Source organism: Melanotaenia boesemani, chromosome 9 (genome assembly GCF_017639745.1).
Source record: "Melanotaenia boesemani isolate fMelBoe1 chromosome 9, fMelBoe1.pri, whole genome shotgun sequence".
In the NCBI taxonomy this organism is placed as follows: Eukaryota; Metazoa; Chordata; class Actinopteri; order Atheriniformes; family Melanotaeniidae; genus Melanotaenia; species Melanotaenia boesemani.
This window is the reverse complement of record NC_055690.1, coordinates 18,041,884-18,175,394: the sequence shown is the minus strand read 5'-3', so window position 1 is coordinate 18,175,394 and position 133,511 is coordinate 18,041,884. Positions and strand designations below refer to the sequence as shown.

General features: G+C 38.3%; 4 protein-coding genes across 6 annotated transcripts; 2 read left to right on the top strand and 2 right to left on the bottom strand.

The window, feature by feature from the left end:
- Positions 1 to 11,140: 11,140 nt before the first annotated feature.
- Positions 11,141 to 13,346, top strand: LOC121646491 (ras-related protein Rap-2b). The gene is made up of 2 exons (XM_041995505.1): positions 11,141 to 12,029; positions 12,594 to 13,346. Exon 1 carries the CDS (start codon positions 11,426 to 11,428, stop codon positions 11,975 to 11,977), a length of 552 nt encoding a protein of 183 aa, XP_041851439.1. The 5' UTR covers positions 11,141 to 11,425; the 3' UTR covers positions 11,978 to 12,029; positions 12,594 to 13,346.
- A 34,532-nt stretch (positions 13,347 to 47,878) lies between these two features.
- Positions 47,879 to 73,256, top strand: LOC121645399 (rho guanine nucleotide exchange factor 26-like). Of its 3 annotated transcripts, XR_006011419.1 has the most exons (16): positions 47,879 to 48,078; positions 48,539 to 50,064; positions 50,805 to 50,853; positions 50,989 to 51,131; positions 53,093 to 53,149; positions 53,592 to 53,752; positions 56,184 to 56,336; positions 56,484 to 56,613; positions 57,109 to 57,183; positions 57,826 to 57,915; positions 58,941 to 59,095; positions 63,883 to 64,092; positions 70,850 to 70,920; positions 71,125 to 71,229; positions 71,566 to 72,463; positions 72,524 to 73,256. XR_006011419.1 is itself a non-coding variant. In XM_041993821.1 (15 exons), the coding sequence occupies exons 2-15, from the start codon at positions 48,634 to 48,636 to the stop codon at positions 71,706 to 71,708; spliced, it is 2,970 nt and encodes a 989-aa protein (XP_041849755.1). In that variant the 5' UTR covers positions 47,879 to 48,078; positions 48,539 to 48,633; the 3' UTR covers positions 71,709 to 73,256. The 3 variants fall into 3 exon arrangements, 2 of the variants coding, with proteins under 2 accessions (XP_041849755.1, XP_041849754.1); XM_041993821.1 differs by having other exon boundaries at positions 71,128 to 71,229; positions 71,566 to 73,256; XM_041993820.1 differs by having other exon boundaries at positions 71,566 to 73,256.
- A 280-nt stretch (positions 73,257 to 73,536) lies between these two features.
- On the bottom strand, positions 73,537 to 99,103 carry dhx36 (DEAH (Asp-Glu-Ala-His) box polypeptide 36). The gene is made up of 26 exons (XM_041993819.1): positions 98,522 to 99,103; positions 97,895 to 98,052; positions 97,611 to 97,730; positions 97,290 to 97,494; positions 96,805 to 96,843; positions 96,507 to 96,677; positions 96,255 to 96,334; positions 92,187 to 92,261; positions 89,716 to 89,882; positions 89,553 to 89,634; positions 89,264 to 89,404; positions 86,451 to 86,556; positions 83,333 to 83,420; positions 81,848 to 81,903; positions 81,662 to 81,726; positions 80,776 to 80,919; positions 80,267 to 80,384; positions 78,993 to 79,091; positions 77,845 to 78,018; positions 77,613 to 77,699; positions 77,437 to 77,520; positions 77,202 to 77,301; positions 77,024 to 77,114; positions 75,543 to 75,663; positions 74,201 to 74,353; positions 73,537 to 74,122 (listed from the first exon to the last, which is right to left on the bottom strand). Exons 1-26 carry the CDS (start codon positions 98,771 to 98,773, stop codon positions 73,892 to 73,894), a joined length of 3,207 nt encoding a protein of 1,068 aa, XP_041849753.1. The 5' UTR covers positions 98,774 to 99,103; the 3' UTR covers positions 73,537 to 73,891.
- A 7,950-nt stretch (positions 99,104 to 107,053) lies between these two features.
- LOC121645559 (probable G-protein coupled receptor 149) lies at positions 107,054 to 122,045 on the bottom strand. The gene is made up of 5 exons (XM_041994048.1): positions 121,077 to 122,045; positions 119,077 to 119,257; positions 118,441 to 118,934; positions 112,002 to 112,145; positions 107,054 to 110,021 (listed from the first exon to the last, which is right to left on the bottom strand). Exons 1-5 carry the CDS (start codon positions 122,043 to 122,045, stop codon positions 109,509 to 109,511), a joined length of 2,301 nt encoding a protein of 766 aa, XP_041849982.1. The 3' UTR covers positions 107,054 to 109,508.
- Between the last annotated feature and the right edge of the window lie 11,466 nt (positions 122,046 to 133,511).

Below are 133,511 nucleotides of genomic sequence, written 5' to 3'. Positions count from 1 at the left end.
ACCTTTCAGCGATCTTTGTAATTACATCTCCCGTGTTTCCAGTTTTGTCAGTGCTGGTGTTTTCCACTGAAGAGAACTTTGAAATGCCAAAGTACATACAGCACAGTAAATAATAATTAATGTTGGCTGAATTCCAGTAAATGACTTCAGTTGTAAAATTCTAGCATTTTGAATGTTGGCTCATTGTCATACCTTTATTTTATTGGTGAACTTGAATAGAAGTGCAACTAAAAGAGCAGCCTTCAGAAATACTGACAAGTCAGATTTTCTCCTACTACTGTTAATACTTATAATAATAATATAATGGCCCTGGATACTTTTTAAAAGTAATCAGTACAACTTCAGAGAAACACCAAATCATAAATTATACCATGCCATTATTTATCTTGCAAAAACTGTCATAAAATGCAATCAAAAAGGTACACGTCATGGTCACTGATTTCGTAGCAGTTACTGTGAGTAATGATTGTCTGCTTGACATTATGAGTCTCACATCTTTGAAGATGAATTGTGACCCAGTTTTTACAATGCTGCTTCAATTCATTGAAGTGTGTTTATGCTGAGCTCTCTTAAGATCATATCGCAGTATTTCAGTCAGGTTAAAATTAAATCTGGATTTTGACTGAGTGATGGCAAGAATTTTATTAGTTTTCAGTCATTCTGATGTAGATTTGCTACTGTGTTTGTGATCATTATTGTCCTATAGCGTGACCAAGATTAAGCCAAGCTTAGAAGCCCTCACATTTGGCTCAAGAATACTTTGGTATACAGAGTTCGTGATCAAATTGAAAGGTACTCAGGTCCTATGGGTGCAAACCTAATTATCATTAATCCACCACTGTGCTGGGCAGGTGGCGTGGTGTGCAGTGTGCAGTGTTGACATGCAGTATTTTGTGTTTCACCAAACACTTTACTTTTGTTTGTCCAAAGGACACTGTAGTTTGTTCAGATGCAACTTTAAAAACTTAAACTGCAGTTTTCTTTGTTTCTTTATTTAAAGGTAAGACGCAAATGCCCTGCAACCCTTTAAACAAGCCACTTGTTCAGTCTTATTTCAATTGTAATGTCATAAGCACAGAGGTGGCAACAAATATCTACTATTTCCAAGATTAACCTATCTTGTTTTTACATAATTTATAAAATAAGACACAACTTTTTGCATAAAAATAGCTTCTGAACTTTTGTGTCATGTTTGAATTTAATAGAGACGATTGGGTTAACTTGTCTAAAACACAGGAAACAAGAGGAAACAATTGTTTGCATGGCAACCTCACAGTCATGGCATGACTGCAAGACGTTTGTATGCCAGACCAGGAAATAGTCTGCCTGTAAAACAGTTTGTCCTTTTTACTCTTCACATCTTCAGTGAAATTTCCTGCAAAACTATTGAGCTTTTAGGATGCAGATGTCCCCCCCTTGTTTCCATTACTTATGTTAATTCAGCTTCATCCTGATTCCACAGAATCATTTGATCACTCAAAAAACCTCGAATGTGACACTATGCAAGACTTGTTTTGGACCAAATATTTTAATGGACCATTGCTGATGTAACACAACTGTTTTTGTTGTAGTATGATCTCCTATTAGAGTCCAGTATGGCTTCAAAGATAAATTCCATCGCCGGCTGATCAGAAATAAGTGTTTACTGACTCTGCAGTTATGATTGTAACCTAGAATTGTATACATCATTCAAATCTCAAGAATCTTAGCTTTCTAATGGGGTATGACATGTGTAGGTACTTGGAAGGTAGACTGAGTAAAATCCATATTTATTTGTAACGTCCCGCTCATGGGATGTCTGGTACCAGCGGGTTAAATATGCTGAATGACATTATAGGCACTTAGATGGAATAAATTTAGAAAAAAAATCATTTGACACCTAATTTCTATTTCATTAGCAGTGGGCAGAATTATTATGTCTTTCAAAGATGTCAGAGCTTTTCAAGACAGTGTGTGAGAGGAAGCATGCACTCACATAAATAAGCATTCTTATTCTAATAGATGAATGCTCCCATTGTGTTAGCAGCAGCAGTAATTGAATTGCTGCTGGGATCCGATCGTGTCTCTCTGGCTATGACACTGAGCACTCCACATTCCCCACTATGACATCTGCTTGTGACATCTGCCTGAGGACCTTACAAATCTGCTGCAGCCTTCTAAATCAACCTTCAAACTTCAAACCATGTAACCAATACACTCGCTTATAGCATCACTCATTAGTATGAACTTCCGTTGTCAGCTTCAGTGAGGAAGTGAGAGTGTCAGATGCTTCTATGTGCGATGATACTTACTGTGACTCTCAACTCTGAACTTTAACCCCCAGTGCTCAACTGTACTGAGCTGGATTTAGCTGGATTTATTATTAATGACTGCAAAATTCCACACATGAAAGGCTGGCTTTGTGGGCTGGATGAAAGACCCTGTGTCTGCTCTTTCACTGTCACCCTGTTTCTGCTCATTTACTGCATCTCTCTGTTTTCTGATCTTGGCTTAAACTGGAGATTTTCTCCTGCTCTCTGTTTTCTGATTCAGTTTAGGAACAGTTATGTTAAGATGTTGTATGTCAGTGTCAATGACTATCAGCTTGTCTCTACACTGTTCTGAATTTGTTAGCAAGGCAGTGTCCTTGTTCCTTCCAAACAATGCTGACTTCTCATCCAACAATATGTGTAGACAAAAAAAAGAATTACTGTACTTGTCCCTGATGTTTGTTTCTGTCAATATTCTGAAGCAGAAAAATACTTTTAAGGGAAAAAAAATACAAATCAAACTAAAGGCAACTTTTTTTTCTGGATTTTTCTAGAGTGATGAAGTCCAGTGGTATTTCAATTCTTTGTGTGTAAAATAACACAAACGCTGCACATTTCACAGCTTTCGCAATTCTTGTGGAGTCAGTTACTCATCTGTGAACAGGATCTAACTCCTGCAGGAAATGTCAACATGTTCACATGACGCGATGCAGGTCTGCTACCCTCCACTGGCCAAAGTGTCTTACTGCAGTAAAGAGAGGACATGTTCAGCCCTCTACATTTTAATACCTAATTTCATGTTAGGGGTTTTGCAGATCCTAATAATGTATGCATACAAAATTAATTATTATTATTAAAATATACTTATCCATCAATTTTTGTTGTTCAGACAAGTATGTAAAGGCATAACTTTCACATTTTATGATGGTGACAAAATGAAAGGAAAAACCATAGAGCAAATCCTACTGTCATAATATCTGGGATTAAATACACCACAGAGGGGTCAATTGCCTCATTAGCTGGTTGTAAACCCAAACAGATTAATCTGAGATTTGGAAGTAGTACTACTGTAACACTACTGATAGCACTAATCCGTAAAAACCATACAAACATCTTAAATCTCCAAATAAAGCAATGCCCAGTTTTCAAGATACCACACATAATATTTTTATTCAGCAAAACTGGCATTTTAAAATAAACTGAATTTTGTTTTTACAGTTGTGGATTTGTAAGGAAAATATACTAAATAACTTATGACAACTATTCAGCTCACACTCTTTACTTTAGGTAAACAATTTTAACATGCTCTTCTATCCATTTTTGCTTCCTGTGTATTCCAAAATAAACTTAGTACAAACATAAAGAAATATGTGTTTGGATACAGTTGATTACTCACCTTTAAAACATGATAAAACTTGTGTATGTGTTCCTGTGGAATGAACAACACTGCTACTTGTATGGATAGTGCTCTTTAAAAATGGGCCAAAATGCCATACAATGTTCTCCTTCAGGTATGCACTCTTGTTTTGAGACTGAAAAGCTTTCAGGTGGGTATTAGTCACAGATATACAAACACTTCACAGAGCCAGGATCATGACAGAGTACCTCCAGAATAACGACTGGAAAGTTTGATGCAATCCGTTGGTTTTCTTAGCTTGGCAATTATTTTTATGTATTGTCCTATATGGGCTCAGTGATTATAAATTGGACTAATGTGGATCATATAATGGATTTGTTTTAACTGGATTATCAATGGACTACAATGAATTGTATTAAATAGAAATGTGTCTGTAAAAGAGCCTTGAGATAAATAAAGTTGAATTGAATTGAATTGAATTGAATTGATTTTAATTGAATTGAGAGGATAAATGGAAGAGTCTATAGTCTAGATAGTCTTGTGGGATAATCTTGGGTGTGCTGTACATGCTTGAAGGACCAACACACCCATGCTGGTCAACCTTCAACAACTCCTGGTTGAGGAATGGGAAACTATCCCACAGTATAATGTAATCCGGCAGGTGACCAGCATGAGGGGAAGGTGCCAAGCTGTTGTGGCTGTGTATGGATCTTCCACGTGTTACTAAAGCACTGATGATGTCAAATTAATAATGTATAAAAATGATAAAACAAATACATAAATGATAAATAAATAGAAGCTGAATGCAGCCTGTGTGTTAAGAATAAGTAAATGAATAAATACAATAGTAATAATAAAAGTAATGATTAAAATGCTAAACTAAAAAGGTGGGTCTTGAGTCTGTTTTTAAAAATATCCACACTAGGTGCTCCCCTCACGTCCTCAGGCAGGCTGTTCCACATACGAGGGCCGTAGAAATAAAAGGAGGACTCGCCGTGGGTTTTTGTTTTTACTCTGGGAACAGTTAAAAGGCCAGTACCAGAGGACCTGAGGGGTCTAGTGGGCTCATAAGATAAAAGCAAATCAGATAAATAAGGTGGGCTAAGACCATTAAGAGACTTAAAAACCAATAAAAGAATCTTAAAATCAATTCTCAAGCTGAAGGGGATCCAGTGCAGAGACTTTAAAATTGGTGTAATGTGGGCCCTCTTTCTGGTCTTTGCCAACAGACAAAGATCATGTGAGTGTACAATCATCCAGTCCACTAAGGAACTTAAAACAAGTATGAATACCATCAGGAAAATAGCAGCGGATTTTGACACATTTTAGGGACATACCTACATGTTTAGCAGTGTTGCTCATTCTACAGAAGGACGATTTTTATCAGTTATGTCTTGTTATAAAGGTGACTAATCATGCTTTCTAGTGATGTATAATACAACACCAATTGGTGTTAAAGTGGAGAAATATTTAACTAAAGACAAATTTCCTTACTTTTTGTGCTAGGTTTATTTTCAGATATTTGCTCTGTGTTTAAAGTCTCAGATGATAGAACAGTCAGCATTTCCTGACTTTCACCAACATCATTTAAATCTCCGCATCATCTGCTGCTTTAAAAACTTGGGGTACCTTTGTCCTTTTTTTAAACATTTGTGACTGCATTGATTACTTGTGAAGTATTATCACATGGCTTTGGAAAGTTTGGCACCCCATTCTTAGAGGCCTCTTCTACTGCCTGGATTCATTAAACAAAACAGGAAGGTTAAGTGTAGTTACAGACCGCGAATGTAAAGTAGTGAATTCAAGAGGCCATAAAGATTAATTTAAAACATTAAAAGGAGTTTTGCAACAAGTCTTTCCTCTTTGAAAATTTTTCAAATCTTTCTTTGGGATTTTTGAAGGGACCTTTCAGTCACTAATCAGCTTAATAGTCTTAGACATTTTAATCATCCTCACAGGACTAGAAGTGAGGATTAAAGACTTGTCTCTGCACATCTTATTTTGTTGTTGAAGATGTTCACCTTTCCTGAATGCCGGGGACAAGAGCAGCCCCAAGACTTTTTCAAGCTATTTCAATTACAGCATGCTTTGGATGATATGAGATAAAAATTAGGTTAAGAGCAATTAGCTCACACAACTCAGTGGAAGTTTGAAATGAAATGAAATGTTGAAAACAGTCCTTTACCTAAATAACCCCCCTCATGTTTGTGTTACTACTGTCATGTTAGCCAGGCTGCGCTCGTAAAAGAGATAATTTGATCTCAAGCATCTGCCTGGTGAAACAAAGGCTAAATAAAAAACATAAAAAAAAAACTCTACCCAGTTGGAGTGCAGTGTTTTTCTATTTTGACCACATCTATTGTTCTTCTCCTCACACAGATAGCTCTGAAACAGTTTAACAGACTTCCAACTACAGTTTCTTCACTGAAAAGTGAACATATTCATGATTCTGCTAAAAGGTTTAAAAATCACTGCAAGCATTTGACAGACCCTTTGGTCCACCGCAGGAGGACGTTTCACTGTCACATTTCTTGTCACTAAAGTGTTAAATGTAGTCACCTACATGTAAAACAGTGTGTTTTAATGAGGACTTTTAACCCAAACTCTTCAAGCAGACTCCTCATTGTCAAGTTGCCAAACAGGGGTGGAACTAGAGGGGTGGTCAGGATGGCACTGGCTACCAATGAAATCTGATCAGGTGCTACAGCAGGTGATTGACAGGTCACTCAAGAAGAAGGGCAAAACGTCTTTCCAGACACTCATGAATCACCAGTGTCACTACACCAGTTTGAAGTCAGTTTTAATGTGGTTTCCTGATTAGTCATCTTTTAAAAATATTGACATTTGGCTTCACATTTAGAAGAGATGTAACGTTATGAAAAGCTATTAACCTAAAGTTAGTCTAAAGCTACATCACAGTGCTTATCCGGTTATTTAGTAGCAATAGATTATTTTCAAGAATAATGGGGCAATTTTTAGTTTTCATTGAGTTATTTAAGGACTGCACATCAACTCAGCTGCATGGTGGTGTGGTGGTTAGCACTGCAGCCTCACAGCAAGAAGGTCGCTGGCTGGGGGGAGTTTCGAACCTGGGGGGGCGGTGGCCTTTCTGTGTGGAGTTTACATGTTCTCCCCGTGTATGCGTGGGTTCTCTTCGGGATCTCTGGCTTCCGTCCACCGTCCAAGGTTAATTGGTCACTCTAAATTCTCCTTAGGAGGGAGTGTAAGTGTGAATGGTTGTTTGTCCCTATCTGTGTTGGCCCTGCGATGGACTGGTGACCTGTCCAGGGTGTACCCTGCCTCTCACCTGTTAAAATGCTGGGATAGACTCCAGCTTATCCACGACTCATAATGGACTAAGCAGATAATGAATGAATGAGCATCAACTCAGTTCATCAAGATTCCACATCTGATCAAAAAATGAAATATAAAGAACACTGACAAAGCTAGAGTTAAATGATCCACTAGCAAAGCGGGTAAGAAAGCAACTACATGAAAATGTGAAGAAATGTAGTCTTTAACAATTTTCATTTTATATGAATGAAGTGACAGGAGTATATATATTAAAGAGGAAGGACAATCTAAAGCAAAAGCAAAGAATAGTCAGCAAAAGGGTAATTTATGAGCCATGATGGTTGATGGATGAATTAAATTAAAACATATCTCTGAATTGCAATTAACTAAAAGAAATAAAGAAAAGTAATTTAGTCAAACGATTCTTTTTACCCTCCCTTTAAAAACATTTTAAAACCAGTTAAATATCTGCCAGAATTCATTTTATTCTGCATATTTATGTGAAAAATGAAGCATGTCCCAACAGATTTCTTGTCATTAAATACAATAAAACAGAAAGTTATTCTCCTCAACATTTCATAGCAAATTCAACATAACTGGTGTTTCAATAATTAAAATACATATTAACAGTACATGTGATAATAATTTGTTCAAATGAATTGTACACAAATTAGCAGTAGTAATTATATAATCATCAAATATTTATATAAATAAGAGAAAAGACATTTTCTCTTATTCTCTCATGACTCATTAGGATGAAGCAAGTTTAGAAATTTTACCAGACTGCATTTTGTTCATTCTGTGACCTCAGAGTTTAAACAAAGCAGCAACTCTTCAGTACATGTCTGTTAACAGAGGCAGGCCGTCCACAGAGAAAACGTTGAAGCAGCTTAGCTTGTTGTGAAATCATATGCCTGTATACCACATCTGATATTATACTGTGTGAAATGCTTGAGTCTCTCTTCCCTTCTTGTTATTTTGTTTCCAGAAACCAGACGTTGTTACAATCTTTCAAAATGGTTTTAAGCAATAATTCTCCAGACTTTCTGAAAGTGTGTCTTGGGGCACTTTGTTACTAGCAGCCTGTTGCTAAGACCTTTGGCCCCATTGCTGTGGTTTTAATAAATAAATAAATAAAATGACACATTAAAGGCATAAAATTGTACTTTTGCCCCAACAAGGTGTATTCCAAAGAGCTATTATCAGAAATCTTGTCACATCTCAGCATATGTAAAAATGCATATGTATTGTGCCTTTAAAAATTTGGAAGTTGAACAAATGGAGTTTAGCATCTTAAAGTAATGTTGTTGAAAAACAGGGAAAAAACAACAACAAACAAGCAAAAAACAAACACTGGACCTGGAAAAATTTATCAGATCCTTCAATTTAACTATCTATTTTTCATCAAAGCCTTATCAAAAATGATCACCCTTGAAGGGTGGCTTTCAAGAAGTCATATAGTTTGTCAAAAAATACATGAAAGAACTAAAAGTCAGTGTTAGCAGGTCACGTGGAGAGATGAATCCTCCCCATAACCCTAACCACAACGTTACTGAAGCAGTGTGGGATCATTTTGACAGAAAATGGAACAAAAGGCAGCCGACATCCGAAGAGGAGCTTAGGTCCTTCAAGAAACCTGGAAAACCTTTACTAAAGACTAGAAAGTTTGTCTTGGCCAATGAAAGGGACATTGAAATATGACCTCAAAGATTTTTTAACAAAGATTAAATGAGAGGGATTTGTGCTTAAACACAATGATGGACCTGCTAGTTCGGAGTTTAAGACTAAATGTTAACTCTCAAACCAACAGTAAGTTAGTAGATGTTTTGATGAAACCTGCAGCGTTCAAGAAGGCAGTGATCTTTATGCAGGACGGTGTTCCATCAGCAAGAGCTTCAAAGGTGACCTAATAATGACCCGTCCCGCTTCCTCACCTGACTTCAGTCTGATTGAGAATTTATGGGCACTTCTCAAATGTCAGATTTATTAGGACTTTGCACTTCTATGACCTTTTTGTGGGAGGCTGTGGTTGCAGATGTTGTGAACACTGATCAATAAAGTTATATTTTTAAAAAATGGAGGACTCATAATAACACAGAAAGGAAGGGGTGGGTATACTGGTCAATCATGCCTGAAAGACAATTGTTTTTTTTTTTTTTACCTTCATTTTGTGATGTTTAGTATCAGAATTATGCTCATACTTGGAGAAGTGGGGGTAAATTAATTTTAATATAAATGTGCACATGTATTCTCCTGAAAGCAAAAAAGGCCATTAAAACCTGAGAATCTAATTCAGTTTGGATTGACTGCAACCATCGTATTTGTTTTACAATTGGCCTGATATTTATTTTTTCAGAGCACTGTGTTTCAGAAATTTTATTAAATCAAAGTAGTTAAATGAATGCTTGCAATGTGAGTTTTATTCAATGTGAGATATCTCCAACAAATGCTGTCTCATTGTTCAAGCAGGCTAGTTATGGTGAAGCCAGAGGCTCAGCCACTATGGCGACAGTGTGAAAAGCAACACATCACCATCATCTTGCTCTTTGATAGTTTGTTATTGAGAATTTACCTGGAGAGCTTGGCACACCAATAACTTAAGGTGACAGTGTCTATTTAATTATCAATAGTATGTGAAAACAAAGTTTGGTCCTCTCTGATAACACTGACTGGTCCTCAGATTAAGGGTGATTATTCTCACAGATGTGACAGCCCACATCACAAGGCTTTAGTTCACATTACCTCTCACACCCCATCAGGCCAGACAGCTGATTGTCTTTATAAAGGATTTGGCTTGTTTCTTAATGGGATTTGGGGAGTGGCTAGCTGCAGGGTACTTGGGGAAACCCACATGACTGCTCAGTCCACATGTTTTATCAACTGTGACACAAAACTAAACCTGTGGCAAAATCATCTGAATTCCTGTTTTGCATCTGCTTGTGCTGGGAAGTTGTGAACATGACTTAAAGGTCCAGTAGTTACAATGACACATAATGACTCACTGACTAATTTTTCCATTCCTAAGTCTAATCACATTGAATGAATATGGTGGTGATTATTTGTGGTTGAATTAAACTCCAGTTGATCCAGTGGAGTTTAAGGTAGTGAAATCCTAACTATAGCATTGTTTTCCTCTGCTTACAGGCACTGATTGAAAATTGTAATAATCTATTGTATTATCTAGAGCATAAAGATGAGAAAAAAACTTTTTATATCAAAATCTAATCAAATGGGTTTTTTTGCTTTGATTTTGCATCATGAGTCATTTGTCATTTATTGTTGCAGACAATATGTTTAATAACTAAACCAGCCAGGAGGAAATGCAGTTTTATTTTCTGGCAGCTTTGAGTCAGATATTGCTCCACATGTCTACACAAAGTGGCTCAAAGTTCATGAACGAGGAAATAAATATTAATCTGATCTTGGGTTGCACTGAAAAACAAAATATGCACACACAAAAAAGCCTTCATAATGTGTCACGTGAGGTCATGCTTCACTGAAAAGGTGATTCATTTCCCTCTTGTTCTTGTGTTTATGTTAAAGAACACTTAGCACCCTTAACATCAATGAAAATCCAATTCCAAATTCAAGAAATAATTGTTCATGTTCTGTAGAATTATCCAGTAACCCGTAGGTTAATGCAACTTGACTTCGGATAACACTGAAACTTATCTGACAAACTCTGACGAAAAAACTCACGAGCCCACTTCATTTTAAGACAATGTAACAAGCTTATTAGAGAAATCTCGATGGGTAGACCTTTCCAGTAAATTGCATGATGAGTCAAGCAGTGCTAAGTCAAAGGATGTCGAAACTAAGGTGTGGCAGGCTTGCGTGGGTACTTGGAGCAGCGCTGACTGTGCGATAACAGCTTCACTGCACCTTTAACGAAATACTGGAGAATATTTATCGAGTGACGCGGGACGCAAAATGCGTGCTGAGTGCGGACAGGAAGCGCTGAGCGCTCGTGGTTGTGTCATGTTTGTAAGAGTTAGCAAGATTAATACCGGAAGTTATATCAAAATAATAGAATTGTTATATGAAAATAAAAATTTATATAATAAATACAGAGAAATACAAATATAGTAGCGAAATTTATATATATTTATATTATTTAACAAATAGAATCTTAATTGTGAGAATTTAGCTGGAAATAGTGAGTCGTGGGCAGTTTAATTTTGGCAACCAATGCAGGAAGTAGTAGCTTTAGATTACGTATGACTTGACTAACAAAGAGCGCAACCAACACACGGTGGCCGCTTGAACGAAAACGGGGGAAGCTTGGACAAGACCCGGTTGTTCTGTCGTCGGGAGCTCAGCATGCTGTTATACAAATGCTGAGCGTGGGTCCGAGGCAATTGTGTTCACCTCCCGTGCGGCGATAGTTGACGGCCACGCCCCGTTTTCACCACCGTACAAAAGCTCGTACAAAACTGCTGGCGGCGGCGAGCGGTTTGAAACCCAGCAGGGCGGCTAGCGGGTTCACAGCGGAGAGGAAGCAGGAGTGTCCACCGCTTTGAGAACCATGAGAGAGTACAAAGTAGTGGTTCTTGGGTCTGGGGGGGTCGGTAAATCCGCTTTGACCGTCCAGTTTGTGACGGGATCTTTCATAGAGAAATACGACCCTACGATAGAGGATTTTTACAGGAAGGAGATCGAGGTGGACTCTTCTCCGTCTGTCCTGGAGATCCTGGACACGGCGGGGACCGAACAATTCGCCTCAATGCGAGACCTCTACATAAAAAATGGGCAGGGTTTCATTCTGGTCTATAGTCTTGTGAACCAGCAGAGCTTTCAGGATATCAAACCGATGAGGGATCAGATAATTCGGGTGAAAAGGTACGAGAGAGTGCCGATGATTCTGGTTGGAAACAAAGTGGACCTGGAGGGGGAAAGGGAGGTGTCGTCCGGTGAGGGGAAGGCACTGGCGGACGACTGGAACTGCCCGTTCATGGAAACTTCGGCCAAAAATAAAAGCTCAGTTGACGAACTGTTTGCAGAGATAGTCCGACAGATGAACTATAACTCAACACCAAATGGCGACGACCACTGCTGCTCGTCCTGTGTAATTCTTTAAGGAAAAAAGACAATCATAAAGTTATTCTTTGCTCAGTTTTAAGTTTGCAATGGTAAGTTAAGACACTATTAGACACTGCTAACGAAAAGATGACACTAGCAACTATGACACGAGGCTACATAACCAGTTATAAAGTTGTTATTAAACTCCGCAATTAGCCCATGTCAAAGCTAACTATAGATGTCTGAAGAGGATCCTACCGGATGTAAGCTAAATTTGGCTTGATTCAAGCAGTATCAGCTCTTTTATTATAGAACGTTAGCATTCATTGTACTGCATTAGTTGTGCACTTGTAATCTATTGTTTTGTTTAGCAAACTGAGGAAGTATTCTCGCTATTTTGCAGAACTTAATGACAAAGCTTTGACTGATTTGATCCAAGTTTCAAAACTTAGTGTTTAAAAACTTTAACACACACTTTAAAGCTGTTAAACAGCTGCAAAAGAGGTGTTTGAGAGATTCTTGTGCTCTTGTATGACCTACATTTAGGGATCAGCAAGGTGTTCTTTGTTTAACAGAGCCTGGAATAAGCCTCAGAAGCAAAGTATTTTACTTTATGTTTTCTCTGAAGTTGTTAGCGTTTATTCATGAGCCTTTTTTGTGCTTTGTGTATGCAGTGTGTTGCAGCAAGTCTGTACTGTTGAGTTCTTCTTCGTGTCTCACTCTGGCCTTGGAGGAAAATGCAGGGAGGAATGCTGCAGGGGGACAGGAGGAGGAGGGAGCAACTGAGACAGAGGGAGGGGTCCACTCCTCAGGAATTATGCTGGCTTGGAGTATCGTTGCTGCACGATCAGTGTCCACCATCAATGTCAACGTCAACTCAGATCCAGAGTTCCTGCAAAACTCCCCTTCACCTTTTCCAGCTGAACCTCTTACTGGAACTAAATCCCAGTGGAAACGATCTGGAGGCTAACACTTACAGAAACTCATAAATGGATATTTGTGTACAAGAAGAAGGCAGGGAGAAAGAATATATTTTGTTAAATAACTGCACAGTCTGGGGTAAAGATTTGGGCACCCTAACCCTTTTTGGAGCAACGCTATATGACACTCTGAATCATATCTTTTTATTCCCCCAAAGTCAGAAGAAACCACATATCCGGTGGAGTACACATGACGAGTGCCACTTTGTTCTTCACCTCCTCAGTGTGTGAGAGGACCCAAACTGAAGTGATTTGGGGACGCTGACATGATCGCCCTTGTGTCGAGTGCCTTTCCAAAACAAATCAGTGCCAACTTACATATATCACCAAAAGAACCCTTCAATATGGCAGTCCACAAGCCAGTGAACTCTTCTGGATATACTTGTAAGGGTGGAGGCTAAAAACAAGTAAAAAAAAAAAACTAAAGTAGGCTTTTTGTTATTGGAATGGTGATTTTCTGTATGTTTTTCATTGGCCTTTTCAAACTATTTGCATTCTACAGTGTCTGCTTGGTCTGGCCAAATCTATTTCTTGAAATGCACAGGTACTGGAACCCTCTTTGCGTGATAACAATACACATCACTTACCTTCCAGACCACTTAAATCAAATAAATTCTGTTTGTTTGTTTTTTTTTTGTTGTTTTTAACAGCATATGTGATGATGTACCGTTGACAAATCTAACCTGATTGTAAGTTTAATTTCGGATCGGCCATTTAACAATGGGCTGTCTGTTTTAAAAAAAAGATTTTTAATACAAATGGAATTTTTTAAAAAAAAGAGAACGGGCTGTCTTTTTTGTTAAAAGCTTGTTGTTTCATTGTATTACCTCAACCACAATTGTTATTAGAACAAGCATTAGCACCATCTTTATTTGTATGAGTACACACAAATATTAGGGGGACACCAAATGCCCACAGTAATACTTTAGTTTAAAAAGCAAATATTTTAACTTGCATTAATCTAACTGAAGAAAAAAAAAATTAGCACAAGTTTTCTCATAGTTAATGATATAAAATAGGCCCCAAACAAGAAAGAGGACTACAGTAGAAATAGGCTGCTGTTTTGTTGTTGTTTCAAGTTAAAAGAAAATGTACCAAACCGGTTTATGAAAGCTCTGTTTCTTGTGGCTTTACCAAAGACATGAAAGGGTTTTTTTTTTCTGTTAACTCAAAAATTCAGTTGTGTGTTTCTCCTGCTGCCTAGCCATCCTGTTCTACAAAAACAAAACTTTCCTTGTGGCTACAGTTGGAAACCACTGTGATGTAAAGTTCCAAACTGAAAGTAAACAGCACTGGGTACATTCACGGTGTGACTAGTTTAAAAAGAGATGAGTCCTTACCCCTGATCATGTGTTACAGCATTGACATGACATTACCATTGTAAGTATGGTTATTTTCAGGCTATTCAATCACTTGCAACACTTTTCAACAGCTGGAATTAATGTTAAGGTAATTTTAAAAGACGCCACTGTATTTATTTCCTGCCCCTTTGGTGATCCTGAGTGGTTTTCACCAACAACATTAAAGCAGTGCACTTCAAATCTATTGAGCATCTTACTGGTCAAGGCCAGGCAATGCAGCTCAAAGGAGATGTCTCTTTTAACTGTGTGGGTGTAGCAGTGTTTGAGCCCAGAGCTTTAGCCTGGCTGTACTTTGTGTGGGTGCTGTGGTGTGATATGGAGAGGTTGGTAAGACTGAGCAAGCTACCGCTCTGCTGCTGTTTACCCACAGGGATTACCTAGAGGTGGCTGGCTGGCCGACCGCAGCATGGCTTGAGGGGCAGAATGTAAACAAACACAAAACAAGCCTCACATAGAGTCCAGTTTTTCTGAGAGCACAGGTTTTTTTAGTCCAACTGTATCTGCGTTGTGGTATATCTTCTGTGGGTCATGTTCAGTGAGTCTGAGCAAATGTGCCTGCCAATGTCCTGTGCTGGCCCAGATTGCTGTGTGGGACTGTGCAGGCTTGGGTATCTGCATGTTACCCAGTGTAAGCAATGGTATCATATGTATTCTTTGGCTTTGCCTGTATCATGTGACTTCAAGGAATGGGGGAGGTCAGGCTACAGTGTGACTATTGCATTCAACAGGTGCAGTAAAATAGTGGCATGTATTAAAGCTTGGCATCACAGTTAATATTGTATATTTATTACCATAAGAACAGTATTTAATTCAACTTCATAAACAATAGCACTGAATTTATAGCTCAACCCTTGTGTGTGTATGCATACAGATCTTTTACATTATCATCCAACTTTGTGTGTTAGTGGAGAAGTAGCCATGTGCATGTTCACACATGTGTGATGAACTTGTCACTCTCCTGGCAGCTGAAAAGAACCTCTCATCTCAAAATTCAGTTTCTGTGGAGAGGAGCTTTGTTTTTTTTTGTGACTCTAGATAGCAGGTCTCAGATCTTACTCGCATCCACCACCAGCCATGGCTACTTTCCAGCTGTGTTATCTTTGTGAAGTCAAAGCTAAAGGCATGTTTCCTCCAAGGTCTTGATGTAGATTGTGTGATCAGGCAGGAGCAGAGCTCAAACTGAACTCTGCTTTAACATAATAATAATCAGACTGGTAGTGGGTGAGAGGGAGAAGATTTTACAGCTATGCCCCAGTTACTGTAAATGTATACCCTCCTTTGTTGCTGCACAGTTTCAGTGTCTTGCTGTGGTATAAACATCTGATAGCAGAAGAATTTGCCCTTTGGAGAGATAGGGGCCTGTCGAGTTCCTGTTTCTTTTTATCTTTCTCTTAGTAAGAAGCAAGGTGAAAGATTTACTTCCTGTTTTCTTTTTGTTGTGCAACAAAGCACAAGCGTTTTCTTTGTGCTTGTAATTCTAATTGAAATCAACCTCCTAAATGTCCAAATGTTAAGGTGGCATTTTAAATACCTGAAATTGCTGTGTTGCTTCCACTTTTAAGAGTTTAATTAGGCTATTTGAAGCTACGGGTTTCAGTTGCAGCTATCACGAAATCAGTGGTGCTTTGGTTTTACAGATAGCCCAGCCTGTCAGTGGTTGTTGGTCATGGGAGATGGTCATGTGATGTGGTTGCCATGGTTAAGGGGGGTTGGGATGTGGTATGGCTGCTCATGGTGGCCTCGTGACCTATGGGAGTTTAGTTGCTGCTGGAATGGTGACTTGCCGCTGGTTTGTTTGATCATCTTTCTCCCAGTCGCCACATGCATATATATATTCTTTGACATCATGACAGTTGGTGGTATTTTAAAGGAATGTTAGTTTATGAAAAAAATATTTTACGTAGTATATTTACCAGCTGTTTTGTACTGACCCAAAATATATATATACAGTACCGTTCAAAAGTTTGGGGTCACTTTGCCATGGGATTCAATAGGGAAGTGACCCCAAACTTTTGAACGGTAGTGTATATATATATATATATATAAAAGATAAAATGAGGGTGAAGTTTTCTTGTTGGCCTGATGCAAGATTTTCATTTTTTGCTGTTGAAAGCAGTTGCTCTGACAGGAAGTGTTGCGACAGAGCCAGTGAGAGTGGGTGGTGTGTGTTTGCATTTTTTACATGGGACTTAATCACTATATAGGCTCCTCGCTGAATTACAGGCTTCTCTTTCTCTCCCGGCATCATCGTGCTATTTTTGAGGCTCTCTTGTGTTCAACAGAACGGTTTTGCCCTGTCTGTTTCTTTTTTTCTTGGCAGATGTGCCTGTTATGTATCTGTACAAGTCAGTTCACTCTTTGAAATCCATTCAACTCTATTAGCCTTGCTTTCTCTTTTCTGTCAGATGACTTACATGTTGTTTGCTGTGGCACATCAAATCTATTTATAATGGAGCAAAAACCACACATATCATTGTTCATTTTTAGTTTATAAGCAGCAAGCATTAATTTTCTAGCCTGTGTTGCTATCGTTTCCTCTTGTGCATCACCATAACAACCCCGGAATATCCATTTGCTTCTTATTTGTCTTGCCCTTAAAGGCTGAATGAGCTTTGTGTTTCTCTCCTTCAGCCACACTTGAGCGGACACAGACTGCAGTTAACTCGCATCGTGCAGATTTAAACACTGCAGTTTAGATTCCTGCAGCATTCCAACACCAGAACTTTGTTCAGACATGGGCTGCAGCAGCATCACTCACCTCCCCTGTGCCACCAGGTTCCTTTACAGCAGCAGTGGGCTGTATTAGACCTGACAGTTGTTGTGTTGCTCTCCAAGTGTGGGATTAACAGTCTAAATTATTATGTTTGTCTCCTGATTTTAACAAGCGCCAACTGAAAGCGAGAGCCATCATGACTGACAGTCGATTAGTTCCTTTATTCCATTTTCTCTGGAAACCAGGGAGCGGTCTTCTCACTCTGAGCTGGTTGTGCCAAGGGAATGCCCCAGAATTCCTGTCATTCCATGCATTCCTTCAACTGTAATGTCTGGACATGCCTCTAGCCTGAGCTGAAAGGAAGATGGGATAGGATGAAGAAAGTTGGAATTTGATTAAAAAGTGGTATAAAATGTATTTTATACTGTTAGTTTAATTGTTTTGACCTTAGACTTGCCCTCCATGTGCTAACTTTGTTTTGTTTTTCTCTGGTCATGTCTCTGATAAAAGCCGAATGAGGAATATCCCCAAATAAACGATAACAAAGGCAGAGAAAGAACAAGCAGCTGTGATAAAAGGATTAAAGAGAGTGCAAGGTTTGTCCAAACATGCCTCCAGATACCACCCCACTGTGTCACAAGATTGATCCCACTGGGCACACAGTCAAAATACTCTTTATGCCCATCTTTAGATAATCATAGCACAGTTGTCTTGGTTCACACCAGAGCTCAATCTGAAAAGGAAACTAGGCCAGAGCACCCAGCCAGACAGGACTAGTTACTCACAGTCTCTTGTGTGGATTAATAGCATTTGTTCACTAGTCTGAGGGAGGAGAAGTAATGCTTAAGGACTTGATTTGTAATTGAGCTCAGTCACTATCAGTGTTTTAATTATGACGGTGGTGAAATCAGGTCATAGAGTGGGTGGTGAAGTTGACACACTGGAGTTTTATGTCTACCAGTATAATCAAATATAGCTGTCTGCTATGAAAATAATCATCTTTAGATATCTGCTTATCAAATTTATGGCATTAACACTTTTAATAACTTCTCTGATATCACAGTGTTACCTTTTGCCCCAAGTGAGTTGGGCACTGTAAATCAATGGCTGCACAGCAGGCTGTAGATGTAGGTCCTGAGGTTATGGTGTAAATGACGTACAGGAAGAGAAAAAGTTTGATTATTTTCCTCATTACTTTATGCTTGCTCACAGCCTTGAATAAGATTTGAGGAAGTGGTACATTAGATCACAGAACAGGCAGCAGAAGTTGAACCCAGTTAGTTTTGTACCATGTTAATACCCACACCCCTCGTGTCAGGGCACGGTCAGCAGCAGAAAAGCACGTCTGGATCTAAACTGGGTTGTAACAGCTTTTTCTAAATCTGTTATTAGGTTTGTGTGTAAAGACCTTCCTAAGTTCTTAAAATCTGCTTGATAGTTTCACACTAACAGCTTCCTGAATTGGGTTGCGCAATTAACATTTAAGAAGAGCCTGAGCTTATAGTGATTTAAAATCAGTCATTTCCTTCAGCTCCACCAAGCTAAGAGTACCATTCTGCTTGCTGTGCCATCCTTAATGCTTTGTTTTTAGCCTTTAACAGGCGGCTGATTTCTGTAAAAAAAAGCGCTAAGACCACTCCACATCTAAATGGAAGATGGACATAACTATGGTGAATATAGTAAAATATTTAGCACATCAAAATTTCAGCATCTTGAGAGCAGTTTGTCTGCAGACTAAATAGAAAAGCTTGTAAGGGACATAATTTCATCTACGTCATAGAGAACTACATAAGAAATAATAAAGTGTGCTTCAAATTGTGATTGTAGTCACATCTCAATTATCAACTGGGGTTGTGTAGATTTTGGTCTCTTTTCAGTCACATTAGATTCAGTTCATTTATTGTACAAATACTTTTGTTCAGTTGTTGGTTTTAAAGACAGATAGTACCGATAGTAGTGATCAATCCTCTCCACCAGTTGTGATGTTGCTGCATCTGTTTAGGTTTAGGCAGGATATTTTGTAGCGTTATCTTGATTTTGAGTTTTCAGGATGTTTACTTGCTGGTCTCTATGCAAATTCTGCTTATTGAACATAGTGTCCTAGCCTGCAAAATACACTTTCCCTCAACTTGTTTTTTTTTTTTGCTGTAGCTGTTAATAGAGGAAAAAATGTAAAAAGCCACAACCTTGTTTTGTTCAATTCACCTTCAGAAGATATTTCCTTCTCGTGTTGCTTGAAAACAAAAACAAAGTGAAAATGAAAGTAAGCTTTTATCCAGAAAGAAAAGCAAATGCTTTTGCTGCTTTTGTCTTTGTTGAGTCGTGTAACACAGTTGAGTATCAGTTCAACTTCAGTTTAAATTCATCTTTTTTGGACATGCAAATTTTAGATTTGCCATCTAGTTTATTTCTGCAGTGGTTAATCTGAATAACTACTAACAGAAAACCTTTTTTCTTTCGTTTTTTACATTTTGATTATTCAACCTGTTTTCATTTATCAATGCCCAGATTTCATTTACACGTTTGGCTTCCAACAGTAATGAAGATAAGATAATTGTGATGTAACCATTATTGTCCTGTCCTGATTAGAGTTCACTTCCCAGGGTTAATGCTTTATTTCAGCACAATCTCAGAAAAATACTGGCTAAATGTTCTCAAAGTCCTTCATAAATGATGCCGGTTAAGTTTTAACTTGGGAAAATCTGGTGCAGCTGCTTCCTGGGGGGGAGTTAGTGTCTTTCTATGTTCACTCCACCAGGATAGGATGGCTTATGTCAGTGGGGCATGAACCTTGCCCCTCTGGTAAGAAAAATCTGTCTTCACTCATCATTTAATCCTGCTTCTCCAGTTTTCAGCACAGTTAAAGAAACAATCTTTATGCTTCTAACAAACATCACTTACTATCCACTTTCAGCCACTTTCCTGCCCCCCTCCCCCCTCCCACATCTGGTAGAAATGTGGTGGAGGGAAGGAGGTTAGTTGCATCCTCCTCCGGGGCTTGACGCTGGGTCACGTGACTGCCTCCTACCACCCTGGCCTGCCCTCCTGTCATCACGGCAACTTCAGCATTCTGACTAACGTGGCATGACATCAGTGACCTTCCTCCCCCATTTGTAATTCAGTTTTTTTTTCTCTTCCCACCATCTTTACCCCTTTTCCCACTGAGTTCCTGACTGTTCTCATCATTTCATTGTTTTCTGTGATTTCCATCACCTGCTTGGCCCATTTTCATTTAATGTTCCAGGAATTTAGTTGTTTTGTGCTTTTCAGCTCAGGGCATGTGTGTGTTTTATTAGTCCTCCTCTGTTTCTGTACCCTCAGCCCAAGAGTCTGTATTTATCATCAAACTTCTCTCCTAAGGCAGCTTTATGCAACATCTCTTTTATAACCTGAGCAACCAAGGAGCAGAAAAATAACATTGTGGGAAAGCGGCCAACAAATGTACGAACCAAAGTTTTCATAAAGATAAAAAGTATATGAGTCAGGTCTTTTGATATAGGGAGTATTTTTAAAATCAAAATAAGATGTTCTTATTGTAATAAAATGTATTTCTTTACAGCTTTCTTGAGGGTGTCAAGAAACCCACCTGTGGGAGTGACAAAGTCATTTACACAGAAGCTAATTAAAGATGCATTTAGCTCCTAGCCATGGTGTTTCAGAGATGTTTCCCATATTTGGTCATCACAGGAAGTGTGCAGACAGATCAGCATTCAGCACAGCTGACTGTTGACTTATTTGACACTAGGCAGCCCCACCCAGAATGCCAAAGAATCTGCCTCAACATGTTGCTGCAGGAAGTGATTGTGATAGAGCAGAAAATCAGTGTTAGCACATAACACCAGATTATTACTGTATAGGTCACTTGTGTTACTTTCGTTTTCACTGAAACCAGTGTGAAATTTTTCTTCTGACAAACATCACTATGTATGTGGGCACATCATACACGCATGTACTTGCACATTGTTCCAACATGAAAACATTTTGTTATCTTTAAGATGTAAAAGATGCCCCACATATGACCCTTCACTTTGAATGGGCTCCTCCAAATTTTAGAGAGGGTTCGCTTTAAGGAAATTGCTCATATCCTGTGTGGAGCTGTGGAGGAGGAAGTCTCCTGTGACACTTTAATTCTCCAGTCTACTGACCCACATTGCTGGACTCTGTGTCCTGCTACACTGTGGTCACCAGTCCTGCTGCTGTGCAGTGTCAGAGAATATGCTTTAAATCAAATTCACATTTAATTAGTCATCATTTTAATGTCACTAACTGGATAACATGTCCATTGGTGCAAATGAGTTTTCTTGTTAACAACAAACAGTTGTTTATCTTCACTAAATCAAATTTTTAGGATTCTAGAGCCTTATCATACAACATATTAGGTTTTTTTTTTATTTTTTTGTTTGTTTGTTTAGAACAAGGCCCTGGATAGTTGCATCTGTCATTTGTTCACATTTAGATTAATAACTGTGTCCAGTAAAGTGGCAGTAGGTAAATGCAATATGAGTGTTTCCACATCAGAGCAGACGTCTTCATCTGGTCTAACAAGCCACAAAGTCCTCAAAAGGAGGAGATGTGGCAGCTAAACACAGCTCTTTCCACCCTGGTGTGACATGAGATCCAGACCAACATATATTCAGTCCTGCACAACAACCCTACTATACTTTTCTCACTACCTGGTTGGGTTAACACAAGCATCACTTTGATGTGGTTAAAAATAAAATATTCTTTTTACAACACAATAGCCATCTTCATGGACACTTTTCATTTCAAGTCAACACATTGCAACAAAACATTCCTATTTCTTGGTTTTCTTTAGCCTATGGCATCACTTGGTTAAGGTTACAAAAATATATTCATACTGGCTGAAATACATTCTTTTTACAATGTGACCATTGCCATCATGGGCCCCATTTTCTGCTCTTTTATTGGAATTGATCACATGACCTTGTGGTTGTTTATTCTTATAAAAATGGCCTGCCTATTAATTTAACATAATTGTAGGCAATATTTGTCTGCATGCACATATGTAGGCACATAAGGGCACGTTTTGGAGAGGACATAATCGTAGACAATGTGGAATTTTCTTGAAGCGTAACACTGGAGATTCACATTAGGGGATGACTAATGGTCTCCCATCCATGCACAAAGCATCAACATTCATCATGCCGTTGAATATTAGGTCAATACATTTAGTCATGATGATGTCACTAGGTGTGTTTGCCCCATTATTTTTATTGTGATTTGTGTTGGTAGAATAACAAAATCAGGGGCCTCTTATCCACATATGGTCAGAGGTGGTGACAGTCAAATGATGAACTGGATGTATGAGTCCACCAACCTGTTGGAGAAATTATGGTGTGTTTGTCCATGTCTTATACATATGCTCAGTCGCAGTGTTTCCCAGTCCTGGTCCTCAGGACCCACTGCCCTGCATGTTTTAGAGGTAAACCTACTTTAACACACCTAAATGAAATTAGTGGCTCATTAACAGGCTTACAAATAAGTTGATGAGGAAGTTCATTAATCTAAATCAGGCATGTCGGAGTAAGAACACATCAACAAATATACTGTGCTCAATGCAACAGCATCATCAGCTTCATTATAGAGTGATTTGCTGAGACCAGCATTTCCCTTACTCAAACACACATATATTTCCCCGCTGTTCTTTTGACACAAAGTTAGCTGCCAAACAGATCCTATAGCATTACTTAAATTTCTTTGTGTTCAGTTCCCTCCAAAGATTGACTGGTTTTATGTTACTTAAAGTAAGATAGTACGACTCATATAATATACACACAGTACAACACGTGGTACTGTACACCATAATACTTGTCACATGTGTCATGTCATGTGAGACTGAATGGTGTCCAGTGTTGGTGATCAGTGTGCTGACAGGAAGGAAGGGTGTCTCCATCTAAGACTTCCTGCCCCGCTGTGTATCTCAGTGTTGGTCCTTGTGCTGCTTTTTTTCCTTTTTTCCTTCAACAGTCTATCTTCCTTCAGGGCATGTCTACATCATTTCAGCAGTTTCAGGAGTTTTAGGCTTTTTTTTTTTTTTTTTTTTTTAACTTGATGAGATCAGTGCTGCTTTTATGTAAATGAAGTATATAATTCTACATACTGCAGCTTATTTAAACTTTGTGTTAAGCTAATCAAGCTATTCATAAAAACTAGATACGTAATGGCATGCCCTGACAAAAACTAATCTTAAATGTTTTTATTCTTTGGTTGATGCACACACACACACACACATAGATAAAAAAGCCTAAAGGAACTGAACTAAGTTAAGTTATCTGAGTTAACTGGTCACTGGTCAGTTAACTTATTCTCAAACACGTTTTGCAACAACGATAGCCACCGTATCTCAAAAGGCCTTGACAATGCAAATGAAAGCATGTCATCTGATAGTTAATAGTGTTCACTCTGTTACACACAAAGAACTCACTTTTGAAGCTGAACGTTAACTTTATTCACTGCTGCCAAATTCATCAACACAGTTTGCCTACTTATGTTTACTTCACAATACCAGCAACCAGACTTCCATCCTCTTTACAATAACAGTATACATATGTGACCATGAAACAAATACAGAAGTATGTATTAACCAGTAAAACCGTTACTGTATTTCAAACATACTCCGGTGAAGATGTTCCCTTTGGATCATAATCGGAAGAAGGAAAACATCTTGTGGACGGAAATTCACTGTCAGATATCGTTCCTCTGTGTTTAGAAGGAAGAGTGGTTCTCACAGGTGAAACTGCGACACAGCACCCACTTTTTTCACAGTAAAAACCAGCTCATAAAGCCTTCCCATCGGCTTTTGGTCCGGCTTTACCGTGACTGTAAAAAGCTGCCATTTACCGTGATTATGAAAGCAACTGAAACCATGTAAACATAAACTTCTGTACCAACGAGGCTGAAACTACTTATGCTGCCCGTGGTAACGAGCAACACTGTCTAACAAAACCCAATGAAAAAAGTTAGCTCCAGGCTAATTTAGGAAATATCAGTGACCTACTTGTTGAGGAGAAAGCTGACAACTTCAGCATCCCATTTCTCCTTCTTGAACGCCTACCTGGAGAAAACTAGACCGATGTTTTTCCTTTTTGTATTTGACTTTTTGTATCATCGGGGCATGCTGCCTTTTAAGTCCCCTTTTTTGCTTTCTTGGCGGCGGTGATAAAGACTCTCGTCCTGCTGCTGGTCCTGCATTTTTGTGAATAACTATTTTACCAGATTTTCCAACTTGCCAGTTCAGTAAGCGACTCTTTTATCTTCTCCCCCTGTATCTCAATCACTATGCGCTGGCTGACAGGGAAAACTGTAGTTTCAAGATGGCAGACCATCATGGCGCTGCTCTACCATCTTACCCATCATTTGTTTTAACAAAAAAATTCTTCACTTACAAGAATGTTTCAGCGCAGGGACTTGAACCCAGGTTTTCCAGACCCAAGTCTACCCATCAAGATTATTCGAAGAAACAACTAGTCCACACATTGGTAAGCCAATGAAGTGTGAGTTAACAGGTGTGTTAATGGAGCACAAACATTAAACTTACAGAGGATGACTAACAGGACACATGACAGAAAGTAATGAAAATTATAAGAAGGGTTTTTACCTGTTTCTAAGATGATGATTAAAATGACTCATCAGCCATTTCTCACAAAACTAACAACAAGCTCAGACAACTGACTGGCATGTCACAGATAAAATATTCCAAATCTTCCAAGAGCAATTTCTGAAGAAAAGCTCTCTGTCATGGTTTACAGTTTGTTCTTGTTTCATGTGTTTGGTTTTTGTTCTGTGTTTTCTGCTTATTAGTTGACCTGGTTAATTAGCTGATTCACTTCGCCTGTGCCTTGTTGGTTCCTTCTATGTATTTACGTAAATCCTTTGATTTCAGTTCCTGCTTTCCAGTTCATTGCCTTCTGTTTGCTCTTGCTTCCTGTTAGTGCTGTTAGCTTAGTTAGTCCATGCCTTGCCATGTCACAGTTTTGACGCCAGAGTCTTTTTGTTTTGTAAGTTAGTTTTTTGTCTCTCTTTATCTCTCTCTCTCTCTCTCTCTCTCTCTCTCTCTCTCTATATATATATATATATATATATATATATATATATATATAAAGATTACACATGCACATCTCATCTTTTATCTGTTAATTGCCTCCTTTGATCCTTTTTCAGTTCTGCACTGCAAGTTCAGCCCATTCTTTGATCCAAAAAAAAAAAGAAAAAAAAAGATCTGGGATGTTTATCACTGGGTGTGTAAACTAGCAACTGTAAATAAAGACAAAATCATTTCCATTTGTCTAAAATGAGACCATACACAAGATGTAAGTGATAAATCCAACAGAAAAGAGGAATGTTTTGAAAACAAGCTGGAGATGACAGAGAGGAGAAAAAAGGAGGATGGAGAAAACACAAGGTAGAGAAGCAGCCAGCAACACTGTAGGGGTCTCATTCAGGCTAATGCCATTAGTGTTACTGTGCAGATCATATGACACAGAGTCATTACTGCACTTTCTTTATTTCCCTTGACATGCGCACACATGTAAATTCCATCTTGTTACATATCTTGTTGAACGAGTTTGATCAGACAAATACTGTGTTTGAAGAATGGAAAATGCTTAACACACACACGCAATAAAAAACTGTGTCCTTCATGATTCTGCAGCTCTGAAGGCTCATAGATGCAGCCTGCCCTCCATGTTGTTCCTGCTTCTTCTATGTGGATACAGCCTCTGGGGTTGCCCTCACATGTCATCTCAGGGTGCATAAGCCTACAGACCATATGGGAACTGAGGAGCTTAGTGGAAGCCCTCCCCCTTTGAGGGCCTAGTGTCTGAGGGGAATCCAGGGAAGGCATCTTGTCAGCTATTCATTTGCCTCAAACTTCCTGTCTGGACAATGAAAACAAAACTCTTTGTGGTTAACATTTTGTTAAACCAACTTCTCCTTCTGTCTGATTTTATGTAAACCCTAACAGTTAGACTTTCTGTTGGCACATATAATCCACTGTTTGCTTCAGCAAATTGCAAGTTGTGTAATTTTTTTATTATTTGGTTTGTGATTTGTGAATCTCAGCAATCCAGAATGGGCAGATGGCTCTATCTTGCTCACCAATGTCTGTCTTCCTCTGCTTCCTCTCCATCACATTATCTGTGTGTGAATGTGTGTGCGTGCTAAAGTCTGTGTCCATGTGTGAGCTTGCATGTCTTTGCATCTAAGTGTGAGTGTTTGTGTGTTTTTAAGGAATATCTACTCTGTAGACCATATGGTGCAACACTGCCTGCTGGGCAAAGATAAATCCTGCATGCAAAGGCTGCAAAGACACCAGTGCACACACACAAACACACACACACACACAACAGTCCCCACAATTAGCCCAATCTCAGTATCATGTACTTGTGCATTGTAATTAGTCTGCACCTTCCCGTCTGTTGTTGTATAACAGTGATCCCCAACAGGCCTGTGTTGTGTTCATCTGTCTCACTGCTCTCCTCAATGTTCTTCCTCCCCTCCTCCTCCTCTTCCCTGACTGATTTGCTTTCTACCTACCTGCCTATACTTGTCTACATCTCATGCTTTCCATCTTTCTTCCAGGCAACTTGCCACCAGCTTAGTTGAGTCATACGGCTTTTTCAGTCATAATATAGAAGTCCTCTTAAACCTTGTCTCCTTCTCCTTTGTTTGTGGTTCTGCATATAAATGTAATAATTTGCTCTTGGATTTTCTTAGATTTGGCCATCAGTAACTTACATTGTACTCACCGAGTGGATTACTGAGAGCTGTTGATACAACATTATCAAAACAGTCAGGAGATCACACAGGTCCCACCAACAGAGCTAGAAGAAGTGACTGAGAAAAGGGGAGGTCTGGGAATCTCTCCTTAGACTGTTGGCCTCCCTTCACCCAATCCTGGCTAAGCAGGAGTAAATGGGTGGATGCTGAAACCTAAACTGTGGTTTATCTGCATAGAGACATGAGGAATTTGTCCCCAAAACACAAGTAAATAGATTATGCTTCATGATAGTTTCACAAACTCCTGTAAAACTATTATACATCCACCCACCTTGTCACATGGTGTTACTTTGTGAGTGTGTAAGGCTTCTAATGGCTTTCATAAGCACAACCAAGTAGTTTATGTTGTCTGAATCAAACCAAAATGTTAAAGCAAGTAAAAGAAAAAAAACTTACATTGGAGTCATATTTTGGCTTGTATTTAAAAAAGACCTGGAAAGGAAAGTATAGCGCCAACTTACAGTAACGCTGATCCTATCAACCTGATCCTGTCCTTGTATTTGTCTGCTGCCTTTGTTTTTTACCTGTGTAGACTTGCAACAGAGCCAGACAGAGCAACAGAGCATAAAAGGGGAAGGTCACTTAAATCAAAATATTCAAAGCTCCCACGCTTCTCCGGTCAGGCTTTCTCTCTCAGATTAGGCAGATCACATAAACCCATTTACAGTGGTGTCTGTAAACACCAGGGTAAACAATGAAACACACTGTTTCCTTTAGAAACATTGGGGAGACAGACTGTAAACCCCCTGTGGCACAAATCCTCCACCCCCACTGAATCTTGTGCCACAATATCTGCTAACTGTCGAACATGGTAACATGGATGAAGGCACAGCAGGGAGAAAAAATAGAAAGAGACATGCAAAGACTGGGGTGGTGCAGACGACAGGGCATTTGGAAACTGGTTAACTGGGTTGTGTTTTTTTCTTGTGTTTATTCAGCCAGTCTGACAGACACAAGCACAGACACACTGAGAAAAGGGTGGGGTGGGGGGTTAAGGATGAAGATATGGACACAGGAACAAAAGCAACAGCATTTGATATGAAACAGAATTTCAGAGGTAGCCCACTAGCTTAGTCACCATGACAACAACACACTTAAACCATCATTTAATTGGTGCTGTCTGCAGCAATCTGTTCAGAGCACTCCCCACATGTACAGTATATCATTACGCTGTGATTTGTGGGTGTCATGAACTTGCACAAACCTGCTTATGATATGGTATATATCACTGTGTCTGGCTTGTAGTATTACATCAATTTTCTGTTACTGCTACACCACGTTAAGCTTAAATCACCAAAATCATAACAAACCATTAAGTGGGTGGGTTGGAAATGGGCTGCCTTTGGTGTATATATTTAATGAAATATATCAGATACAATCTAAGGATGGGTGGTTAGAAAGTTTGATGGGTCAGGAGTTGAAAGGGGACATAATTCAACCACAGGCTTCTTTGAAAGTCAGCTAAAGCAGATTATAGGCACAGAAGTAAATGTTCTATGTAACACCTGGATATGGTTGCAGTGGCTTGTACTATTTTATGTAAGACAATGACTGTCTAATATTTATCTCTGATTGTGTTTTACTCCAAAAAAAAGCTCTCACTAGTTGGAAGATTTTCTCTCTACTTATCCTTTGTCAAATTTAATCACTTTAAATGTTTGAATATTGAATATATTAGTCATACACATAACATTTTTTGCATGTTATTTTCAAAAGCAAATAAAATTATGTCCCCAGGCTTGAGCACAAAATCTATGACTGAAGAGGATGTAGTTTAAAAGCCCTAATCATGTGTCTCATCACCTTGTTTAGGTTTCAGTATATAGGTATATTCTTAGCTGAACACACTCTGGAACATGTGGAAAAAGTCAAAAGGAGAGTCAAGAGCACATGTTGGTGATGGTAAAGTGGTGGGCTAAAGGCATTTTATTGTTTCTAAAGGTGCAGAGCTCTGAATGTGTCTCATGCTCCCTGTGGGTTGTCTATTTTCAGAGAAGTGTAGGCGGTAAAGAGTAAGTGTTCTAGCCAGGACAAGATGGTGATATTCACTCAGGTTTGAAACAGCTGTAGTTATAAAGAAGTGCATGCATGTTTACAGGACATTTAACAGATAAGAATCACACTTCAAATGAAAGTATGAAAGGAGGCTAAATGGAAACTCAAAGAATGTTATGTCATCTTAGGCTTCATTTTGCTGAATCTCTACTACAGATTTATACAGCATCAGGAAAAATGTAAACTTTTCAAAGCAGGTTAAGTCTATTTTAATACATACAACTCCTTTTTGTAGCAAAAGCGTCAACTTTGCTTCAGCTCAGCCCAAATTGAAATAATATCACATTTATTTTTCTATATAAAAGTTTGTTTACAAAGGCAAGGCCCTAATAACTTTAAAACATGAAACAATTCCTCTTTTGTTTCCTATTTAATGTGTGAGCCCAGCTTGTAGCTGTTCTTTGTATACTGCCACATATTTCGATCAGGGGGGGAATAAAACATTTTACAAGAAAACAGGTTGTATTTTTAATTATTCATGATCAAAATTGCACCTCTGGGCTAAAGAGCAATGACTGTGTTAATGAAACACAAGGGTTACTAGAAAAGTGAGAAATTAGCAGTTTTGTCAAAAACATACAGTAGGTGCTCTGATATAAAAGCAGTCAGACTCAGCTGTGCATTCCTGTGGACTGAATTCATTCCCCATTCCTCCTGGGGAACACACACGTTCTACTCCTCACACACATGCATAAGCTCTGTCTGAGCCTGCACTTGATAAGATAGGGTTGGGTTACACAGCTTGCAGGCAGATACTATTGTAACCGTTGACAGGAAACTGAAACAGGGTGGGATGGTTCAGCTCCAAATTTGCGTGGCTGTTTGTGTCAGTGTGTACGTGGCTCTTGTTTGAACATTTGCCCTCAACCCTCCTGTCAAACGTTGGCCAAATACTTCCCAAAATTCAGTTTTCCCTTGAATAATGCTGCTACTGACTCCTGGACAGACTGAGCTCTTGTGCTCTGTGTGAATGAGTGTGTGTGCCCCCATAAAGCAGAGTCAAAAGAGAGGAACTATACTGTAGGTCAGTCTGCATTCGGCCATTTGGCCACCAGACGGGACAGCGGGGCGACTGTACTGGCTGGTACTATTGTATTCTGTTGAATGAAGCCCCTGTCATGATCTCAAACACAGTGACCTTGCTCTGTTTTCTAGCCAAGTTCTTTTTTTAAATAAACGTAATTTTTCTCACACTTCAAACCTAAACCATGGATCACACAACAAAACATATTTTATTGTACATATTGTGTTTTGACTTGGAAAAAATTATTCAAAGTTTCATTCAACTGCAACGTCAGAACTTGTTTTTAGTATAAATTATTAATTGAAACTAGAGAGGTGATGAGTTTTCTGGTTGGTTTTGAGATGGCTGTTTATAGTACTGAATAATTTAATACAATATAATTCTTGACATAATAGGGGTAGGATAGTTTTTTTGAGATCCTTTTGTATATGGTATGTTTTGTGTGCATGGGACACTGGGTAATGCAGGTGCAGATCCAAATTTAAAGTCAATAATTTGCAAAACAGTTACACAGACAAGATGAACTTGTCTATGACATGGTCATATAACCAATCAAATACACACTAATTAGATTTGCTGGAAAAAAAAAAAAAACTAAAATAATTTTATTTCTTGCTCCTCAACAAAATGAAATAATATTAAAAGACCTCTTGATCAAACTATGGAAGCTGTCAGAGTTAGAGCTTTGATTCAAGGTATCAGACATCAGCAGGTAAAATGAACTGTGCAGGTTTGAGATTTGAGATCTTTGGACCCTTGGGAATGAAAGACAGACAAAGTGATGCAGCAAGTTAATTATCTATCTATCTATCTATCTATCTATCTATCTATCTATCTATCTATCTATCTATCTATCTATCTATCTATCTATCTATCTATCTATCTATCTATCTATCTATCTATCTATCTATCTATCTATCTATCTATCTATCTGTCTGTCTGTCTGTCTGTCTGTCTGTCTGTCTGTCTGCGTCTGGCTAGCTATCTAGCTAGCTAGCTAGCTAGATAGATAGATAGCTATTCATCTATTAGCTTTTGCTTTCCTTTTCTCCATCATGAGCCAATATTTAGTGTTTTCCTTAGAGGCCTGAGAATATATCTGTATAAAAAGAAAATAATTCCGCAAGGTATTCCACTAGTATGCAGAAGAGAGACATTTTTCTTTTCCAAGTCTTAAGTTATAAAAATCTGTCACTGTAATGTGTGCTCCTGAAAGCTCTCTTTTTTAATCATTAAATTAAATATTATCAGGTAAACAGGCAAGGAAGGGAAAAATAACGGGAAAAACAGCATAAAATGATCCATTCTGTGTAACTGATTGAAACTTTTTACATTTATCATCATGTTCTGAAATGAAAAGAGGTGAACATGTTTGAAACTGCACTGACAGATTTATTAGAAAGAACTGAAAGAATTACAGATATGTGACATCACACATTTTTATTTTATTTCTTTATTTAGGTTTTATGTTTACATTAAAATGTTATTTTCTGATCAGAAATATTTCACTTTGTCAAAGTAACAGCTCTTGAAGTCATGTGGTAAATGTTTTGAGAATCCACCCAATAGGAAAATGTAAACATGTAAGGACTTTGTGATAACTCTTTTTATTTCTATGTCTGGATATACAGCATAGATTCTGCATAGAAGTTGGGGGCCAGTTTGAGGACCACTATGCTAGGGGCAGAAGCCATTAATTCCCCAAAACAACAAGCACCACATACTGTGCCCCATAACAACCAGCTTACTGTTCTAGGGTTCTTTTTGACTTGTTGAAAATATTTCCACTTGGTGATCCCAATATCAACGTAAAGATGTTCTGATTCTTGTGTCTCAGCACTGCAGTGTATGTAGAGAGAGGGACACAATAATTACCTTTCTTAGTATATTTGACCTAATGATATTTTTCACACCCTCAGGCCACCCCATGTATAAAAGTTTAGCTCTGATTCTTTGAATAATTGGGATTCAGTCTCCTTCACTGAGGTGGCTAAATGACTTGTTTTTATTTCCACCACAATTACTTTGTGAAATATTATAATGTAAAGAATGATTTTAGGCAATTTAGTGCTTACTATTACAGTAATAGATTGCCATTATGTTGGACTTTTAACAGCTAGGACATGAGCTCACTTTATGACCAATCTTTGTTCAGCCATGGCCAAAACTGCTTTTTTTTTTTTTTTTTGACATCAACCTTCCTCTTGCTGATTTACAATTTTAGTCACACTGCAGTGGAAGGAGTAAATGAATCAATGATGTCAGTCTGGTGATATCATTGTTTTGGTGAAGCAAATCTGTCTTAAATCATTTGTTGTAAATGTGTTCAGCAGCCCCCAGATTTTGATTATGTGACAGTGACTTCATACTACCTCCCCTTTCTCTGTGTCAACACATCGCATGGGGTATGAGCAGAAAATCACATTTGTACAACAGAGAAAATTTATCCTGCACTGCTTTAACAATGTACCACCCAAGCTGAAAAGAATTGACAAGATAGTGAGTGCTGTGTCTCTCCTACAGGTGCTATCTATCTATTTCTATCTATTCATGAGATTGGTTTTTGTGACTTTCACCAGAAAAAACAAATAAGTTACAACACTTATACGCTGGAAGAAAAGAAAAAACGTAAAGGTCTGAGGATTGAAAACCAGCAGAGAAAGACAGAATTTAGCATGTGAGGAAGATGGTGTGAGCAGATGATAGAGAATGGGAAGCTGCCAGATTTGTCTGCAGCAGACGTGGCGTGTTGGACAGCGCTGTCATTCAGCTGTATTCTGGGCCACTCACTAACGGTGGATCTGTGGCAAGCTTAGAGGTGTGGGAGGAAAAAATGACAAGAATTGAGATTTATTCAGAGCACTTCTCTGCCTGTAATGACTGAGTGACAGAACAGTGAGGTGGAAGATGGATGCATAAAGTGATTTTGCAAGGATGTCCATGTGTAATGTTCATGTCAAGCAGATTAGAGTTGTCAAACTGGATGATCTTGTCTTTAGTGAAAGTGTGTGTGTTGTGATTGGAATGAAAATGCCAAATTTATCTGTTCCATAAAATACAAATATTCACAGCCTCCTCTACTACAGACAGTTGGTGAGCTCAGATTGACCTTGTGGTATGCATCAATAATAATCAGCATTCATAGACTTTGAATCACAATCTTGCTGCAAAGAAAAAGCCAGAAAAACAGAAAAGAAGAGCAAAAGGGGAAAAAAAAACATGAAGATGCCTGAGGTAACTGGGCTGGAAGAGGACTGAAATAGCCTTTGGTGCAGTATGAGTAAGACTTTAATTGCTAAGGAACAGTGATGTGGCCCTCTGTTGTGTGTTTGCTTGACTGCAACATGCATTTCTTTCCCTGTTTATCATACAGTTTAAAGAAAGTTTTTCATTATTTTGAATAGCCAAATATGCCATTCAGCTGATTTTGAGCTTGTGTATGATGTCTAAGCCATTGTCTGGTTTAGATGGTCTGGGAGGTTGAAATTCTGCCATCCTTATAAGTGGACTGTATACCTTTTGATCTCCAATAATGATCACCACTAGGGGGCAGAGTTTAAACTTAAGATTGACATTTAAGATTCAAAATTCAAAATGGATAAAAGTGAAAGACAAGCTGCAACTGTGTGATTCGGTTCATATATAAATGATGCACTTTCCTTACAATTATCTCTATTGCTATTCAAGTGTAGCATTGGGATAAAGACTGCATCAAATCCAGCATGTCTCAAGCCTGAGCATAAGCTGTTGGTGCTTCCAACACACTGTATCATAATTGACACCAGTTTCATAACAAGGTGAGATAAGCAGGTTATGGTATGTTAAAGGCAAATTATGTCCTCTACATAAACTAAAAGAAAAAAAAAATAATAATAATAATCCACCATGGGCGAATAGCTGTCACTGTTTGTTGCCCGCTTCCTCTGTCTTTTTCACACTTTCAATTCTACATGTAACACTTTTATGATCTGATTAGCTCTATAAGCATCACCCTCTTCCCTTTTTCAGGTCAACATCTGTCCCTTTTGTTTTCTCCTACTAAATAACTCAAACTAAAGCTGCAGGGTAAATGGCAAGTCTGTTGTTGTTTATGTGCATGTGTTTCTGCATTGAAAGAGAAAGCTTTGGACCTCAGGAGTTGTAGCCTGACTGTTTGAAATCCAAAAGGTAATCAATTTATCCCTGATCATGGGTGCTACATTGTTAATAGGTTTCAGTTGTTACAGCTGATTTTCCCACATACAATGATTTAGAACCTGCAGGAGAAACATGTGAATCTTCATGTAATTGGGCAACTCAATAAAAGTATTTCATTTGTGGTTTTGTCAGGCTTTGTATTACCTCCAGATACAGAGAACAACATTTACAATTGATTTACTAGTTAACCTGAAAAATTATGCTATCTCTGCTTCCTGTCCAGTTTATTAGAGTATGTGTTCATGTATGTCTACTACTCACGTTTGTGTGTTTCAATGACATTTTGGATGAATGAGATTAGTGTAATCTTTGTCAACAAAGAATTACTTATGGAGTGCTTGATACCTGGCATATTAGAGATCAAGACACTATTTAATCAATGAAATGCATCTTCATTTAAAACACTGATGGGAACTTATCATACAGATAATGTTGAGGCCAAAAAACTAATCTAGTGGAAGGGCTTATTTTAAACTTGAGAAAACTGCTTTCACACTATTTCATCCTTGCATAAACGTTGGGCACACTGGGACCCAACAGTTCAGTTCAACTCAGTCAAGTCACTTAAAAGAAAATGTGAACAAGTTTGAAACAAATACCTGTAACGACTTTGTCTCTTTTCATTTGCTATGATTGCATCTTATTTTATGAACAGGACAGAAAAGAAGAGGATATGGCAAAGACAATGAAGTGAGACAAATGAGACCAAAAATGTAAAAAAAAAAATGTTAGAAACAAACATAGCACACAGTGTTCATGCAGTTCATTACAATTTATGGAATGGGATCTCTAAACTATGACGGATAAACTCTGAGGCAAGGCTTGGAAAATTCTCCAAATTGACAAAAGTCAAGTAAATGATGTCTTCATTAAAACCAGGCTTGTCTTGCTGGTGAAAATTAAATTGATAACAGTGTTATAATGATTCATATAATACTCATTTGGATCAATATGATTTCAGTTTTGAAATCTCCTGATCAGAACATCACATCTAAAGGCCCATTTATGCTTGACGTTGAAGACGTATATGCAGACAGACAGACAGCTTTTGTAACGTCTGTCATCTGCATCAGTTACATGTGTAATTTGATGCATTTTCAGGGAGCTTAGATATTTGTCACTTAACACAGAAAACTGAGCCATACCACCAGAAATACCGCGGGCAGTGCTAAGCAGAATAGCTGACATACAACCAGCAAAAGAAACAAACTAGAGAAGAAGTAGAGGATCAGGAAGGAAACACAAATGGAGATGAATCAAGACGAGCACAATAATTGTAACAATTGTGAAATATTTTGAAGAAAGACTTTATGTGAATGTTTAGGATGTGTTGGGCGGTTGGAAAAGAACTTCATAACAATGCGGTGTCTGAAACTGACATCACTTCACGGGAGGGAACTCTGAACTCAGCACTGTCCACTAGTGGAGACAAAAGACACATGGAAGTATGAGGATGGCGACACATGACAATGCTTGAAACAGACATATTTACAGACATAAGGGAGCCTTTACACTATTTTAATTCTGAATGAAAAATCTTAAATTTTCGAGGCAGGACAAAGCCCAAAATGTTTTAGGATTCTAACAATGTCTCTGCAGGAGAGAGTATGGGTAACTGCACCGACGTGAGGACAGATTTCAGCTTCATTGAATTAAAGGGTTCATTGAGCAGCTTTGAGGGGAGTAATTAGTTGATTTTATGGCTTCAGTGAAGCGGTGCTGGGGTCATGAGGAGTGGACTGGACAAGAAGTTCAAGATGACTCAGCAGCAGCAGGATGCAGAGGTGAGGAGGTCACATGGTTGGAGGATAACTAAAGGCACTTTGATTAAAAAGCTGGAATGAGATGGTAGGCCAGATTAGACAGAAACTAAACAGGAGTCAATTCTTGTACAATATGAGATCACCAGTTCTAGCAGGAAAGTAATTTACGTCTGTCTGCCGTAAGTCTAAGTTTTTGTGTTGATGTTTAAACAACAGAAGTTCTCTGCAATCTTAAAACCAAGGCTTCCTGTTTTGTTCAAATGTGCAGTAATAAATATTAGCCACTCCGGCGTTGCTGACAGCTGAGTTTATTTGGGACCTATCTATCAGTTGTGCTTGAAAAAAGACTCTTGTGATCCATAACTTATGCCTACAGAAACTTTGAGGGCAGGGGCGTTGCTAGACACAGGGCTCTACAGGGGCCCAGGCCCCCCATTACTCAGATCATATTTTTTTATTATAAAGACCTGCTATGTTTATTAAATGAGCAGCGTTATGTTCCATCCGCTTCCCTTTGCTAACCCGACTGTTACTGCTGCTTACAAACAATTGCTACTGAAACGGAAACAATATATAACAATAATGATCATAATAATACGGCTGTAAAAGACTTAAAAATCCCTCATTTTTGTGTGTTGTCAAACAAAAGCAAAAAACATACAAATAGAGGATTTATAATCTAATCAAATGTATAAATTGATATGTATTTAAAAAATTCCAATTGAATATCAGATTATTGTGGTAAATGCAGTCAGGTGATGTCATTTTGATCTCTCGCATGAATTTGGAGGTTTGCTTTAAAAATCCACCATAACAAAATTCATATAGTCGGACTTTTCTCATATTTATTTATATTTGCAGAAAGACATTATAAGTGATTTTTGGAAATTTGCTCCAACTAATATGTTTAAAAAAATGTAGAAATTCATTCTCCAGTAAATGTCACTGATTCATGTTTTGTATTGATCCTGTTGTCTGAATGGGAAGTCTGTGTTTTATATGCAATGACCAGCTGACTGGGTTATATTATATTTAATGAGAAACGTTGTCCAGGGCAGGGCGGGTCTGTATTCATTTTCTCACCACCTTGATCAGTTGTAAATTAAGGCCTCATAAAAGGCCACAGGCCAGTCGAACAAGGAACACAGATCTTGAAAAATTATTATTATTTTGAAAGTTTTTGTTGCTATATTGAAGATCTATTTGTTTTCCTACTTTTACATTTTGTTACTCTTGACTGCTAGCTTTTATGATTCAGCCTGCACAATATGAGAGAAACTGGTTCTTATGTCTTTCTGCCCTGTATGCAGCAAAATTTCGGGTGATTCCATCAAATCTCACTCCAAAGATTATTGAAAAGTTGGCAGTAATAATATTGCTAACCCATTATTAAGTCTCAGCTCTTTTTAATGAGAAAAACACTAGAGACATGACAAATATCAGCACGCAAAAAATCTGCTTTTGCTGGGAAAAACTGCTGGGAAACATTCTTTGACATGCATCAGTGCATGTCAAAGACTATTTTGACATGCAGTATCAGCAAAACTTCCTCCCAATCCTGCATAACATGAATATAATGTGATCTATTTAATTTAAAGCTTTTGGTGCTGGTTAAATATACATCTCAGTAGCTAAATTTGTCTTTTAAATTGAAAAATATGTAACTTTCGTCTATTTAATTGTACTTAATAGTTTTCCTGCTTCACTGATGCTTGTCTGCTTTTTTCTTTAGGCTCTGTAGAGTGCATTTAGAATTTGTCCATCAGCGCTTACTTTACTTCAGTTTATGGAATCTATGTTGACATTGGAGCATGTGAAAATCCACTATTATTAACTATTGTTAATATGGTTAATTATAGTCCCTGAAAGATTTCTACCACTAAATGATAGAGCAGGAAATTAAAGGGCTAAGGACCACAAGGACTCAAAACTACAAAATGTTTGTGATTTTGACAGTTTTCTTTCTTTGTGGTCATTTTGCCTAGATTTACAGTTGTTTTGCTTTTATTTTGTAATTATTCTGTATTTCTTTGAGGTCATTTTTTGTTGTTTTTTTCTTTTTTTTTTTTTTGTGGTAGTGTAGTGCATCCATTTCTATTTCTCTCTGTGGCTTTTTTGTGCCTATGATCATTTTGTTTCTTAGTTGTCATTTTCCTTCTTTAGAGACTCACTGGTTTAGTGTTTTTGTTCATTTAGACTTTCTTTTAGGGTTATTTTGCATCTCTATGATAAATTTAGTTTTTGTAGTCATTGTGCAGCTGTGAAATGGTGACATTCACTTCGAACAGAACCCATGCAAGGTCAATGGGCCAAATTGCACAAAGTACCTTTAGACTATGTCCACACGGCACATGGCCAGTTCAGGTGTAAAAACTGTGTGAAAACAGTGGCGACCACTAGGAGAAAGGCTTCAACATCCCCACGACACTGCTGTAGTGCATACTACAAGGCTGTGGGGGGGTTCCACAGAGTAACACTCCAAAGCTAGAGCAAAACAACAGATGCACAGATAAAGGCTCACTGCGTGTTGCAGGAAGTTCACATCGGAAGCAGAGAAGTGAATATAGCTGAGCTTCTTCTTTTCTTTTTTTTTTTTTAAAAAAAAACAAAAAAAAACAGAGCTGCTAGTCATTAAGAGTTTTTAAATAATAACCAAATCATGGAGGCTAATCTTTGGCTTTGTGGGGATGAAAGGGTGGTTTGCTAAAATAATTTTGCGGTTTTGCTGCAATCTGGCAATATAGGGATGGCCCCTCAAGTGTCACATTTAATAGATGGGTTACACTTCTGTGAAGGCATACATCTGCGTGCCTCTGCAGAGCCACAGAACCTAAGAAGAGCGAAGGCAGATAAAAGAAGGCAGAGCCCATGGAGACACAAAATGCATTGATTGTATGCTAATTGGCTGAAAGTTATCTCAAGCTGGAAAAGTCCAATTCCAGCTGACAACAAATATTGTAATAACCGCACAAAGAGGAAATATGTGGCAGCATTAAACTGAAGAGCAATCATCCATTGTGAAGCAGCTGGACAACACATATATATCTCAAATCAGACAAATCATAAAGTGTATGCTAATAAAACATAAAATGCTAAATCTGTTGCTCATTAAATGTTCCTCATGAAGTGCATCTGCCATGTATAAAGTCAAGGTTAAGAAGTAAACCTTAAAAAGGTATTGCGGAAATCTTGAGGACAACCAGGAGTGCAATTAATATTTTGAGAAAATTCTCTCAGATTGGAAAGAAAAACCTTAACTTATACTGCTTTGTGTTTGGCCCTTCAGCTTTGAGTCTTGGGCCCTGTTGATTTACTAAATAATCCTTCCATGAGCTTCTCTGATTTTTAAACTACTGTCTTGTTATCTGTCTTAGTCTCAGAATATACCATATACTTGTTATCTTTAGCAATTTTTCTGTTGGCTTGGCAATCTCATATTTCCAGACTATCCCGCTAATGTAAGTTTCATTCAGACAAAAAGCTCCAATAATAGATCTGTGGGAATCGTGTGTTTGGGTCTTACACTTTTACCATCAGGACACTGAAATTCACACAGCTGCCACCTCCAGCTTTGATCTAATTCTGCCTTCCCCGTCCGTGCCCAGTAGCGCATGTTTCAATGCCACATCTAATGCAACATGCCAAAAACTGTGACATCATCATCCTGGGGCAAAGAGCCAATGAGAACCCACAGGGGAGAGTCAATCACGGGTCACTGCAGTAAAGTCAGCCAATCAGCAAAAGCCAAAAGACCTGTAACCATGGTGATTAGCTTGGTTTCAGATATGTGTATATGTGGCAGATGCCCCCTGTGTTGGTTCCTTATGCACTTGTGCATGCAGGCAGGTCTACTGCATTAACACTAAACTCTGGGCAAGTATAAAACAGACAGAGCTGTTATCAGAACATCACTCAACTGTCCTACTTTTGTTATGTATAGCTTATCTATACATGATGTGATCAATAAATATACTGAGCCTACTTTTGGTCCATCTTTTAAAAGCATTTCCTGTTTTGTCCACACTTTTTTTCAGCCATTGTAACTTATAGCTATGGTAATTACAGCTGTTAGCTCTCTTCTATATTGTTCTCTGAGAGGATGGATGAGGAGACGTGTGGGTGGAAGTGGAGGGTGAGGGGAGAGGAGGTAAGGACAGCGAGCAAACAGCACTGCTGAGTAGGAGAAGTACAATAGACTATGAGTCAGAGGGAAAGCAGAAGCGAGGAAAAGAGAGGTATGCTGAGAAAAGGTCAATGTGTGGAGGGCTTTTTAAAATGCCAAAAGACTGACAAGGCACAGGAATGTTGTGCACAGTGCTGTGGCTTTAATGTTCATATAGCTCGAGCTGGTACCTCACGATGAGCAGGAAGGAGAGGGTGGAAGAACTGCTGAGCTGAGGTAACGCGTGAAAATGTATTGCGCAACATACTGTGAATTTCTGCTTATAGAATATATTGAAGTAGACTGGGTTTGAGAGATAATGTGCAAAGTGCAACTCCACAGTTAACAAAAATAAAACACTTTTTGTTTTTATTTTCATTCATTGCTTTATTTTCAAACTATTATACAATTAAGAGTTAGCTGATCCCTGAATTTCTGACTGCTGTTGTTATCCAAATTGTCTGTAACATAATTATCTTAATTATACACAAGACACATCACAAGCTGGTCATGGAAACAGCTCAGACCTGGTGATATTAAAGTCAACTAGGTCTGGGTGGATCGATCCAAATATTGATAGAATCGATATAAAGGCTAGCTGTTCCATGCCAGCGTGATGAGATGGATATTTTTAAGTAACATCATCAGTGCAACGGACCACATAAAAGGTTATGCCCTGGTCACCGTGTTAATAACGCTTATCAGACTCATCAGGTTTCATCTGATGCTCTCCAGCTTCTTAAAAGGATGCTACAGCAGATGGCAATTTGCTTTGCAAACTGTAGAAGGTACAAGAGACTGTGTTCTGAAAATTTATTATATGTTTTACCTTTTTCACCTTTGGCCACGAGTATGTTCAACCTGACGCGATCATGGAACCAGACTGCAGGCTGTCATTCAAGTTCAGGAGCAATTAATTACCCAATTGTACATAAAGCGGCTTTTATATCATTTGAAGCTCACCGTGTGATTGTTTCTATCCAAGTTATCATTTTAAAAATGTGGACAATCAGGTTTCAATGTGCATCTTTATTAATATTTTTTTCTTTTCATTCATTTATTTGGCATTCTTTTGGCTATTTTTCTTGATCTGTCTCATAGCTGTATGTGTCTGTCTGCACATACCCTTTAAGTTTTTACCTTTTATGGGCATTTTGGGGGCATTTTTAGCATGTTTAGCTATGCAGCTGGTTTGTCTTTTCACTGTATTAGAGTTTTGCATTCACCACTCTAAAATGAAGCCTATGTGTTATGTGAAAATGTTTGTGAATCTGATGGAGGGATTTCATTAAAAAAAAAAAACGTATCAAGAACAAATTTACGAAGATTCATAAGAGGATATTGATAAATGAGGCCTATTGTCTATAAATGTAGCTGAAAACAGGGTTTTATCAATCAAATTGAAAACAGTGACTCTAAGTGCTGTTCTATACAGCTCATTGGGCTGCGTTCACAAACCCGACTGGTGCTATAAAACATAAAAAGCTGAAAAATGAGAAGAACACCCAATCCACGGTATTCCACCGCTACTTCTGCTACACAACCACTACTTTTTTTGAGTTGACCAGAGAAGACAGTGCGCTTACTCTGGATTCTTAAATACTGGGGTCGCAACATACGATACATGGAAGTAATTTGTTGTTGTAGCCTGGTAAAGAAAGATAAAGTACCAGAGTGGCACCAGTTTATGAAAGGTGAAGCTTGGGCTTTAATGGTTGAAACAGAATAGACTGGTTCTAAGGGTGTATTCACACCATGGTCCACTAGACTCAGTACGACTGGGAACTCGATTCAGTTGGGGGTGGGGTGGGGGGGTGTGCAACATTCTTCATGTTTGCTGTCACACTGCACATACAAACTGGACATTTTAAATATTGTGTTCCCCTCTTTACCAGAGGCGGCGCTACAGCAGTAATTACTGAAGGAGAAAATGAGACACACACAATGAAGAAAAAAACTTGCTTCTCTATTAGTTAATGCAAGACAGCATTTATTCCCACCACATCAGAGCAAAACATGGAGTTGTATCAGATCTAAGTGGTCTTAGGTTTATCATATTTCTATTAGAACTTTTACTGTGTTCTACCACAAGCCATTTCTCTTAGCCAGAGCTGCCTGTCATTATACACGCACGTATGTTTTGGTTGTGTTCGCCCACAATGTCCTGCGTTGAACCAGTAATACCCTCAATAGTATGTGTCTGCAGACCCGGAGACTCAGGCTATGTCCACATGGCACTGAAACCGGTTCAAGTGTAAGAACTGTGGTAAAACGGTGGTGAAAACTAGGAGAAAGGCTTCAACATCCCCACGACACCGCTGTAGTACATACTACAAGGCTGTGGGGGGCGCTAAAGAGTAACACTCCAAAGCTAGAGCAAAACAACAGATGCACAGATAAAGGCTCACTGCGTGTTGCAGGAAGTTCACATCGAGAGAAGAGAATATAGCTGAGGATTCACTGCGAGGCAAAAGATAAACATTTCTTTGGACTAATGAAGTTGAGCTTCTTCTTCAAAAAATGCTTAACTACAAAGCATAAAAAAACTTGAGGAAGAGTGGATTGGGAATTGGCGCATGTTCGTCACATTGACGTCATATCCTCGACTTCGCTGTCCGCACATTATCGCAGACGGTAGACTCAAACCTATCCACTTTGGTTCCTGGCTTCAGACATGGTCGATTTCATGGAGGCAAATCCCTGGCTTCCTGGAGATGAAAGAGTGGTTTGCTGAAATACTTTTGCGGTTTTGCTGCAATTCTGCGCATGGGGACGGCTCCTTAGAGGCCTGTAGATTCCAACAGCAGTTCTAGACCTGCACCTACAGGCCCCTAATGTTTGTACAACAGTGCCACCTACTGGCTGATTGCATCTGCATTTCTGGAGCAGCTGGTCTTTCTGACCCCATGAAGTAGCATTTTCCAGTCAAAACTGCAACTACTAATCCAGCGTCTAACCTAAATACCTCTTTTTTTCCTCAAATGTTATATTTTTAAAGCTTTCATTGTCACCACTTCATGCACACATAATATATCTCATATGTGTGTAGACATTTATGTATGTATGTATGTGTGTAAGAATAAGAAACCTTTATTGTGGTCCAGCATGGATGTCAGTTTTTCTAGGACCCTTTTATCACCTACATCCTGCACTGAGTCCAGAGAAAAGCTTGGGACAGAGCTGGATTTATCCAGCTTCTTCCTCTCCCTCTCTGATGCTGCTGCCGGCAGACCACACCGCACAGGATGGCTGATGTCACCACAGAGTCATAGACGGTCCTCAGGATTTCCCCCTTCACTCCAAAAGACTGCAGTCTCCTCAGAAGATAGACCTGCTCTGACCCTTCTGTATAGGAAGGGTCGGAGCAGGTGAGTCCAGTCCAGTTTATTTGTTTAGGTGAACACCCAGGTACTTATAAGAGTCCACTCTCCATTCCCTGGATGTTCACAGGTGAGGGGACAGCAAAATCCACCACCATCTCCTTGGTTTTCCCTGCATTCATGAGGAGGTGGTTTTGCTGTGTATATGTATAAATGTATATGTGTATGAATATATATGTATGTGCATGTGTAGATATATGTATATGTGTATGTTTGTATATATATGTCCATATATATGGACAGATATTACCTATTTGCATATTTCCATAACCCTTCCTCCACAGTGCACACTGTGAATGCTTGTCATAGAACACTAGTTACTGTGGTACTATATAGTTTTTTTTATTATTTTTATTGTATTGTATTTGTATTTGTGTTTAATATTTTTTTAATCTGCTTTTCTTATTCTGTTTTTCTGTAGCTGTAACACACAAATTTCCCTGTTGTGGGATTAATAGTCTTATTTTATCTTGTCTTGTTAGAAGTTAAACTCTTGAAAGTAAAAGTTGCATTGCACCCAAATAAACATACTAATACTTAATTGCTCATGAAGCTTTAAACTAAAGAATTTCCCCGTGAAGATACTTCTGATTCTGAAGAAGCTAAAAGTCTCTTTTAGCTTTGAAGGTTTATTACACTAAAATGCAGCTCTGCAACTTCTGCAAAATAAATAAAAGTGTGGTTCTTTTTATTTATTTATTTATTTTAAGAGCGACAGAGGGTTACCTACCACACCCTCAATCCCCTACTAAGTCAGTATATGTCCAACCATATTTCACACACCGGTGTGAAAGAAAAAATAAAGATAAAAATGAAACAATAGGCATTTGGCCTATTATTTACATAGTTTTTTTAGTTCATAGGTTTTATTTGATTTCTACCAGAGAGCCCGTACAGTGAAGATTTATGACGAATACTACATTTGTCTTTCTTTAATATACCTAACACACACACACACACACACACACACAAAAGAAAAAATCCAACAAGAAGCAAGAAAAAAAAACCCTGCAGTTTCTGTAAATATATAATCATTATCAGAGAGCTGTGTTTTGATTCTAAAGGAACCTTAAACTTTGTTCTCTTCAAAGATAAATGAGCTGATTTCTCCACGTTTTTTAAGTGTCATTTTAGACACTTAAAAACTTAAAAGCACCACAGATTGCTGCAGAAATGTTTTTCTAGACAGATTTATGCAAATGATCCCAACTTTGGTGAACACTTTCAGTTCAAGCCTGCAGGTTAATCAGCTTAACGGAATAAAGGAGAAGGCGGTAATCCTTGGCACTTGGTACCCTTAGATACTCTTTTATTTCTGTAATGTATGCTATATTTCAGATATAAGCCTATTAAAGGGTGTTTTCTTTATTTACCTTTTCTTAAACAATAATCTGTATTAGAGTTAGTTACTTCTGACCAGAAAGCTTACAGTATATGGACTACAACTAATTCATATTTTAGATCAGTATTCTTTTTGGAAGGATTTTAGTGTTTAATATCAGAGTTGTGCTGCATCAGAGAGAAAATCCATTCTGCTGAGCTGACCTTGTATGAACAGAGATCAGCAAGTTGGTGACCCTCTATGAATAGTGGAGTCTTGAAATGCCTTCAGAAGACCACTGGAATGATGTATTTGTACATAAACTACACAACTTAGCTATATACACACTTTTTCATGACTAAAATTGATTTCTACAAGTGAACAAATTTGTTGTATTAAACCCCTTCTTTGCTATTTGGTGCAATGAATAAAAAATGTATTTAATCACACATATCCAATGCTTGTATATATGGACAAAGTATTAATCTACCTTGGGTTTGAAAACTCAAAAAATAAGATTTAACTCATTGAGGTTTTCTCTGTTTTGCCTCACATTAAAATTGGCTTGACCTCGCCATTACCAAAATGACGCCCAGATTTCACATGCTTACATATTACAAAAGAAAAGCAAAACATGATAATTGCCTTAGAGCAAAAACAGATTTTTAATAAACATGTAAAGATACTGAAAGAGTATGAAATCATAGAAAGACTAACACAGCCAGATGAATAGGTTGAATAGTCATTTACCATTGAAGCTGTGCACGTAGAAAAACTACTGTTAATATCATGTTCTGCTTGTCATACATGAGAAGTTGCATCTAAAAAGCAGTCCATTAAGACTGTGTGTCAACTTGCCTTAAACTCCTGATTTTATTATTGCAGCACTCTTTGACAGTTTACTGTTCAGTTAGCTTAAATACAACCTGTGTTAAATTCTGCTTTATTTGCAAACAATGATTTCCCACAGAGAAGCTTAGAATTAACAGGATCTCTTGAAGGTTTTTTCCCACAGTCCACTGTTGTGATGTCAGACATGCTGCAGTCATTTTTTCCCTTGCATGTACACTTGGACAAGGGACAAGGATGTTTAAAATATAATAGCCAGGTTTAAATCTAACTGAAGGCTCATATGCATGTGTAACTGTTCTTTCAGTTACTAACTATTATAAAACAGCAATATGCAGTTTATTAACCCTTAATACAACCACAAACAGCAACTTCCTTTATGAAGATGTCATAGCGATGCTCTCACCACACTATGGAAACTCCCCTCTGCGTGCCTTCTACTTCCTGCTATGAAAGTCTTGGTTTTCCTTGTCTGAGGCGGCCAGATATTAATTCTTATTGAAAGTTAATTTCTTTCTTCCTCCCAGGTGGTCTTCTCAAGTTTTGTCTCATTAACTGAACTTAACTCTACTTTTACCATTTGTTTTGAAGCAGGCTTTGTGCAGACAAGCAAAAGCCTGCACAGACAGACAAAGCTGTTTGTTCTTGCTTTATCAGTCTTTGGCGAGGAAAATAAGAAGAGATCTGTGGATATAAGCTCAGTCTGAAGGAGCTTAAACTACCTAGTCTGAAAACACCCCGTATGAGTACAACTACTCCTCTTTTTTCTTTCATTTTACTTCTTTACAGCTTTAGGATGTTTTCACTTCGTGTATTGTTATTGTTTTAATTTAACAGCATTGGGCAAGCAGTGGACAGTCAAAAGTAGTATGTGAATTAGCTACTGAGAAATAAAAAAATGTTTATAATATAATGAATATTAATTATTTGAATAAAAGAAATTTTAATTCTCAGTTAAATTTTTTTAGTATATACATATTTTTTAGTAAACTTAATAGATAATAGATCAAAACTGCCAGCTAAAATTATGAAAAAACTAATAATTATTAACTAGTAGTGTGAATACCAGTTGAACTTGTTTGCTAATTGACAGCTTAGTAGTTACAGCCTTTTGTAGAAAATTGTGTATTAACAATAAAAAAAATTTAAATATGTTTGAAGTTTTGAGAATAATGATGATGTGATTATAAAGATGTGATTCTCCCAGACGGTAATGCGAAGTTATTCAGTGAATGTCAATTCTAGAGAATGTGACATGCACTCAGTGTAGGCTGGAAATAATAGGTCCATCTGTTGTATAACTGCTTTTATGAGCGGTTATGATTAGTAAACTTGACAATTGCGCCTCTTAGTGGTCAAACGTATGAACTACAGGAGATAGTTTAGACATCCAATACAGTGCGAGATAGTGCAGATAATTACAGTAGCATAAGTAGCTTTCAAAAATTGTAAAAGTTGGCATCTACTCTGTGGATTTTTGTGTTAGTGGGTAATCTGTTTATGAAACCATTGGGAACATTTTATGTGCTTATTTAATGACAACATTTTGTCACACTCAATTGTGCAATGAAGATGATGCATGAAATAACCACAGTAGTTGCACAACCCATTTTATTGAAGTAGCAATTAAAACCATAAACCTTTCGAAATCCTTACTCCATATTTATTTGCCACTGGAAAAAAAAACTCAGAATCAAACTATATATATATATGGATGGAAGATAGATAGATAGATAGATAGATAGATAGATAGATAGATAGATAGATAGATAGATAGATAGATAGATAGATAGATAGATAGATAGACCTTCCACATCTTTTTTTGGCCAGCCTTTCTAATATGCGGAATATATCTGATAGTATGGGCAAACGATTACGATTAGGCTACTGATTCTTCATATGTATTTTAAGCCACATTCATTTCCTTTTAACCGACTTGCAAACTTGTTGCAATTCCACTACCAACCACACGAAGGCGAAAAACAGCAACAGGTCTATAACAGATTAATAATGTTTTAATGTTTAAAGCTAAAATTTCTAAATATACTTGGACGAATTGCCGAATTGCAATTATGAAGTAGTTACAGTACTTGATAGAAGTTTGGGGCGGTGTATTTCTTTAAATTATTCTGCTCTCAACTATCCACTACCCTATTATTTGCCATTGTATCCTAGCTTTTTATATTTAAAAAAAAAAAAAAAGTCTTCCGGGAAATCATCTTTGATGTAGCAGCAACGATGAAAGTTTAGTCGGTTTGTTGTTCTGTTTTCTTGCCTCACTGTTCTGTTAAATTCATTTCTTCCCCTGCTCCTCCTTCTCCTCCTCCTCCTGGTCATAGAAACTCCTCGGCGCGCTCTGTTGCTCACAGACGCGTTCACTGCAGCGCACGCGAGCAAACAGCCCATCGGTAACTTCTATAACTTCTGCTCCAGCTCTGGTTTCAACTTCGGCTTTAGGAGCTCACTAATTCATTACATTCCGGTCCGACAAAGAATGCATTTTTCCGACAGCTTAGGTACAATGACCGCATTCTGCCGCAGATCAACAGATTAGAGGTAAGTTGGACTTTAACCTGCCGGAAAATTATTTCGCTCTACTGACTAATCAGACACTTTCTACATCATGACTGTTTGTTGTTTACTTTGTTTAGATGAAGGCAATTCAAAGTAACTTTAGTTGAGGGATTAAATCAATAAAGATAAAACACTCTGTTGCTGCACGCTATTGTTCCCTATTTGTGATAATACAGTGATTACTCACTGCTAACAATATCTTGCCAGTTTCATCCTTGTAATTGGGGCATTTCACCACAATGAGCAAGTACAAAAGAACTATGGTGTCTTCACTTGGCTTGCCTTATGTTTGCAGCTCAACGTCCTGGCTAGTGTGTCTTCAGTTTGTCTGCCATTATAGGTTATCCACTGAATCTCTGTTAATGAGTAAACTTTGGGAATTTGAACAAGGCTCTGTGTGCTTTGATTCTGACTGGTACTCCTCTCTTTTGTTTATCTAAAGGAGTGAGATCTGCTCTCTACAGTGGGCTGCTGTGCTTTTACTGTGACCCAAAGTTTTGGCCACAGGTAGAGAAAAAGTAAAGACCCATATCAACCATGGATATTGGCAATGATGTAGATTTATCCAATGATAACATCACACCATTGTGGAAGCGCCGCACAGATGGTAAAAACTCCAAGGACTTGAGCAAACCTAAACCGCGACCTCTCAGTTACCACATAAATGGGGTCACAACTACAGATTTCCCTGGAGAGGACAACAAATGTTCCTTTACTCTAAGCCAGCCAAATCAGACACTGGTAGTCACACCCCAGGGTATGGGCAGGAACACTGTGGTGTTGAAGCATGTTTTACATAAACCCTCGAGGAAAAACCGAGTTGTACGGAGCATCAGCATCGGGCATCTCTCCAGTGGACGTTTCTCACTGTCCAAATTCAGGTCTGAGGATAACAGATCTGCTTCACTGGACAACAGAGTACATAATGGGGACTATGATCACAAGAACACAAGTAATGGACAAACTGTATGGTCTGAAAAGCATCCCAAAGGAATTCACATACACACATCCAATCCTCTCAGCCTGAGCTTGCAGAAAGATGAGACAAATTCATCTTCCCCTGAAGCTGCTCACCTCAACCGGTCTTCACCTGTCATGTCTCCATACACACCTAACAACTATTGTGAACTGTCCTCCCTTTCATCCACATCCAGTTCCTCTCCTCCATCAGGACGTACCCTCACTCCTTCCCACAGCTCCACCTCCAGTATCCCCTCACTCTCGTCCTTGACATCCTCAGACCCTCCGACCCCACGCTCCCCATCACCAGCAGACAGAGGTCAGGCACTGCTCAGACAATCTCAGACATCCTCGCCTGCATCCTCACAGGACACCAGGCATGCCTCCTCCCTTTCTTCCCTCTCCTCCACCTCGCCTTCTCCCTCATTGTCCCCAACTCTCCCTCCCTCTCCTTCCATTGTCCTCAGCACCAACAGTCCCGCTGCCCTGAAGATGGGCACCCACCAGCTCATTCCTAAAAGCTTAGCGTCTGATATTCGGCAGAGCAAGGTGCCTCCCTCTGGGATGCAAGGCCAAGGTTTAACAGGGCGGCTGGGGTTGGAGAATTCTAAACGATCATTGAAAACGCTCAGTATGGTGGAAACAGGAACCTATTTTTCTACTGGAGGGGGTTACATGGAAGGAGCAGATGGAGAAAGTAAGAGCCCGGGGACATTAAGGAGAGGCTTGAGGAGTATGTCTTACCGGAAGGCAGTTGTGAGTGGAATAGAGCAGGACGTCTCATCAGTAGACCCAAAGAACCATCGGTTATCCCAGCCTACCACCAGAAAACCTGCTTTGGATAATCTAGCGTCACCCGTTAGCCCAACCAGTCCTGGCACGAAAAGCCTCACTAGTCCTGGAACGGCCAAGCCAGCGAGCCCTGGGACACCGAAACCTGCAAGCCCCAGGATTTCAAAAAGTTCTAGCCCTAGCTTGGAAAAACTTAAAAGTGATGGAAAAAACAAGGTGGGTTAAAAAAAAGAAAGAAAAGTTGTGAATTCAGAGGTTATGTGTTTGGATGTCCTCCAGAGGAAAATACAGTGTACATGTTTACGTATAACAGAGTAGGAACAGTTTTAAGTCTGTTATAAAGAAAAACTTCTGTTGGTTTTACTCTTTTTTAAAGAGATAATAGAAAACAAACAAAAACAAAGGTTTTATTGAGAATTCATTATAACGTTATTTAAATGTGTGTAGAATAAGTAAATAAGACTGTTTGGAAAGCTAGTCTTTTGCTAAAAAGGTACTCAGCCCTGTATTTAGTTAACTTAGACAGTTTCTCCAATTAGTTTACTTTGCTGTAGCAGATTTGATTCAGTTAATCACCGTCATTCTAATGGGTTTATATACTGTTATGCACAAAGATTGCTTTAAGTAGCACTTTTGATATTGGAAGGGGTAAAGTCCAGATTGTAAACGTGCAACACAGACAGACTATTATGGAACAGACTTAGCTGCAGCAGACATTAGGACAAAGCCTTACAAGGAAACAATTAATGTGGTTGTTGGAAAACATGATGTAATGTAACACTGTGCCCACACGTGCAAACACATTGTAGTTCTGTAATTAGACGGGGTCAGTGTAGAAGGTCACATAAAAGGGCACAGACAGGTCACGAACAGGTTACTGAGGCACACAGGTTTATTTTATCTGTTCGCTTAAAGTTAAATATAGTCATTTAGTTGGGGCTTTGTTTGTCTTTCAGAGTCCAGATAAGAAAGTTTTGACCACTCAGCAGACCTTTGATAGTGAAGGTGAGGAAGAGACATTCAAGTTTCACTTGCACCACACTTTTGTCTTCATTTTACTGTTTTTCTGTTGCCCTTTTTGGTTTTATAATTTTCCTTCATAAAGTCTGAATAAATTACTGTCATAAAACTGTATTTCAGAAGAGGAATTGTACCAGAACTACCAGGAGAAGGCCCTACACAATGATTCAGATGAGGATGCCGATTCAAAGGAAGCCAAACCTGATAATGGCATTGTGGTGCAGTACAGGCCCATACGTACCTCCTGGAGCCAGCTCAGTGTGGTTAGACATAACACACACATGCAACACACACAGACTTGTTGCAGCCACCAGTTTGCTTATATTTTTCATGGCACCCTGCATGCTCACGATCTCAGTGCAGTGGCTGCGTGGTGATGGAATTCAAGTGCTCTGAAGAATGCTATCATAACCAGTTTGGCCACACTCCATACCCATCCTCCCTCTGCTTCTGCTTCCCTCTGCCCCTCACTCTGTTTATCAGGGAGTGCAGCTCTTGTAGGATCAGGCATGCTGGGCGGCAGACAGTCAGCCAGAGCCACAGGAAGTCTTGGAAGCGCTGCTGGGCTTAATGCCAGTATGTTGGCAAACTCTGTATACTCGTCAGACTGCAAATATGCTTAAAATTCTGCCTGTAGGGAGACGTGTGCTGGCTCACCATTGCATAATATAGTTACGGGTTGGACAGAGGAGTACAGTGGAAGTGAATGAGCTAATTTAGTTTTCTACTAAAGCATTTCCATCTGTTTGTTTACTTGTTGCACAAGTGCAGAAGCAAAGACTGGTGGTACAGAGGCAGACAGGATTGGTTCACAGATTTCTGGGCGTATGCACTCTGACTCAAATGAATGGGAAATTAAATTGAAAATAGAACATTTTAAAGAACATCCTGCATGAATTGAATACAGGGTGACTTTGCCAGACTGATCAGGGCTCTTCTGAGGTAAAGTTCCTTTTCATTTGAAACTGCAACACAGCTATGGATGTCTATGTTTTATATACGTGGATCTGTTGCTGAGGCATCTTCATCACATTTCAAATGCAGCTGGCATGATGCCATTCGTTTCAAGGTTTGACAGGAAATGTAGTTTAGTTCTAAGGGAGCCCAAAAAACAAGAAGTGCAGGTTGTACTCGGTGAACACCTTATTTAGCAAAGCTCTGCCTTTTTCACTCAGACATCAAATCCCAGAATTTTCATGGTTACAGGAATTACCATCAAGAGATCAAGAAAGTGGGAATAACCTGGAGTTAACAACCACTGTGGCAGTTTAATCTGTACAGATTTTATGATGGCACATAATAGTGTTCAAGTTCCACCCTGAGTAGTAAAATACAGGGCACACTTGTCGGTATTATACTTTGGTTTGTGGTGATGTCCATGTTTACACAGGATAGTAGAGACCTATCAATAATAAAGGGACAATTAATAAATAAAACTGGTGGCTGTATGTGTGAATGGGATCGAATTGAAAACCACAACAGCTACTGGTTTGTTTTTTTTCTCCGTGTTTGTCAAGGACTGCAGGGCTGATACTCATACATAAGTGATACTGCTCCTGGAGAAGGCAGTATCACTTCCTTATCTTTTTTTTATACCAAGACTGGATGAGAAACTAGTGGAAGTAAAGGAAAATAATCTGTCAGACTTGTGTGCGCTCGTATCAACTAGTAATGTAGATGCGCCTCTGGTCATAATGGCAACACAATATATGTTGAAACATGAGAAACAGGTATGTTTTTTATTTGACTTTACTTCATTCCACAAAAGCCACAGCCTGATTAAAGCGATAGCTCTCCACTCCTTGTCCATTCCAAAACATTGATTGTTTCTGGCTTATTGAAATTACTGTGGGCCAAGGCTCACCAGCTACACACCAACATGCACATTTTCTTTTAGGTGAACGTTGACAGCCAAATAACTCTTTCAAAGTGAGCACAAGAGCCGGCCATTTTACTTTTGGAGTTATGTGACCCACCATAAATTTCAGTGCTGCACCTGTTTAGTCATTAAAAGTCTTTCTCTTTCTGTTTTGTACACAGATTCAACAACTCACCATTCATTGTGATATGCAAATTGTTCCTTTATGTAACAGTATGATAACAGTCTCACACAAAAACAAAAATAGCCACAAACACAAAAGACAAGTGTGATTTGGCATTCAAATAAATATTTCCCACTTTTTTTCTTCTTTTTTTCATCTAAAAAATGTTATTTTCTTTCTAGGTAAAGAAAAGTGGCTTGTCCAACCAGATGAGTCAGGAGGAGCGCAAAAGACAAGAGGTAAGATGTACTTTTGTCTTCCTGCTACAGAGTTATGATCTATGTTTGGGCCACATGTGCGAGCTGAGAGCTATCAAGACCTGGGGGTATGAAGCCTTCCCTTTGGTCTCTGTAAACTCCACCACTTCTATAAAAAATCCATTAAGACAAGAAACCTGCATCAAAGGTTATTATGCTGTCAGAGAAACTTCATTGTGAATAAGAGGTGAAAGAAACATAAGAATTAATTATACAAGTCATTTAAAGACAAAACTAGTTCATAAGTATTTAAATGGGCATGGTTTTCTTTAACATTCCAGACATGACAGAAGCCCGCAGGTATGTAAGACATGTTGATGACAGAGTCCTTACAAAGAGCATCCTACTGAATCAGAAGCTTGTGTGATAACTAAACCCTAAAATTCTTCCTTTCATGTGTCATCCCTGTTGCTTTCATTCTTAGGCCATTTTTGAGGTCATCTCGTCAGAGCACTCTTACCTCCACAGTCTGGAGATCCTGATCCGCTTGTTTAAAAACTCTGCAGAGCTCAGCGAAACCATGACCAAGACAGAACACCACCACCTCTTTTCCAACATCACAGATGTTTGTGAGGCAAGCCAAAAGTAAGTGTGCAGATGTAATGTGTGAGTTGGTGGGTATTTTAGCTCAGGTGGTAGACTGAACCTTTTGGTATCTAAAAGCTGAATGTTGGTGCCATTTGTTTGAGTTGTATGTGGTGTAAAGAAATTGTGTTCAGTGTGTGCATGAGGTCACATATCGACTGACAGAAGGCAGAACGTTGAAGTAAGCTAGGTGCTACTTCTGATGAAAGGTGCAGTGACCTGATTTTTCTCCAGTAAGCCTGTTTATCATAATTTTATAGCACCCCTTTTATGGACTTTTTAATGACAGTCCTGGATAAGGTGTCCATAGACACTGATGACTGTAAAAGCTGAGACTGAGGAAACCTGTGCTGCCTCAGCGATTAAAGTCCTGGACCAGAGTCCATTAGTTCTACATATGATTGACAGGAGGGTTTGTATTCGTGTGTTATCTCTCGGGTTTATTTGTAAAGCCCCTTTTAGATGTGACATCATTTCTCAGGTGTGTTGTAATGAGATCACAGCTGATCATAAAATGTTTTGCCAGTGTGACTGCAGCTGATGCTTAACTACAGCAGGGATCTCAAACCTCAGTCCTTAAGGCCCCTGTCCTGCAGATTTTTTCATTTTTCCCAGTTCCAACACACCAGATTCAAATTCAATGCACAGAACAGCTTGATGTCCAATTCTTTACAATGTCTCATCAAATGAGTCCGGCGGGTTTGTGCAGGAAGAAATCTAAAACCTGCAGGACAGTGGCCCTCAGGGACCAGAGTTTGAGATCCTCGTCCTACAGTATGTCCTTCTTTGCCTTCAAGCCTGTTTCTTTTAATCCTTTGTTCAAACAACACTTAGTTCTCTAAACCTGCTATAGATTTGCTAAATTAGTGTTCTGCTTGTGTTAAACATGGGGTCTATTTTATAGTGTCAACTCTGAAACTTGCAGTAACATCTGGACCAAAATATTTAACATGTTTTCTTGTTGCCTAGAGTGATAGGTCACTTAGGGCTAAAAATGTTAATGTGAAAAGAATAGAACTTTTCGCAGAGTTTCTGTGGTGCTGTTTGTGTGTACATGCAAAGCATTCAATGTTTTTTCAACGCAACTGTTCATGACATTTACTCAGGCATTCCAGTGTCAGATTGGCAGCCACCTAAAAGAAAAAGAGTGTAGTACTTGTGTAGAATATTTGATTATGTCTGTTTGACTTCTTTTTACTTTTTGCAACTTGAATAGTGAATTTCATGGCCAGTGTTTGTACTTATCAAATAACCCTTTTGCATGCATGGTGGTATTTGTAAATTCCTCCAAAAGTCTATCATGTGTTTATGCATGCTGGAACAAATCTCATTCCCCTATCTCACGCATATACACAGGCCACACAGAATATTGTGAAACGATACCCTTCCTGTACAAATGCATAGCTGGACAGCAGATCTGAAGCTACGACGACTTGCAGCGCCGGTTGAACAAGATGTTTTACTTAGAACAGACAGGCTATGAATTCATTATCGCAAAACAAAAGCTGAATATCTCTGCCAGCAGGATCTTTGTGTAGCCTATGTGTGATAATAAGTGGGTGCTGAGTATTTTTTATCAGGGGGAGTTACTTTTTGTTTGCATTTGCAATTTTATTTGCATCCTGAGGATATGACCAATCATGTTGGTAGAACTGCCATTTGTTGCTTGTTTATTTAATTTCTTTGTTCACTTTCCAAATTTACACATTATTTCTTTTGTATCAGCCTGGTTTAACTCCTGCACCTCATCCCTCATCACAACTTGTTATTTTTGAAGTTTTGCTTCAGGAGGAGAATCTTTGCTGCATTGACCTTTTTAGAATCCCAGATACACTTTGAGGACATGGGCCAGAGGGTAGGAGCAATATGTGTGTGGCTATTGTTATCTTGTGCATTCATGCTCTTTAGAAATGGTAGAGCTCAGAAGACGGTGAGGTAACACAGTCACATTGTTTCCCATAGATAGCCGAAACATGTCTGTGGAGCGGGTAAGGATGGGATATGTTGGGTTAGATGTGCTTTTGCAGATGAGCTCAAATTTGGTCCTGCTGGTCAAGGGCAGCATCCTGTGCCTGTGCAACTGTTTCCTATTTGTCACCTAGGTTCCTGCATGCAAAAACATTTATTTCTCTTGAAGTTGACCAAGTGGTGTGTCGTTAAAGCGGCCATCTGGTGGTGTTCAGGAAGAGGAAAAGCCTCTGTGTTAGTTAATGGTAGGCTTTGTCTATTTAAAGTGTCAGGGAGTTCCTTTTGTGATCTTACAGCAGGGGTAAGGTGATAGCTGTGCTTTTCATCTTCCTGACTTTGTATCTGTGAATGTACCCTATATAATCCTCTATGGGGGATGAGTCATGATTTGATGGCTCTTACTGTATGGTGTGAATCCTTGACACACTGACCTTTTTTCTTTCTCCTCCACCTTTGTGTTTAGATTCTTCAAGGAACTTGAGGAAAGGCACCAACAGAGCATAGTCATCGATGACATCAGCGATATTGTTTGCAAGCATGCTCACTCCAGTTTTGATCCTTATATCACATACTGCTCCAATGAAGTCTACCAGCAGAGAACCCTGCAGAAGCTGGTGTGAGTGACCGAGCAAACACACAAACTCTAATCATAACAGCCATGGATTGCCATAGTTGGCTCTTTTTACAGCTAGTAATTCCAACTTTCTCACTGTGTATCATCACTGCTCTTCTGACCTAGTCTCTACCTCCTTCCTCCCTGCAGGTCCAAGAATCCTGCTTTTAAGGAGGTACTGACAAGGATAGAGGGCCACCCAGACTGTAGGAACCTCCCCATGATCTCCTTCCTGATCTTGCCCATGCAGAGGATCACTCGCCTGCCACTGCTCATGGATGTGAGTGAACTGAAGACACACAGTAGCACGAGCTGTGGAATTGCAAGACTTTGAGTGTTGCGCAACATTTTGTTTACTTGCACCACCCCTACTGTTGCTACTTGGGAGTGTTCTAGCCTCAAAGATGGTTGTGTGACCTGACATCATTCCTTATTAATACTAAACAATTTAACTCCACATTCCTTCTTTTAAGTTTTTCCTTTCTTGTTCACTTTCATTTTTTTCTTTGGCACCACATTATTTTGTCTTCACTGTGCCTCCCTCTTGTTCTTACTCTTGTAATATTTTATCTCTCTCTGCTTCTTCATCCATGTCTCCCCAGAGACTCTGGGGTTTATGCTTGTACTCTGAGGTTTTTGGATCTTGAGAAAGTTTTGTTTCACTTAATTTCTTCCCACAGCTTCAATAATTCATCATGTTGCTAATAAAACAAGGAGTAAAAACAGGAGTTTTTAAAGTTGTAACTGGTATGTGTGCTAAATCCATGTCTTACAGACAATTTGTCAGAAGATGCCTAAAGAGTCAGCTCAATATGAAGAGTGCAAGAAGGCTTTACAAGCAGTCAGCAAGGTTAGTGGTTAGTTAACCAGTTAAATGTAAGTTATTGTTGTGTCCACAAACAATAAATTTGATCAAATCAATCAGAGGATGTTGTAAATGTTATTAGCAAATTAATTAGCTGTGTTCCTAACTGTGATGAAGATACTGAGAGTATTATTTTATGCATAAAACACCATCAGGTTTGACTTTAATATTGTTTTTGCAAAATAATTTACTTGAGTTTTAGTTAATTATTCATTTTAAAAAAATGTTGTTCATATTTTGTTTACCAACAAACGGTTAACAAATTTGTTTATCTGGGAATAAAGTTAAAAAGTATACATTTTTCAACCTCATCAGGAATTAGGAATCATGATTAAGTCATAAACAAGCATGAAAGTATGTTGATCTGCCAGCTTTTCACCAATATCTAATTAAAAATTATGATGAAAATCCAAAAACGTCTGTCTTCAGAGTTTTGGGTTTTTTTCCCTTTTAAAGCCGAAGTCTCAGATTATATTCCTCTCAATATCAGCCAGATCTTCATATCAACTCATGACTAAATGTTGACATAGATTGCTGGTATGTTACTATAGTAATAATAAAAGATGAAAACCAGACTGACTCTGTAAGTTGTATTTAAGGGACAATACATTGTGTGTGTGTGAGCAGGTGGTGCGAAGGTGCAATGAAGGAGCTCGCAGAATGGAGAGAACAGAAATGATGTACACCATCAACTCTCAGCTAGAGTTCAAGATCAAGGTATGAATGTGGCATGAATGGATACACGTTGAAATCTATATACAGATACATTTTCATACCAAATTTGATCACAAGCTGGTGAATAAGTTATTAGTACAGCACTCTGTTGGCTGGCATTGATGTGATCTTTACTGTCCACAAAACCTTCCTTGACAATGCTGAATGAAACCAGAGCAGCTTCTTTCTACAGCTTTTCACTGTCTTTGTCAATGTTTATAGAGTACAAATAATGCAAGTTAAAGTGGAAAATTGTAACTGTGATGTTATTAATTCATAACTGCTGTTAAAACCAGTTTCCAGCCTAACAACTGGAGCTGATCACTTGTAGTCAAAGCATTAGATGCAGTTTTGTGATCATTAAAGATATTTGCCATTGGCAGATGAGCCAGGAATTTTACATTGAACTCTGCACTAGCAGCACAAATTTATCTGTTTGCAAGCTTGCATGAGAATGTGCTTATTAGCTCATTTTCTAGAATTTGATGTGAAAATTGATGCTGCTTGCTTTTAGTATTTATCATTCATGTCATCATACCCTCCAAAAAATATTCATTAAATCTGCTTTATGTGTTTCCCTCATCTCAGATATACTTTGCTAAGCTAATTACTGGCCAGCTTATTATTTACTAAATGATCATCATCTTCTCTAACTCCCAAAAAAGAGGAAACTTGGAGTTCCCACAACAGTTTTCTTTGGGTTTGTATTCATGCATATGAAAGTATGTAAAACATGCTTGAAATGATGCATTTGCATGTCCACACATGCGGTCACCCATTTGGCAAAGATCTTCACACAAGTCTTTGCAGGCTCAAGTGTGTCTAAGTAGTGTGGGAAAGGGCTGTTAGGACACTTGGGATTAACAGATGTCTAGTGACCATATTCTTGCTCTGCACTGCCAGCTGTTCACGCGTGCACTCACACAAACTGTGTTTTGGTATTTCCCGACAGCCGCGACATTGCAGTGTCACTTTTAAATGAATCTGATTTATTTTCTTTATCTGTTCTTTTTTCTTTTTCTTTCTAGCCTTTCCCGCTGGTCTCATCCTCCAGGTGGATGGTGAAAAGAGGTGAGCTGACAGCATTCGTAGAGGACAGTGGCATCTTCCTCAAGCGAACCTCACGGCAGCAGGTGTATTTCTTCCTCTTCAATGACGTTCTCATCGTCACCAGGAAGAAGAGGTGAGCCTGCTCTGGATCACGCAGAAATGCTGGACAGTGCATTCTGACTGTGTTGGATTTATCTGGCATGAGTGGGCCTCAGTCTGCAGGCTTTGCTCATAACTCACCTGTGTTGACACGTCGAGGGTGAAAGTGTAACCAGAAGCCTTTGGTTTTTATGACACGTTACCATGCAGACCAGATCCTGAGGGCAGGGCATGAATTTTTGGTCTTCTCCATCTTCGTTTTGTTAAGTTGTTCTGGGTAATTAGCCTCTTTGAAAAAAACATCTCTCCAAAACCTGCTAAAAGAAAAAGTAAAACTATTCTAAATCAATGAAAGACAGCAATAATACAAAAAGAAGTAATTACCAGCAGGATTTAGATTTTGGTGTTTAAGACGTACGTCTAAAGCAGACTTATTTTTCTGTACTGCCCTGTGTTTTAAATGTGCTTATTAAACTGGGCAGGTGTAGTTACCTGAGCCTACTGTGATCAGATCTCATGAATCTAACCCTGATTTCAACACATCCTGCTACCAGTTATCAGCTGAAGCCGACACACCTTTTAACCATCATCTCTGTCAGCGAGTCTACTTCTCTCAATATTGTTTCCTTTATCTTAGGCAACAGCATGAAAGAATAAAGTAGTGCACTGATGACTTCCATGAAATTATGTGGTTTTAATTTGCATGTAGGTCTGTTCGCATGCATCTCTATTTTTGCCAAAGAAAAATCCTTTTTTTCCATCCTTCCTGTGTGTCTGGAATTGATTGTCCAGCTACTCACAGGCCCAAGTTCCCAAGAACCACAAAAAAAAAAAAAAACATTCCTTATAGTATTTTTCTGAGAATTTGATCCGGGAAAGCAGACTCCAGCAGTGTGTGGTGTCAGGACTGTGTTTGGAAGAGGGATTCTAGTAAGGGAGTGCTCCGGAATCAGTGTGTTTTTGTGCATGTGTGTAAGTTTGAATTGGAGAAGCTGTTATAATATTGGTTTGTACTGTGGGGAGAACAGGAGTCATGCTGTGGCACGCTACTCTACTGCACTCCATCTGCAGTAATACAAACAAAAACAAGCCAGGGTTCACAAGGCTAGCCAAGTACCAGCAGGTCTAAAACGTAAATGGACATAGTAATAAAATAGTCATATCTCTTGCCATTATGACTTGGAGTGTGTTGCATGCAGCTTTCTGCTCTTTGTTGCCAAATGCAACAGGGTTGTGTGCTTGAATCCTCTCAGCTTATTCTCATTCTCTTTTCAGAAGTTTACATTTCTAGAAATACTGTCAGAGGGAAGAGGTTACAAGGTCAAAGCCCAGCACTTACACAGTAGGGAAAGAAAAACATACGTCTGACCTGAGTATGTCTTCAGATTATAGGTCCATGTTTTTTCATGTTGAAAAGACACTGAGCTAAATATGTGTTTAGTTGTTCATTCTTAGTTTTATAATGGGTATTTTCTCCTTTTTCTGTGGTTGTTTTGACAAATCATTTGAAATTGTCTCCTTATTCTAATTTGATATTCAAAGATCTGATCTTTGAGTTTTTATAGTAAATATAAAACAAGTCTAAACAAATATACTTATTTTTAACTATTTTAAACTGGATCTTTATTGGGCCTGGCTGTGTGAAAAGCAGCCCAAGTCAGACTTTGTTGTTGTCACGCACTGGGAAAGTGTTAAATCTGGTGCACTCTGGCTCAGAGGAACACTTACATAACCCACCAGCTGGCTCCTTTCTCTTCCTCACTTCCCTCCTTTTCCTGTGTGAATGCTGGGCATCATCTGAACATTGTTGAGGTTTCCATCTTTTCTCTTTCCTTTTGAAGTTTCTTTTTAACTTATTTAGTTTTTTGTAACTGTGTCTGCCTTTTTCCTACATTCGATCCCATCTGCCTCCTGCAGCTTTTGCCCTTTGCCACAGAATCAATACTAAACATGTGTGCATGTGGTCATATGCACACTCAGACTGGAGTCCTATCTCAGTATGTCTCTGAGGATTTGAGTTAGTTCTGTTTGTTTGCTAAAGAACTAGATGTACATTAGAAAGCCGGTGGCTGGCACAGTTGTGATAACATTCAGCAGATGCCTGTGTTGTCTGTAACCGGAGAAGGATTTTCATACCAACCGAGATCTGTGTTTATTTCTTGGTTAGCTGAAAAGGACATCCGTGTAATTGTTTTTTTTGTCTCTAAATTATTAGTGTTTGGCATTTTCCTCCTTCATATCAAAACAGGATATAACAAACATTTCCCAGCGTCATTCCTCTTGTATTTAGTAATGATATGACACAGCGTATCCACTCACACACACGTCCATTAAAAGTCATGCCACAGGTTTCCACACCCCATTACTAGGTGTCATATATGTGGTATTCCTGGAATTTTACCTGTAGGGCTGTCAGTGGCCAACATGTTAATGAACCTAACCTCTAGCCATCTAGATCCATGGGAGCTTCTTTCATTTGGTAAAATAAATATCTGTAAAAATTATGAGTATCTGAAAGAAATTATATTCCAAGTAGTGATAAAAGCTCAAGATGGGGTTAATTATTCCATTAATTAGTTTAGGTAATAACTCTGTGTAAAGTAAAATAAAACAACTGAATGTTAGTTTTCTAGTTTAAGTAACAAAGAATATGTTTAATCCTAAATATTGTAGATAACAAAGGATGGATAAAATACCTACTTTTAGGGTTTTTTTTAAAGGACCAGAGTGATCTTAGGAATCCCTTTAACAATGTTATTCATTAAAAACTAACTTCACATAAAAAAAATCCATTAGGCTGTTGTTTATTATCCTTTAATCCCCTTTAAAGTGCTTTGTGCAGAGAACTTGAAAGTTGAGGTTTAGTGTGTTTGTGCGAAGCCTTGGAGCTTAATGGGAAAAATGAGTAGAGCCAGCGCTAGCTAGCTCAGACAGAGAGCTTGTCTGGATTACAAGCAAGTCTTACTTCTTCATCTCACTTTAGCAAATCATTCTTTGTTTCAATTTTTTTTAAAGCAACGTATAAAAGTGGTTTTACAGAATTACTCTATGTTACGTGGCTAATTTAGTTATGTTTAATTAATTTTTTAGTTTTTTTTGTTTGTAATTCTAAGTTCATACTGACAACAGATTTATAATGTTAGCCTCTAACTCTACAGTTTAATTTACAAAACATAGAAGTCATTTTTTAAATTATTTTTACATACAGGAAGAAAAGTACTGCATAACACTGAGCCACTGATACATTTGAAACACACCATTTATGTTTTATTCTCTTTTAGGGCCCTTTCCCTGAAATCCATTATTTTTCTGAGTTGCCAGCATCCGTAAGGCTGCATCCTGCTGAAGTACAGACCGTACAACTTGTGACCTCTACTGTCTGTACTTTGTGGGTGTGCTGTGCCAGCGTAAAGAAGTCCATGACAAGCAGATGCAAATTCAGCAAAAAACTGAGAAAGCTTTCTCTTTTTTTTGGGATCACAGGAAACATTTTTACCTCATTCTGTCATTGTAACAATCAATTAAAAAGAACACGAGGAAGAGAGTTTTGTATATTTGTCTTATTCTACGATGGTGACAGCAGCTTCAGAACCAAGGGGATGTCTCTTCCTGTCCCTGCACATGTTTGTGAAGGTGGCTGCAGTCCAGTAGATTCTCTGAGTTCACATAACATGTGACATGAAATTTTACGCCTATACTTCAGAGCACTATGAAAACACATACGTTTTCTCCAGATTCAGTGCCATGTTAGAGGTAACATGCCTCACAATCAACTCCAGATGTTTTTGACTGACGCGGGGTTGTGTCATGCTTGAGTGAAGGTATTCATTGTAAATAAATGTAGATATGGTCTAAAGAAAGCAGGGAGCAGCTGATTTAGTGTAAGGATACTGTATATAGACAGATGTATATTTTTACTTACACATTCCACAGAATCTGAGACATAATGAGACATTTGTTTAATAATCCACCTTCATAGTCTTAGAGTTTTTTTTTTTTGACCTGACAGATTTTGCATAACACTCACATGCAATAAAAAGTTAATCCTTAAACTGTTTTTATAACAATCACATGATTAAAGATGTTTCAGTAATTTGTTTTTTCAATTTAGTTTTGAAAGAGTTGTTTGTCTGGTCTGTACATCTGAACAGTGAGATAAAACAGTTGGATTTCAGTATATTTGGTTATGAAATTCAGTTCTCCAGAGTTTTTCAGTGAGTTTTCATACAACTTTCTTGCATGTGGAGCAACTTTCAGTCTTTATCAGCTCTCTGTGTGTGAGATGCCTCGAAGGAGACACTTTTTTCCACAAGTTGACACAATTTCATGAGGTTTTTAAGAAATGCCTGTGACATGTTTTTATCAAACTACTGAAGATAGACAGTCAGTAAGCTTGTCATTAACTCATTACTACTTTTTTTTCTGTGCTATAAATGTGATTTGTCCAACAGCTTCAGGCTACCAAATGTAATTTGGGGCAAACAAAGGGGCATGGTTGTGTTTTCTTTCCTTCCAGTTTTTGAGCTAGTAGTGACTTTGGACATCTGAAATTAGCTTGCAAGCACAAACAATGAATTGCACTTTGATGCAAGCTTGATGAAGTTAATATGAGTCATTGTACTTTCCCAACAGACAAACAAGCCACGGCTTGGTGGCAGTGACACATAATGGCAGCTCTTCATTACAAAACTCTACCCACACATTTAAGAGAATGCATTACCAAAACAATCCAAGCCACTCGCTCATAAGCAGATGCACCATGTTTAAATCATTATAGGAAACATTATGTAACATTTCATTCTGTTTTTGTCTTTCTGTCAGCGAGGACAGCTACAGTGTGATAGACTACGCTCTGAGGGATCAAATCTGGGTGGGAACCTGTCAGCCCGAGGACCTCAACCTGTCACCCGTCAGAAGCACCACCAGCATGCTGAGCTCCCGGCAAGCCAGTGCCAGTCATCTCTTCCAGCTGTGTTTCTGTAGCAACCACTCTGGTGAAAAAGTGCCCATGATCCTAGGAACAGAGTTGCTGTGAGTATTTTATGAAGTGACCTTTGTTCCTCCTTATTAACCATGTTTTTGTTTATTTTGCATTTCAGTTACAGATTTACAAGATATGGTGTTAAGCAACAATTAATCACTTTGGCTTTGGATGTAGCGCTGCAGGTTTTTATTTGTGTGCTGTCATGCTAGAGCACTTATGAGCTTTGAGTTTGACATGTTGGACTCCAATTTAGACAGCAGAATAAAGTCTGAAATTCTTAATATTGAAAAATAGCTAAATACTTGTTTTTGTGGGAAAAAGCTGTGGTCGGTGGATTTCTACTCCATTATCTTCTCTTTATGTACCCCAATGAGCCTTTTAACTTGCAGTAAGCAAATCCTCTTTTATTTCTTTTCCTTAGTTCTTATTTCAGTGTCATTTGATGATTTCAAGTCACAGGGATATTTAGTTACATCTGTTCTGAAGACAGAGCCTGAGCCTCACCATTGTAGTTTATGTGACTAAACAGTCATTCTGTAAAACAGATTGGCTGAACCAGATAATTGTTTTGTTGACCATCTTCCAGTCATCTAGTCTGAGGAAATCAGCTGTCTGCCTTTAATATTTGTAACATGTGCAGACTAAATGCTAACTCATATGTCAGACCTTAAAATAAATTCAGCTAGTTTAAAAAATTCGTGTCTGTAGCTGTGTTGGTTAAATTCAAACCACACTTCTCTAAGTTTATCCAAACAATCAGCATGAAAAATGTTGGCATTGACTTTCATATTTGTTCATATAGACTAACACTCATACCCATACACACACACTTAGTTGGAACTGTTATCTTCTGTTGTATGAAGGTGTGTCCACTGGCACACAGCATGTTCTCATTTAGTTGGATCATTTGTATTTGTACTTTATTCTTATGACAGAAGCTGTGGTTTTCAACTGTAAACAGTTTAGTCAGATATTCCACTTACACCTCACACACTGACTCTAGTAAAAATGTAGAGTGTGACTGACGTCAGCTTGTGTTAGTAATATTACTGAATGTCTTTAAAAAAAAAAAAAAAAAAAAAAATCTGTTCGGGAGGTTCATCTATTTGAATCAGTTTTGTTGAAACATCTGGAACACACACAGAGATCAGGGTTTAGAAACACTGCTTTAGACAAATGATGTGGATCCTCTGTCCAACTGTCTCCTCTGAGTAGTCTGAGCTGTTGTGGAAAACACAGAGACTCCCTCATATGATGGCACTTGAAGCTGAGATGTTGAACTTAATCAAGTGGAGGAAACGCTAGCTGCTTGCTTTGTTATTTTAAGGGTTTTTTTAAGCAATTTTTTCTTCTGTTTTTTTTCTTTCATTTTTTTACAACATCATGGTATTTATTTATTTATTGTTTGTTAGATTATCTTTTTGTTTGTGAAGAGTTGAGTATCTAAATCCACTGTTGTCTTATTTACAGAGCCCAGCTCCATCTCCCATCTCCATATCCCAGCTCCCACTGGGGAGACCTGTGGTTTCATTAATTTTGTAGGGATAGACTTATTTTACTTTACAGCTCATTGTAGGTTTTTATTCCAAATATTTACCTTGTTTTTTTTTTATGGTTTTAGTGCCTGTACATGTCAGCTCCGCTTATCTAATTGCGTTTATTGGTCTTGCATACTTTACACATCCCCAGATTGTTGAAAACTGTTAAGCTTCATTAAAATATTTAGGATAATTTCCGAAACTTTTAAAGCCTGTAGATATTTTGTTAGGCTTTCATTGCTTTTCCTTCGCCAGTTATTCAATTCAAGCCAGATCGTGTGTATGAAGTGACTCATTTTCTTTACACATTGCACCATATTTCCACCTTAGGGTTTTCAGTTTATCTGAAACATTTCAGAACTCATTAGTTTATTCTTAAATATTTTTATTGGTTTCTTCATTACCACACAGCTGCATTTCGGTCCCATCTAGTTGTTGCTTGAGGGCCTGAGTTTGTTATGGGAATGGCTCCTTTTTTAAATACATCACTTGTGCCTTCAATGCTTTTGTTCTGAAATATCTTTTAGATTTTTTGCATTGTATTTAAGTACTTGTTCCTTTATCTTCAAATATTTCTTTGCTAGCAGGCATCTGCTTCAGCCACATGTTAAACAGGTCATGTGTTTGGATCAGGGCCGCATTTGTTTGGTGCAATGACACATTTTCTATTTTAGTGGAATATTGGGAAACACACTGAAGCTTCCACGCTTGTGCTTCATGTGCCCATTTCAGTTGTCTAATTTTTTTTCCACCAACTTGCAACTTTGTGTTTAGCCCTGAAGCGTCTTATATCAGGTGCTCATTTGATTCAGAAACCTTTTTTTACTTGATTGCAGAACTCTTCTGCTCGAATACATTGAGCTCTTGCAGGGTTATCTTTGTCTGAATCACCTCTTTGCTGTTTCATTTTCCTGTGTTGTCTTTTTCCTGTTCTAAACCTGACTTTTAAATCAGTCATTTCTTCCAGATTTGCATTATTTCACTGCCTTTAAAATCTGGTTTTCCTTTTCTTTTAAATCATGACTGACCTTCAGTTTTGGATTTATTGCTTTTCCAAATCTGTTTTCTCCTCTTGCATGTGTTCGAAAAGTAACTCAAAAATATCAATGTCATTTTTCAGGCCACTTTAGAGGATGTTAAGATCTTCACAAAGTATATTAAGGCCCTCAATGTCTTCATGGAGGGCCTCGTTTTCACTAAGCAGGATGTTAGCACTTTTGGAGAGGGTCCTATTCTTGTTTGAGCACATTGTTTTTGTCAAAGTGACTAAGCCAAACTTGCAGAAAAAACTACCCAATGTTCACTACACTGTTGTTGTGATGCAGCTGCAGCCTCTTCTCACTCACAGCAGACAACACTTCTGAAGGTGAAGAAAACCTCCTTAGGCAAAGTGAAAGATAAAGTTTTCCTTGATCTAAAAAGAGCTAACACTCTGCAAGTGCAATAAAAACACACAAGCAGGAATTCTATCAAAATTCCTTACCATCTGACATGAATGCATGCATGCAAGGAACTTTACAAGACAATATGAAGGCATGTTTTTAATTTATAACAATATAGTTTACACTGATTTAAAAACATAAAGCATGAAATGGCTAAGTCATGTCGTCCTAATAAAGGTACACACCACCACATAGACAAATAAAAAATAAACCTACTTTTAGTAATTTTATCAGTTTGTCCAGTTTAAGAATACAGAAAGCAGGGTGCGATAGGATTTTGTATGAGTCTACTGGGTGTTTTGTTATCTGGGAACACTTAATTTCTTAAATTGTTGATTATTTCATAGCAGAAGCACCAAGAGGCTTAAAGCATCATTTATTTGTAGAAGTATGGGGGTTGGGGATTCCTCTGTGTGAGTGTGTGTGTGTGGTACAGCATTTCATTCACTGGAGTACTGAATGAGCTACGGTAAGTGGGGCAATCTTGGCATCTTTCCAGTTTTACAGTGGTTACGAGGCTTTGTTTAAGTTGTTGCTTAGCAACAGTCCATTGCTGAGCAGACTGTTTCCCACGACACCTCCCTCCCTCCTTATGTTCCTCCTTATCGTCCCTTCTTCACTTGTAGAAAGCAGCCAGTGTCTTCACTTTGTTGCTGATGACCAAGTATTAATTTCCATTCCTTCCAACTATTCATCCAAATTTAGTAAACTAACCCCATGAAACACAACATGAAGTGTTGCTACATTAGCAGCCTATTTAGAAATTAAATGAAGCAGAGTGGACTAATTGGGCGTCTCTTGCAGATTACAGGAGAGACTGGACATTACGATGGCCCAAACTAAGAACAGAATTTTAATAGAGATTAAGATTAAGATTAGGATGTCTGAGAATCTATGAAATGTACAATGAAGTATCTTAAGATATCCTGGTGGCTCAATCCTCAAAATGGTGGGCTTGGGTCTGGAGAACCTGGGTTCAAGTCCCTGGGTTGGCAACTAAGATAAACGACTGTGGGTCAATCCCCTAAACCCCAAATGGCTCCCAGGGTGCTGGAATCTAGCAGCCCTCTGCATCCAAGCATCCGTGATGGGTTAAATGCAGAGAAAGAATTTCCCAGCTGGGATTGCTAAAGTCGAATAAAAAAAAAAAAAAATTAAGTCTTTTTGTATTATTTAGTAGGCAAGTCGATCATTTATTTCATGCTCTATCTAGTTTTATGAAATTCTGCTAATTGTGCCAATAGACAAGCAGCACTGAAAACACATGGTAGGTAAATTGAAGACAACTGAAGTCCCTATAAATTCAAATTCTATATATATATTTTTTTTCATGTTATGCTCCGTACATCATCACTGGCACTCAAGAATTTATCCAGTGATACTCTTTTCTGAATTTTTAGTTTCATGAAAAGTGCTGTGGAATGATAGCCAGGGCCACATTAGGTCACTGGAGTGGACCAATCAGAACCGACCATCCATACACAGTTTTTAGAAAAAAACAAAACAAAACACATAAAAACCACATAGGTAAATGTATCAGGTTTTAATGGTATATTTTACAGAATAACTGATGAAGTTATTACTGTCTTATACAACACAGTTTGCATTACTGTCTCATTGTGTTGTGACTGTTGTGTGGTTGCTGTCACAGGTTAGAGTGCAAAGACCACAAAGATGAAGACTATAAGTACTGCCTGAAAAAAGAGACTCCTGTGTGCATGCCTGCTTATATTTTTTCTTTTCACCACTGACTTTTCAGTGCTCTCAATTTTAAATGTGAAATTCCACAGATTCTGACTGTAGGTGGGTCTGTTTTTGTGGAAATGATTCTGTAGAAAAAGGTTTTCTTTGGTTTTTGCTTTCACTGTTGACCTTTAAGCAGCTGCCCTGGCTTTGTCTGTGTATCCCTGTCTCAGTCTCAGTAGCGCTGGTATAATAGGGTGATCTTTGACCTTAACAGTGGTGCAATGTGTCAAGAATTCACATAGAAGACTAGACTTGAGATGATGCTGGAATTTTTCTGTAGCCCTTCTCTGTCTTTTAAATTGCAATGTCCCTATTTTATCTGTGTCCTCTTCCTTTTCTGTGAATCTGTTTGTTCGCTGTTTACATGTCAGCGTGCCTTCCCCATGACCTTGCTGCTTTATCCAGCCCAGACTCTGTGAATAGCGCCTTACTGTTAGTGAAACAGAGCAGCTACAGAAGTCTGTTAGTCAGATATGCAGCCTTAACACAAGGCAGCACAGATTACACAAATCCAGAGGAGGGAGTCTGCACTTATTTTGCACACCCTGCATTGTTTTGGATCTTTTTTTTTAATATATTTCTTTCCAAAGTGAAAGATGCAGCTGGGAATTGTTCCCTCTGCCTGGGAATTTCCCTGACTGCTTCATTCCAAGCAGAGATATGCCATGTGTTTGTCTGAGAGGTAGGAATCGCACCCAAATAGCGTGCAGTGGAAACAAGAGCTGAATTTGGCTGAGAGTAAACAAACTGATAGAAGGGAAGAGAAACAGGTAAAGCAGAAATGAGAATAAAATCAGTAAACCGATGGGGATTTTAAGCTGTCAGAGGAAGGAAGGAAATTTAGAAAAGTGGCCTTCATCACTCTTAATCTGCTTATGTGTTTACTAAGAGTAGACGGATCTTTCATCACAGGCCTGTTGTTATTTAGAGGGGAGGAGGCTAAGCACCTGCTATTTGTGCACATGCAGTGTTCACATGCCTCACAAGCCTTGAGTACATCACAAACATGTTCCCTGCTAATGCCTGTGCTTGACATGTTGCATCCATGATCCAAGTATTTCAGCTGTTTTAACGTGGGGAGGTGACTGCTATGATTGTGCTTTGTATGCACACATGTGCTGGACTGTTGGCATGTGTCTCCAGCTGTCAAGAGTAACAGCCAGCAGAGCAGCGCTTCTACATGTGAAGAATTTACATGTAAAACTGAAAACAGGAGCATTGTTTCTTATGAATTTAATGTACAGCAAAGCCCAAAATCATTCATACCAATGCCAAAATTAGATTTTTTTTTTTTTACTGAAATAGTGTGTTTTATCTGGTTGGAAATGACATAAACACAACAACAATCAGATTTAGAGATGTTAATGAGGGATTTATCTATGTGTGTCCATATTTTTGTATGAAAATAAGTTATTTAGGGATGGCATGCCCTTTTGCCCTGAAATGGATCAGAACATTGGGAATGCAATAATGAGGTCTGACTCATTGGTCTTGTCCATGGAGGTTTATTTGAGGATTTGAGGCCCATGTTAGGAGGATCCACACAACCAGCCACTGATTGTGCTGTGCATGGCACAGGCCTGCAGTGCTGAGTCACAGAGGGCCCCCATCAACCCCCTCTACTTCATTTCCTGAACCCTTCTTTATTCCTCCCTCTTCCTAAATCCCTCAGAGCAGGTGAGATGAGATATAGTTTCACGGAATCCGACCTGTGCAACTCCACCCACTTCGTTTCCCATGAAACACACACAAGAGAAAGAGAAAGGGTGAAAGCAGGTTTGTCCTCTCCTGAGAATCAGCCTTTGTGCGGTTCTCCTCGACTGAAAACACACCTCTGTTCTCCGAATGTCTGAGAACACAGAGGAGGGAGGGAAGGAAGGTAAAACTTGCTTGGCAACAAAACTATTTACATCAACGGTTCACAGCGTTGTCCTTGCTAGTTGCAGGTGTTGTCAAAAAAGGGGGGGTTAATCAATTAAACCATGAATTAGTCCCACCTGCTCCAGACAGGAGTTGTTGATGTTCCTTAGTGTCTCACATTAATTTAATGGGTTTTTTTTGTTGTTGTTGTCTGTTAGGAATGAGCGAGCTCGATGGATCAGTTCTCTGGACCGGACCGTCAACAACAATAAGAGTCAGGACAGAACTGGTAAGTTGTCACAAACTCTGCCTTCATTATCTCTATAATGAGTGTATTGCACCACCTTGTGGTTATTTAATGGAGCTGTTTTTTTTTTGTTTTTTATTGTTTTGTTTTTTCCTAATTGTGATTCCTAAACTATGATCTTCTTCATGAAGAAATATTGTGTAACTACCTGACATGATTTATGAAAGTGTGTCTCTGCCCTACCAGAAGTCATCCAGGTGGAGGTGACCAGAACTTACACAGCTAAGCAGCCAGATGAGTTGTCGCTACAGGTGGCTGATGTGGTGCTGGTCTCGCAGTCTGTAGATGATGGTATGTTAGCTCCCACTCTCAATTCCCTCTCCTTTCTCATCCTGTAGCTGCACTAAGCTTACTTTATTACTTCTCTTATTTTCCACCTTACAGTCTCAATTCCTTTCATCTTATACTTTTATTCGCTCTCTTCTCCTTTCACAATATATCACTCACAGTAGATCTATTATGTTTGAAGTTTACATCTTTTTAAGAACATGGAATCCAAATGCCATTTCTGTTTCAGTGACCATAGCAACCAGCTTTCATGTTAAAGAACACACAGCATCAATGAGGTCAGACCAGCATGACAAACTCATTCGCTGCATTTAACGTAAATACAATTTCTCCTTTCAGGCTGGTATGAAGGTGAGCGACTGCGTGATGGAGAGAGGGGATGGTTTCCAGCAGAATGTGCCGAACGAATCACATGCAAGGCCACCATTGAACGCAACATGCAGAGGATGGATCGCCTGCAGGAGCTGGAGACTAATGTGTGATAGACAATAAAATGGCTACTTAAACCTCAGAAAGCTTCACTGGGCTGATAGTGACCCTTTGACACACAAGTGTCCTGGCTTTTTAAGCATTGAACCCTGACAAATAAGTTCAGTGACAGCATCAGTGACCTGCCTGTGAGGACCAAGTGAAGCTGCACTGCTGCTGGATCCTTACAGTGGGATTAAGAGTAAGTCATAATCTTGCTCTCATCCTCTAAACATCAGCCTCCCTGTGTTGGGTTTCAGGCTGTTTAGAGCAAACACATGGGAGGGACAGATTTTCTTAATTAGCAATTTTTCCCCGTGTGGGCGAGGTGAATTGACAGTGGAATCTGTCACACCGATTAATTCCTTGGCTGTTTGGAAAACTTCACACCCACAGCTTTCAACTCTCTGCCACATTATTGCTGGTGTGAAGTTTGTAAATGTTTTTCAAACATATTCTTTGTAAGTGCTGTGCAGTGTAATGACTACAGTTCCACTGTAGGAGGTAAAGTAGACCAATTAGTGAAAAATCGACAGCAGCCTGGAGTGCGTTCTGATAATGAGGCTCAGGCCATGTGATGAAGCGCATCACCAGTAACGAGAATATTTAGATGCTGATTGTGAATGTGATAAGGCAAAATGGTGAGAACAGCAGCTTCTTTATAAAATCTCCAGTGAGGCTTTCAAGTTATTAAATATAAGTTGCTATATTCTGAACCTCTACATATATTAATTATTTTTCTCTGAAATCTGAGGCACTTTGTGTAAAAGTAAGTAATGATCGGGCATATTACAAATCAGAGAAGAGTGGTCTCTTAAGTCATCCACAGGTTAAGGAGAAGAGCCAAGTATCTGTCGTCTACTTTGCTGTTTGTCACCGGCTAATGTCACCATCATGAATCAGACTCTACATTTGTGTCACGAGTACCATTATTCTCTCCATCCACTCAGTGATTGGGACAGCCATAAATATCACAGTTGACGCCAGCCAGAGGTGGCTGCATGTAACACTTCTTAGGATTTATATTTCTGATGTTATAGAAATTAATGCATGCATGTGTACGTGCAGATGGTGAGATTGGAAGAGATGAGCAAACCTGCCTGGCTCCGCTTTTAATGTGATTATCCAGTGTGAGTCATCTTTTTAGTGTTGCCCAGCTAAAGGAAATTAATGGCTTGGCCAGAGGATGCTGATAACACCATCTATCAAGCCCACTGCTCTGGAACCAGCCCAGAAGATGACCACAACCACTGATCTACACAAACTGAGATTTGGTAGCAGGCAGGGCAACAATCAGGATGGACACAAGTCTGCAGACTCTCAGCGTTTTGTTTGCACTCAGGGAAAATGAGCCATTTGATAACCATATCTGAGCATGAACTGATTTTGTTTCAACAATTTTCTGTCCTTGTAACTATTGTAAATCATCTGTGTACATGTAAATATGTAAAAAAAAAAAAAAAAGCCTAAACTGTAACATGCATGTTTTCATAAATACAGATTTATATTGAAAAATGTCCCTATATTTTAATCAGCCTTTAATAAAAACGTAATTGCTTGGAGTCTGTCATGTATTCTGAATGATCATTTCCTGCAGATTATTATTAGATCAAAGATAATGATTCTATTTTTATTTCAAGTGTAACATGAGATGATAAATTGATTAGGTGCAAATTAATAAGAACTATCAGCTGCATGCAACAGCAGATGTCTAATATTAGAACAAATTTGGTTCTTTAGTTACAGAGCATGTTAAGTCTCCTATCATAAAGACTCCCATCAGAGTAAAATTGTCACTACGGTTTTAATTGCTAAAACTCTGCATACTTAAGCTAAGAAATGCAATTTCATCAGGTTTCTTTATTGAACAAGCTATTAAGTGCCATCACTTAAAGAAAACATATATGATAAAGGTCTGATGTCTCCAAAGCAGAAATGTGTAAACTAAACAAAGCAGCTAAAGTGTGTGTTTAAAGATGGGCTGGTCCTTGCAAAACAGTGGTTTTAAAAAAAAAAAAAAGGACTCATTCAAGTGCAGAACATTTTCTTTTTTTTTCCAGTAAACTGGCCTTGCGTGTTTGGCCTTCAGCAGCACCCAGAGAGCACTAAGGTTTAAACCAAGCAAAACCATCAAGGAGGTCAGCTGGTTATCATAAATATTCCAACTCTTCATTGTCAGCCAAATGCCTGGCCACTTTTAATTATCCTCATCGTCATCATCATTGAAGTAAATGTGCTGTCCTCTCGGGGCAGACGCCCACATCCTGCCAGAGTCCCTAGCACTGCCTGCAGGCTTTTCCTGGGTAGTGATGAGGTCTATGATGGCTGTGATGACAGCACAGTCTTTAGACTGACGGTCTTCCCAATCCACAGGAGCCGGATTGCTGATTTTCTCTTCTAACAGGGAATCCAGCTTTTTCTTTAAACTCTGTGGAGAACACATACAAGTATGATATTTGCAAAAGATCAATTAAGGTAGATAAGTCATGAGTGTGTGATTATGTACCTTTACAAGGTGAGCAATGCGGGCTGGTGATATGAAAACAATCCACTGGTCCACTGCGATGGTTTCCTGGTCCCCGTCTTTCTGAATGGTGATGTCTCCTCCGAAGAACAGCAGCGAGAACGGGGACACCTCAGTGCAGTCGTACAGGAAGATCTAAGGGACAGACAGATGTCAGTAGCACACAATAACAGGAATATTACAACAGATTAACACATTCTGCGACAGGGAGCAGCATCATTATGACACATTGTGTCCAACAGCTATTCTGTGGTGTGGGCTGAAAGTGTCCCATTAGTGAAGAGAGGCTGTGGCAGTTTGAAATGTGTTTCAGTGCCTCTGGTGCTAGCAGAAATGTCATCTTGCCACATCTGTGAATCGCACTGATGTGTTGCACTCTTTTCCATCCATTTGCAGTGCTTAACTGACAGCTGCTTATGTACTTTACCTAATCAGACCCCCAAAAATGAAAACTCTAAATACTACATGTGACATTTGGGCCATGCAATTCATCAGGTTTTACCTACCCTTACAATTTTTGAGCTCAATTACAAAAAAAGAAGATAATTCAGATAAAAAAAAAAAAATACAAATACATAGGGACAACCGTATTTACACCATGCATTTATTGGACCACCAGGGACAAGTGCGTCAGAGAAGATAAAGTTTAACGTCATCCCTGACTTTCTGTTTTTTGTTGTCTATCTAAAGATCTTGTCTTCTCCCTGCTTCTCTCTGTGAAAAAACATATCCTTGACAGTCTCAGACTCTTTAAACAAATTTACTTTCATGGCCACTGATGATCAGCGCTGTGCGCAAGAAAAATGGCAACATCTAAATGTGGCAGAAAATTATGGCAAAACAGAGCTAAGCACTTCATCAAGACAAAGGCAGACGCGGCAATCAGCAAGGACATGAAAGGTACTTTCTACTGGATGGAAGCTCTTATTCAAGGAAAAAAACATAGAACAAAGAAAGATTGTAGGGAAGGGAAAATAAGAGTCTGTAGAGGGGTGAAAAAAAAAGAAAAAAGAAAAAGGGGGAGCACAGCAGTCAGGAAACAGCATTGACCGGTTTCCACTCACCACCGCCTCTTACATTGTGTCTGGAAGCTTTGAAGCACAAGAGCCTTTGAGAGGGAGTTGAAAGGCAACGTTTTAATCAAATATTCATTAAGTGCAAAGCTGGTGTGGCACCGCTGCCAACCTTTAGCCACTGGTGCTTCTATCAACTCGCAGACAGTCGCCAGAGGGGCACGTGAAACATAACAGACACACATCAGTACAGGCTCAAAAGTAAAAAGATTCAAGCTGCAGAACATCTCCCAAGTCGCTTTGTTACTCACACTGCTCGTTCTCATCTTCAGGTGGTAAATGAGCCACGTGTAGTTGAATTCCTTCTCTTCAGCATTGACAGATTTTGGGTGGATGTTCACCTTTCCATCTGCCTGGGTGTACACCTTCACTCTGAGATTGTTAGAGAGTGTGTTTGAGTGTTAACAATGTTCATAATGGTAATAATGACATTTGTTTTTCATTTGTAATCAGGCTTAAATTAATTCCTATTGAAAATGAATTATCATGGAGTTTTTCCATAGTAATAAAACATTCCTAGGGGTGTCCAAACATTTGCATATTATTTTTAGTAGCTGCTTCAATAAAAACCTTTACAGGAAGATAAGATGCTTTATCATCAGCTGACAAGAAATTATGTTTTGTTTTTGTTTTAAATTAGAGATAAATGTTTTTACTTTTAATTTTGTTAGTGATACAAGTGAAAACATTTATCTCAGATGGACAAAAAAATCTTGCCAAATGATGAAAAAAAAGCAGCGAGCAAGGGTTGGGACATCACTAGGAATGTTTCATACTATGAAAAACTCCATTATAATCCATTTTCAAAAGGAATTTATTTAAGCTTGATTACATTTATTTGTTTATTCATTTGCATAGTTTTGTTCAATAAAGATTCCGTCATTTTCCAGCAAAAGGCACTTTTTAAAATCAGCATATGCCTCCTATGCGAGTGTGTGCATTTATATGTGCATCGTGTCCAGTTGAGAAAATTCATGAAAAATGAATAGATTTCATTACATTTGACTGAGAGTATTTACAGACATAACCCATTAGATGCTTTTACCATGCTAATATAATTCCCCCTGAATGCTTCCCGTTATCCTGCCACAACAGGAAGTGAAACTGCAATTCAGTCTGCAAATCATCTCCAACATGAAAGTTATACCATGTTCCAAACAGACAGAACCAGCTGTTTCATTGTAGAAAACATGCTGCATGTACCAGCAAGTAGACTAATTTAGCAAAAAAAGAAAAAAAGTGCTTACTCAAGCAGTGAATTCATTTAAATTTGATAAGCTTCAGTGCAGATGAGAAACCTTCTGACTGGCTTACTGTTTCAACTGTTAAGAATTTCATATGCAGAGGAAATGACCCTGAAAAATTCAGTGTGCATCTGAGCCTAAATTATCACCAACAGACAAAAGCAGCAGCCCTAATGCGAAGGTCTGTGCTCCTGTAGTGTGCATCTATCTTTTGCACACAGGTCACAGCTGCTGCCTGTGACAGCTGCCTTAGGGCAATTTCATGATGACTGCATTGATCTAGAGCTGCAAAAAAGCCTCTGTTTTTGATGGTTTTCCTCACACGGCTTCTGCACAGCCGCCAGTACGTGTTGCAAGCTCCTTACAGAACTCTACCTCAGAGGTCTGATGAATCATTTGTAGCGCGAGGGCCATTTTTTGGTCTCGCGCAATTAGAATGATTAGTCTAGTTTGTCCAAGTCTGTCCCCCCTTGGACAAGTAGACTCACCCAGGCCTTTTTTTGCTGTGAGATGGTCTGATCATGGCCACCTTAGGATATAGTCCCGCCACAATCACTGCCTTGATTAACTTCTCATTGTCTGAGGAAAGATGTTAAAGTTAGAGACAGGTCAAGAGATGACTTGTCAAATTCCCAAAAATGATGGGAAACGTATCTGATTATTTACCTGAGTTGATATTGGATTTAGGGTCTTTGGGGTCCTTGCTACTGACAAAGCCTGCATGCATGAGGTGCTCTGCAAACTGGCCCTTCATGTTGTGCAGCATCTGAATAAAAAAGAAAAAAGGAAAAATGACTTAAATCATGTCCCTAACTTGACCAATGGAAGTCAAATTCAAGATGCAAAATCATGGTTTGTCTCCAACTCTCAAAGCAAAACATTTGTAATCAGCCTGACTCACTTGGAGTGTGTTGGCAGACAGGAAGTTGTCCCAGCAGTACTCCCTCTCATACCTGGCACCACGCCGTTTGGCTTCTTCCCAGCCCTGGCCAGTTGATGAGAAATTAAGACTGGATCAATTCATGCAACAAACAAAGACTGAGTAAAAGCCAGGCTCATGGTTATGGGCTGTTTTACCTGGAAGGCATTAACTATAGTGAGGTGGTCACTCTTTGAGTTCCTGGACAAGGTTCTTCTCCTCATGTCTGCCATCTTCTCTTTACCCTTGAAAGCAATAGATGTGTTTATTAAAATTTCTTTTAATGTGCAAAACATAAAAAAAAAGTGGAGAAGTGGAGCGCAATGATGCACTGAAGTGTGTGAGTCGCTGATGATGTAAGCTGTCATATCTGTGAACTCAGTGCTCTACCAGAGGTATGAAGAAAGGGTCTTTGAAGCTGAGGGAAGCAGCGATGATGAGTACGGGATCGAGGCATCCCAACAATGCTCCAAACAGGATGAGTTTGCCAATGTGAGGCTCCACGGGTAGACGGGCCAGGTGGAAACCCAGTGCTGTCAGATTCTCTGTGTGGTCCAGGGCGTTCTAACAACATAGTCACAATATCCAGGTAAAAATTGTGTTTATTTATTTTTTAAGTTTCAGCTTGGTAGTCTTTAACCATATAAAAAAAAAACATCCCATAATTTAAGAAGCAATGGTGTGTTCGAATGTAAAAAATGAAGTTTTAATTAAAATAGCATTTGCTTAAGAAAAGGAAGAGTGGTGAGCAATTTTCATTTTTTTTTTTTTGGCTTTGAAGTGAGTAGCCATACTAATTTAATTATCTTAAAGCTTTCAGAAGCAACTCCTGAAAGGTTTTAGATTCCAGATTTAAATTTAATTAATTACATGAAAAGATGGCTTTGTGTTGTATTTCACAAGCTATGCTGCACCACAGTTTCAACTAAGGAAGACTTTCTGACATGATTAGGATAGTTTATGTTTAAACAGACACCAGTCCCAGACAGCAGGACGGAGATTTTGCTTCCAGCAGTCAGGTAAAAGAAAAATCAATCTTTTCTCTTTTTGTCTTTGAGTTGTTGATGTCAGTTTTAGGCACTCCAGATGAGGCTTCGCGTTTGGTAAACGTGGGTTTCTGAGTGCAGATTAAACACTGCATGGTACTAAAAAAACAGATGTTAATGGGTGTTAATGAGTTTTTGACCACTGGGTCACCAGGAGAAAGTGAATATGGAATTATTTATACATTTATTTGTCGGAGATTACTCACTTTCTCAAGTTTCAGGCTTGCCATTCATCCTGTCTTAAGTAACAGCTATTTGATCATTTAACAGAATCAAACAGTTGATCTCACAGCATTAACTCAAGTTTTTAGTATTTGTACCATTTTCTGATATTTCAGCAGGCACAGTATTAAAAAAGTAACTGTCAGATTGTTCAATGATTAGTTGCAGCTTTACAGTAAATACTCAGATTCAGTGGTTTACTTCAAACATGTAAAAAATAAATAAATACATTAGTTAATCAGTGTATCAGAATTCTTTACTTTTTCCTACCAGGTCTGTGAGGTTCTTGATGGCAAGGTTGACGGCCTTCTCAGTGGGAGGGTCCAGGGCTTTCTCCAGGAATCGACTAATGGACCCAAGCTTCAGTATCTAGATGGTGTATATCATATTTCACTCTGATCAGCCAAAGCATAATGTCATCATATCTCCTACCATCACTGTGTCTAAATCAGGGGTGTCCAAAGTTGGTCCTCGAGGGCCGCTGTCCTGCAGGTTTTCAGTGTTTCCTGCTTCAACACACCTGACTCAAATTAAATAGATCCAACAGACTATTAAGTTTTGCATAATGACTCAGTAATTTGAGTCAGGTGGTTTTGGAGCAGGGACACATTGAAACCCTGCAGGATTGTGGCCCTCGAGGACCAGAGCTGGACACCCCTGGTCTAAATAATACAAAGATGTTATGAGATCAGTTTGAATAAGCTTTATGTCCATTTTCTTCATATAATCTCACTGTATGTGGCTCACATTGCTGTTTGCAGAAAGTTAACAACCTTTCCATGCTTCTGTAAATGCAAGGCACAACATCAGTGTTTTAAGAGACTATTCAGTTTATTTAATTATTTTTAATACACCAAACCAAAGAGGAAAGCAGCAACCAAATCTCTGTATGTCTGACAAACAGGGTGATTTTGGAGTGGCTGTGCATTAGAGTCAGCTCGTAAGCATGTTGTCAGTGTTTCTCTCTCTTTGAGGCTAGTATGATGCATTAGTCCGCCTCTCACCTGCTAGCTTAAAAAAAAAAGCCACATTACACACATACTTGAATACATTCAACGAGTCTAGTGGAAAATGCACACTGAAGCACACATCCAATAAAGCCACTGGTGAGAACAATCACTGCAAACACTAGAACTGAGTGAACTCTGGCTTTATGTTCCATTAGCAGCGGCTAAAATATTTCTGAGTCGAGTATGAGGATTCAAAGAGAGAGAAAAAAAAAAAAAAAAAACAGGGGAGGGATGCATAGCGAGCAACAAAGAAGAAAACAATTGTTCATGTATGAGGATGAGGCCAAGAGAAGTGATTATTATACAGTGGGGGAAAAAAAGAGCTGAAAAATGAGTAGCATGAGCCAGACAGGGATGCTCTTCCCAGTTCTTATTAGAAACAAAAGGCTGCTGCAATTCAGCACACGACTAAAATCACCAACACAGTCCTTGCCCCTTACTCCTTCGTCTACTCACAAACTCATTCAGAGCAATCTGCTCCTCATCTCATCTCTTAAGCCAGGACCCAACCTTTGTTGTCCCCACATACACAACCTTTATCTGCAAGCAGAGCTCCTCCAGTGGTGTCCTCATAATTTCAGGTAATTGATAGGCATCCAGCAGGCTGGCCCTGAGCCCGTTGTATAGATGATAGCACTTTCCTGGACATACTCTGAATATGTGCAGAGAAGAAGAGGGTCAAAAATAAAAAATAGGTTACATGTTATATCAGTCCTGTGACAAGGGTTTAATTTGAAAAATCAGTGGGATGAAACAGCACACACTAAGCAGCTCCTGCTAATTGGGTCTTGCTGTACTTTGATGTCAGAGCAGACGTCTTGACTTGTAGACTGGAAACAACCTGGGAGTGACTACACATTGCCTCTCTATGTTTACAGATGGGGAAGCAGGAAGGAGTTATATAGTGGGGAAGACTGTCTGACATTTATGACGACGAAATGGAAAAAAATATCATTATCCCAGATTGATATTACATACCCAGAGGCACTGGAGTAAAGTTTTCCCTTTATCATTACTATATATAAATTAGAGTGTGTAGACACCTGCCGGCACGTCCTTTTCTTTGCTTGGCGTTGGCCAAGCTAACCCACTCAGCTGTCATGGTACTGATGTTGTTGTTGGTGTCAAAGTTGGTCTCCTTAATCTTTCCACCATCTATCACATAAACAACGTCATCAATGGTGATGCTGAGGGAAAGAGAGGAGAGCAAGAAAAAGGAGATGGAACTGAGATCATATAACAAAAACCTAAAAAAAAAAAAACACTTCAAAGCAGTCTGTCAAGAATATTTAGCTAAAAATCTTAAACACACAATCATTCCGAAGTAAAAATAAATCCAAGCCCTTCGGTAGGTTTAGAGTCTATATTTAGAGCAGTGATAAGAAGGGAGGCAGCTTCGTAGCTTGCTCAGTTTGTGTGAGTGTGGGGATCTGTGAATGCATTAACAAATTGCCTGTCAGAGAGTTTCCCATCCAAGCCAATTTGACAGCATTTGTAATCAACCCAAGACATATATGCCAATTAGCTCCAAATCTTCTTTCCCCCCTAGTAACAACTGGAACCTTGAGGGATACAGTAACTCACTAAATATACGTGTGCGTGTGTATGCATGTGGCAACATGCCTTCACTTTATTCTTGTTTTTTTCTAAGTAAATGGTAAATGGTCTGTACTTATATAGCGCTTTTATCCAAAGCGCTTTGCATACGTCACATTCACACACACATTCACACACTGATGGCGAAAGCTGCCTCAGAAGCAAGTGGGGGTTCAGTGTCTTGCTCAGAGACACCTCGACATGAGCTCTCTGGGCCGGGATCGAACCGGCAATCCTTGGGTTACGGGACAACCACTCTACCCACTGAGCCATGCCACCCCAAAATAAGTTCAAGTAGAAAGGCTAGGCACAAAAACCCAAATCCATACACACCTGGTCTCAGCTATATTGGTAGCAATCACAATCTTCCTAACTCCCGGTGGAGGTCTTTTGAACACCTGAGAGGAGGTAGAGAGAAAGATGAAACTACACATCTCTGATATTGAAACAGAAATAAAAGAAAGACACTCTGTGGACACAGAGACTGACAGAGAAAGAGAAATACAGAAGAATGCTGACCTGCGTCTGATTAACAGTGGGCATGAGGGAGTGCAAAGGGATGATAACAAACTGATCTGAAATACAACAGGACACAAAAGAAAAACTCAAAGAAGCGATTACCAAAAAAAGACAGCTAAGGCACAGTTGGGCTTCACAAATATCTCTTTTATGAACATCCTGACACATGAAGAGCAGCCTGCCATGGGGCAGAAAATTTATTTCAGTCAAAATCACACCTAAATAAAAAGTTTGATTATCATATAAAAATGTAAAGCCCCATTTTAAGATCTTTACGATCTAATCTATATTTTAAAGAATTAAAATAAAGACATTGTAATTATTTACAGAAATCTACACTGGAGTACTATACACCAACATCCACCTTGTACCTACTAAAGAGTGCAAAAAAAATAAATAAATAAATAAAAAATAAAAAAAAAGGGAAAAAGTGGTAGCACATCTCACATTCTAAATTAAGGAGAACAAAATTTTTCCAGCAGTACTCAGCAGCACATTTTACAACATTATATTTGATCATTAGCCATACACACTGAGTTATTTAAATTAGTGTGAACAAGAATGAGATATAGGAAACTTATCTTTATTTGAAGCATAAATGCCAAATTAAAAACATATATATTTTTAAAAACAAACCCTAAAGTAAAATTAAACATTTTAAACCTCTAAATGCGGATAATGAGGATGTGCTGCTTCTGAAAAATCCCCCAGTTTAGGCTTAACTTGAATGTAACATATATGGCTCTTTTATATGCCTTGTTAATTAATATATTTTTTTGTGTGACCATCTCTCGCATCTTTTTAAATTTTCTTTTTAGAATTTTAAATAACCACCAGAGCGGCTCAAATATATAGGGTGAGTTTGATGGAAGCTGCTATCGTTTTCTGGTAATGCTCCTCCTTGTTTGTTTCTGGGGAAGACTTGAGCCCACGTTAGTTCAAGTGACGTCACAGACGGGCGGGGCACCTGTAGATCAGAGCCAATCAGAGGTGGAGGCCCGCCCCTTCTCTGGCTTTAACTGGCTCTGACCATGGTGTCATTCTTCCCTGAGCTCGGGTAAGATGGGGATGGACAGTATATGTAGACAGATATTTGGGTAGAAAAAAGTCCAACACCCGAACCAAATGTTAGGTGCACCCATGACAAAAAATATTAGCTGCCCTCAACAAAATTTTTGTTTGCACTGTAAGAGCCCTGTGAAATGCACAGGTGAATTTGGGATTTATCAGAAATAGCTGCCTTAGAATTCACTTTCAAACTAAATGTGCTTATCATTTACACTATTCTCCTCGACTGTATATTCACTCCTCCAACACATTAAAGACCAAATATTCATTGGTAGGCATAACAAGCTAAACACATCTTTTAGAGATCAGTAACACAATTATAAAAATAAAAATCTATACTCACTTCCTTCATTTTCATTATAATAATCTGCAAGTCATTAAATGTTAAATATCCTAAAAGTGTGTCTTCCTGCACACCTGATCGGAACATCTGCTGAGCCATGAGCAGGTCATTGAGTGCGCTGATGTTGTCCCAACCAGGCAGGAAGACTAAGATTGCTCCTTCCTGCCAAAGAAATGACACAACCACAGTAAACATAGCAGACAGAATATAAAATAGAATAACAGCAAGAAGCTGCTGAAAGTAACAAAACCGCCATTACAGCACCAAATGAACAGGGTGCCCTCGCCCTTGGAGAAGCTGAGCGGAGTCTGAGAGACGACATGCCCTCATCCCCCAACCTCCTCATTCAGCCGCACAATAGGCCCTGCAAGTCTTTGCCAAGGTCATTTTGACAGCAACACCTTTCATCTGCAGGGCAGCTTCTATTGATGGCTCCTCAGCCTGTCTACCGCAAAAGCAAAAGTAAGTAGGTAAAGTAAGACAAAGAAGCCATTAAAAAGTAAGGTCTGAGAATTTTTAAACCTGAGCCAATTTTCCCTTGTATTTAGGTGTAAATAACCACAAGAATATATGCAAATGGACCTATGTTGAGCGAAAATACCTTGACTGCCAACGTTAAAAAAGCTGCAATTACCGACCACAGCGCAATTATAACACAGAACAGTAAAAGTGCTTTCATTTGCAACCAAAAGGCTCAGACTGTCTGAAGCCGTTATGTAGAGGATCTCAACCTAACTCTTTCATAAGTACAATTCTTCCTCTAGAAACGTGTTGGATAACAGTGAATGTTGCAGGATAACAGTAAACATGAGCCAGACCCCAGAGGAAAGGACTGTCCACAGTTACATTACAGACCGACATCTCTCTACGATTTAAGAGTTCTGTTTGTGATTTTCCAAACATTTCACGCCACCGTTAAAAGGAAAGTAATACATTAATGTTTTGCTGTGGTACAAACAGATGTGAGCAAACCTGTTCAAGTTGAATTGAATCAAACTAAGACATACTCCACCGCTTACATTATGTTTAAACTTTTGATCTGAGATTCAGTTTTTCTTTGTTTTGATATTGGTATTGTTTTCAAAAGGCTGTATATTATACTTTCTTTAACAAGGAATGTTTAACCATTTGAGACAGAACCATCTTAAACACGACTAAGAAAACAGAATCCAGCCCAAATTCAATAATTTTCTTTGGCAGCCTAATAAATCATGTGCCATTTGTTAAAATTTCTAATTTGACAACATCCTCATATTCAGTTTTTGGCCAAACTGAACAACCTTGGGCTTTACTGATAAAAGACGACTGATAAGGAATGGCCTTTACTGAAAGATGGCAAGTTTCTTTATCCTTGTCACAAGGCTAAAGTGACTCCAGCAAAATTTTACTTTCTTAGGTACCACATTAAAATGGTAAAAACATGCTTAACTATGAGAGTGATAATAATACAGCCAGCCAAATTTCACAGGATTCTAAGGTAGAGGAGGCTAACACTCGCAAAAAAATGAATGTTGAAACTAATTATATCTGTAAAATTCACAGAAAAAAAATGAAAGCATCTTCACAAAACATTGGAAACTTCTATAAATATGAATGTCACAGTTTAAGACGCACATAAATATCAAATAGTTTAAAGCAAACTGTGACAACTTCTAAACACACTGCTAAGTGCGCCGTGCTAGAGAGGACAGAAATCAAATCTGTCAAGGTTCTTACACACACACACACACACACACACACACACACACACACACACACACACACACACACACACACAAAAGTCTTGACTTTTAACCTGACCAAAAAATAGACTGTTTTTTACTGCATGAAACACCTAAATTGAAACAAAGGTTACTTATGATATGAAATTAAGCCAGCTTAAAATAACAAAAAAAATCATTATTTATTACCTGAGAGTAATGAAGGGAAGAAAAAGTTCAGCCCTGAGGACTGTTGCCTTTTAATTAAACCTAATTATTATCACCGGTGCTCAAACACTGGCAGCCACACGGGACTGCGTGTTAGTGTCTGAGGAGAAGAGACGTAAGCAGTGTGCCTGCATATTACAGCCTGACAGAACTGCATCATTACATGCATGCTTCACAATGAAGCTGAATAATTAGTGCAGCATACAGTAAGCTCTGTAGTGCTAGACTATTATTTAGCAACACACATACCAATCCACCCACATACAGAGTTGCACCTAGCAGGCAATCATTAAAGCCTGAAAGTCAGAGCCCTAGGTGTCTAATCATAGACCTCTTCAATATAATTAACCAATCATCGAAGTTGAAAACCTGGCAAACAGGCCATATTCTCAGTTCAGAACGCCATCATGGCAAATCAGCCAGTTCCTTCTCAGTCTTTTGACATGCCACGGCGAATCAGCTGGTCGAGTGGCTGAGTGTGGCCGTGACTGATGGAGATATAGCTTCATATACGGAGGGGTAATTATTCTGTCTGTCTGAGTTAGTCGCTTCTCGTTCCAGGGCTCTCTTTTTCATCTCCTCTCTTGTACAAACACAACCACAAACTAACATAAATAATTAAACTAGTTCCACTTCATTTGGGAGAAAATATTGTAAAAGCAAACGTGTCCATTTCATTCTCCTTTCTTCAGTTCTGGCTCTTGCAGTGCGACATTGTGTCCTCACCACCATTTTTCTCCTTTCAATATTAACAATAGGTTGTGCTGACTGGTGCTGTTAGTGGTAATCTGTGAACCGAACATGAAAATGATATAAAATGAGAAAATCTGACAGGGACTGGAAGGACAAAAAAAGAATATGGATGTGCAGTGGGAAAGTATCTATTCAATCACACAAATCTACGGGCAGGTTTTTGTCTGATCTAATGTCACTTTGAGTTTGGAAGCTAGGCTTGTTTTTTCAGTCTGCTCTGTTATACTTCTCTCATTTAGTCAGCTTAACCATCTGTCACCTGTTAGCTATAATTTCATGTAAAACAGTCTACTACATGCACCACAAAATGCTGGTAGAGTTCACATCCAAGAACATCAATCTGAAAATTCTTAAAACAAGTTCCAGGGACAGAAGCTAGTTATACTCCAACATAATATTCATCCTGGAATGTTATTTTCCTCCAAAGTTTACATCTACTTTCTTCAGATTAAAAAAAAAAAACAAAAAACATCAGGTTTCACAGAAATCAGAAACTCAAGATAACCCTCACCTCCTCGTTGAGCACAATGTGACGGATCAGTGCCAGAATCAGCTCCAGATCAATCTTGTCATCATTGTCTAACATCTCCATAGCCTCAACGGTACTGTCAGAGTATCTGGGAAAACAATGACAAAAGATAAATGCACACCAACTCTCACCATTCTTGAAAGAAACACAGTGCTTTTGTTGTTCTCCAACTTGTTAATTAAACTGTCATAAATGTGCCACAGTTGGATTTAAACATTTAAAGATGTTTGCAAGTGTTTCAGGATTGGCATATGCATCTTTCAAGTCTAGTATGATCCTGTGTTTTTGTACATAAACACTATAAAGGTTTTACTTATAATGCATCTGCTCTTAAAAATGAAATAACAAAAAACACCATCACACAAGTTTTTATATTTTTTCCTTTTTGATCTTAAACAGGAGCAGGAGTCATAACTACAGCAGGTTCAACATATCCAGGTAATCTTAAAATGATCTGGCTTAACTAACGCTAACAGAGCGATTTTGCTAAGCTGTAATATGATGCTGCTTATCAAGGCAATAAGTCAACCCTTGTTTTTCCACTTTGAGTATGTGTGTGTCTGTGTAAGCTTGGAGTCAGATTTCTAGTAGGTGGAAAAGCAATGCAGCTGCAGAAATCAAAGCAAGGGAAAAAAATCATTATCTGATGAGTTACAATTGTGTATTTTATTAATGTGTTGCAGTACATTTTTGAGGTGCGTGGCTCTAAATGTGTAACGATGGAATATCATTTGATACAAATATGCATTCTACACTCAGAATATGACAAAATGGCAAAAAAAAAACCTCTCATGGCTCAGTGATTTGAATAAGTGAAAATAATTAATGTAAATTCCAAATCCTGATATGACAACAGGAACAAGCTATAGAGTAACCGGTCTCTGTTTTGGCCTACATTATCACTCTCCCCCTACTGACATGTCTCTCACAGAGAGACTTTTCAGTGAGAATTAAGCAGCTTAGTTGGTCTTTGACTCATACAGAGAAGAACAAGGACTGTCTACAACCTGATGGATTTTATTTTATTTTAATTTTCCCCAATTTTCTAAGAGAAATGATTAGTCGGGTGAAAATAATGTCACATGTTGACCTGCTGCTCCAGTTTCTGAGAAGGTTAAGTTTCCAGCAGAAGTTGCCACAGGGATACAACTTGATAAGAAACCTACCAGTTCTGATATCAAAAATCCAGAGCTAAAACTGAGGACGCCTCAATAACCTCAGAACTTTATTTCAGGACCTTATAGCTCACTTTCTTTTTTGTTTTTGTTTGTTTGTCTCTCCTTTTTATTCAGTTGAAGAGGAAAACATAATGAGCTGGAATAAAGATAATTAATTTTCCTTCATATGATCTGTTTCAAATCTGTGCAGATATTTGAGTTTAGATTACAACATTCTAGATAGAGTTGTTCAGATTTTGCTCATAAACTAGAACAATAAATGAAATATGATCCTTTCTTATGATTTAAAAGTATTTAATCATAAAAAACAATAGATCCACATTGAGCAGATGTATAAATCTACAACAGTAACATAGTGCTGACAATCCCTCTGTCACTCTTTCTATGACAGTGTTTTTACTGCGAAGGTATTCAACATTTCACTTAAGGAGAACGTTTTAAGTACAGACAGCGTTTTATTTCACCTCACAACCACTAAAACCCTCCCCACTGTCAGCACTATGCAACTAAATGTTTAAACAACAGTTCAGATTAGATTCTAAACATTTCAGATTAATTTATGAACACACCTGTTTGCGTTATTGTTGTAGTGATTAAGTACAGAGAAAAGAACCAAAATGGTGTAATTACAGCAATGAATAAGAGAAATAAAATGTAATTTTCTGAATGTACCACCACAGTTGTAAAGCACAGGAAGTTGCATCATGGCCAAATGCTGTAAATGTCTATTGTGGCTTTACTGCTCCCTGTGGGTGTATTATTGCTCAGCTCAGCTCACCAGACAAAGAGATCTGCAGCTCTGACACAGAAAAAAGAAATCTGCCTTTTATATATGAGCAGACTAATTTAAAGTGATCTTTACATCTAAAGTGCATAGGAAACTTTGACTTCCTTTGTTAAAATCTCTTTATGCTCTAAATACAGGATATTTTTGGGCAAAGCAGGGCTTAAGAGAGCACACCTGCTTGCCTTATATGCAGAGTTTGCATAGTTTAAAAGTACAGCCAGTGGCAGACTTGATGACAAATGGTTTAATTCCATCAGTGCACTGACAAAATGACCCTTCCAAAAATACACATACCAAAAAAGTTCTGACTGCACATTTTCCACTGATCTATTCAAACTATATAATTTGTTGAGAAAGTGGTATTTTAACAAACCTTCTACAGTAAACTATAGCAGAAGTAATCACATTTTGTAGTGGTTGTCACTGGTCCCCCAAATTGCTGTACTAAAAAGAGATTTAGGTTTGAGCACAAAGACAGGAGTTTATTTTCATATTTTATGAGGCACTGCATCTTCCCATCATATTTCTACAACACTTTAATGCAGATGTATAAATAATTGATATTACAAACATATCAGACGATCCAAGTGCCCTGAAGCACTTATGCTTTTCTGTAAACTGCTTGCAGAACAAAACAAGTACATTCTATATCCAGCCTTACGCACTCAGGGCTCGGCTCAAAGTCTAAATTTAAAGAGAAAAGGCCAGTACTTATTTAGAAATGTGTATGCCACAAAGCCAAATTCTCCTGTTTCCCACATAAACAGCACATTTATCAACCTGGCAGCTGCTCTGCCAATTTAACTACCCTGCTGTTCTCACCAACTCACCTGCCCTGCAGTGAGCGTGCATAACAGGGCCAGCTCTCCTTGTACTCAGCCTCTTTCTCCTCCTTATCAGATCTGGAGTGGCGGCTCTGCCAAAAGCCTCTCTTCCATGTAGGTTTGCAGTCCCGATTTTGAGGACGGTACCTGGCAAAGAGACACCACCCAGTTCAAGCAAAAGTATATATACATATGTGTGTGTGTGTGTGTGTGTGTGTGTGTGTGTGTGTGTGTGTGTGTGTGTGTGTGTGTGACTGCCTAGGTTCATGTGTGTTTGGGTATGGCAATGCTCTACCTGATCATCTCTAAAATGTCTTCTAGTAGGAACTCTTCCACTGGGAATGTCAAACCAGGGATGTGGACCATTGGACAGTTATCTAAAAGGAGAAGGGCATGGATGATACAGACCAACACTTCTATTACACAGAAAGTCATATGTTATTAGGCGAGTTGCTTACCAAAATATTTAGAAAACTTCTCTGCATTGAGCGTGGCACTCATCAAGATTACTTTGAGGTCATCTCGGAGTTTGAGTAAGTTCTTCACGATGATGAGCAAAACGTCTGATTGAAGGTTTCTCTCGTGAATCTCATCCAACACCAGGTGACTGATACTAGACAACAATCTGACAACAATACAGGATTTAAGGCTGTAAAGGGCCACCTGCTCTTAAAAAGCCTTTGTGTTTGTCCATCCATTACAGCTTTATTAGTTCTCAGTATTAAGACTTTGCCACTTTCTTTTTTAAATACAGCATTTAAATATTGAAAGTTGGCATGTGACATACCAAGTGTCAAATTAAGAAGAATGTGGCATGGTTACAGTTCACACAGACTGTCAACTTGTAGGCCAAATGCTGTGCAATGTCAAACTTTCTGGGAGACAACTTTAGTCTTCCATGTCTGTATAGTTGTGCTGAGTCTGAATGTGAATGAAGCAAGATATTAAGGCTAAGCTTGCACTCTTACTTATTTGTTTTTTTTCTAAAGACACTCAGAATGCACAGATGAGTGTGGAGGGATGAGTCAACTGATGCTCTGTGAGTGTGCATGTCTTCATTTTTCTGCCTATGAGAATGAGGACCAATACTAATGAATTTTCCAGACAGCAGAGTAACCTGAATCAGTTGGGACAAAACAAAGTGACACGAAGGAAGAATGGCCAGAATAGAGACATAGGGCCTGACCTACTAAAGGTCTAAAACGTGTGCAAACTTAATAGCACACGTAAAAACATATTTTGCATTTGATTTACAAACAGGACCCACCGAGGTTTGCATCTGTCAAACGGGCAAAAGAATGTGGACAATCCACTTAGCGCGTTTGCCTTTAATGAATGTGCTTAATGGACGCATCTGCCAGAAGGCGCAAAATATTGGAAGCAGTAGATGATTTAACGCAATGTGATTTAACAAAAATGAAAATGCTGGCAGTGGCTGTTTTTGCATCTATATTTAGGAAGTCTGAAAGGCAGATGTTAACTGGCACAACTTCACGCACAACTGGCTGCAGGTATTGTTGCGAGGAGGAGGCCTAGACACCACGAAAGGAAACAGAATCTATTGATACATTTCGCTTATCCAGCATTGCAATCTTGGAGCTTCTGAATGAGTTAAGGGCTGATTTGGGAATGGTCACAAGAAGGAGTCACTCCTTGCAACATTGCATTTCCTTGATTCTGGATCATTCCAGCACCCTGTTAAAATTAGTGCTGGCGTCTCCCAAGGCAGGTTTTCTAGTACGCTGTCACAATGTTGAATGCTATGTTATGCATGATGGGCAGACACATTCAATTCCCATAAACTTGACGCTTTTAATGGTTTTTATGCTTTTATGGCTGCTGCGCGCTGTCATTGAGAGACTTCACCACTGCTTGTACCCAGTCTTCAATCCCTCTCGCCAGGGCCTTAATGGCCATCGTGAGCCGAGATACAGCTCTGACCAGCAACCAAGAGTACGCTGCAATGGCCCAAGTATCCTGCCTTAGCGTTCATGTCAAAAAACCGCAGTGCTCACCTACGTCAGAGATGTCAGACCATCTTTAAGGCTGCAGACTGTTTCATTTGCTCCTTATCAATGTCCTCATAAACTGGTTGCTTTTAAGGTTCTGCAGGGATACCTGTTGTTTAGGCCTGGCCCTGATTGAAGGACTAGGGTGGAAATGACTGAACCTCTGATAAAGATTCTTCACACAAAATTAGATTTTTTGTTTGAATGTTGTGTTTTGAATAGCACAACTAAAAGTTGCCACACGAGGCACATTTATTTTTGTTATTTTGTCAATAAAAGCTACTGCGTTGTCACCGAGAACTTTTTTTGTTTTTTTTTATTGTGCACATACCTCATTCTACAATAGGCTCGAGAGTGTCCTATCTCTGTATTCCAATTAAGTGTGCTGCACCTGTTGCTTAATATTGGTGAGAGGCATCTGGTCCCCCACCAGTCTTATTTGCTGAGATGTTATTATAAGCAATTTTTCATTTGGGTCTTTGTCTTACATCTTGCCACTTCCTCTTAACCTCACCTGGTGCTCTTGTTTTGCCAACTGCATGTACTTTTTCACAAAAGATCTCCCATATTAAAGTCCTTCTAGTGACATTTAGATTTCTTTGCTGGAGCTTTTCTATTTACCTCTTCCTCTAATATCTCTGTCTCTGTTGGGTTGAATTTGATTTTGTGTTTGCGATGCTCCTACTCTCCTAACTCTCCATGGCGAAAATATAACACACACTTAATCCTCATTTGAATACTGCCATTTGCACTTGTTATCAAATGCGCAAATCATAAACAAATTACACGTGCAATCTATTGGCGTACGCACACAATTTTTGCTTTGTATTAGGGATCTCAGTAAATCAGGCCCATAGAAAGGACAAGCAGAGCAGAAATGAAGGGAGAGGATGAGAAAACAAGGATGTGTTCAGACTCACGAATCTGAGCGAAGCCACTGAAGAATAATGCCTGTTGTACAGTACAGGATCGAACCCTGTCTCCGTGGTAACCGACTGTGAAACGTGAGGAGAAAAAGAAAGAGAAAAATGTACTTTTTTAAAAAAGAAATTTTAACAATTATAGCTAGTGTAAAGAGAAGACAAAGGTTCTCAACAACTCCAGGGTCTGACTATTTTCCACCATTTCTGTTTTCAGCTGTTAAAAACTACATTCATTTTCCTCAGCCTTCATACCATCCCTCCTTTTACATTTTAGGATTCAACAGACCCCTTTTTTCTGATTCACAAATTTTCTCTGGAAGCATTCAGGTACACATGAAGCTGACTGATCTAGCTAGAAAATGTTGCTTGTATCAAAACTACTTCTAATAAGCCATGTTATTGGTTAACAGTAGTATAAATATTAATCCATGCTAGGGATGGGTCAACTAGTCAGGCCAATTAGAATAAATTAGTCGATTTGTTGTGACATCCTCTGAAAATGAACCGAAAACACTTTATACTCATAAGGAAAATGGAAATTGTGTGTAAAATGCTAACTGTATAATGTATGCACTCTACACACACGAACAGTTTTTGACATTCTCCGGGCCTTGGGGCCTTTACTGTACAGTAGGTAGACGGGAAAGGGGGTCAGGGAGGGAGGATTTGAACCACGTCAATAATGCGAATGGAATCTTACAGCATCCTAAATTGACTTTTGCCTTTTTGTTTTGTTTTTTTTTTTTTTTGTTTTGTTTTGTTTTTTTTGGGTGGTATATTGTTTTTTTATTATTTTTTTTTATTATTTATTTATTATATTATTATGGTTTATCTTTTTTTAAGCCCTATCAATTCCTAACTTACACTGAACTGGGCTGAAATGTGTATTTAACACATTTCAGTGCCAGTTTATGAATAAATAGTTACTGGTGACATTTTACAATAATCTAGTTGCAACAATAAATCATTTGTTTATGTTTGAGCTTTAGTCTTTTAATAAGCCTCGAGAGGTCAAAGCTCAGACTATAAGACAAATACACCGATATGTTAAATTTGGTCTGAACTGGCTGATGGAAACTTTCATTTTAATATTACCTGTGAAGGTCAGAAGAGTTGGCATGAAATGTGCAAAGAGGTACTGAAGCTCACACTTTTTTGACAATATACCTTACCAAGGTATCAACCAGCAATGAAAGGTTTGTACACTCAAAGAGTTCAAATTTAATTTATGCATTACAAAACTTCCAAATGAACATCAGAAGACTGAACTTTATGGAAGGCTTTGTTGTATAATTGATGCAAGTGTCTGTTTTTTTGTGTTTGTTTTAGGAGCTTTGATTTATTTTAGAAGAAATAATGTTGATCATTATTGTCAGAAGTAATGAATACAAGGGAGTATTACAAAGTATTTCACAAAATCAACAACAACAAACAAAAAATGTTAAAAATATTAAAGATTAACAAAAAATAACGGCAATGACAAAATGGATGGAAAACAGAATTCCATTTTATTGTGACACAAAACTAGTGAAGGACGAAATTCACACAGGTTAGAACCTATTAAAATGCTGAGGTGGTGTGTAACACCTCATCCACCCTGCACCACTAACTAGTTACTACCCAGTAACTTCCCAGGAGACTCCCTTGAAAAAGAGGTCCATCGAACGCAATTTCCTGGTTAAAGATTGGCCTTTTTTTAATGTCTATTTAGTTTGAAAGATCTCTCAACTCTTTGCTTTTCAAGTGGTAACTTTCCAATGACCAGCAGAATAAGCAGGACAACTCATGAGTGAGTAAAGGTGTAGGGTGTAGGGTCCATGTCAGTCTATAACAATGCTTAAGAGTCATAAAAATACATCAATTCTGATATTTAAGCAGAAAGAGGCGAATAAAGGGCTACTGTAAAATGCAAGGAGTTTTCATTGAATTACAATTATTGCCAGTCTCTTTCCTTTATGTTGTCTGCATGTTACATTTTTCTAAATCTCCTTTTCCAATAAAACAACAAGCTCAGAGTCAGCAACCAACACAGTTTAAATCTCTAGTTTTGGCATGATTCTCCAGACCCGAATACAGCATCGCATCTATAGGGCACATATAACGTCCTCAGATATGTTATAAATTATTCCAGAGAGGAAGCGAGGACTGCACCACACAAGTTTATGCACAGCTTGAAGTTGTGCAAACAAACTAATGTTTCCACACTACTGTGGCTTCTCCAAGGATACAGTGTCTGTTTGCACAATTAAAGGCTGTGAACTAATCAGTGTGCCCCAGTCTCCTTATGTCCTCTGAAGCTTTGCTGTCCTCAAGCTAAAACCTTATTATTTATATATATTTTTTTTTTCCCCCAGGTTTTAGTTTGAGGACAGCTAAAACCTTAAACCTTTGTCGGGAGACTTGCAGAGGATCCTGTTTTTGTTCTCCATTGTACTCCGTCTAAGAACATTATGAATCCAATTAATTCTACTTACTCTAAATAATTTTCTACATTATGTATTTTAAAACAAACCTTCAAATGAAAACGCATTTCTTTTAGTAACTGTGTGCGCTGACTGTAACCCACTGGGTCCTGCAATTAACGCTTCGGTTTGCAAAGGCTGCATTACACATGTTCTGGTCAATTGATGTTCAGTTTTATGAGAAGCTGAATACCAACTGAGAAAAGGGAAAACTAAAAGCTGCAGAAACAATTTTTAAATAAGTTGATCTGTGGGGAAAAAAGCTAGAGCATCGTTAAAAATTCAACAAAGCAGTTTTTACATATACCCACTAAAAGACTGCCATGATCCAAATGACAGTAACAGTGGGCAGCTACAACAAAGCTGTAGGAATGGGTGTCAGATGCCCTTTTAAGTTGTCTGAAGTTTTTAGGTACAAGACATTGCTTAGATTTTTATTTACATGAGAAGAGTGATTAATTACACCTACAGTAAGTTGATGCATCTCCAAAAAAAGAACAGTAAAAGAAATATGGGAAAGGTCTTAAATCCAGACTAGTAGCTTATTTTCTAACCATTTTCTTCTTGTAAATCCCCTGAATCAGATTTCCCTCTGCACACTTGACTCGCTTCTTTTCCTCCTGTCTTATTTTATGCATCTCATTCTCTCACAAACTCCATATTTTATTGTATACAGTTTATTTTATATAGTTGCACCCTTTCATCTCCTGAAACTCTCTTCTCACTTCAGCTAAAATGCCTTTCTCCCTAGTTTTTTTATTTTTTTTTATTTTTATTTTTTTATCTCTTTATGCACCTTTTCTTAGCTCACCAGATCCTTCTACTGTCCCTTGTACTGTCTGGTACATATTAGGGACAATTTCTGTTATTTTAGCCATTTATCAAAATAAGTTCAAGTGACAATTATATAACAAACATGGTCTTGAGCTACAGACGCTCAATATGAAATTGGGAGGATTCACATTTAGACGTTAAGAATTAGGCTTTGTCCTTCTTTAATAAGTAGAACCTTCTTATTAAAGAGCATCAAATGTAACCGGAAAACCTGACAACCATAAATGAAATGTTTAGTGTCAATACAAGAATTTTCTGCAGGTAATAACCAAGTACAAAAGCAAAGAATGGATTTCCACCTTTGTGATGCCCATTAAAGCCATTCCAATTTTAAAACATCCCCTTATTTCAAAAATCAGATCAAGTCTTGACAGTAATGCAGGTCCGACGAAAATAGCTCAAACTACGCCTGAATTACTGTATACACAGAGAAATACCAAGACGTACATCTCAACTAAGCATCTGCTGCCATTAAGTGTTGCATTTATTCTATAGTAACTAGCAAATTAGGTATAACATTAGTGTCATAGAGCTGTGATAAAACTGCAATTTTTCCTAAAGTTAGCATACATCACCACCTGGAGAGATGAAAGAGTCTCTGTTATTTAGTGCAACAACCTTCTAACCATAACAACTCTGACTCTGTTGTGCATTTCTTTGGCTCCTTTACCACTAAACCAATTTCTGAGTGTTAATTAAATAAGCAGCAAATCAAGTAGCCAGTACTTCCATTTCATGCATCAGCAGTTGTTTGAAAAGACTTCCTTACCTCTGCAGGCGGATTTGGTAACCACAAGAATTTCCATTACCAACACTTTCTGCTCTCTCTGCTGCTACACGCTCTGCTACCTGAGAGGAGGCAAGTACATAAAAAAGCATTTAAGAGCCCAGTCTGAATTGTAAAAACTAACAATAACATCACATGATTCATCCAGAAAATATCAATAGCATAACACCACACATATTAGCAACCACATTCCTTAATCAGCAGTGAAGCAACATGTAATCGCAGGTAACCTACAGAGATGGCGCTGATGCGGCGAGGCTGTGTGCAGACCACGCGGCACATGGAGCCCATGCCTCGTTTGATATGGTCATCCAGGATGAACTGGGTGACCTGAGTGGTCTTTCCACACCCGGTCTCCCCACTCACCACTAGGACACGGTTGGAGTTGATCAGCTCCACCAGATCCTGTTGAAGGAATGATGAAAACAATGAGGGAAAGAAAACTGTTAAAATAGGAGGATGAAGAGGATTGTAAACAATAACAATCATCTTAAGAGTATTTGCTTGAGGTTGATGTTAAACTAACACTTGCCTCTTTTTTTCCATAGGATGGTAGTTTTTCCCTGAATTTCTGAAATTAAAAGAGAAAACAATGAATGAAATAAATGAAACCAAGAGTCGTTCAGTCTTGGTTTACTCATGATTTTACAATTTTTAGACATCTAAAACCTCTCAGGGCAGTCTGTGTTTAAAAAGTAAATTATCTGTATCATACATACATTATTTTCCAGCATATTTTGCTCTTTATAATTAAAATTTGTACAAAAGCATTTGTTAACTTAAAAAACCCTAAACCAAACATAATGTCAACAGCTTGGTAAACACTTTTTTTTAAATTATTATTATTATTATTAAGGTACACATAAATTTTTAGCTGTTTTAGCTGTAAGATAATTTGAAATGTATATAAAAAATAGACATAGAATGCATTTTTTCTGCAGGTTTAGAAGGCCTTGTGTATACAAAAACATCAGATTTTTTTTCAACACACACTATTCAAACTTCCTAAATACTCACCAGCATTTCTTTATATTTTGAATCTGATTTTTTGCTTTCCAGATCTCTTTTCAAGAAAGCATCCAGTGACCCGTCTCTGACTACTTCCTGAAATAAGAACTCCAGATCCTTGTCTCTCCTCAAGAGTATCTCTTTCTCACCATGTTCCTGATCATCATCCCAATTCTCTGGAGGCTCATCTTTAACATCTGCTATAGATGAGTCACTAAACAAACACATCAAATAATATAAATAGCAACAAAATTGTGTTTTGGAGAAGAATTCAATAAAAATCTATGTTTTACAAGGAAGTCATCTCCTTTTAGCCAGATGGAAAGTTACCGTTGTGATGTGCAACTTGCTTTCATCTGGCCTGGAGTAACTTCTTCTTCCTCATCCTCATCCTCAGATTTGGCCTCAGCCTTGTGTTTATCCTCTTCAGGCATATCCCCGTCAAAGTAACTGAGGGTCATTAACATGTTAGCTAGTCACAATGACAGCAGTTTAAGCAGGAAAAAAATAACCAACACTTCAGAAACATTCATTTTATTTAGCTGTCTAGAATTCTTCCGTGTGAGCTTGACACTACACTGAGTTGTAAGTAGAAAAGCTACAGCTGTTCTCACCAATGACCACTACTATGGCCAGATGTGCTCCAGTTGTCAGATGTAGAGGGCCTTGTATAGTTAGTGTCTCTCCTTGGGCCAGGCTGGTCACTCTGGACAGAGTTGAGCAGCTTAGTAATGTGCTGCTCTCTGGCCTCATCCATTTGGACCACTGCCCGCTGGACACACATGCAAATAGCTACAATAAGCACCTTGCAGACACAAAATACCAACTTCTATCCCTGAAACTATGAACGCTATACATCCATGCTTGTGTTCTACAGTCCATTGTATTATGGTAGCTGTACAATGAACAGGCCGAAGCAGAGATTATTAAAGATTTGTGATGGCTACACACAGTTTTGTACAATACACAAAAAATAAGGTAATTTATTGAGTGAGGTCACTTTGCCTGAAACAAGGACTATCCAAACCTATAACCTTATCCAAAATCATTTAAATATGTGCAGAACTAAAAACTGAACAGGAAAGTCAGAGTAATGTCCAGAATACCCACCTGAAGTTTCTATCTTTCACAAGTGTAAAACTTGTGCTGAGGGCTGATTTGACAGCTAGCAGGTATACAGAAACATCTTAAAGGCAATTTGCTCTGTTCAACTAAATTATCAAATTATGTGCAACACATACCGATCTCCGGTCAGCTTGTTTTCTCCTCACAGCGCCGTATCGTGCATACCACAGACCGATCTCACGGCCTTTTAGATGTGGAGGGGGACGGTCCCTCTGACCTCCTCCACCTCGGTCCCTGTCGAAGTCGGAACTGGTGCCTCTTGAACCTCCTCCACCGCCTCTGTCCCATCTCTCTCTGCTGTCATCTCTGTGCCCGCGACCTCCTCTCCTGCCTCGTCTTCCACCGCCACCGCCATACCCATAACTCATACTGCCGTAGCACTAACAAACACCAAAATCAAACACTGTCAGGAGAAAAAATATTTAATCGTTTGCGGCTAAGAGCATGTACAATGCAAGTTCATTCGTTATTGCTACTTAGCAACAAGCTGTGCTGGATAGATTTGTAAAATTATAACCGGAGACTCGAGTGAAAATAAACGAAAAACGCGGCTACTAATATTTGGCAGTTGGCAGCTAGTTATTTTATAGCTCCGAATCTAAATAAGATTCTAGCCCTCCAACAGTAAATAAATAAAAACAAGCTGCTGGAAAAATAGTTAACGTTTGCTAGTGTCTATCCCGTGTGTCGCATAATGATGACGTTTCGGCAGCTGGCTATTGACGTAGCCCTCTGGGATTGGTTGATAGTATGGCGAACTAAACCTTTTTTAAAATCAAGACAGCCTACTGCCTCTCCTGAGAAAGTTAACATGTTACTATTTAATTTAGATTATAAGGATGATACTATAAAAACTACAAAGGACTTGTGCATAGTACACAATTGTTACAGAAGAAGTATATAAAAGGACGCAAAACTAATGTAGAATTGGGATATCATATAGAATAAAATAAAGGGGATTCACAGCAAACTAAAATTTCATATAAGCAACACTGTATTATTTGAATTGAATATATATATATATATATATGTGTGTGTGTGTGTGTGTGTGTGTGTGTGTGTGTGTGTGTGTGTGTGTGTGTGTGTGTGTGTGCGTGTGTAGAAGTCCCAAAAACATGCATGTTAGATTGATCAGTCATTCTAAATTAACCCTAGGAGTGATTGTGAGCATGAGTGGTTTAATTTTTTTTTTATTGAATCCAGTATAGTGTCATTTGTGTACATTGCCCAGTGACATATTGGTGACCTCTCCAGAATGTACCTAGTCTCTCACTTGATAGGAGCTGGGATAAGCTCTAGCTCTCATGCAACCCTGAATAAGATAATGTGGCAATAGACAATAAACAAATTAATTTGTACTCATGGGGAAGAAAAAAGCCTTCTTTAACAAAGAGACAACTTTAGGCCAAACCAGATACTGGTAGGGCAGGAATCTGCTTCGGCCAGCAAGATAGAGACCCACACTAAGACTTTTAGGGCAAACAATCAACAATGGGCAACTGTTAGTCTGACCAGTTATGGTACTACCACAAGAGAAAAGCAGATGCACAGCTTAGGGGTCTTTAATGAAAAAGCACAGTCTTGAGACTGGTCTTAGGAACAGCCAGAAAAACTGGGGCCGAGGAAATGAAGCAGAGTTTTTGCTCACTGTGCTGTATCCATTCCACAAAAAGCTTGGAGCCAAACAATGAATGGTTTTATCTAAAAGACAGTCAGACTCCAGGGAGAAAGATGTTAAATCATAAAGGTCAAATGTGGGTTTGCAGAGAAGACTTGTATGCTTAACGTGTGAGGAAAAATGACCATTATGTCAAGAGATTTTCTTCAGTGCTTAAGACAACAGCAAGTTATTTTAGAAACCTGATGGATACAGTGTATTGAAGAAATAATGAATTCCTCAGTTTAGTGATGGCATCCTATCAGTAAAATAGAAAACAGTCCTTATCTTTTCAAGCAGAGCTGAAGGGTCAAAATATGGAGAATGGCTTTTAAAAAATTTGAAAGATGGTCTCTGAAAACATTCACTGAGCCAAAGTAAAAGAAAAAAAAAATGAAAAAAATTAATAAATCTGCTATTAATAGTCAATAAAAGCATCAATGTGTGGTTGGGATGGTGGGTTAATTAAATGGTATAGATGTCAAGTCAGTGATATAGATGTCAAGTATGTGCAATTGCACTTACTGTAGCTTTACACTGTAAAATCTAACTACTTGGCTTTATCTATCTATCTATCTATCTATCTATCTATCTATCTATCTATCTATCTATCTATCTATCTATCTATCTATCTATATATATATATATATATATATATATATATATATATATATATATATATATATATATATACACACACACTACCGTTCAAAAGTTTGGGGTCACTTCCCTATTGAATCCCATTGCAAAGTGACCCCAAACTTTTGAAAGGTAGTGTATATACATATATATATATATATATATATATGTTGGCTGGTTGGCAGTCTTTCAAGGCTTAGCACAGTTCTCTTAGGTGAAAATTACACAGTCACTGAAGACTGTTGACTATTTCGTGTGGATAAAGATCCTGCACAATCTCCTTTTAAAAATTCCTTTCTGCAGGGGTTCACCCACTCAAAACGTCCATCTCCCTCCCGAAGCCACAAGCTGCAAAGCCAGGCTGGGTTGCATAGACCTCCGTACACTTGGAGCCTGTGACCTGCTCACTGCCCCAAGACTCACATTGAAACACCGCCCCTCTCATATCAATTTGTTTATTAAGCCATTTTTACATTTCAGTATTTACTTCTCGATTTTGATAGTTTCAGTCCTCCATACAGTTTCAATGTTAAAGTAATAACCTTTCCAACCTTTAGCTGCAGAACTGAGTGAAATCTGGTCACTGAATCAACCAACCAGTGCATGTTTGATTTCTGATATCAGTTTCCTTCATTTATGAGTTAGCAAAACCTTGAGTTGATGCACAGCAGAATAAAAGGTGGCTCTTTTTCGACCTAGAATCCCAAAGGTGTTCAGTGACATGAAAGCCTGCTAGAGGCATTGTAAGAATTGTAAGATTTTCTCCTGGACAAAATCTTCTTTCAATAGGAATGTGGTTTTGCTTTCATTATTATTCTGCATGGCAGTGATTTGTACTTTTGCCTTACAGCTAGAAGATTTAAATCTCTAAAGCTGCTGTAGAAAATGAATAGATGATTATCCTGCTGAAAGATTTACTCGTGCTTCTTTATTTATTGATTTACAAGGGTGGCTTTCATGTCAAAAATTATTCTGTCATATTCAGAGTTAATGATAACATAAACACAGCTGAAAGAAATGCAGATTCTGAACATTTCTTCCTCTGACCATTACAAGTCTCTCACCCTGACATAGCAACCCTGAAGCTCTAAATATAAACATGCATCTGTCTACATGTTATCACACTGATACAGTCTCAGCTCTTTATTCTTTGAGCTTTTAAGATAGTTTAAAATTAATTTTGTATCCTCCTGTGAACTGAGTGTTCTCTGCCAATTCTCAGTCTCTAAAGAGATTCCTACTTTTTTTTATAATTGCTCTTACAATTCTGTTCTGATTGTTAAGGAACTGCTTGCACACTGTTCTACATTTTACACCAAACAGAATGAAAAGAGAATCGTAAATTGAAGGATGACTAAAAATACAACTGGCAAATCTGGGGGAAAAAAATGTAAGCATCGCTGTGAAACATAACCGGTTGGTTAGATTTAAAAAAGTCTGCTGTGTAATTGAAATTATATCTAGTTACAAAAGTTACAAAAGCTAGGAAGCACAAAATCTTTACATTCCTTTGTGTGTGGGAGAAATGTTTTCGCATTTGTCTTGCCACGAGGTGCAAGAACCTTTACTGCATATTCATGTAACAAAGGTTAACAATGGTTTGATTCACTAGCTATCCATCTAATCATATTATTTCTGTAAAAAAAGAAAAAAATATAACCTTTTAGAGTGTATATATTTAGAACTGTAAATCAAACACAATCTCTGTAAAAGGCTGTTAACCCACTGGATGATGTCCTAAGTACTCTAGTTTGTGAAATTTCTCATTGTAAACACATTTTTAAGCAAAAAACAAAACATAAAAACAATCTGAGTGGAAAATCAAAGGCTGAGGTTTCATTTGTCCCTTACTGGGTCACTATAAGCTTAGACACAATCAGTCAGCCCTGTTAATCAAATGTTATGTAGTAAAAGGTTTGTTCTGCTCAAAAGAACATTAGGTGATGACCTCTTGTTTGGGCCTTAAAGGTTACAGCCCAATGACAAAGATCCACCATGACTGTTAAAGACTATCACCTTACAGGCTCTGGTTCAGCTGTACTGCAGCACTTTGGTGAATATTGTCTATTGACAAATTTCTGTGGACATGCCCTAGATGTTGTTTTCATCCAAACCTGAAGAAATGTCCAGTTTGAAATGCTGATCATCCTTTGACTGAACATATATGTGGTTAATAACATTAACAAGTCTGCATCTCATTATTAATGGCTATAACATTTATTACAACTATGATATGACAAAAACTACATTACGTAAGATACAGTTTTTAGTAAAACATGACTGGAAAAAAACAACTGATTCTAAAGTTGGCAAAAAACAGTTTTTAAGTAATCAATTTGAATTTCTTTCTTTCCTTTTATCTTTTTTTTTTCTTTTTTTACTTTGTAGTGGTTAATTACGGGTTGTTTTATTTTTCATTTCTTATAGCAATTCTTCACTGACTCTTTCTGGATACTCCCAGAAACATTAAAAATATGTAATTGGATTATATTGCTCTTTGTTTTAAATAAACTGGGATATCAAATTAGTTAAATGTGAATTTTCCGCCATTTGTTTTCTTTCCATCAACCCCTCCTGTTCTCATCCATCTTCGCATTACAAGAAAAATGGCAATAGACACCCGATCTGTGGTATGAGGCACATTCATCAGATTACACACTATGGCAAACATGGTGTAAATGGAGCTTTGCACACAGGAGGTTGTAGAGTAGATCCCATCCTAAGTGGCTGTTGTCAAATATGATGATGATGATCACTGATAATTATATTGAAAGTACAATGAGGGATGTTATTATTAAGGAGTTTTATATATTTTAAAAGGGGAAATGCACACAGACATGCTGGAAAAACATATTACACAAGCTTAGAAAAGTCACTTGTCTGGATGAAATTTGTAAGCTTCACTTTGTGAAATATAAGCTTAAATTACATTAAATCATTGTGTTCATTTGTATTTTTGTATTTAATCTATTATAAGCTGTAAGTTGTTTTGAAAAAAATCTGCATATAATGTAATATAAAGTGCTCCAAATTATTATGAACATACATTTGTTTTTGTTCTCCTAAATGATCAATAGAAATTACAGTGACTGTGATTTTTTAATTGTCAAACATTATATGAAGTTATATAAAAATCTGGATTCTATTAAACAAAGCATGTTTTTTTTTTATTTTTTTTTCCAATTATTTAAACCAGCATTCCAACTTATTCTGCATAATAGTTTTAGAAGATCAACCCTTGTGTCCGTCACAAATTTAATACACTCTGGTGACCTAGGCCAAAAGTGTCCACACACAAAAACTGCTATAAAACCATCATACACACATCAGTACTTCTTTCTGCTTTTCTTTATAAGTTAATTGAGTACCTCTAGACCTGCCCAAAACTAACATTCAGCCATTGCAAGACCCAACCCTTTAAATGCATGTTTAATTATTTGGCCCTTTCTTAAAAAAAAAAAGCTTAAATGAGACAAATGTAATCAAACTTGTCTTTTTTAAAAATGAAGAAAAAGTGAAAAAAAAACAAAACAAAAAAAAACAAAGATAAGTGTTTTGCTCAAATACTTGAGGAAGATTGTATATCTTCCAATCACAGGACTAGTGTTTCAACCCAGACTGTGTCATAGCGTCCTTGAGCAAGACTAAACTCTAAGATGTTCATTAGTATGTAATTGTGTGGTGGATGGACTAGGTAGCGCAGTATAAATTGACTATGATTTGCATTATAAAGCATTTTTAGTAGTAAAAAAGATTAGAAAAGCACTAAATGCCTGTCATGAGTTGAAGAAGAAGTGGAACCAAATGCAGGACTGAGATGGCAGGAGGGAGATGGGCGCAGGATGGAATGATTGACAAAGGACAACTAAAACCAAAGGCTATAAATACACTTAGTGACTACTTAGAAACAGGCGAAGTAAACAAGAAAATCAAACCAGGTGAGCTAATGAACAGGAAGCAAACCAAAACACAATACACAAGGAGAATTAAACTACAAAATAAAATGTATGTGATATGTGAAGTGAAATCCCTCTGAAATGTTTTAAGGGAATTTAAAGGAGGCAGCCCGTGCACGACAACATGTAGTGATATTTAGCAATGAATGTAAAATCTTTCAATAAGATGATAAAACTGGTGTAAAACTTTGAAAAGAAAAGAAAATATTTGTCCTGTTTCATACCATCTCCATCTAGTTTCATACAATAACATAATATGTTTTTGTTGGTTCAGAATACATTTGTTTCTACTAGGATAATGACCTGATGAACTTCAGATTAAATTCGAAGGAAGAAAACTAACTCGACCTCCTCCTTTGTAAAAATGTCTCTGTGTACACTCTCCCACATCGCCAATGTCTTTTCTTTGTGAGGGTTTCTCAAAATTGAGGAGTTACTGAAGAAACTGGAAATTGCTGTGAGAAGAGAGAGATTTACTAGCAGTAATTCCTCTGTGATCTGAAGTCAACACTTCAAGGCGGAGGATTTGGACAAGACAGGACATATTGTTAAACTTAAAGATGGAGTTATTTTACCTGTCTTCAGATTCCTGGATTATCTCCAAAGAATAAATATATTATTATTATTATTATTATTATTATTATTACACATGTAAAGGATCTTTGGATACCCTAAAATGTGCCATATAAACTCTTTGACTCTTGTCCCTGTCTGCAGTGAGATGTCCTCTGCTGAAGTTGCTGAAGAGCTTCCATCTCCATTTGCCAACATTTTAGCTATTGTATGTGACCACAGATACCTAGACCACGATGGAGGCCTGGTAGAAAACACTTTTGTTGATACTATGCAACGATTTGGCATCCAGGTTCTTCGAAAGCTTCCATGTGATGTATTCTGTACCAGCTTGGTAAATGATGCTGTACCAACATCATTTGTCAAGAGCTACCACCATCTTGCCTTGAAAAATAATGGCAGGCTGGTTCTGAGTCCATCAGAGGTAGTGAGGGTGGCAGGAGCAGCAGAGCAGGTGATTCAACTGCTTCCAGCAAACCCTAAATGTATATGCAGTCATGAAATGAAAATTAAATTAAAAGTACTTTATATATCCCAGAGGGAAATTGCAATGTTTTAGTAGTTTTTTTTATTAATTAAAAACAATAATAATTAATGTAAAGAAGATAATAACTTGTTCTGGAGGTTGATGTCTGCTGGCAGGATTGATCTCCAGTATCTCTCTGTCTTGCATTGGACTTGGACTATGTTGTGTAGAGCAGTGGTTCCCAACCTGGGGGGTTCGAGACCCCCAAGGGGTTCCCACAAAGGGCACAGGGGATCCCTGAGGCTTTGAACATTAAAGCCATTGTCATTAATGTCCACAAATTGTCCATATTTTAAGGGAAAAAGTAGGTCTATATACTCATTTAACTGTGGCTTTATCAAAGGACAGGACTCAGCCAGAATACATTATTTATGGTGAGAATCTTACTTTTGAAAGCTGAAAACCAAGCATGGTTTCAGTTCAGGGTGGAGTAAAGGGTTCATAGCATTTTAGTATATGCATGAAGGGGGTCCCTGAGGAAAAAAGGTTGGGAACCACTGGTGTAGAGGATGTGAAGAATCAGTCATTATGTTCAGCAGCTTATGCAGCATTCTTTACCGAACAAACAGCTCCAGTGACTCCAGTTTTCCCAAGCACAGAAGAGAACCTAACCCAGCATTTAGCAGGTGAGAGTCAGGGTACATCCTGGACAGATCACCAGTCTATAGCAGGTCCAACACAGAGAAACAAGAACCATTCACGCTCACACTCATTCCTAGGGAGAATTTAGAGTGACCTACTAACCTAACATGCACGTTGCATGTCTTTGGACGTTGGGAGGACGCTGGAGTACCCGGAGAGAACTCCCACATACGACCTCCACACAGAAAGGCAACTGTTCGAACCTTCCCCCAGCAGAGGCTCGAACTAGTGGCCTTGCTGCCTCACGGCAAGAAGGTCGCCCCTTCCATATTTTATAGTTTGTAGAAAAGTTAGATAAATATTTTAACTGGTCATCTGTGGTTAGCTTGTGTGGTCCTAAAGTAAATTCAAATAACAACTCTATGAGTAGTGTGTGATTTATTTATTAATGATATAAGCTGTATCATTTTTCCCTCTATCGAAGGGGGTGCCCTGAGATTTTTAATTCTATCATTTAATGGGTTAACGCTACTTATTTATTCATATTACTGCAGATTTTAATGCAGGCTATGTGCCCCTTCCTATTTCAGTGTAATCAGATGTTGTGAGTGGGAGGCAAATGCAATGGAATCAAAGTAAAATTATAAAACAGGAAAAGCTACAGGTCAAGACCATTAATAATCATAGGTTTCTTATTATTTAACCTTTTATTTTTGCTGCCACATACCTATTTTTTCTAATATTTTTCTTCAAATTTCTTTTCTGACCTTTCCCCCTCTTCTTCAGAGACAAAATCTGTCTGTTGTACACACGAACACAAAAGAATATTTCACAAAATCTTCCAACAACACAAGGGAATGGAGTTTTTCTTTTTTTTTTTACAGAGAATTTTGATTAACATAGAGCACAAAGCACAATAAAAATATCACACAGCTGTTGTGGATTCATCACTGCACTTTTCTTAGGGGCACAACATCCAATAATCTTACAATCAAGGTCAGCCTCTAAAGAAGTTAATTAATTCCTTCATTAACCTTATTTTATGTATAATGAATTCAATTTGGGAAGTTTGTATGTTACTGAATAAATCCAGAGTTGACATGAGTGATTAAACATTGTGCTTGTGTGTGTCCTAACTAACTTAATGAGGACAAGTAACATGTAATATATCATATAGTTAATGATAAAACTGCTGAACTGTAGTTCTGTGCAACACAGAGGAAATTCAGGGTGCAATTACTTCCTCTCTGTTAGAGCTCATTCATGGGCATACAACCCAAATTTACCGATTATAGTTTTTGGTAGCAGTCTCAAACATTTGTGGAAAAATCTAAGGTGTAGACTTCTCTAACATTGTTGGTCCCTTAGCATTGTGAAAAAAATTATGATTAATTTTGCTGTACATGCACTGAAATCTGTTGTGAGTCTCCCTCTTTCTGGTCTGAACTAACTTTCAGCCAGTTAATATTTCATTGCTTCTTCCTAGAGCTATTTGTTTTTTTGAAGGACTGCACAGAAGCCCTTCTCCCACAGAGAAATACCTAAAACACTTCAATCTGCATGGGATTAAATTGATGCAAATCCCCAGGTACTATCATGAATGGACCCTTATGCTGCAGAGACGAAGCCCTGCTCATACTGACTAACTTTGACAAAAAACAGCTTAAAAGGTTAACACAGAATAAAAATTTACATTCATCATTTTTCATATGCCTGTACATTATTTTCTCTTACATTTTACCCCAGAGTGCTTGAATTAAGAATGCATCTCAAAATTGTTGGCAGCAATTTCCTGGTATGAATCTTTAACGACAACAGTCACTGGGAGGATGGGAGCAGTGGCAGCTGATGAAGAGAAATCTCTAAGGGACTATTCGAAAGTCCAAACAGTACAGACTTAGTGATGAACCAAGTTAAAATACTGAATACAACTCCATAAAATAATTTGTAAAATTAGCCAACAGTGTCTATTTTACTACCATTTGCGCAAACAAATAATACATTTGTGTATTCAAGTATCGATGTATACACTGATATTATCTAAGAGAATAAAGATTTAAACACTTCTGATTTTCACAGTCCAGATAATTCAAAGCAGTGATAAAGAGCACAATACTATCAGTGGAAATTTATATCCAGTCCTGAATTTATATCCAGTCCTGAATTTATGCATGTAGAAAGCGAGAGGTCCTGGTGACTCACTGATTGGATGGGAAGTGAACTGAGCAGGCAGAGAAATGAGCCCCCAAAGTGGCTCTGGAATGTACATTCATGTGCTGCCTGCTAAAGTAAAATATGCACAGTCACTCATTTAAATTGCACCGAATGTGCACGAGGCAGAATAAAAATGTGTTCAGCATAAGCAACCCCTTAACCTCTCCTTTCATAATCACTGGCCTCCCCTTTCATTTTTCTCTCCTGCTGTTTCAGATTTTCAACAGCGTGTCTGATTTTATAGTAGCAACATGAATGGCATTAAACACCTTACACACAGCAGTCAGCGTAAAGGAAAAATAATAAATAAATTCAATTAAATAAATTATTTTTAGGGAAACATAAATACTTCTGTTGGCTGCCTGACACAAATACACCAATATTCTTATCCTTATGCACAACACACACTTGAATGAGTCAGACACATGGGTCAGGTGGCTCCTCCCCTTACATCTGAGTCATCAGTGATGTAGTCAACACACGCTGTTTGATATTAGATGAAATCAGACCATGGCCCCTCCTTTTCAACGTCTAAGTGAATTTTTCTCTTGCTGTATCTATCCCATGATGACAGGCTGCCATATGGTGCGAGTCTCTGCTGGAATACTGATGCACTGATGACCTTTTCCAGCAATCCAGTCTTTCTCTCTTGTTTTAACAGTTTTTTTACTGTCTGTCCTTTTATAGGCTTATCTACAGTATCTCTGTGTAATCTACAGATGGGTATATGTGTGATCTCACCATATTAACTAGAGAGGAAGTACAAGAGCAGGCAAGTAGACTATTATAATAGTCAAGCTGACTCTCTATATTGGTCACCTGTCAGCTTAGTTAAAGATTTTTCAGAAGGAAGTCAATTTTGAATGATTAGGACATGTTGTCTTACAGATTTTACTGGCTTGATTTGCTCTATCAACCCACTCTTAAGAGCCCACCCATTGTTTTCTGTGTCTAAGTCACTCTTCTCCCTCCCCTGCTTGCTTTCTGTAAGCCTCATTAAGCAGTTGTATATCCTCATGATACCCAAAGCTCTCCTGTGTCTGCCGCCGGCTATTCTGCCGGTGGGCTTCCACAGTGTCAGGTATAGTGATATTGATGGTCTCTGCTTCAGTGTTGCCGCTGCTGGGGATGAGCAGAGAGTAGGACGCTGTCTCACCCAGGTCGCAAGAGACAAAGCGGTTCTCCCTCCTAGAGTAACGGAGTGATGGGGAGCGGGCATGAGTGGAGGACTGGCTGATATTAGAGATGATAGAGACACTGTCCATTGCCTCCTCATTATCACAGATTTCCAGAACCTCAAGGTGGATCTTGACATTGGTGTCACCCACCCCAGCTCCTATCCCCATCCCCATGCCGATCTCCATGTTCATTCCTACACAGCTGACATTCACATCCCCAGCCTGGCATCCAGATGCTGTATCCTCTGCACTGGGTTCATGGCCAACAGATTTGGAGCGATACACTTCCACCTTTAAAGCAAAGACATTCATTATACAAGGTATTTATACAGTTTAAAGACTTTGAACTACATTCACAACAATAATTGTTTTAGTTTCATCATGGTTTATATTGACATTCTTAAACTGTATCAAATTTCATATGATATCTAATACAGAGAAGTCTCCTACCCAAAAAATACCTTTCTTATGGATGCAATAATGACCTATAATTATTTTAAAAGAAAAGGGTTATGAGAGCAACTGCAGGCGAAACACCAAAATAGCATTGTAAACGAAATATATAACATGGAAAGAATACCTTTCTCCCAGAACCTGAACGTAAATAAATTCAATGACTACTGGAAGAAATGGAAGACTTGCGCACCCTCACAATAAAAATGAAATATACATGCAATGATACGACTATAAACTAAGGTGTGTGTTGCATATCACACTGATGTAGGTGTTGATACTGTATGTGTTTATGTCTGTGTAGGTAATGGAACGGGAAATGTAGCTATCCTCTGAGGCTGATATAAGTAAACCTACTCTCTAATCTTAACAAAGAGATACAGTCCATAACAATACCAAAATAGAAATTCACTTCACCCTATGTAAAAGTCTATAAATGCCAAGCTACTCTTAGACCACACTGTTATTTATTGATGGCTTCTCTTAACAATTTGTGCCTGTTCTGATTGTTTCTGTTTGTTTACTGATCTATATTGGTGTTGTTTGTATGTATGAAAACAATAAAAAATAAAATATAAAAAAAAAAGAAACACCAAATTAGAATTTATTAATGTGATGGTAACCTTGTAGGAAGAAAAAAACAAAAAACCATATAACATGAAGACATATTTTTTCTTAACCCCAAGCAAGTAAAATTATTGCCTACACACAACCAGGTAGTGATAATGTCATTTTATTTTGGATGTTGTGCTACATTCAACTCCTCCATAACAGAACTTTGTGACTGGTTAAGGCAAACATCTGAGGAGGAAGTTTGCATTCATGCAGAAATGGTTGTATATGTTGTATTTCTCTTATGTTACCCTAGAGGCAGAAGACCCTAGAGGTCTTCTTGTTTGTTTTTCAGGGTATGAATAAGCAGACTGTTTGGTTGTTTTGCTTAGTATACATATTGCTCATAATGCATTTGTTACAATCAAATGCCACTGGCTTAGCTTTGTAAAAAGACCAGAGACAGGGAAATCATGATCTCATAGAACTGATTTTTTAGAATAGATTTTTTAAAGCAACAACATTTTGGATATTTTGCCATTTTTTATGTGACATTAACCATTTTAAAATGATTATATAAGGAATATCAGAAAAAAAAATGAGGCAGAATTGGACCAAAATGGCAAGCAGGTTAGGTTTAGGCGGGAGCTTGTCTCTGCACAATTTAAATTAGTATAGACTGTATAGGTTAAAATGACAAAAGGAATCTAAACTAAAACAAGAAATTATTAGCATGTTAAAACTGAGCACAAATGTTTCCGGGCTTTAACCAAAAAGTTTTAGGACCTATCCAGGAAACTGCTGCTTAAACTTAAACAAGTTATGATGCCTAAACCTAACCAAAAGTGAATGAATAAGAATCATTTTTGGGGGGGTCCTGTTGCCTCCATCAGTGTATATAAACCTGTAAATAAGAATAGATGGTTCTATTTTTTTATTTTGTCAGTCGGATACAAAAACTGTAAGACAGAATTCCATAAATGTTGGTGTAAAGGTGGAATATGGGTAACCTGGGTATCTAATGGAAAAGAAAAAAAGCAATAAGCACGTTTGGAAAATGGAGTGTGAGTGTATGTTGTGTTTGTGGATGGGGAAATTATAAATCTATCATGGAAAACTTTGTAGAATCTAAATAAGAATAAATAATGACAAGTGCATACATTTGCAAAATGTCAACCTGTCCCTTTAATGAAGTGATATGAACAGGAGCTACAGCCTGCCTTCCTAAAATGTTTTTGGAAACGAGATTGGGGTGAGGGACATTACCTTCTTGGCATTGTTGGGGGAAATTTTGAGACCATCACTGCTGACCTCATAAGTAGAAAGAGACAGCGTCTTGCCTGTGGGTGCCTGCAGAGACACAGTGCCCTGAAAGGCACACAAAGGGATTGACAGACCACCTGATGACCGCTGCAAAGAAAAGGAAAACCAAAAAAAAAATAAAAAAAAATAAAGCTTAGTATCTGGCACAATATGTTCAGTTACATATTATAGTAGTTCTTCCTACTTCAGAAACAGATAAAATTATTAGACTGTTTTGTCTCACAGCTAACATTTAGGACTGCCATCACCACAAAGGCATGTATATAATTCATGGTGTCATTAATACTCTGTTTAGTTGAATTTGTTGATTGATCTATTATCTATATGCATATCTGCAGCAGACAGTAATCCAACACGAACCATGCTACAAGGCCTGCTGTCTGTGTTGAAATAATAATGTTCTGCAGTTAAGAAAATGCAGTAACAAAGTCATTAATTAAGAAAAAGATTAACAATATAGCATATTCTGGAACCAGTAAAACATACTCTGAATAAATACTAATTTAGCTTTCAGACAATATTCCTATCTGCTTCTACAAACAGAGACTGCTCTTACTATAATGTCTCTTCAAAGAAAGAACAAAAGGAAATTGGATCCCTTTATTTACCGTTAATTATAACGATGGATAAGATTTATGTTGCCTTTATTGCTGAGGGCACTCAAAGTGCTTACATTGGATCCATTATTTATCCACTCCTCATTGAAACTTGGTGATGGTAAGCTACATGTGGAGCCACAGCTGCCCTGGGGCAAACTGAGAGAGACATGGCAGCCAATGTACATGGTCTCTTCGACCAACAACATAAAAAACATTCATACACCAGCAATGCCAACACTGGAGGCAAGGAGGGTAACGTGTCTTGCCCAAGGACAATGACAGATGCCTGGGGTAGTGGGCTTCAAACTGCCAGCCTTCCATTTATTGAATGACCTGCTGTACTATCTGAATCACTGTCGCCCCACACTTCAATGTCAGATTGATGCAGAACCTAATGCATAGCATCCCAGCAATCTGAGATGTACCTCCCAAGACTTTAACTACATGTTGCAGCAACGTATACAGCTGTAGCTGGTCCAGTTAATGTGTGTAATCACATCACACTAACTTGCTGCAACACAAATATAAATTAAATGGAATGTAACTGAGGTAGGTTTGCTAGTAATAATATTACAAAACTTGTTTGCTCGCAGCTGTTTTCTAAAAAGTTCTGCCAGTCTATGCAAAGACTCGGATCAAAGCTCATTCACACTGTATCTTCCAGCATCTTCAATATTTTCTGTGTTGAAACAGCTTAATTAAAAACCTGAGTGACACAGCTCTTGTTTTTAGTTACCAATGACTGAGCAGTGTGAGAAACATGTAGCATCAGCAAAGGTCAGCTGTAGGCCATCTATCTTTCATTTAAGCATGAAACTGATGCTTCTCCTGTTATGAAAAGTCAAAATCACTGCCATTAGCTTAGCTCATTATTGTCAATAACTACATAGTCTAGTGCTTATTCAGAATAACAATGGCAAATACATTGTTGCATCTCATTCATGATGTTACAGTAATTATGCTTCAATTGTGCCTAGGATGTCAATAGCAGGGAGATGAATGTGTTGACCATTTCTACCCCATGACGCTTACATGTAAGAGCCTTATCAACGATCACTGCTGCTGAAATAAGATATCAGGCCTCCAGGGATATAGAAGCTAACACAGACGTTTTAAGTTTGCAGCAAAATCACAGCAGCAGGACTGATAAGCCATGTAGCTTTTATCAACTCAGTTTATTTGAATAGCCTATATTTTAGTTTGATGCATCAGCTATATTTCCTCTGGGCTCCTCTTTAAAATAGTTTTTTTTAAGCTACATGGCTCACATTTTCCTGTCATATGTGTATGTAAGTATATTTTGTTCTAAGTTGCTTCAGAGGACATGAAAGTTAGCTTCTGTCAAGATGATGTGAGGCTATCAGTATTGCTGGCAAAAGAAGAAAAACCCTTGGTTTCAACAGTGGGGAAACTGTGGCAAGTCTCATTATGTCTCTAATTTATTTATTTCAGTTAAGTGTAATTATCTAATTGTGAGCTTGATGCACAACAGAAACAAAGTGGATGTCAATCTTTTGTCCTTTCTGGCTCTATCTGTTTTTCCAGCATTGTGTTTATATTATTCTAAATGAATAACAACAGCAAGTAAAGTCTGCAATGTTGGGCTAAAAACACATTGTAAGGTAGAATAAATGATGCACAGACTCTACCAATGTGGAAAGCATAATGCTGTAGTTATGTAAAGCTGCAATTCTGTAGATTATTTTGATTTAAATGTATGTGATGTGAATATAAAAATCTCTGTGGAGCATTTCATCACTGTGCTGCTTTGGCTCCAGACAGATAAACAACATTATTGAATTAAATGCTATGGGAGTATTTTTGCTCTTTAAAGGATGAATCTGAATTATAATGCAGAGTCGATATGGGCCAATACAAATCTTTTGTGATATGTCTTTAAAGTGCTTGAGGGCATGTCATGATAGGTAAAAATGTCCCTTGCACCCATACAGACATCAGGATTTATCAGAAGAATTTAAACTTAACTTAATTAATTAAAATTCCCATAAACCTTAGCAGCACTTTGTGTTTGACATGCATAATAAAATCACACATGATTTTAAGGGTCAACTACTTACTATGAATATGCAGCAGTACTTTAAGGTATTTAGTGTTCTAAATTACCAGCAAAGTCTTACAGGAGTTTCTAAAACGTATTATCAGATTTAAAATCACATTCTTCAATCCTACTGATGCATGCATAACTGATGCACCCTGTTACCTTAACAAGTCCATGGAGATATTTGCTGACATGTTACATATGTGCAAAACTCTAAAAAATCTTGGAGGTATTCCACATAGAGGGAGAACTTGTAAATTAAATGCAACACTCATTATTACAAGTGTGCTTGTTTCAAGTTAAACCTCAGGAGTTCTACAGCCTAAGAAGATGTCATTGTTTATATTGATATTGTCACAGTCTTGCATTGGTTTTCTATTGGTGGTTTTCCTTCTGAGTTTAGGTTAGGAAGGGCAAGCTGTGGATTCTCCTCTTGGGGTGGAGTTGGCATGATGGCTTTCCAAGTGTCCCAGCTATTTCTCTTAAGCCTTGTCACAGAGTTCCTCATAAGAACTGACTTGTGCAGCCACTCTTTGTCAGATTCTCTGCTTCACTGTGGTAATTACACCATTTCATGCAACCTCTGTATGAAGATTTAGCCTCCATGTAACTTTAACTTTTTCTGTATTTCTTCAGTGTTGCTTATCTGTTCAAAAGTGGCTCATTCATCTTCTCTCCGACAGGTCTCCTTCACATAAGCCAAGTTCAGCCAAAGTCCCCTGTGGAATACAAAGCTTAGCCATTCACCCGTTTGTCCAACCCCTGTGACTCCAGCACCTGCCAAGGACAACCAACCCAGAGGTAGTTGCAGCCCTGGATATCCTTTTTTATTTTTTTAATTTTTAATAAATTGCAGGGGGAAAAAATGTCTCCTTTGGTCTTGGCTTAGATTCTACCATTTATCACCGGTTCTGGCTATGACACATATTGCACATTTGTATTGGGATGGCAGTAAATTTGGATATAATTGTGCTGCCTAAATTCTTATAATTCTTATTATGGTGACTGGTGAATTGGGGAGCTTTGTAGCTACAGAAGCTACAGAAAATCTGACAAAATCTTCTAAATCTTCACTGTGTGTGAACTTTTTAAATAGAAACCTAATAAAAAGGTGCTTTGCTGTTTTTGCAAAACATAAACGCTCTGCCACCACAACAAAACTACTACGCAGAAATATAACATGCAACAATGCTCCTATTTGTCTTCTGTGATAAATTTAGCTCACTTCTTTTACAGTGGCACTTTTATCACAAAAGTCCAAAACTAGACTGAGTTGACTGGAGACAGAGTCAGAACAACTTCTGGAAACTTCAACATCAGTGAATCTTCAGCAGACTGATCACTCCTCATAGCTTTATTGTAGATTTCACAAAGTGTAGCAAATTAACCAAAAGTTTAACCAAAGTTTAAGTTAAGTAAACAGATACAAAAAATGTTAGATTTATTGTTTTACAACACAAATAAAATTTATTAACTCCATTTGTGTTGTATTTTTCATCCTCCTCAAGCCTTGCTTCTGAGAACATTAATTATTATTATTATTATTATTATTATTTTACAGCTTTGGCTGAATTCTTCGAAAAGGAAATGGATTTCAGTGCCTTCCATCTGATTGCACATTAGGCTCCTTTTCCCCGTGGGGAAAAGCCTTGTGAGTGCACCCCCAGCTCTTTGCTCGCTAACAAAGCATAAAGTCACAGAGAGGGTAAATATGTTCTTAGGCTCTAATTCCACTTCTCCCTGTGGATGCTGAAGGCCAGAGGGTCTGATTGTGAGGAGAAAAGACACTGTGTAATGACATCTAGTCTGCTAATGAGGAACAAAACACAGCCATGAGAAACATAAAGCACAAAGTATTTCATTTTGGCTTTCATCTGTTGTTTGGCTTTGTGTGTGTCTATACAGTGATGTTTGGTTGGCTATGTTTGTGAGGGCTGTGGTTGTGAGCTAATTTTTATCTTTGTATCTTATTGTTGATTTGGGGGTTTGCTAGATGCCTGGAGCTTAATTCTACTGTTTATTTTCTTTGCTGTTAGGCCACGTTTTCATGTTTGTTTGCAAATGATCTGCATTTGTGCACATACATACTGTACTTGTATTTCCACATTTACAGACTTCAATCAATGAATAAACCCTAAGGAGACATAATACACAAGACTTTGCTATCAATAAACTCAGAAGTAGGACAGACACACACACATATACACACAAGCCAGAAGTGAGCATCTAATATTTGTACATGATGCAAAGTGAGTGCCAAAGCCAAGCTGTAGAAGCATGCTTCATGGATTTTCCACCCTCTGGTGATTTTTAAACCAAAACATTTCAAACTTATAAGTGGAGCAGGGAAAGAAAATAGGACAGACCGTGATGTGGTGTCTTCACATGTTTCGCGTGAACACGTTTACATGCGTTTCCACGTCTACTCTGAGTTTGTGGTGTGAAACAGGCTCATGGTGTAGTGTTTTTTTTTTTCCTGAAAAGCTACATGCTGGTTCTGAAGGTTAAGCCTGTAGCTGTTCTGCTGTTTTCAGGAGCAGAGAGAAGCTGATCTATCATCTGTGTCTGTTATCTCCACTCTCAGGATGCATTAATCATTAGCTTTTCTTTGTTTTTACTTCTCTGTTCGTGTTTAACAGTTCAATTGGGTCTCATGAAATACAAAGAGAATCAAGCTTCTGCTATTATGAGACCAAAGAGCGTCAACAACAGAGAAAGAAATAAATCCAAAATGGACAAGTGGATAGTGTTTAGGTCAATGTGCCTGCAGCAAACTGCCTCAGCCTCCCTGTTTGACTTTTTAACCACTGGATAGAGTTGCATATTGATTGGCTTTATGAACACAACTAGGGGTCTTGGCAGAAAGACAACAATGCATTATGTAGCATAGACTGAATAGATAAAGAGGTCTTAGCTGAAGCTAAAGTATGAATCAAAAATTGTTTCATGGAAAATCAGGCATGCAGAGCATTCATACAAATAATGAAACTGTCAGATTTTTTAAATTTAATTATTTTAAATCTATAAATAGTGCTCTTATTGATCCTACCCTTATTAAACTGACCAAGCTTAGTCCATTAATTGGTCTAAACCATGTGTGGTGGTCTAGTTTTAGAGTCTTGGGGCAGTAATGAATGCATTTCTGGCTTTGAAAGCCAGGTGTGCATCTGATAGTATCTTGATCAGTTGCTCTGTTAATCAGAATCTGTTGAGGCTCAGCACAAATAAAGATGTGCAGGGAAAACAGAGGAGGGAAGAATATATAAAAGATGAGATTTCAACCATTATCTGAATCAAATGCACAGCTTTCTGTCTGTCAGTGAGATTATAAAGAGAAATGTTTAGAGATCTGGAGAAACCCAGAGAGAAACAGACCGACAAACAGAAAGTCTTACAAACACTTCTTTAAAGCATGGCTTTAAACTGGGTGCTTTGGCAACGCAGCAGTAAATTTCCTTTTGAATACATTGTAAGCAGAGAGTGCTAGACTGAAATTGTAACCACAGTCCTGAGATACAAATCACTCCTAAATGATCACCTCACTATATGTAGCAAGATAAAGAAGCTGTTATTAAATTACTTGATGTAAGCAGTAAAGTCAGCATGTGGAATAATCAATTCATGTCAACCACAAACTACAGAACACCTGATACAAATTACTTAATTTTTTAAGTAACGGTTTGAGATCAGTTTAATTAACTGGACAACCTGAACAGTAATTTACCTGTCTGGGCGTTCTTTCTGATTTGCTCCTGCACCACTCCCAGTCTGTCAACTCAATTTTCCGACACTCCTCATGTGACAGCCTCCGTTCTGGCCCATCAAACACTGACGATGTGTCAATGATACTGTGATCCCGATGATGAGAGGGCAGCGAGGGGACGCAGTGGAATTCCTCATCATCCTCGTGGTTCTCATGGCGGATTGCAGGACAGTCAGCCAGCGCCTCCCCTCCACCAGCCACTGACTCCAGAAGGCCTGCATGAGAGGAGCTGTCCACTGGGTGTGAGGTGCTGAAATCAAAATTGGGACCCAGCCTGGAGAGTCCTCCACTTTCTGATGCATCAAGGCGGTTATTTGGGAAGTCACAGTTAAAAAGGCTATGATAAGTGGGCTTTTCTATGGGAGGGCTGCTCTGAGACTTGGCGGCATGCGACAATTTGTACACCCCATAGCCTTGGTGGAAGGAAAGGTTGAACTCAAATCTTCTTTTCATCACTGTAAAGAAGACAAAATGGGAATAATTTAATTACACCCTCAGACCACAAAAAAGAAAGCTCATTGAAAAATATGTTCAAGGATTTACTTTGTAAAGATACACTGATGGCACATCATTAGCAAATGTTATCATCATCTATACCTGAGGGTTCCTGTGTTGGATCTTGTTTGCAGTTAATGAAGCAGCCACATGGCATGTGGATCCAACGCTCAGACAGCACGAACAGCGGTGTGACCGCAGGTGCAAGCAGAGTAAAAAAGAAGCTCAGAGTCTCCAGGGAGGCGCTGCGTGCATTTACTGCATGCCGTATGAGTACCAAAGTCTGTGAGTGAAAGGCAAGAGAAAATTAATTCACAAAGAAGTCAGTGATTCAAAATATATATGGAAGGAGACACAGCGATCAGAGGAAATTACACAAACACTCACTCACACTGAGCTTGTTTGGCTTTTCTTTTTCTTGTGCTTTTATCTAAACATATTGATTGTGTCTGAGCCAAAACACAACACAAATAGAAACACTGGATGCAATATTAAAATTTACTAGCGTAAACACTCTTAGAAATTTAGAGTGTTCTTTGAAAACAGTGTTTATTGATCCAACAACAGGTGTAGACTTCAACTTACCAACATGCTAAAAACTTTCAATAAAACATAAGGGAGCGAGTCTTAGATGATTTATCTCTTGAAGTTGTTTATTTAAGAAAAAAAAAATCTATTCCATAGGAAAAAAACATACTTTATATTTATATAGTTTCTTATATAAGATATGTTGACATTTCCAACATTTATCATTCTGCAGTTGTATTCGTCCATCTCTGTGTTGATTCTGTACATTTCTAACTATAACCTCAAACCTTTAGAAATGTAATAAATCATTAGTGCAAAATGAAAAAAAAAAAATCTATTTTTTCATGATAAAACTAAATATTAGAAGAAGGGGAATCCTCATTAGATGCCTAAAAAGTCCTGGCATAAATTTCTAACCTCAAGTAAAATTCTATGGTGCTTCTCAAAGTTGTCCCCAAAAAAGGGCATCTTTATGTATCAACAATAATCAAAAGGTATTTTATTGATTGATTTATTTATCTTTTATTACTAAAGGAGTGGAAAAGAATGCACAATTTCAAGATCCCACTCAACAATTCTTTGAACGTCATCATAATCCTTTAAAGCTAATAGCACATCAGTCAGTCAGTCAGTCAGTCAGTCAGTCAGTCAGCCTTCATTTCTAAAGTACTTTTTCATTAAAAACACTTCACATAGCCAGTAACAAAAGAAAGAAAAATAAATCCATCTTTACCCATCAAAATATGCCACAGTTCACACATACACACACACTTGCACACACACGAACAGACAAATGTCCATAGAATGATGTTCTGTGCAGGTTCTGTCTTAACCTAGGACGCTAAAAAACTGGAATGGAAAAATTGGTATCCAAGACATGAGTTAAATATTAAAACAAGTTAATTATTTAATTAGTAATTAAATGCATTGGTAAAACACCATCACAAAATAATAAACCAATATTAAGAAAAGAGACTAAGACAGAAATACTTGTAAGTAAAATACCAGTACAAATTAAAGATATTCAATCAAAGGCTTTAATTAAAAGGTAAGTCTTATAAACAAACAAGAACAGAAATGGTGGTTAGATTTATAAATGTGATGTATTTCAAACTTGTGCCAAATTAGAGGCTCTGTTAACTTTCGTTCATCTTTTAATTTATTTTGTGGATGAGCACAGATGGTAGGAACCATCCCCTTATCCCCTCATCCCCTTTTGTGGAAAAGGGGCTGCTAAAACCACACAGTTCTGCTTTTTTTCCCTCTAATAAACTAAAAAAAAGGCTGCATGTGTTTTGAGGGGAACAATGAATTTAGTTTAAAGGGATTTAATTTGTATTCTTAAATACATGGGGAGATGTTACCAACTGGATTGAAGTTTGGAGTTTAATGAATTTTCAATGTGTCACTACAACTAAAGTCACATAGTTGTTTGTAAATGACATTTTTCACACAAAATATTTAATTCCTCCCCATTAAAAGCCCACTAAACATGGTGTTGCCTGGTATTCTAGAGTAATTTGTTTGCTTCTATTACTTTCAGTCACCCTATGTATATTTGTCTTGTTGCTTACCATCATGGGCATCCATAAAATAACCCGGACGATGGCCAGAATCATGGAGAAGCGCTTTTGTGCAAACACCACTGGTGTATCTCCGACAGCCGATGCCTTCAGCACTCCAACAGACACTGGGGACACACTGCTCTCCTCTTTCTCCCTGACCTCTGTCCCGCACGAACTTGGGCTCAGTTCGTTGTACGCACCCAAACTTTTGTTCAAACTGTGCCTGGAGCAGGACTGGATATCACAAAGAGGAGTGGACCCACTTAACCCCCTCGCCATATCCAAGTAACTCGGGTACAGTAAAGTCCTCTGGGGTTCTCTGGAGCATAGCAGCTCATAGGTGAGTGAGATAAAGAAAAACAGCATACCGAAAAAGCACAGGAAATACAAAGAAAAAAGCAGCAGGATGTAAAAACTGTCACTCTCTGGGAAACACCCGAGAGAAGCCGGCGTAAAGCTGCCCCAGCCGCACAGAGGTAACACACTAACGGCCAGGCTGACCGCCCACACACCGGCAACAGCCCACATCACTCTCAGGGGCCGACGGACAGATTGAAGCACTCCAAATCTCTTGGTGACATAAAAAGTGTATGCTGCTATGAGACAAGCCTTCATGTTGCTAGAAACACCCTGGAATACGTACAGAAGTCCAGATACAGTGCACAGGCTGCTCGACCCCTCACCTCCACGCGTCTCCCACTGAAGGAGTATGAACAAGGACAGGGGGATCACGCTAAGCAGGTCGTCCACCGACATGGAAGCCACAATGACACACAGGGAGGTTTTTCTCCTCATCCGGATGAGAGAGAGCAGCGAATAAACACCTCCGACCAAAGTAGCAGCGGCGATGGTTACGCACAAACCGAAAAGAAGCAGGCGAGTGTGCTTCTCCATCCTGAAGTGGTCTGTTGTGTCATAGCTGCCTGTGTAAAGGTAGCTCTGGTTCGGCGCCGGGGAGCTGTGGTGCGTCGTGGACATCTTCGGGAAATAATTTTCCTCTTCTTTTTGGGCACTTTTTAATTAGTCAAACCACTCATTCGCTTGTTAAGTTCAACGCTGTGTGAATATGTGGAGATGGCACAGCATGCCCAGCGTTAAAACAGAGAGAAAAATAGAAAGAAATGAAATCGTGTGTCGACGATGAAGGGTTGCAAAACGCACAACCCCTCAGTGATCCATTCTGGGACGCACGCGGAACCAGACCTTTCTGGTCCCCTGGATGTAGAGCTTGTACCGTGTTGGCAGGCACGAGTGTTCCCCGTTCAAACGGCTTAACAAGAGCCTCTCTCGTTTCCAGTAGCCGGTTTACGCGCTTTCGTCATCACCCTTTCCCTTCACTGCCACCCTCGATGAGTGGCATTAGTCTTAACTGCATACAAATGAGATGAAAAGAAGTGTTCAAAGGGAGCAGCAATTTGTGCCCAATTTTATTTGAAAACACCACGTATACAGTCGGTCTTTGCAGGGCAGTTTCAGCACATTATAAACGTTTCATTGTTTTTGTTTTAATCATACGTTTTTAAAACCTTTTGAGTTAAATTGAATCAGAAAACCAAAAATCAGGATTAAAAGCAAAAGACAGACACAGATTTGTTTAAAAAACGTTCAACAGTATGTGATGCTGGATACTGGCTGCATATAGAGGTCAGCTTGCTGTAATTGCAAAGGCTATTTATTTTATTTAGCAAGGTGAGTCATACAATTGCCAGAATGAAGAAACAATCAGAAAACAAAAGGACAAAGGACACAGCGATGAAAACAATGAAGTTACAGGAGAAACTTAACCTTGCTCTGCTCATTCAAATGGAAGCAGAGCAGCAAAAGTTTATGCAATCTCTTCTGCCAGAGGTGTCATAAATGTGAATTATTAAGCTGTAATCAAACACCTGATATTTTTGTTAGCTAGGTTACAGAGGGTCAACACTGGGAGATGTAACCATCCAGATTAAACCTAGAGTTAAACAATTTATCTCTGATAGTCTTGCCTGTATGATCATGTCTGTATGGTCATGTCTGTATGTGTTTGTAAACCCTTGTGTCATCCCTCCCTGTTGTTTTTAAGGATTTTCAGGCTGAAGGATGCCTCAGTTTGTTCATATGGTTCATGGGTGTTAATTTAGCCAAGCACCAGCAATAGCACTGCTCCATGTGTTGTTCTTTATTATTGCTGAGAGACTTTTGGACTCATGTACTTTACATAGTGATGCATTTATTTTAAATTCTCATTTGCTCAATCAGTGGAGGATATCATTATCTGTGGATGCTCAGCTGACTTTGCCTTGCACATTCATTGATGCAAATCCAAACATGAATGTAAATGCACCTAACCTCAGGCTTCAAAATTAAATCTGAGTTGGAGCTAAGTGACTTGCTGCCAGTCTAATGACTCGACTCTCTGGGGCCGCAAGGACACAGACAGGAACATAAGAGGGTGCGAAAACACAATTCACAAGGGTGCATAAACACCAAAATACATACACCGAGGCACACAAATGCACCATCTGAGATCAGCATCACACATCAAGGTGACCTACTTTGTGTACATGTGTATGTGCTTGTATGTATTGCATGGTTCATGTGTGGAAAATGTGAGAGTACAGCTCAGTAAAGATTTTCACAGACAAGTGCACTGGTGAGGAGTTAACTAAATGTAATGAAAAAACATCTCTTAGAAAATATGAAAAGCTAACACTTTCAAAGAGAATCTTGTCATCTATTAATATAGATGAATATATATGTTATATCAATGTATGGGATGAAGAGATAGAGTGGAGGGAGGACAGCTAAAAAATATTTACCATATAAATAAGTTCTTAGAATGCAGAAATATATAGAATATATCAGGTAGATGTATATAAAACAGCATCCTTTTCAATGATTATTCCAACAAATCTAAGCATAACTGTATTATGAATAAATACTGAGCTTACTTACTCCTAGGTATTGAAAATAAGTATATAAAATTAAACACTTTAGGTGATGAAGACTCTTTTAAATGCATAGTTTTAAAGCATATAATTTATTTTATATCTATATGACTCTATAAATCAGAAAAATATTGCCACAAGCTTGAGGAAAGAATTTTTGTCATGTTACAAGGAGTAGTCTATAAATCTGACTAAATGAGATGCTATATGAACAAACTATGTAAAAGCTTTCAGAATATAAGCAGGGATGCAAATGGAAAAAAGCTGATTATAAGACAGTACACATTTTTATTGTTGCTCTCTATTTTTTTTTTTTTTTTTTTTTTTTTTACTTTTTCATAATATATAGCCTTGGCCTGCTGGAGTTTGTGCCTATGTTTTCTTTTCATCTAGCTGAGGAATTAACATGGATTTTAATTGGATTAAGATTAATTGGATCATAATGGGATTAAATTGGATTTCTATTAAATCTGTTTTGTTTTTCTCTTCAAAGTGCCTTGAGATTACATATGTTTGAACTGCTGCGCTACAAGTAAACTGACTTGACCACCAGGCAAACGTTTTTCATTTAAATTAAGACAAACGTTATTTGGATTCCAAGTTTTATAAATTCTATACTTGAATATACAAATTTAAATGCATTTGTCATCTTTCCAGTATTCTAAAAGTAACGTGCCATGGAAGCATGATATTGCTTCTGATTTTAGGACCAGGGGGAAATTTTAAATAAAATTTTATGGTGCAATTTGGACACATCGGTTGATGTAACATGTTGTTATTCAGTGTTTGGGTCTTTCATCAAAATCCTATCCCCAACTTGTATCTAGGTAGCATTAATCGCTTTATTTTTATCCATGGCAATGTTGATGTGTTCTGTTTTTTCAGCCCAGGTGTTGCTTTATCATTAATTTACACACTGGTGAATGCATCAAAAGCGTTGTTGGGTTCATTGTCTTACCCAAGGACACTCTGACATGTTGACTGGGGAAACCAGGGATTGAACAACTCCATGTACTTGGCCCTCTTTCCCTTGAATGTCTTACCTGTCCACAACTTCTAAGTATATATTTATTTACTGCACGAACTCTTGTCTGAGCTTATAATTGTCACTATGATTCTTGAGTCTGAGCTGTTTCACCAGGTCAGCCTTCAGCCTCCATTCCTGAGCTGTTGTCAGAACTCCCCACCCCCCTGGCATTGAAGCCCTTTGCTACTCAGAAAGATCCTTGCACTGATGGCCTCAGGGATAACCCTCAGTTTCTGGTCTCCCACTGATAACACTCCTTTTTCAAACTTTTGAGCAACAACTCAAGATGTGCACCAAGGTTCTTGTTGTCTGCCACACAGAGCACAGGCATTCAGTTTATCTGACAAAGACATAGTAGACTGGCTGGAAAAGGTAATTTGATCTGGTGTGCCTCAGCTTTCCACGAATCAGGATCAGGACATCCTTCGGTCTAATGCCAGCTCCCAGCAAGTCCATGCCTTTAGCACAGGCATCCTTCCCATTTAAAAAAGAAATCCCTTTTTAAAATAAATGTGGCATGTATAAACAGAGTTTAGCCAGTTTAAACACTGGCAGCAATACTAATTTTTTAACATTATAGAGTTTATTGAAAAGTGGCCTATACAGTGTGAAATGAAGTCCTTCATGGTAAAAATTGTTCTTGTGTTAAAACAAAGAAAAGTATTTGTCAGAAGCTGACGTTTACAGCATCTGGGTTCATTGTTCTGTCTGCTCCGATTAACCTTTAATGAGTCTTATGAAGTGAAACAAAATTACATTAAACCTAAAAGGACAGGTATTTGGTTTGAGGATTACAGCCCTCTTACAACATCTAATGAATCATTCATCTGTGATATTGGTTTGAAAATTAAAATGAAACCATGGGGATACTGTGAGGTAAAAGGATACAATTCATCTGGACCATAAACTGAAAGCAGTTAATCTATAAATGACTATAATGTGTTGTACAAATAGCCATCAAGTTCATTATTAATGCACTGTGCTGCATGTACAGTATTGTGTGCTCATGTTCGCATTCATCTTTGTGCATCCCACATTGCCATTACGCTGTTACTTACTGGCCTCTGGTGGTGCGTCCCAAATCAACACAGATAGTAACTTTAAATTGTAGAACTACTGGAGTGCACTCCCTTCCTCCCTCCAAACCTGCATCCACCCACACCTACATGCACACACATACCAACACATAGCACTCACACTGCCTTTAAGTGCATCATTATCCTGAGTCACATAAAATATTAATGAGGTTTGACAGAGATTCATAAACAAGGACAGGGTGGAAATTATATTTGTATAGAAGAAAGAAGTAGAAATGAACAAGAAAAGGGAGATGAAATGTCAGGGCCATGAATTTGTAATAACTCAGCTCCTTATTCTCTTCTGAGGTGATCTTTCTAGATGCAGCTCGTTAAGTACTGACATGCTTTATTTTTTAAGTGTTGCATCCTGTAGCCTATACATGCACATTGGGGCTGAACAAAAGCAAATGCAACTGTTAAAGAAAAATGATAAGTTAGTTCAATATAGACCCTATGGCAGGGATATCCAGTTCTGGTCCTTGAGAGCCACCATCCTGCAGGATTCCCTGCTCCACTTAACAACTGTCTTGCACCATGACTGGAAATGGACATGTTTAAGGAAAGAGGTCTTCCAGGGTTGTTTCTTTTTCATTTGTCAGCAGAATGTCAGCATCTCTGGATGATTTCTTTTAGATTATTTGTTATTTTTTTTCTTTCAAATATCATGTGTATAGAAAATCATACACTCATCTACATGAAAAGGAATTCCGTCCCAGCTCTTATCAAGTAAGTAGAAGTTACACATAAATAAAATGATAATCAAATATTTTGGTGAGGGATGCAGTATGTAGTTTGTAAGGGATATTGTAATACTATAGATTTCATTTTGTTGGTTACTAGGTGAACAACAGAAGAAATGCACAGTCACTGCATTGTGGGTTATACCTGATCCAGCAGGCAGGAAAGGTTGCTTTCCTGTATCTATGGGTATCGGGGCTGTTGTGACAACCAATAAAAAAAAAAGTATAATCCCAGTAAGAACAGCAGAGTAATAAAATGATAAAAATCTTTAAAAAAAACACCAGAGGGAACTGACAATATAAACACCTTTCAAATTACTAAAACCACACAGAAATAGACAAACAGATTCAAGACTGCAGCTAAAATAAGGTACTCTGCTGAGCTGGCACTCAGCAAATTTAATTTTAGGTATACATTTAAAATGCTATTCAAACAGAGAGCATGAAATTCATATGTCTTATATTTTGGGCCTAAATACTGTGTGTGAGTTTCAAGGGTCTCACATTGTGCAAACAGGCTGTGTAAACAATCTAGCACCTAACAGCAGGGTATAAGATACTGCCTGGAAAAGAGTACATAGAAAGCCATAATAAAGTTGCTGGCATAGTGTACATTAACATCTGTGCAGAATATGGACTGGAGATCCCTTTGGTCAAACTGGGAAACTCCTCCCAAGGTGATGGAGAAGAGAGAGGGCTAGAGCCTGAAGGACTTCCAGATACAGGCTGATAAAACGGTAATGGCTAAACACCTGGATATTGTGATGATTAACAAGCAGCAGAGGAAAGCTGTTGTGATTGGTGCAGCCATTTGATGGTAAAATCAGAAAAAAAATAAATAAATCAAAAACATAAGAAACTGGAGAAATACCAAAGACTCAAAAAAGGAACTAGAGAAAGCCTGGAAGGTGAAGGAAACAGTGGTGCCTGTGATAACCGGAGCACTGGGGGCCATGTCTGCTACACTGGAGAAGTGGCTCTAACAGATACTTGGGTAACATCAGACATCTCAGTCCAGAGATCAATCCTAGAAACAGCTATGATACTGCACAGGACGGTCAAACTTCCAGGCCTCCGGTAGATGACCTGAGCTCGCGATGAACAGCCACCCAAGGGAGATGGTGGGTGGGTAAAGGTTTGGTACAATGTATCATACATGAGGCAGTGTGCTGAAGGGACTTTATGGCATATTCCCATTCCATTATTCATGCACTGAGTATATTTATATAAAATTTAAAACAGTGGGAGCGTATAAAGTTAACAGAGAGCGTAAAAAGTCTCTTTATGCAAGTTTTTGTCTATGATTATGTAGGTATGTTTGTGTTTGTTTGTACCTTTTTGTATTCTACATGTGTTTGTTTGTGTGTCTGGGTGCCATTTCAAGCCAAACTAAACTGATGGTCTGAGATTCTTGTCAGACTACATTCAATTCACAGCATCTGTTTCCACGGAAACAATGACTTGTGTTTATGGTCTGACACAAACACCTTTTGCTCTGTTTTTTTTTTTTTTTTACACTGTTAGTTTTCACACTAATATTAATGTGCTGTTTACACCAACACTGACAACATTACACCAACATTCTTTTCCAAAAGTGTTATCAAAGGTGTACTCACAAAATCTTATTGTCATCACTGATTTATACATCTCTGTTGGTAACAATGATTTGCTGGTAGGGATCAGTAGGGACAACTCACTGTTTCCATTGAATCAACCTGTCATTGTCTCGCTGAGCTGAGATCTGGTCATAAGCCCTTTACAGTAAAATATAGTTTTCAACCATGTTTATAGGCAATGATAGGATTTTTTAACACTATTATTATTATTAGGTATTTCAACGCTATTATTAGGTATTTCTTCTTCAAATCTGCAAAGTACGACCTACTATCCCAGAAAGGTGAGGAAGGCGAGCCCGTATGTTTCACAGAGAACATGGAGGAACCAATCCTGGCTACTGGCATACCTGCATATGCTGTGAGAGAGCAATCACATGAACAGTTAGCATAAGTTACAAGAAAAGAGTTAGCACCACCAGCTAGTGTGGATGGAAGAGCTGCTACTACATGCTTTTTATTAATTTATTTATTTTTCTTAAGCTGTGTTTCAACAGACCTGACAAGTTCTATCCAGATTTTGAAAGCCTAAGATGTTAAACAGCAGCAGAGGTGGACACATTATAGTGTCCAATCAAACTGATTACAGAAGACACAGGTCAACAGTCTTTGGTTTTTTGGCAACTTTTTTTCAAATTTGAAGCAAAAGCAACTGGGTTTTCGAAAAATGAAATTTAAGGCCTGAAGCTGTTTTAACCACTGATGTGCATGACACCACAAGTACAGGAGAGCATGTTCATCAATCAGTCTGTGTTTTCTTAGTGTCCTGCTCTTGTTTGCACATTTATACCCAAGGGCTTAATCTTTTGGTATCCAAGCTGAGGCCAGAACTTAAGGAGCAGTCATAGGGCTTATCTAATATTGTTAAAAATGGATAGAATATTAATACATTACCATTCTTATACTTACACATGTACAATTAGCCCCACATTATAACTGGAGATTACATATAGCAGAGTCAGTATTACATAGTGGAGAAAACAGGGCAGCCAGCTTCATCTGTTTGTAGGTGAAGCTATTTTAAAATGTATTCATAGATCTTCAACCATTGAATGGAGAAAAGATGTAGTAACATCCAGGTTTGAGGTTTTTCACTATGAATAATTTGGAGGAACAGATTAGTTTTGATGGGATTGCTAAATGTTGGAGATTTAAGACATCCAAAACTATATTGTTTGGACTTTTTTCAGAGAGATTTTGTATGGTTTAGTTAGGCTGATTTGAATTTTTTAAAAACCCTTGCCTCATTGTTGAGCTGGAAATCTAAAGCACCTGGTGGAAATGAGGCAAGCCACACACTGCCAGCTTACCACAATTATGTTGGTTAAATGAGTGGAAAATGTGACAAATGCAGATACTTCCACACAGAGATGTGTGTCTGTGTCTGTCTAGAAACAAATATGGGAATGGAGTATGTTCAATAATATTGTGTTAGACAGTGTTGTTCACCATCACTGAAAAATATTAGATGAAAAGATAACTTGAAGTTCAATATAGGCAAGGCAAAGACACCAAACCCCAAATTGCTCCTGATGGGTCGTGGTTGAACGCCTTGCATGACAGCTTCCACCATCAGTGTGTGAATGTGTGTGTGAATGGGTGGATGTGATGTATAATGTAAAGCGCTTTGGGTATCATTAGGTACAGTAAAGCGCTATATAAATACAGACCATTTACCATCTCAGTCCAGAGATCAATCCCAGAAAGAGCTACGATACAGCACAGGACACTCAAGCTCCCAGGCTTCTGGTAGAGGACCTGAGCTTGATATATGTGCTTCTGTCTCTTCATATCATCTTTTCTTTTACCTGGCATGATAAATATGTGCAATTTCTTGTGCCAGAAATCCATAAATTAATCACGAATCGTAATTCTTTCATCTCAACTTGACAGCATGCAAAGGAACAACTCCAACAACAACATCAACAACAGATCACAAGGCTAATGCAGGAAAAGACAGAAATACAAACCAAGTGTAAATTTGCCAGGGGTGCATAGGAACCAAGCCAGAGTACTAACCGCTATCAGTCACACTCAAGATAAAACAAACATGGAGTCATACTTTTCCATGCAGGTACTCCCCGAAAATAGCTTTAGAACAGTACTTAAATTAATTAAAGGCTGGATGTTCCTGATGGCTCATTCTAATGATGCCTCAATCCTTTCTTTTCTCTCTTTGGACTTCTAACAAGATGAACAACAACATATTTCCGTTTCATCTTTGAAGCTGGATTGTTAATTCTCAAAATAATACAGTGCCTATATGGCACTGGAAATACAGTTTATCAGCATTAGCAAGACATCTCTTACTGTAACTGCAAAGACAAGGAGAGTTAGTTTGTCAGAGGTTATGATTTGTCCACCAGATGGACCTGTTGCACTTTGGAAAAGCTGGAAAAAAACCTATAATGTATCACTCAGACAGCAGTAAACCTGCCATGAGCCAGTATGATCTTAACTTAACTGGAGATAAAACAATATTTGTTTTTTTGGACTCATATGTACTTGACAATAAGATTGTAACTCTGTTAGCGTTTTGTGGGGGCTCTGGTTCAGCTCTACAGGTCTTAATTACACAAATCCAAGATGGACCACTGCTGCCCTCGGACAAAAGGACAGAATCAATAAATGTGAGGAGTTTGTTCGTCAGTTTGTCTGGTTGATGACAGCCCCTTCTGATTTCCAAACTCTGTACCGACAACCTACACAGCTCTAATTGGCATAATGAATTTCCCCCAGCATGCCAGGTCTAATGAAACCACTTACTTGTAGAAAACGTTTTAAAAAAAGCCTCAAATCAACAACCAGCAGAGAGTAATTTACCTGGGTAGTTAGAGACAGAACAAGAGGGAACCTATGTAGTCCTTTGAGCCTTTATGCAGAGAAACTAATGATGATAAGCTATTATTTGTTTTTCTTCTCATTATAATGAAAGACAGCGATAAGTGATGGGAGAGAAGGGAGATTAAAGAGATGTGATATGACAAGTCCATCTGTTTTATTTGCATGTGTATTCATGCTGGCAGTTGCGTTTGTGCTCTGCCAGTGAGGTTTTCTAGCCCTCCTATAGGCATGATGTGTGTATGTTTCTACATTAATGAGCAGACTGGAGATTTTCATTAAGGCTCCATTAGTACCTCCTTCTCCCTCTGGGCTCTATCTTACCACTCATTCATTCTTCTGATGCAATAACCATAGAGAGGCAACAGACACGCTTCTCAGTCAGTTCAGAAAACTTCAGGATATCTGTCACAATTTTCAGAAAAAACACTGACTTGCTTGAACTTATCTGTCAAATTGGGGGTTCGAATGAAAGCATCAGCCTTAAATGAGTAAATGAGGTAGAAAACGACAAAAATTAATCAATTAATAGGCTTAAACAATTTAAACCAAGAAACAAATGCCTCAGCTATAAAAAAAAAAATTCTGTGCAGCAGTTGTCTATCATCCACATGATGCAGACAAGCATGGAACGATAAAGTTTTAAAACTCTCTGAAGCAGTTATGCAATCAAACTACAGTGTTCTTTAAAATACTGCAGAGAGAAAGTGACTCCCCAACAAGTCAACTGGCAGCAGATTTTATCTTGGGAAGTGTGTTTTGAATCTTAGCCTTTCCAATTCAGCGAGCATCTCAGATGGATAGGCAGTTTGAAAAGTTTGGCAGGGTTGAAGAAAAAAATAACTCTTTTAAGAATCACTAAAAAATAACACATACTGTACGTTTCACCACAGGGGCTTACAGCTAGGAATAGAAGTTGATCATTTTCAACTGCAGAGCATTAGAGAGCAATGGCATTAGCACCAATGGAGATCTCCCAGAAGCTTTTCAAACACAATGAAGAGATAAAAAAGACCTTGCGGCAAGTAATAATTATCCGTCTGTGCGGCCTGCTGTGTGTTTCACCCTCAAGCTGCCTTCCTTTAACTTTTGCATAAATGCAACTACTCATCATCACTTACTGCCAAGAACGATAGAAAACACAACGAGTCATGGATAATTTTTCCACGTGACTGTTGAAAGTCAAATAAAGTGAAATATTTCCTGTCAGATGAAATAGACCAGAGGCAAAGACAGGGCAGGAGGAGGAAACTATGAATATGTAAACCAAACCAGAAGTGAGGTGGTCAGCAGATCATGTTGGCATGCTAAGACAAATAGTGGTTAAAACAGTACAATGTCCCAGTACAGAAAACAGAACACCACACAAAGGTGACCACATGAGCCAGTGCTGTTATTCACACAGACTTTTGTCAGAGAGAGTTTGTCATCCAACCCAAAATAATGCACAAGTAAGTCAGAGAATCTTCATTCTCCAAGGGGGGAAAAATGGTCTTGAAATAAAACTGGACATGTTTCACATTTGGATTCCCTTAAACCTCTTTTCAGTGTCAGGATTATGGGATAAATCCCAGATCTGCATTGTTAGGTGCCCACATTATACCACTGCCCAGATTCCTGTAGAAGCATGGAGTTTTACAATGAATATAAAGATGCAAATGAAATAAATCCTGTGTAAAATCCGGTTTCGTATCAAGTAAATATTGTACTCTTATCATGGTAAAAGTACAGTTTATAATCTAGACATGCTTATATCTGAAACAGTTTAGCTTACTGGAAATTCAGGGATTATTGAGCTTACTAGAAATATACAGCTGTATTTTCTTTTATTATTATTATTATTATTATTATTATTATTATTATTATATAGTCATGTCTTAATCAGGAAGTTATGCCTGTTATTAAACTGTTTTTGACTCATTTTATAATAACAGTTTTTTTCTGCTGGAAAATATATATAATTATGTTGACAGCGTCACAGACTTGAACAGACACTAGTCATTAAATGAGTCAGAATGTAAAGAGTAAGTCTCAAAGTCTTCTTGTACCTTAGTTACAGATTGATTTGTTCTAGAAATTTCATGTATTTTAAAGAGTTTGTGACTTTTAACAAATTCATCTTTACAAATTAAGTGATTTTCCTGGAAAGTTTGTTATTGACGCTCAAACCACCCAAAAGGATTTTTAGACAAATGTTTTGGTGGCTTGTTCCTGATA

Bases quoted from the DNA above. Each gene is read 5' to 3' on its own strand.
- LOC121646491 (XM_041995505.1), top strand. From the start codon at position 11,426: ATGAGAGAGTACAAAGTAGTGGTTCTTGGGTCTGGGGGGGTCGGTAAA.
- dhx36 (XM_041993819.1), bottom strand. From the start codon at position 98,773: ATGAGTTATGGGTATGGCGGTGGCGGTGGAAGACGAGGCAGGAGAGGA. The intron at 97,731-97,894 runs GTGAGAACAGCT...AATGACCCTCAG, and splicing joins GGCCATAGTAGTGGTCATTG to TTACTTTGACGGGGATATGC. The intron at 83,421-86,450 runs GTGAGGGTTATC...TTTCTTTGGCAG, and splicing joins ACATTGTGCTCAACGAGGAG to GAAGGAGCAATCTTAGTCTT.
- LOC121645399 (XM_041993820.1), top strand. From the start codon at position 48,634: ATGGATATTGGCAATGATGTAGATTTATCCAATGATAACATCACACCA. The intron at 59,096-63,882 runs GTGAGCCTGCTC...TCTTTCTGTCAG, and splicing joins ATCGTCACCAGGAAGAAGAG to CGAGGACAGCTACAGTGTGA. The intron at 70,921-71,124 runs GTAAGTTGTCAC...CTGCCCTACCAG, and splicing joins TAAGAGTCAGGACAGAACTG to AAGTCATCCAGGTGGAGGTG.
- LOC121645559 (XM_041994048.1), bottom strand. From the start codon at position 122,045: ATGTCCACGACGCACCACAGCTCCCCGGCGCCGAACCAGAGCTACCTT. The intron at 118,935-119,076 runs GTATAGATGATG...TCTTCTTTACAG, and splicing joins TCCAACACAGGAACCCTCAG to TGATGAAAAGAAGATTTGAG. The intron at 110,022-112,001 runs GTAATGTCCCTC...TTTGCTTTAAAG, and splicing joins CCCCCAACAATGCCAAGAAG to GTGGAAGTGTATCGCTCCAA.